General features: G+C 34.1%; 16 protein-coding genes and 1 long non-coding RNA gene across 33 annotated transcripts; 7 read left to right on the top strand and 10 right to left on the bottom strand.

Moving 5' to 3' along the window:
• Positions 1–3,182: 3,182 nt before the first annotated feature.
• LOC100644142 lies at positions 3,183–8,179 on the bottom strand. Of its 2 annotated transcripts, none has more exons than XM_003398204.4 (5): positions 8,039–8,179; positions 7,702–7,860; positions 6,952–7,610; positions 5,213–6,237; positions 3,183–4,301 (listed from the first exon to the last, which is right to left on the bottom strand). In XM_003398204.4, the coding sequence occupies exons 2-4, from the start codon at positions 7,748–7,750 to the stop codon at positions 5,701–5,703; spliced, it is 1,245 nt and encodes a 414-aa protein (XP_003398252.2). In that variant the 5' UTR covers positions 7,751–7,860; positions 8,039–8,179; the 3' UTR covers positions 3,183–4,301; positions 5,213–5,700. The 2 variants fall into 2 exon arrangements, with proteins under 2 accessions (XP_003398252.2, XP_048265694.1); XM_048409737.1 differs by having other exon boundaries at positions 3,183–4,298.
• Positions 8,132–8,897, top strand: LOC100649738 (gem-associated protein 7). Its single transcript, XM_012312363.3, has 2 exons — positions 8,132–8,316; positions 8,691–8,897. The coding sequence occupies exons 1-2, from the start codon at positions 8,187–8,189 to the stop codon at positions 8,873–8,875; spliced, it is 315 nt and encodes a 104-aa protein (XP_012167753.1). The 5' UTR covers positions 8,132–8,186; the 3' UTR covers positions 8,876–8,897.
• Positions 8,898–8,917: 20 nt separating this feature from the next.
• On the bottom strand, positions 8,918–10,653 carry LOC100646987 (mediator of RNA polymerase II transcription subunit 30). 3 transcript variants are annotated; one of them, XM_048409739.1, is made up of 6 exons: positions 10,406–10,649; positions 10,220–10,342; positions 9,992–10,131; positions 9,498–9,901; positions 9,174–9,430; positions 8,918–9,094 (listed from the first exon to the last, which is right to left on the bottom strand). In XM_048409739.1, exons 3-6 carry the CDS (start codon positions 10,108–10,110, stop codon positions 8,996–8,998), a joined length of 879 nt encoding a protein of 292 aa, XP_048265696.1. In that variant the 5' UTR covers positions 10,111–10,131; positions 10,220–10,342; positions 10,406–10,649; the 3' UTR covers positions 8,918–8,995. The 3 variants fall into 3 exon arrangements, with proteins under 3 accessions (XP_048265696.1, XP_003398278.1, XP_048265697.1); XM_003398230.4 differs by having other exon boundaries at positions 9,498–9,902; positions 9,996–10,131; positions 10,406–10,644; XM_048409740.1 differs by lacking the exon at positions 10,220–10,342 and having other exon boundaries at positions 10,406–10,653.
• Positions 10,654–10,842: 189 nt separating this feature from the next.
• LOC105666115 lies at positions 10,843–13,448 on the top strand. Of its 2 annotated transcripts, XM_048409744.1 has the most exons (2): positions 10,843–13,084; positions 13,161–13,448. In XM_048409744.1, the coding sequence occupies exons 1-2, from the start codon at positions 12,356–12,358 to the stop codon at positions 13,218–13,220; spliced, it is 789 nt and encodes a 262-aa protein (XP_048265701.1). In that variant the 5' UTR covers positions 10,843–12,355; the 3' UTR covers positions 13,221–13,448. The 2 variants fall into 2 exon arrangements, with proteins under 2 accessions (XP_048265701.1, XP_048265700.1); XM_048409743.1 differs by having other exon boundaries at positions 10,843–13,448.
• LOC100648447 lies at positions 13,447–16,636 on the bottom strand. The gene is made up of 4 exons (XM_003398243.4): positions 16,513–16,636; positions 15,764–15,897; positions 15,277–15,489; positions 13,447–14,120 (listed from the first exon to the last, which is right to left on the bottom strand). Exons 1-4 carry the CDS (start codon positions 16,592–16,594, stop codon positions 13,701–13,703), a joined length of 849 nt encoding a protein of 282 aa, XP_003398291.1. The 5' UTR covers positions 16,595–16,636; the 3' UTR covers positions 13,447–13,700.
• Positions 16,637–26,024: 9,388 nt separating this feature from the next.
• LOC100651168 (heterogeneous nuclear ribonucleoprotein A3 homolog 2) lies at positions 26,025–30,950 on the bottom strand. Of its 3 annotated transcripts, none has more exons than XM_020864904.2 (6): positions 30,793–30,950; positions 29,965–30,168; positions 28,798–29,430; positions 28,047–28,134; positions 26,313–26,366; positions 26,025–26,225 (listed from the first exon to the last, which is right to left on the bottom strand). In XM_020864904.2, the coding sequence occupies exons 1-6, from the start codon at positions 30,872–30,874 to the stop codon at positions 26,216–26,218; spliced, it is 1,071 nt and encodes a 356-aa protein (XP_020720563.2). In that variant the 5' UTR covers positions 30,875–30,950; the 3' UTR covers positions 26,025–26,215. The 3 variants fall into 3 exon arrangements, with proteins under 3 accessions (XP_020720563.2, XP_003398313.2, XP_048265695.1); XM_003398265.3 differs by having other exon boundaries at positions 28,047–28,086; XM_048409738.1 differs by having other exon boundaries at positions 28,047–28,086; positions 28,828–29,430.
• A 155-nt stretch (positions 30,951–31,105) lies between these two features.
• Positions 31,106–42,087, top strand: LOC110119608. 2 transcript variants are annotated; one of them, XR_007225600.1, is made up of 4 exons: positions 31,106–33,432; positions 35,809–35,991; positions 37,295–37,349; positions 40,762–42,087. It is a non-coding gene; the product is annotated as an uncharacterized LOC110119608 (long non-coding RNA). The 2 variants fall into 2 exon arrangements; XR_002308088.2 differs by lacking the exon at positions 31,106–33,432 and having other exon boundaries at positions 35,478–35,991.
• LOC100652248 lies at positions 40,318–47,496 on the bottom strand. 3 transcript variants are annotated; one of them, XM_048409741.1, is made up of 4 exons: positions 47,180–47,496; positions 45,038–45,782; positions 42,396–42,717; positions 40,318–40,869 (listed from the first exon to the last, which is right to left on the bottom strand). In XM_048409741.1, the coding sequence occupies exons 2-4, from the start codon at positions 45,419–45,421 to the stop codon at positions 40,727–40,729; spliced, it is 849 nt and encodes a 282-aa protein (XP_048265698.1). In that variant the 5' UTR covers positions 45,422–45,782; positions 47,180–47,496; the 3' UTR covers positions 40,318–40,726. The 3 variants fall into 3 exon arrangements, with proteins under 3 accessions (XP_048265698.1, XP_048265699.1, XP_003398322.2); XM_048409742.1 differs by having other exon boundaries at positions 45,038–45,768; XM_003398274.4 differs by lacking the exons at positions 40,318–40,869; positions 47,180–47,496 and adding an exon at positions 41,939–42,127 and having other exon boundaries at positions 45,038–45,833.
• Positions 47,497–52,219: 4,723 nt separating this feature from the next.
• Positions 52,220–57,637, top strand: LOC100643170 (trimethylguanosine synthase). 2 transcript variants are annotated; one of them, XM_048409691.1, is made up of 8 exons: positions 52,220–52,501; positions 53,048–53,183; positions 53,303–55,146; positions 55,218–55,461; positions 55,516–56,128; positions 56,282–56,413; positions 56,471–56,769; positions 56,878–57,637. In XM_048409691.1, the coding sequence occupies exons 1-8, from the start codon at positions 52,392–52,394 to the stop codon at positions 56,986–56,988; spliced, it is 3,489 nt and encodes a 1,162-aa protein (XP_048265648.1). In that variant the 5' UTR covers positions 52,220–52,391; the 3' UTR covers positions 56,989–57,637. The 2 variants fall into 2 exon arrangements, with proteins under 2 accessions (XP_048265648.1, XP_012167756.3); XM_012312366.3 differs by having other exon boundaries at positions 52,223–52,501; positions 55,531–56,128.
• On the bottom strand, positions 56,672–61,544 carry LOC100644372 (zinc finger protein 852). Of its 4 annotated transcripts, none has more exons than XR_007225561.1 (9): positions 61,415–61,544; positions 60,163–60,804; positions 59,978–60,085; positions 59,697–59,899; positions 59,425–59,600; positions 58,827–59,279; positions 58,530–58,736; positions 57,986–58,459; positions 56,672–57,031 (listed from the first exon to the last, which is right to left on the bottom strand). XR_007225561.1 is itself a non-coding variant. In XM_048409692.1 (8 exons), exons 2-8 carry the CDS (start codon positions 60,733–60,735, stop codon positions 58,095–58,097), a joined length of 2,085 nt encoding a protein of 694 aa, XP_048265649.1. In that variant the 5' UTR covers positions 60,736–60,804; positions 61,415–61,544; the 3' UTR covers positions 57,983–58,094. The 4 variants fall into 4 exon arrangements, 1 of the variants encoding a protein (XP_048265649.1); XR_007225562.1 differs by lacking the exon at positions 61,415–61,544 and adding an exon at positions 61,014–61,356; XR_007225563.1 differs by lacking the exon at positions 61,415–61,544 and adding an exon at positions 61,102–61,356.
• On the bottom strand, positions 61,415–63,094 carry LOC100647862 (leukocyte receptor cluster member 1 homolog). 2 transcript variants are annotated; one of them, XM_048409693.1, is made up of 4 exons: positions 62,919–63,094; positions 62,740–62,839; positions 61,858–62,661; positions 61,415–61,550 (listed from the first exon to the last, which is right to left on the bottom strand). In XM_048409693.1, exons 1-3 carry the CDS (start codon positions 62,939–62,941, stop codon positions 61,861–61,863), a joined length of 924 nt encoding a protein of 307 aa, XP_048265650.1. In that variant the 5' UTR covers positions 62,942–63,094; the 3' UTR covers positions 61,415–61,550; positions 61,858–61,860. The 2 variants fall into 2 exon arrangements, with proteins under 2 accessions (XP_048265650.1, XP_003398367.3); XM_003398319.3 differs by lacking the exon at positions 61,415–61,550 and having other exon boundaries at positions 61,603–62,661.
• Positions 63,095–63,146: 52 nt separating this feature from the next.
• On the top strand, positions 63,147–63,951 carry LOC100651890 (small nuclear ribonucleoprotein F). Its single transcript, XM_003398352.4, has 2 exons — positions 63,147–63,281; positions 63,552–63,951. The coding sequence occupies exon 2, from the start codon at positions 63,575–63,577 to the stop codon at positions 63,839–63,841; it is 267 nt and encodes an 88-aa protein (XP_003398400.1). The 5' UTR covers positions 63,147–63,281; positions 63,552–63,574; the 3' UTR covers positions 63,842–63,951.
• LOC100650210 (chromosome transmission fidelity protein 8 homolog) lies at positions 63,940–64,753 on the bottom strand. Its single transcript, XM_003398336.4, has 2 exons — positions 64,484–64,753; positions 63,940–64,399 (listed from the first exon to the last, which is right to left on the bottom strand). Exons 1-2 carry the CDS (start codon positions 64,555–64,557, stop codon positions 64,069–64,071), a joined length of 405 nt encoding a protein of 134 aa, XP_003398384.2. The 5' UTR covers positions 64,558–64,753; the 3' UTR covers positions 63,940–64,068.
• A 337-nt stretch (positions 64,754–65,090) lies between these two features.
• LOC100646549 (type 1 phosphatidylinositol 4,5-bisphosphate 4-phosphatase) lies at positions 65,091–67,085 on the bottom strand. The gene is made up of 6 exons (XM_003398308.4): positions 66,943–67,085; positions 66,672–66,856; positions 66,386–66,595; positions 66,168–66,308; positions 66,004–66,058; positions 65,091–65,860 (listed from the first exon to the last, which is right to left on the bottom strand). The coding sequence occupies exons 1-6, from the start codon at positions 67,025–67,027 to the stop codon at positions 65,775–65,777; spliced, it is 762 nt and encodes a 253-aa protein (XP_003398356.1). The 5' UTR covers positions 67,028–67,085; the 3' UTR covers positions 65,091–65,774.
• Positions 67,086–67,642: 557 nt separating this feature from the next.
• Positions 67,643–68,782, top strand: LOC100648948. The gene is made up of 2 exons (XM_003398327.4): positions 67,643–67,785; positions 67,873–68,782. Exons 1-2 carry the CDS (start codon positions 67,697–67,699, stop codon positions 68,480–68,482), a joined length of 699 nt encoding a protein of 232 aa, XP_003398375.1. The 5' UTR covers positions 67,643–67,696; the 3' UTR covers positions 68,483–68,782.
• On the bottom strand, positions 68,680–93,224 carry LOC100645530 (E3 ubiquitin-protein ligase lubel). Its single transcript, XM_048409694.1, has 22 exons — positions 93,072–93,224; positions 89,976–90,065; positions 89,495–89,899; positions 88,074–88,280; positions 87,097–87,324; positions 86,154–86,626; positions 84,421–85,715; positions 83,188–83,447; positions 82,998–83,093; positions 82,238–82,402; positions 81,439–81,795; positions 80,969–81,152; positions 77,537–80,608; positions 73,608–77,482; positions 71,814–72,011; positions 71,202–71,480; positions 71,039–71,128; positions 70,791–70,947; positions 69,954–70,284; positions 69,397–69,522; positions 69,128–69,296; positions 68,680–68,844 (listed from the first exon to the last, which is right to left on the bottom strand). The coding sequence occupies exons 1-22, from the start codon at positions 93,075–93,077 to the stop codon at positions 68,815–68,817; spliced, it is 12,093 nt and encodes a 4,030-aa protein (XP_048265651.1). The 5' UTR covers positions 93,078–93,224; the 3' UTR covers positions 68,680–68,814.
• Positions 93,225–97,376: 4,152 nt separating this feature from the next.
• Positions 97,377–123,340, top strand: LOC100643004 (hillarin). Of its 3 annotated transcripts, none has more exons than XM_012312373.3 (12): positions 97,377–98,099; positions 102,664–103,113; positions 109,009–109,240; positions 115,276–115,392; positions 115,936–116,108; positions 117,254–117,497; positions 118,210–118,436; positions 118,700–118,921; positions 119,021–119,170; positions 119,563–119,752; positions 120,251–120,508; positions 120,722–123,340. In XM_012312373.3, the coding sequence occupies exons 2-12, from the start codon at positions 102,770–102,772 to the stop codon at positions 121,031–121,033; spliced, it is 2,469 nt and encodes an 822-aa protein (XP_012167763.1). In that variant the 5' UTR covers positions 97,377–98,099; positions 102,664–102,769; the 3' UTR covers positions 121,034–123,340. The 3 variants fall into 3 exon arrangements, with proteins under 3 accessions (XP_012167763.1, XP_003398411.1, XP_048264991.1); XM_003398363.4 differs by having other exon boundaries at positions 108,976–109,240; XM_048409034.1 differs by lacking the exon at positions 97,377–98,099 and adding an exon at positions 100,761–100,886 and having other exon boundaries at positions 108,976–109,240.
• Positions 123,341–126,059: the final 2,719 nt, after the last annotated feature.

Below are 126,059 nucleotides of genomic sequence, written 5' to 3'. Positions count from 1 at the left end.
TAACTTTAACTATGCGGCATTCGTTTATTCTCTTTTTAAAATTTATGACATCATTATTCACGCTGTTATAATGGATAGAAAAGCAAACAAAAGACATTGTGGGTTAACTTTTATGCATACAATCACATCATTGCTACCTATTTCTTTTTTAATTACTACTGACTAACGTATTTTTAACAACGTCGAAATTAAAATGTAACAAAATTTAAAGACAATGTGGCATTGATGCATTTGCGACAGCGTTGGAAAGTAGCAATACCAATCCGAAATGATCCTACAGGATCCACGAGGCAAGGCGGTGGTCCGTCGAGGAGTATCAGCTGTTCGAATTATTATCGTTGCAGGCGACGGCAGATGTTCACTAGGCTAAAACGCTCCCTCGAAGGCTTTGAACCCGCTGATCTCTTTTCTTCGGAGCGGGTGAAAAACTTTCAAGGAAGCCTAACATCCCGTTCAATCTCACACAATGTCCAGTTCCTTATCCTTGCTTTCCATAAGAGAGTGAAACAAATTAAAAAAGAAACAATTAATAATGATAATAATGAAAAAAGGAATAAAAGATTTCTCGATTTAATTCAATACGAATCTTTTTAAACACGGTGTTTGTAACTTCAAAACTATATTTCATTTGACTTTTATTACTTCAAATGCTCTTGAGTGTCCTTCTTTATAATCCTATTTTAATATCATTTATTATATAAAGTAGTCAGTCTCATATGGAATAATAACTTCCAAAACATTGAATATATATATATATATATGTATACATACATATATATATATGAGGTGACCGCAGTAATAAACAGGCAAAAGTAATGTTTTTAAAGGATCTCATAGATAATTGCGGCAAAGATAATTTAACCAATCTCTTCTCCGATTTTGCACAATCGGTTACCTCTGTGTGTAGCATTGTTCGAAACCTGCCGTAGTTACGTGTCACGAAGTACGTATAAGATATCATCGTCGTCTGCGTTTGAAGGAGACCCCATAGGTTCGTGGCACGCGCTGCCAGCTGCCCCACAGCTGTCTCTCTTCTCTGTCGTCCCCCATACACGAGACCGGGGTTCTTACCAGAGTGTAGTGCATTTACCACACAGAAGGAGCCTTTTCGCCTCTACATGCATGTACATCAAGTTCAAAATGCGTGTGTCCAAAACATATTTCGTAGGTATACTTACGTACGTTGTTACGTCGTTGCGTACTCGATGAGGTGCACCCTTGAGGAACGTCGAGACGTACGGCTCCAAGAGATAAACCGACACTTATTATCTAGGAATGAGGTGTTTCTTCTATAAATTTTCAAATGCTTATAATATTTCGCATTCCAGTAGACACTTTTAATTTTGCTTGCAAATTTGTCTGAATACGTAATAAGAACGTGCGGCTAAAATTATAATACATAATTATTACGTGTATTAACCATAATAAAAAACGTACATTTTGTTTGTACAGAATTCATTAGATCAAACTACTTTACTGATCACGCGTGTATACTAATAGATATACTCGTAAATAGTAACACCATCTAAAAAAGAAATCTTGCTACAAATGTGGATAAAAATGTTCAATAAGATGTAAAATACACGGAAAGGTGAGATAACACGCTAAACAGAGAATAAACGTGGAATATAAAATAAAGATCTTGTGAAAAGGTCAGCTTATATTTTTATAAAAATTCTATGCTTCGCATTATTTTCAAACATCAGTTGAAACTTCGTAGATCTGTACTATATGTACTTCTATTCATGTCCAATTGGTCCTACAATAATTGTTTCTTGAATATATACGGTAGCAATATTTTATCGTTTTACTAAAATACTCTGTGGGGTTTTACATTTGCGGTTTCTCATCCGGTTTGTCCGATACGCAGGAAATAGTCCTGAAGTGTCCTAGAGGATGCAAGGCTATTAGGTTTCGCGTGGAAAAAAGTATGAGCGATGTAGAAAAAGGTGGGGGAAGGAGGAATAGTGACAGGAGATGAAGAGAGCAAAAGTGCTTATACTGAAAGTAGAAAAAAAAACGGAAAATCAAAGTACGCACGATGGAGACCGGAAATCCCAGGGCGTTCAACCCTGACACCCGGTATATATTTAGACTTAAGGAGACACACTCTAATCTGATCGCATAGATAAGGATGAACAGCCTATCGAATGCAATAACTTAAAACATAGTAAGTTTGTTGTATTTTAAAAAATAAATCAGTCACTTTCTCGAGTGCAACCATAATACAAACGATAATAACAATAATAATAAGTAATATACAGAAGATCCCTGGTTCGTGTTATATAAAATGGAAATTAATTAAATGAACTAAAATAACGCGTACATTGGCATCCTTTGGCAACTTGCAAACTTGTGCAATAGATAATCTACGCCGTTTCTGAGGAACTATGTTCGTTAGCACATTGTCCTGATAATATCGACATCCCCTTCCCTCCTCAAAAAAGAGTTAACGCTTCCGTGAAGGAAGTCGATCGTTTCCTATTTGCTTATTGCATAATCACGCACGCAATACTGTGTCAGTGTATCGAGTCTACCCCTATTCATACATCAAGTTTCAAAATAACCAAGCATGTGTGTATAGGTATAGGTTTTACACTTCTTAAATATTTACTGGATTTTATCAAAATAATTATGATTTCGTTACGTAATGAAACTATAATTATGTTATCAAAACTTTCATTTTCAGATCGTTCTTCAAAAATTGGTAAGTTATATATGCTATACTTTTTTCAAATTTTCACAATTAAATAGAATGTCTTATAACTTTTCTTAATATTTCTTAATTGTTAAAAATTTTATGTCTCTTGATGTATCTAAAATAACGAAAATGGCTCTAAATAAAAAATTTGATCAAAATATTCTTAATTTAAAGCTAATTAAAATATTCTTACGGTAAGCAGTATAAGTAAGTAGCGCGTTTTATAGTTTAATTGAATGAATAATACAGATCAGAGGACAGATAAATTTTCTTTGTGAAAAACCATTCGTAAAAGCTGCAAAGTATTCGCGTCTTTAGAAACACAATACCAGCAGTGGCGGCCTTCTCGAAATAGACGAGAAGCCCAGCCCTCCAAACTCGTCCGAAAATAAAACAGGTTTCTTCCCTGCAAACCACGCTGTCCGATTGGTAGACTGACAGAAGAGTTTGCCGATTAAGCGACAATTAAAAAGAATTGCGATTTATGTTCCATTATTGTCAGATTTTGTACAGAAAGGTAACTTGCAACTCGCAATGATTTTCCGCTTACAGATTATAACAACGACTTAATTAATTGTTCAAAAAATCTACAGTTCACAAAAACCAGTAGGTACATTTTCTCAATTTGTAAATTCTATTACCTGCAGTGTATATTATTATATTATAAAGATATTATAAATGTAATGAAAAGCGATTATTCTGGACTTATTATTTCAAAAAAACACTTGGTTAACAGTGCTTATATCACACGATACATTACTTACAATACAGTTACAAAATGTCAAAAAAAAAAACAATTTGATGATTATAAAACAAATACTTCTTCGTTTAATATAGGAATAGAATATTTAAAAAATAAACAATGCGTCATAAACGTCTATAATTCAGCTTAAGATCTACATAAAATTTAAGAGCGTGCTGCTTTTATAAAATAATTATAGTTTATGCTGTTAAATTAATTAAAAATTAATAAATTTAATAAATTAATAAAATTAATAAATTAAAAAAACTGAACACAATATAAAGATTAGTATCGATGTGAATAATTAGTGTATGAGCGATAGTCATTTGACGTATGACTTGCATTAAAAACCATTAATTATTAATTTGCATTAAACCATTATACTTGATTCATCTTCTTCTTGAAATGATACCTATATTTTTTTCTTATTCATACTCTTGAAATAACTATTATCTTCATTTTTATTCGATTCGTTGTTCATTAACACATATCTTAATACTTTCACCTTTTTCTGCTTATTCTTTGGCAAATTCTTCCTCATATCAGCATTTGTATTATATGCAATTCTTTGAGCCAGAAATTTACTAAATGACTGCGGAGACTGTGTTTTATCATTCACTTCCGAAATCACATTCCTATTTTTATATTGCTTCATGTGTTTATCGAAAGACCATACATTCGTCAGATTATATATTCCTGCATATATTTTATGTTCTTTCTCAGAATTTTCGCGTTTATAATTCCTTTTTCTATTCAACTTCATAAAAGAGTCATTAACTTTTCTAGCTGATAAAGAAAGTGGCATGTTTTCCCATGTTGAGATATCGACGTCATGATCATTTACTATTGGACTTACTTCTAGAAACATAAATATTGTTAATATAAAGCAACTATATTATTAATTATTGTTAATATAAAACTACTACTTTATGATACTAGAAGTTGCATGCAAATTTTTTATTTTGTAATGTAATATTAGTATTAATTTCAGTAGTAGAATATTATTAGAATATTAATAGAAATATTTTATGATAATTATAATCTTTGACAGTTTATCTATTTAAGAATATAAAATCTTGTATTTCGTTAATATTCAAAATGAACATGTTAATTTTTCAAAGTTTTATAATGTTATTTATATTATTGGGTTGTTAATAGCAGTTCTGACTGTTTAAATATAAAATTCAGTTTTATTTTTGACTGGAATGGAAGACGAATTTCAAGTAACGAAACATCAAAACGAACGAAATTAATCAATCATCGATTCATTTCGAACGAAAATTCAAATCAATATACTCCCAGTTCGCTATTAAGTACAATAATTGCAAAGAAAGAAAAAATCAGGCTATCATCAGTATTAATCGTCAATAAAAGAGGTATCGTTTTTTTAAAAAATGATAGTTAAACTATTAAACTAAAAAATGTTGAATCTTAGTTGGATTTTTCTATCCTATTTACTCTATCCATCTGTTTTACAATATATTTTACCACAAAATTTCAAGCACTAGAAGCCTATGAAAACTGTTTGAAAGAGTCCATTATTTTTAAAAAACGAAAGTTTCCCGAACAAGCAATTATATGATCATTAATAGATAGTAAATTGTAATTGAAAAAAGGTAATATGTACAATGTTCAATGAAAATGCTATTTCCATAAAGGTACGTTTCACTATGAACTTTTCAAACAATTCAATACTTAATGTTTAATAGCATCTGTAATCATAGAATTGCATTATAGAATAGAAATATTACATGCACAGTAATACTTACTTGTTTTGTAATAACAATATATAAGCATTGAAGTAAAAAATAATACAAGAAATACTTTTATTCTTTCACGATACATATTATGTAGTAATGTTTTATAAACTATTCTTTGAATTATAAGAGAACGTGTTCATTAAAGGAATGTAATGAAGCAATCCGTAATTATTACTAATCTATCCAACGTAGGTACACAACACATTGTTAGTATAGTACATGAAGGACATAGTTATTTACACTCAACTAGGACATATACATACATATATATACTAAGAGACAAATCATACAATACATACAAGTCATTCTACTGACCGATAATAATCATTTAACACTTACGTAACTGAATACATGTTATATTATACATTTAATTATATCTTTTAAAAATATATCATGAAATTTATTTCATTAATTGGAGGATAAAATATTTTATTTATTAGCATATTACTCTATCATAAGCATTTACATTGTTACGTGGTTTATACGTTACAGTGATCCTAGACTACAGGTCTGAAATCAGTATTGGTAAATGGTGGTGTATTATCTGATGTATAGAAAAATCGTTTATAGTCGTTAGGCGGATATTCGGGATCCTGATGAAACTGACTCGATGGATAAGAATCAACAGGTGGTACGGAATAATAATTATATCTGTTATCTGAATAAAAATTCACAGGTTTGTCATAAGAAGGTAAATTGTAATTAGTGTGTTCGTAATCGTGATATTTATGTTCGTATGATTCCGTAGTAAAATCGATTTGGTTTATGTCTTGTGGATATCCTTCATAATAGCCATAAAAAGGTGGATTTGTTTGGTTGTTATTCATTGTTGAATTTTGTGTAGTCGGAATTTGAGTCGTATTTCTATTAGTTACGTTGGTAGGAACCACTATTTTATTTATGGTTTGTAGATTCGATGTCATTAACGAACTATCAGTATTTTCACGTTCTTTGACAATATCTTTCACCAAGTTGCCTTGTTTCGTATTAACTCCTTTTCGCATAATGCACGCAATAGCAGAAGATGATTGTATCTGTTAACAAATGAGATAATGTTATAAATTATATTAATTATTTTAATTATATAAATTATTAAATATTTCTCTTATTTTCTTATAACAAAAGTCAGCTTTATAATATATGTGTAAAGATATCTATCGAAATGTGATTTTCATTTTTAATCTGGTACACCACTTTATGTAACCTTCCTATATGTTATTTATAGTAATACAAATGAAGTATTGTAGAAACTACTAGTTAAAGCAGGACATTATTCAATAACCTAGAAGAAATTAAGCTTAAAGTCATTTTTCGTACTTGTGATTAAACATACTTATATGAAATATTATGTCAGCAATGTTTATATACATAATGTTCCTATAATATTCATATTAATTGTTAGATCTTTACAATTATAACAAAATTCAGCAAAAAATTGTAAATACTTTTTAAATATTTTAATAATAATTTATAAACACATAGTTAAATCAATTTTTATTAAATGATAAATTTTTAAAAAATAAGATTGATACATATAATGTATAAATATTAAAGTGATATTTCAGTTCATTATATGGCACAAATAAAAGTTAAACACATACTTAAATGTACGAACATATTTATAGAAAACACGTACATGATGCGTATAAAATGATAATTATATCTCTTTAAATTAAATGCCATGAAAAATGAAATATCAGATAATTTTCTGGTCTAATTTCTATTTGCTCACTTTACCAAATCCTTACCTTCTCTTCCGCGTTCCGATCGCCCTCCACTTGGGATTCTACACTCTTGTCAGTATCTTCAGTGTCGTTCGGTGTTTTGATGCTTTCAATTTTCTGAGCTTCTTCTACATATTCGTCACTATTATTTAGCAGATCAGTTGGTTTGTTATCGAACAAGTTCAATACTTGCGGATTTTGTGTTAATGATTGAAAATTGTTTTGTATCCCATTAATTGATTGTGACCGTAGTAGATCCCATAAAGGATAAATTCCAAAAGGAGTGGCTAATATATAAGGATACGACACGTAAGGATAAGGATTATAAATTGCAGCAACTTGAGGTGAAATTCGAGATGCACCAACATTCACACTCAACGGTGGCAATTTGGTATAGGTTTTTACATCGGACGATGCTGCACCTGCTAAACCACCAACACTTAAACCAGCTAGAAAAGCCAAGCTTCTTAAAATTTTAGATTTCCTGTTCGAAGAGTCGATCTTCACATTCGCAGTTTTCTCTAAGCCTTGTAATGTAATTGAGTTTTGTTTCGAAGACGTATCCATCCGAGAAATTTCTTTCTCTGGCATCTGGATGTTATCACTATCTGTAGTTGTTGCTCTTAATGATCTATGGATTACTTCTAAATTTTCTGTCGTTGCTGTAACTCTGTAACGTATCCCTAAATAAAACGTAATAATTAATGATACAATCCCACTGGAATGTAAATGTATTTATTATTATTTATATTTAACATAAATATAAATACTTACTACTGCAGTTAATAAATACAGTTAAAAGCACAAAGATCGAGAAATTCATTGTTACTGTTTGATGTTCCGAACAAGAATGAGAAGAAACTGAGGAATCTATTTGACAAAATTCAAAACCTGCGGGTTGCCCTCATCTTCTATCTTGTGAAAGTGTGTTTTCTAGATATGGTCGAAAATATGTTAATTGTGTCTAAGTTTCTTCGTTAAAACATGTGGGTTTTTACTATACGTATTAAATATCTAATTTTAACATTATTATTTATAGTAACAATATCAAATTTCCTCAATATAAAAATTTTAATTATTAAAATTATTTATTAAATTTTTCATTACTTACATGTTAAATATTAAGCTGCGACATTATTTTAGTTTTTAAATTTGGCGGGCATTATAGCGACACTATCTATATATATGTATATCGTGCTGCTTTAGTTCCGCCATAGGAGAAGTCTTTACTTTTACGAATCAACGAATTTTCAGACAAAATGACTAGTTCAGTTGAAGATAGTACACATTTGAACGACAATATAAACATGGAATTTGCGACTCCTGAAAAGCAAGAAGCACGTGCATTTTTGCGCGAACGATTTCTTCGTGTAATTACTGGAATTGTTGGTATGAAATTGCACTTTTTCAAACCTATTTCCTTTTTCTTCAATCGAATAAAGAAATGTTGTTTTAACATTCCTATAAATGCATAATCTTGTTTAAATTTTTATAATAACAGCTTTCCAGGAAGTTAGAGCAGTTGAGTATAAAATTGCTCAAATGTGGCGCCAGTATCAAAAAAACTGAGCCTAATGCGCGAATGTACATAAATTATTAATTTTTTTAATGTAGAAAATATTATAAATAAAACAATTTGGAAATATGAAACACAAAGAAACTACATGATAAATTTACAGTTAGAATCATTATTATATATATTTTAAGACTAACTAGAATTATTTGAAAAGATTCATCATATAATCATAAATTATTTGTTATAGGCAAGCAAGCAGAATTTTATCTGTATGAAAATACACAAGTTTCTGCTCAATTTAGAGGTTGTGATGTGGATTGTTTAGAAGTGTACGTACGGAACTTGGAAACACCATTAGGCACAATTCCAGAAGCTGTTTTAAGAGCAAGTGACATTATTTATCTAAATATTCATGATATTAATAAAGAATAATAAAGCTTCAAAATATAAGTAAGTAATATTAACTCTCTTATGTTACATAGGAAAGAATACTTTTATTTTTTAACTTTTTTTTTTAGTAACTTATATAAATATTTATTTACATTTTACAATTCACGAACGACGCATATTTAACATTGTATTTATCTCCGAAATAATACGTCTTAAGTGATCAATGATTTCTTTAAGATGTCTATTTTTTAATACCACTTGCTGAAAAAATTAAATATAACATTTTAATTTATGAAAAAAATATTTGTTTCCAATATTTTATATTAATGTTTATACTCACTTCCATGATTTCTTTACTTTCCTCACAAGCAAGTCTGTAGGCTTCAGAAGTCTTTTTCTCATCGGATTTCATATCCCATTCCTCTTTTAAGGGAATTAGACTTTCTATATGCGTATATTCCATACCTTGAAGTTGACAGTTTTCATTGCATTTTTCATAAATTACTCTCAAACGTCTAAATAATAACTTAAGTGTCCTTAATTGTTCCTGTACTTTATTCTTTTTTTCATTAGCTAAATTTGTACCTTGTGCCATGCCTAAAATTATAATGCTGTATAACATAGTTGAATGTATATCGAAGACAATTAAGTAATCTTATTATACCATTTGGGGGTTGAAGAACTCTCAATGTTTGGAAGATTTCCAGGGTGCGACTAACAATGTCTTGTACAGTTTCTTGACCAAATCTGCATAAACTAGCAGTGTTAAATTCTTTATTTTGTTGTTGTTGAGGTGGTGGTTGCGTAGGTGGAACAGGAGTTTGTGGTGTTGTAGCTTGGTTGCCTGCTTGATTACTCTGTTGTACCATTGCAGCTTGTTGCTGTTGTTGTAATTGTAATTGTTGTTGTTGCATCTGTTGTACTTGTTGTTGCATTGCAACTGATTGTTGTTGTTGTTGTTGTGCCAATACTTGTTGAGCACTGGGCATACCCATAGTATTGGAGCCTACTCCACCTACACCAACTCCGACTCCTACACCAACTCCAAATTGTTGTGAATTTACCATACCTATCAATATTTTGTATTAATATTACTATATTCCTCTAATATTTGCCTTTAGGTCACTTTTTGTAACTAATACTTGTACTATATTATACCTACCTTGTTGTGGCCCCATTAAGCCAGATACCATCTGTCCTCCGCCAAACTGCGTTCTCATTGCAGATTGTTGTACACTAGGGAACCCAGATGGAAATGGATGTTGCTGACCAGCCATGTTATTTCGATCTTGTCACAACTTTAAATTTGAAAAATTAAATTGAATGTTAATGTGTGGTAGAGTAAAGAAAATCAGGCAATAATTAGAAAATTGTTAGGTTAAGTACCCTTTTAATGCTATATTTTGGCTATTTATATATATTTTACAGTTCCGGATAACACTTTTATTTTAAAAATTTGCCTTCAAATAGCTGATATTTTATCTTCAAATAAAATATCTCAAAATAATCCTAAAAGTCACAAATTATGTTAACTTTCGAAATCAATATTTTTTGTTACGATATATTTCTTACTTGGTGATAGATCGAAAATTACAGAATCACGCCATCAGCAGATAAACAATAATAAAATACGCACATTTCCACTATCCACTAACATGTGCAACGTAAAAGGCACAATTCATATCTTATATACATATTGTTGACATCACATCGCGCATCTGTACCGCGCACATAATGAAATAGAGAGATAACAGTACTCACCCCTGTACTTCTGGTTATTCCACAGTAGAGGTGCTGCCCCATGCGGTGTAGTGCTGAAGGTGAAACACGCTAGCATATACAAGAATCTATGTATTTAAGTTTAAAATTAAGAATCTACCTTGTTTGGTTACATACTAACGCAGACAAGAACCTATTGAGTTCCATGCTACAAGAACCTAATTAATTGTAAGGTTCTACGAAAATGTTCGTACCTACTTTTCTATCTGAGACCATCCTGAATAAATGCGGCGTCTTGGATAAATCAGGATGCGTTTATATAAATAATAGATTATATCTCCTTGAAATTCGCTTGCAATATCATATCATTTTAATTAAAAGATATTACGAACATATTGATAAAAATGTCATAAAAAAGGGCCAATAATATAAAAGATTTATTATTGTATTGTTGGCTTATCGATATTCGATCTTGAATCGAAAAAGAACTATGTAATTGTGTCATTCTAAATCCTAAAATATCATTAAAATGCTAAAATGCAAAGGTTCTTGTAGCGTTGAACTTAATAGATTCTTGTCTATGCTAGCGTACAATCAAATAGAGCACATCCCTAATTTTATAGGGTTTTGTATATGCTGGCTTGTGCGACTTTCAGCACTTCGCCGCATGGCGCAGCACTAGTCCGGGAACAACCAGAAGCATAAGCGTGAGCACTCTCATTTCCTCTTTGTTATTATGTTGTATTTAAAAAATAATGTATATAAAACACGATATTAGCCTGAAAGGTCATCTTATTAAAATAAAGTCTTGACAGGGAGAGTTACGTGAATGTAAATTCTTGTAATCAATAATGGCAATAATGTAGTATGAGCACGAGGACAGTAGATTTCATTATGTTAGTAGCAATCGTCTATTTTGAAATATATCTATTCACTGTTTTTGTAGAATAGAATTCTCTTTCCTAAAATTATAATAAAGTAATATCTTTTAAACTTTCTTCCGCCCGTCATTGTATATATAATATACAGCTATATTTTTATAATATAATACTATTTATGATAAGAATATATACATATACTTACGTTTTACAGACGTTATGTTTTCTAGTTTGTTTTCATGTATATTTTAGAATATATATGCATTGAGAATCTAGTAAGTGAGTATACGTTATACTTTTTGCTGTTCCAAATTCTATTATACATACGTAAATGTATAACATTAATATTCTAAGAATTTTATGTGAATATAATTTACAGATATAAAATGTAATGTATACCCCTTTTATTTTTAAACTATCAAAAATTTTTATGTTATAAAATACTGCAATATAACATTATTATAATAAACATGGATATTATAATACCTGAAAATAAATTCAATTCCAAATTTATTACAACAAAATATAAATACGCTTCTGTTTATTTCTATTCATAATGTCCTTAAATTTCTGTTCACTTGTATTTTAAAATTATATAAATAATATGTACTAACGATTATATGTTAGAGAAGAATAATGAAACATCCCTCAGAACGCAGGATCAAAGTCGATGTTAAATTCTTGGAAAGATACATAGGGCCAAATTCGGTGGTATTCGAACAATGTCCAAACAGGAGATAAGGTCAGTGCGCACGAAATGAACACAGTAGACATAACGGCCCAATCTTCAGTCCCCATGCACCTTGCTTTGCCTTCACATTGTTTTTCTGGCACAGTCAGTATCTATCTCGTCGCAGACTGTTACTGGACGCTTTAAGATACGTGAACGAAAAATAACAGTGGCAAGTTGGTCATCTCCGATACAATGCCTCGCAAATCATTATTTTTCATTGTGATATTATTCGGCTTTATTCAATATATTGAAAACAAGGCAATTGAAAATCGAGATTTTCAATCTAATATTGCAAATAGTGCTTCTAGGATTGAAGATCAAAACATAAATGAAAATTTCGACTCCGAGGTAATCAAAAGTGAACGCTCAAATAGGGAAATAAACCACACTACTTGTGTTGGAAATTGTAATGAAAAAAAACAGAAATTTTTAAGTGAAAGCAAGCACATATGCCCTCATGGAAGTAAGGAATTGTGCTTAATATTCTCTTTGTCAAAAATTGCTAAAGTTCAAGTGGCTAATTTAAATCAGCCTGCGACGCATCACAGTTTAAAATCAAATATTTTTGACAGTGTGTCAAAAGATGCCAGAAATTCAAAAATTAACGAAGACATAAAGCAGGAAGGGCAATTAAGGCTCAATTTCGTAAATCGAAACGAGGACAAATATTTCCAGAATTCTTCGGAGAAACAGATGAAATCATCGAACGTCCATTGTCGAGCAGTTCATGATGTTTATATACCAGAAGTGAATCAGAATTTACCAGCTTTTGCTTGTGTATTTGGAAATAATACGTTCATCTTGTCGAGTGAAAGATTTCTTCAAGATCAACGAACATATTTGGATATAAAGATTGAGGAAAATACATTTAAAAATATAAAATTTGCTCCGAAAATGTCCAGAACCAATGGATTTGACGTGGTACCTGCTCTGCTTATTTTAAATCGCATTAATAATAATTACAGGATAGAAATGCACGAAAATATCCCTAATGCAGGAAAAGTCGATCAGTCAGAAGAAAGCCGATAAGAGATTATCAAGAAATAATCGTGTTTAATAGAAGATTCAAATACCCGGTGATAATTTTGAATTCATTATCTTTTGTTAGATAAACAATACATGTAAATATGATAATTGTAACTATATCAGTAACTATATATTTGTTGCAATTGAAAGGAAATTAAATAATTTTATAATGTAATTAAAAATATTTTTCACGATTTTTTTTCTTCTTGTTCTGATGTATCGTTGCTAAAATATTTGATATAAATGTAATTCCAATATAGCTCGCAGTCCATTTTATTTTATATCCTATCTTCAGAATATCTTTATTCGAGCATAATAGACATGACGTATTTTCGTAGATCGATAATACATAATACACAATATTGTAATTCGATTTGTAACACTTGACAGTAAACATTTGAATCTTAAAATCCATTGGACAAGTTTTATCACATAATTCTACATTGTTCATATTGCTATAAATAAATCTCACTATAAATGCTATATTATCATCTTATCATCTTAAATCCGATCATATTATCATCTTCACTTCGAATTTCCTAGATCGATTCTCTGTTCGTCCTTCTTCTGGTGTCGGTAACGTTTTTGATGAATGGGCTGTTTTTTGAACATTGGACGAAACATTCGAAAGTGGTTGTTCCTTGAAAGGTGGTTTATCATTTATCGTGAGTTGAGTTGTCGGATGACTTTCTTCAGTAAGATGTTGCGCAAGATCCTTAGTTATTGACGATGAATCGTCGGTGATGATTCGATCGTTCAATTTAATTCCACTAGAAATTTGTTCGTTAGTTTCCTGATTCGGTTTATCCAAAATCGATGTTAAAAGATGCAAATTGGAATCGTTTATATTATCTAAATTTGTTATTCCTTCCCCGATATCAGTTCGTAAGTTTTCAAGATCTGCTTTTTCTTCTTCAGTTAATGGATTAACCTTAAAAATAAAATAATAATTTTTCCAATTGTACACACGTCTTAATAATAGTTTTGAGTTCGTTTTACTACAGAATGATAATCGCTATATTTTAAATGAAATCGTTATAACTTATATTTTTCAAAATGAGGATTGTAAGTTGTAAATTTAACTTCAATTGCATATTTTATATTTATAGAATATTCATGAATAAGAAATCATATTTCGTTTTGCAATCTTTCGTATATATTTTGCTAATTATAATAGAAAAGAATATATCGATACAGATTCGTAATTGTTCGTTAGCTACTAATTTATAATTTTCTTCTAATACTTTAGTGATAGGATTTACGAATATTTCTTACAACTCTATGTTCCGTTAAAACCGATATAATTTATTTCTTTCAAAAAGATTAACGGTTAGAGGTATTTTAATTTTTGTTTGTGTTCCGATCTCAGACGAAACCCTCACATAACTTAGTATGTCTAACGATAACACGTTCGGTAATGTTGGTAATTATGAAGCATGAAACATGAATTTTTTTTAATATAATTTTGACATATTCAGTTTGAAAAAGAAGCACTTCTAAACATTTCTTTTTTGATTGATTCTAAGAATATCTTTCTTGTTAACATATATTAGACTTATGTCTTTCATGTACTTTGAGTAATAACTTCTATCGATGCAAGTGTATAGATATAGTTTATGTACCTAATCAATGTGTACATGTGTGTACGTAATTTGTGATCAAAGGTTTACACGAATGAATTTTTGTTCAATTTTGTTTTTCAAGTTATTTCAGATGATCATTAAAGCATTAGTTTGTCGCTATTAATGTATTATGATAGAATAAATGAAAAGAACAAACGATTTAATGAATCATTGATCTCTCCCTGAGATTAACCATTTACGCAGGTGTCAGATGAAAATATATAGGATATAAAAGCAATTACTACGGTTAATCGAACTGGCGGTAATATTTTTTCCGCACTCTCGCATCATCCTTTGTTAATGCGCATATTACCATCATGAAGCAATATCCATTTTTGGTAAGAAAAGTGTTAGAAATTAGTCAATATTATATGATTTAGAAAAAGAGCAATTATGTTTCTTTGGTGTTTTTCTGATCTACATTTTAACAACATGAAAAGTATGCAAAATAAATGAGATTCATACTTTAACCACAGGTTTTGAAGCAATTATTTTCTTTACGTGCCTCTCTCGATGTTTTTTTACATCGCCCTCTGTTAATTTGCTATTCTTTTCATCTTTAGGATTAAAACGACTGCTCATTTGTCTAATTTTTACAGGGTGAACGTTGTACTTATTAATTTCGCCTTCCTCGAGAATAATAGCCGGAAAATCAGAAGTATTATTTAAATCAGTTTTCTGTAACAGCAATTAAAGGAAAGATTTTGACATTTTACGAATTTACATTCAAATGTCGCGATTGCGATCGCATTGCAACCAGTGAAATAAGAAGCTGGAATTATTTAAATAAGTAACTTGTGTTCTAGTAGCTTTTCGATACTACAGTTGTGCCTATTAATTTCGACCAGTAAAGAAGGATTATTTCGTAAAATGCTATTAACTATTACAACCATAATTCTCTTTTTACAAATTTTTATTGCCGATCGTTAAATTATTCTAATGAATTAGTCACCTTGGATAAGCTCGGTCCTTCGTGAAATGCCTCAGCTAAGGCAGGATTTATTTCCTCCAATGGTTGATCACCATGCCGTATATAAACCGGAATATAGCCTGGGATGACAGGTAATACTTGGAGTGGATAGGAATCTAGAAGAAATTAGGATCGAATGAAAAACCAAAAGTAAATTGATATCGGAACAAAGCAAGTTGTAGATTTTGACAAACGATAATTTATAATACTATAATGCGATGTGACAGCGTGCACTAGTCTTGTATTACAGAAAATACTCGCGTGTGTCATACTTGTGTAATTTATTTTTTATAATTGCGAATCACATTGTATTATTAGACTCGAAGATAACATTCAAGAAGTGTACGAAGATAATTGATAAACGACATACATATAGTTATTTTTGAGTATTGTATGAAATAGAAAACCCGTGGGCAAATTGTACCAATCAACATAAACAAATATTTTGCGTAAAATATAAACTCCGATCCGTTATAGTTTACCAAGGACGAACGATATTTGAATAAATATTCAACACACTTTTGCCCGCTGTTTAGCTATTTCGTTTATACACTTGTTTCCCATGATATCGATGAATTCCATTAATCATTTGATCGCTACTCGAATCACAAATATCCCGAAGGCACACAAACAACTTAACACTTGTTCCCGTAACGATTTATAATAAGCACCATGTAGATTTGAATACACGCTTGGTTCACGCGGGAATTTCAAAAATTCCTTCTACTCACGGACATAAGCAATCGAGAGAGATATTAGAAACACAAGATCGTAGACGGCCCTGGTACCACGCATCATCTCAGCAGCCTGCATCTTTGAACGGTACTAAGCCCCTGGAGCACGGGGCTCTCTCCTTTATATCTACGTTCCCCTCTACCCCTTCGGTCTGTACTACCGGCAGGCCCCTCGGGGTTAACGACGTTCCGTTAATATCGGAGCAAAAAGTCAAATCTTCCTTCACTTTCGGCAATCGAGACGACCTAACAACGATGCCTATTCGGACATTCTCTTGCTGCTTTCTAGGAAATTCACCGGTATATAGAACCGGGTTTTGTAACTTAACCGCATTCGTTTTTCTCCTCTTACTAGGATTTTGTTTCATTAAACAAGAGACTAATAGGCTTAGCTGCGTGTCCCACAAAAATACTATGCCGTCGTTGAACATCGAAAAATTCGATCGCTTGAAAATAAATTAACGAACGTTAATCATTCGTCCATCAAGAGTACTTTCTGTTTTTTTTTTTGTAAACATTTAAAAAGGTGTCTTATAATTTGGTAACTGCGATTTTTTTCTAATAATCTGTCGAAGTTTCGTGTTCTATGCGCTTGAAACATTTAGAAATGGAAAAGACGAAAAGTTCAAACGTAGGATTGTTGGTTAAAGGAGAAGGTTGAAGAAACCTTCGTGCGCTCTTTCGCTCGCGAAATGTGCTGCTGTTAAGAATAGATTCGATCTCTTCGCGCAGGTAATCGTACCCCGCAAGACTGCCAGAGATCTTCGACCTTGAATCTTCTTCTTCCTGATCGTTCAAGTGAGTCCGATTCGAAGATCGATAGTGCGTAAATCTTACGAATCGAAGGCCAATATTGATCAACGTGTGATAAGTATTAATAAATTGCAATCGTAGATTCGTTTGATGAAACTTATTTATGAAATATATATACATATTTCTTGCGTAATTTTATTTCAAAATTTTCTATGTTTCGGGTAGCATTATATTTATAGGAACATATATTTGTCATAATAGTTATTTATCTCTTTTCTAAAAAAATTCCTTATTTAAAAAGTGACTTGTTTGTAACTTTCCTTCTATTTTCATAGTTAATAATAGACATAAGCGAAAATAAATACAATTAAAGTATGTACTATACACGTATGTATATTATACAGAGATTTATACTTACACATAATATATTTTACTTTACAGGAAATTATAATCTTAATGTCAAAGTAAGAAAAAAGAAAAAGGGATGGTCAAGGGAAAAGTTTTGTCAAGCAGGACATTTTATATTTAAATATCAGTTACTTAGATACTATTCGAGATATTAAGGTTTGCTTAACAAGTGTCTAGATTCGTAGCTACCGTTATCTTATTGCTTTTTTGTCTCTAAGTGCTGAGTAAACTTTTTTTTATATTACTAGATCACTTTTAATTAATTCGTCCTTTAATTAATTCGTTATTAATAATACGTATACAAATTTACATATATATAATCTTTTCTTTTTAGAGGTCATCGTTTCACAGAAATCCTGTATGTTTAAGCTGTTTCTTTTTTCAAAAATTCTAGTTACGTTTGATTATAGTGTACATTAATTGAATATTACAATTAATTAAAATATATTATAGGAAAATCATGGATACACAATAAACTTGGAATTTTGAATTACATTTATGGCTGAAAAAGTAGTATTTATAATACTATCAAACCATAGAATAGACGTATCAATATTTTACTATAAATATTATTATTAGGAGAATTGTAACTCAGATAATTATGAAACCTAGCAATTAGTTGATTATGAAATATAATTATAATTTACCAGTATTTATTATAATCATATATCGTTTTTCTATAAACTTTAAGACTACTTTTAAGATTCTGGAAAATTTTACATGAGCTCGTGCATACTGTAAACTATAATCTCAAATCTTAATCTCGAATGTCACAATTAAAAGAAATTATATAGTAGTTCTATTAACCCCTTTTCGTTTACAACAGATTTTAGCACAAGAAATCCTACGATAATTCCCTATAAAAAATGACGCTTTAAAAATAAAATTTCAATCGTTTAAATATCAGAAAAAATTAAGTTTTTATTCACGTCAGATAATTATTGCTAATATCGTATATAACTAAATATTGATACATCTAATTTTCATATAAAATCGGGTTGCGCTTTTACGCGGAACATTAAGCTATGTATGGTGCTAACTTGTTATTCGTATATTTATTCTTATATTTTACTTCATTCGATAAAATTGTATACAATCATGCGATATGATTCCAAAAATAAACTGCTTTTTAATTTTAGTGCTATCTTATTGTGACGATTAAGCCCCAGGGCAACGATGTATCCTGAACGAAAGGTCAGTATCACCACTCAGTGTATAAAGACTCGCATGTCCGCCTTAAGTAAACTCTTTCTATGGCAGCATATGCATAATAACAATTATAGATACCACCCGGATATATGCCACTTTCTAGTTTATTTTTATGATGAATTTTACAACACGTACATTAGCAATTATATTTCCGTACATTCAAAGTAAAAAAGGTCACAACTAAACTGATGCCTCATGAGGTATTGAATCTTTCCTAATATCGTTTTGTACAAAAAGTAATAATCATATTGATACTGACTACCTTAAAAAATGTTTTCTCTTTGGACCATAGTTCAACTTTGTTGAAACCGCTATCAAAATAGAGGTAGAATGGTTTATTCACGATCGATGCTATTACAAGGAAGTTTATCTATGTAACTCAACGTTCCTTAGCAATTAATGGATTTGCGAAGACTGGATTATTAAAAAGTTGCGTCACTTTCTATTTTACAATGCTCGTAAGTATGTACCAGTCAGCGCGAGTAACGTGTATCATCATCGATCGACGTCCCCTTTTCCGCTCGTACGTGTCGAAGAAGGGCGTAAGTGATGAGCTGCTACTAAGCGCTATATTGCCGGATGTATATGCGTGCATAATCTCGCGTATTGACACAGTTAGAATTCTGGTTTAGTGGGTCGTTCGTATTAGGTCTAATATTATTTTCGGAAAAAAATTGTATTGCCTACGAAATTTTTTTATAATGTATTTTTGTAATGGAAGTTACTTACCTCGTATTAAACCAGCGATAAAGAATATTCCTATAGAAAACCGGTTTCGTCGTTTAAATGATAATTATATATTAAACATATTATTAATCTGCCGTTTAAATGATAATTATATATTAAACATATTATTTAATTTTTAACTAATCCCTCGTAAATTGATTAAGAAATTTGATACTTTTACCTGAGAATATATCTATAAGAAAAATGATATCTTAAACGTAGAGTTGAAAAATATAAACGCGAAAAATAGGAAGTAAAATTCGAGTAAAAGTAGATAGGAAAAAATAGATGTTCGAACAGGTGTCTACAATGGGAATGAATCATTGATTCTTCGCATGTTTTCAAATCAAATGAAATTAATTCGGCCATCGCATATTAATTTTCGTGTCAAACGTGTATTGTGAAACGTGGCACGACTACTTCGGTTACAATTGGCAAGCAGAAGCATATTGACAATTGTTACTCCACTGTAGAATCAAGCGGAGTTGTTATATAAAAATGTATTATCGATTCCTTGCGAATCGAAACGACGTTTTTCGAAAGAACTGTTTTAACTTTTTACGGACGCCGTTGTGCGAACTGGATGCGATTCCTCTCACGAAAAGGAACATCTTCATGAGAATGTGTACGGTTCTAGCGGTTAGACTTTTCTATGTATATTCCAGCTGGATGCAACCGGTTTCGTTTTACGACCCTAAAAAACTGCTGAGGATTAAATTAAAGCCTTGTCGTTTTGCAATCATCAACAAACTTAAGCCACCCTGGTTCCAGTCGCATAAAAGGGAAATTGACATTTTATAAAAACTCCCGTCATCGATCTAACAATATTTCACCTTGTACAACTTGCATCTTATCTCGTGTGCAATTATTATCGGGACGTTTACAAAATAATACAACATGAAATGGTACCAGTTTAGCATTTAGATTGCTGATGTCTGCGTTATACGAGAACATTGAAAGCCTGGCGACAGTTATATAAATCGCGTATATTACGTCCTCTGTAGCAGATTCTGACCGAAAAGTAAAATGCTATTCCTATTGATATGCGCCAGTGATAATATAATTTATGAAATCTGTTGCTTTAGATGACTACCACTTGAATCACAAAGATTACATATTAATCATAGAAACGGAACACTGCAAAAAGTAGCCTACATATATGACTTCGAAGATAATAATTCCAACTTTCATTTTGGACAATTCTATTTTCTATTTATTCATTCTCTTATATACCTATATTGTATAAATTTCTGACATATAACTCTGCTATGTAGTTTTATATATATATATTACTCACTGGTGTTACAGGTTTAAGGAATATATATATATATATATATATATATATATACATTCCTTTCCTTAAACCTGTAACAGCAGTAATATCGATGATTCATAATTAAAAGAATATTTCTACGTTATTAAGGTAATTTTGATTCCATTTCTGATTTGATATGTTTCAGATTTTTAAAGATATTTTTCATAAGTATTGCAAAAAAAAATTAAAATAGCAAAGTGTTTGTAACTGTAAACGTGGTCTTTGTTTTTCCAACAAGACAGTTATTTAAAGTCATTAGTCAATGTTATACTTGATTAATGAATCATTAACCAATATTATACTTGGCTAATGACTTGTCAATGAAGACGTTTGTGTACAATATGTAAATATCGTATTTAAATAATATAAAAAAGGAAAAAGAGGATGATTAAACTGATTTAAGTCAAGGTTTTTCCACGTTTACCTATTATTTATGCGTCAGGATTATGCATGTATAATCAACCAAATCACGCTAGTGTTAACTATAATTTTTAGTGTTTACTGCTGTTTCATTATCGTCGGCAAAAAATCATCGAAATAACAGGCTATGAAGTGGGTCAGCAGTATTCCTGTCTATTTCGACGCACCACATAACTTCACTAATTTAACGAAAACCAATTAATCTTACAAATGACTGAATTTATCGTCTCGATACTGTAATGCATAAAAATCAGAACGAATTCAACACGCACGTTTCGAAGACCGGCTTATCATCTAGATAAATTATTCATGCAAGGAATCATGGAAGTGTAACAGTGAAATTGCAAGGTGGAGATCTCACAGAAAGCAATTAATCACACGTTTACTGGATCCAGTCAACTATACTTTAAATTAATTTTCGTTTCCGTTTAATAAATTAAAAATATGATCAGTTCTTATGTTTTTGACTCGTGATTTAGACAATTAATATTGATATAATATTTTAGTTAGTAGATATTAATCATGAAACACTATAATGAAATATTACTATACTTTCTTATAAGAACCTACAAGTTATTGACCACTACTGTTTCTACTATGACCATCAGTAATTTGCTTCTTTATAGCGCAAAATATAGAATGTTATATAAATGCATGTAATTTTGATACTGTATGAAATTTAAATGTTCGTGTTATATCTTACGCATACTTTCATGTTGATATTGTTGACAGTCCAAATTAAATTCTACAATATTAATATATAATATGTAGAATTTGTCATTTATTAAAATAAGAACATTATTAACGATATAAAAATAAGAATTAGTGCTTATATAATATTAATGCCTATATAAAATTTTATTTGAATTATTGTATATCTCAAACTTTTGTTTTAAAAACGATTATTACTATAGCAAACGAAATTTCGTTTCAAATTTATAATAAATAAAACTCTATTTCTCATTACGTAAATTAGTGATAACATTTATCACGAAATAATAACACTGAAATTTTGTATTAATTTTATCACTAATAATTACTATAAAATATTGATTTTTTAAATACTAATTGATTTAACGTAATTTAATTATTAATAAGAGTATGAATTATAAAAATAAATTCTTCTTGCGCGAGGGAATAATTTTATTTGATTCAGATGTTATTTGAACTATTTTACAATTCTGTGGATGTACACATAAATTTACAAGTAAATTGTAACGTACGATTATTTTAATAAATTTCAATATTAAAAAAGCAGAGATATGTGTGTTGAGAGCTGGAAATAGCACTAAAGCACAGAAAGATTTTTATTTCTGTGACGCAACGTGTACAAAATTTTGATACAAGTAACGTTGTTTTCGAACAGATCGAAGGAGAAACCGAGGTCTGATTATTTCACTGGTCGGAGTAAGTTTTTACGATTTGCCTCTTGTTCGCCCAGTTTTTCCTCATTGCACTCCTCGTCCAGAAGACCTCGAGGGCCGTTTGCCGTCGGCGACGGTCAACGACCGGAAAATACTTGCAGATCGTGAAGAAGAAAATGCTGAAGAAGAAGACTGGCAAAGCACTACTCATGATTGAGACTTTGATGGAAGTCACTAGGTATTCAACGACCTGCAGACCCACATTTTCACTTCGCTTCTTATGAAGTCCTGTTGGATCTCTGCTAATATAATAATTAAGTGCATTTTAAGTTTGAAATTTTTTACAACATTCGAAATTTGATATAACATACTTACGAACTGATTGCATGATTTCGATCAATGCGATCGATCAGTTTCAATGATTTTTGTTGTAAAATTGTATGTACGAATGTATTTTAAAAATTTGTGTTGTTTCCTTTTTATTAATAACAATTATGCTATTTTAAAATATAAATTTCAGAGTTGAAACGCATTATAATTAGAATATCAGTGTTCAAGTACTTATAAATAGAATAAATATTACGCAACGCTTATATTAATCGACTACAAGAAATATCATGCAAATTAAATTGATACCTATAGAATTATAAATGTAACTTAGAAGGAAAGCGAAATTTAAGAAACAAATACTTGTAGCTCGTAACATAAGATATTTAAGGAGAAAATAAACCTAATTGGGATCTAAACGAAAAATCCTTTGTAAGAAATGCAATAATTTTAAATAAAGATGAGCAACAAATTATATAATAACTATACAATAACTCTATAATAATTTGCAATATCAAAATAATCATATTTGATATTGTTTGATTATTATTTCACATATCAATATTTTACAAAATGTATATGATAGTTTATCGATTAAGCTATAAATAGATAAGAAGCGCTATAACTTTTAAAGGCCAGGATGCAAAATAATAAATCGCAATTTTTTAGCACAAATAGTAACATCATTCAATTTGCATGATATACAAATATATAAATAAAATATTAAAGTACGGTTTAGTGAATTTAATTTAATTACTTCTTGCTTTTTCTCAGTTACTATTACAATAAATATACAAAAAAATAAATGTAGTTAAATAGAAACCTTCAGATTTATCGTTGATAGATACATTAACTATAGAAAAGTGAAAACAAAACGTCTATACAATAAAAGCAATTATTTACATTTGCTAAAGCTTCGAGTAATTTATTACTTGATTCTTCGGGGAATCTTATCCAATGCATACTAGGAATTTGAAATATCAATGAAAATCTAAAGATAAATTACAATACTTATATGAAGAAATAATTCATGAAATTTTAATTCTTTATTATTTCATAGTAATTCGTTTACCAGTCGTAATTTATATTATATTATAAAATTACACAAAATATCTGTTCTACCAAACTTACCAAACTTTCATTTCATTTATACGTTAATTGTTTCCTTATATTACCACGTAATTGTTATATTTAATGCTGCTGTAATTTTTGAACGCGTTACTTATTCTGTTCTTTCTTCTTGCTCGCAATACTTACATTTTCTAAATTAGTTTATGGAAATAATACAATGCACGTTGAAAACGAAAGCAGACTTAAAATTTCATGAACAGTTAACATGGTACATTTTTTGTTTTTATTTTTGTACTATCGAAACACGTTCGACGTTTCTGGACGTATAGATCAAATAAATTTTTGTTTATTTTTATACTAATGTTCGACGAAGCAAATGATGAGAAAGAATTTAACAGCGTGTGATCATAACTTGAAAGTACGGATACGGATCACGTATTCGCAGCAGCACGGAACCTATCACCTAGTCTCGGAGATTTGACTCCGTTTCGGCGCGGATTTCGTTCCGCACGCGCGCGCGTGCTCATTCCTTCCTGACAGTCTTGGAAAAATAGAGAAAAGAATCGAAACCTTACCGTTATGTTCACCCAACTCGCGCCATAATTACAGCATGGACTTGCTACTTGCAAGATGTATACAACCATAGCCAACGATATAGTGCGCACAGTTTAGACCATGCCACGGTAACAGCACACTCGTTTCTTTTAGTAATTACATGAAATTGAATCGTGCCTATCTATCAACGTTCGACGCGTGTAATTATTCATCTCTGTTTTACCTTGCATGTGACATTAATTATCACCGTGCAAATGTATATTGCATGCTTAGTACTGAAATAGCTATCTAGATGTTAATGTCACTCCTTTAGAAACTATAGCGTGTCGCTAATGTCTTGATTATCGAACGTATTATATCATCAATTGCAACAAATTGTGAACTATTAACCAAGTGTTTATTAATAATTGTGTTTATTAATTATTGAGTAATATAAAGATGCAATTTTTCAAAATATCGTTTCTTCATAGAAGTATGTTATCATTTAAGAGACGTAAAAATTTGTAACACGGTACAAGAGTCGGTATAAAAGTCGTACAGGAGCTGGACGAAGAAGAAGAAGTAGCAAGTTATCTTTTTTTCTTTTATATTGATAAAATTTTTAAATAATCTATCGCATTTATATTAAATCTATCAAAGCAAACTAGCGAAGATGTAATTTTCTCACTGTCTCATTCATAATTTTCTTTAATGCAACATATGTAAAAAAACAAATAAGTACAAGTACGTAAGGACGTACATGGCGCCCGCATTTCGAGCAAACGAAAACGAATAGTTCGCGTGTAAATGAAGTTTCATAAATGAGCAGGTATTTTCATCCAGTCTTCGCGCAGATTCAATATAGAGTCGTGGTATCGGAGACGTAATTAAACCGGTCTTCCACTTTATCACGGATTATATTAGTAATAGTAATCACTACTCGGTTCAATATCTTGCCTCAAGTTGCAGCTGTTCAGAATAATTATACTTCGTTCTTTGATCATTGTTGGGTTAATTATTGTGACGTGACGTGGTATCTACTACTTTATGGTTTTAACAGAGCAACAAAAACAATTCTGTTTTTCTTTGTCTAACTAGATTTTCCTCGAGAATGGCAACAGCCTTTCAAGGTCAGCGCAGGGTCGAGTTAAAGATTTCGCAGTACCGATGATCGATTATCTGATTATCATAAATACAGGTACCTCGTAGATCGTAGAAATTAATAGACCAACACGCATTAAAGGTAACGTGCAATGCACACAGCATGTAAAATGATGCTCGTTAACGCGTTACGCTCTCCCCTTTTAACGATGAACATCAATCAGGAATAGAACCTGCGATTATTTCCTGGAAATCCTGAGATTTTATTAAAAGCAAACCTGTTTACTATTTTTTCATTTATTCGGTACTTGATACATGTTACATAAATCGGCGATTAAGATGACGAACGTTACGTTGTAGCAAACTAATTGAATATGATTCCACGTATATGTTATAAAAGTCGTTGAATTTTTTTCGAATATTTTGGGCAGCATATAACTTAAAACATCTTCGTTGTTATATTCTATTTGGTTTATTTCCCCCTGAAAATAGAGAATTGTGTTATAACCAACAGTAAATAATTAACACAATATATAGTATTAAATAAGTAATGGAAATTTAATACATACCAGCTGGAACCTGCTTTCGCTGAAGCTGAAGCATATGAATTTCCACCACCGCCACTACAATAATATAAAATCACAAGATATTATTTCAAATATTTCGAAAATGGTATTATATAATAATATAACTTCTACTACTTTAATATAACTTTCATTAGAATGGGTAATATGATCTTTTGGTTCATATTTGTTATTTTTCAGACAAAAATAATTTAGTTTAAATGGAGCCTTGTTCAGTTCAGTCAAGTTGAATTTAAACTTCTTGGAAAAGTTAAAAGTTCTAAAGAACAATATATTAAAAATGAAAAGTCAACTTTGCAAAGTAGGATTGTTGAAAGATGTCATTTTGTTATATTTAGTGCTCTCTTAAAAGAGTTCTAAGTATAGAAAATAGAAAATACTATAGACATTATGTCAGAATTTTCGTAGAAAAGTTTGACTATTTGCTTAATATAATTGAACACAAGTTATAAAATAGTTATCTTGGTTTACCATCAATTAGAACAAAAGTAGAAACAACGTTACGTTCCTGTCAAGTCAAAGAAAGAAGGACAGTTAAGAGATTTACGCAGTGTCTATACCGGATATCGTGTTTGTAGCTTTTCAAATATTGAAACAGCCTCCTCCTTCATGCCTTGAAAACTTTTATCGATGTATACAGATGTGAACTCAAGTAGAAATAGTTCGCAGAAAATTATAAAATGAAGTTTCTAATTAAACGTATGCATACCCAATAAAGTCATTTTTTTCCAAAACTCATTTGTCAAAATTTTATGTTAGCATTTTTTTCTTTTTATTATTCAGTGCAGAAATATTCCTCTTTCATTTATATATACTAATGATAATGGTGTACCTTGCGTAAAATATTAATCTTCAGATGTATTTTCTCTGGTCGAATGTTCTCTGCATTACAATTTTTATTGTTTTTCGTTGCTCTTTAATGTTCTATTATTTTCCGATTTATTTAAAATATACATGTTGTTCCAAAGTTTAATAATCGAACAGAAAATGTTATGTAAACATAAATCATTTAAAGCTTCTTCAAAAAATTATAGTAAAAATACAAAATATAAGAAAAATAATTGGATTTTTATATAACTTGCATAACTTTACACAAGAATAATAAAACAAACAAATCTTCATGCGTGAGGTGAACGATTCATTGAGAAGAAATAAAATCAAGATAAGCTAAATTGAGTGATAAATTCAAGTTGATGCTGTCAATTTGTATCGATAGGAACAGTGAATATTTTGAAATGCTATGTTAACAGTCAATGATCATGTTGATTGTAAACCTATTCTTATTTATAGCATAGTAAATGTTAACGTGTTATTATTATTCCCTTTCGTATCGCTATTGCAACCTTTTAATAAGGCTGTAAATGACTTATGTATTTTTGTTATGTTATATCCATAAAATACTGTGATAAAGTTTGGCATTTAAACCCTGAAACATCTTATATAAAAGCCTAATCTAAAGTATAATTTGGAAAGCCTATTTCAATAATTTCGATATAAGATCGCTTTTACCAATAAAAAAAGGTAGCAGTATCAAATGAGCAGTCGATGGCAGTTAACAACAATGCGAATGAGATAAGCAAAAATAATAGTATAACGAAAAATTCAATGAGTTACAAGGATATTTGGTAAATACTTATTGTGAAATTTCTCCTTCTCTGTTTCTTATTTGTTGATACTCTTAGATACTATAATATTTTAAGAGATAATTTAATACCGTACCATGTGCTGCAACCACCGCCGCCAGATGGATATCCACCGCCTGCAACCGGTATAACAATAACGGGTATAGTGTCTATTTTTTGATATCCTATAAAAATCACCCAGCGTTAGAAGCGGAAGCCATGCGTTATTACTTTGTTATATAGCTTTATTAAATGTATTGTATCTTTTCGTAATAGTTTCAGAACAATATAAAATATATGGTACATATGATATGCCATATGCTTTCATTAATAATTTATTATTGTGTTCCATTGTACCACAGCATAATATAATTGCGCATATGCTCAGAATGTTGTTAATATGTTATAAATCGCATGCATAAAAATCTGAAGCATCAGTAACGCAATTGCAATAAACGCTTATTTAATATGTTACCAAATTATGAACCTGTTAAATTTCAAATACTAAGTAGCTGAAGCCTACTATACTATATCGTTAATTCTTACGATTAATGGTAATTTGTTATTTTTTGTTATTGTTTCAATTCCAACACGTTGAAATATAGTTCAAATCGTGAGATCATTTTGTGTATCCTTATTAAAGGGCTCTGTTAATTCAATAACTTTGCACCAACATCGATATTTGTAGTAACAGATGATACAGCTAATATTTATTACTGAATAATTTATAAAATAAGTAGTGTAAGTAGTACCGAACGTGTTAAGCGAAATTTTAAATCAATGTAATCTATATAATTCACAGATAATCAATGTTTAAAAAAATAAAATAACATTAAATTGTATCTTACCTCCTCCGGTGTTGGGATGACCTCCGTAACCTCCTCCGCTATGTCCTCCTCCTCCAGGGTATCCTCCTCCACCACCAGGATACCCACCTCCTCCTCCACCAGGATACCCACCTCCACCTCCGCCAGGATATCCACCTCCACCTCCACCAGGATATCCACCTCCTCCTCCGCCAGGATATCCTCCACCTCCACCAGGATAGCCTCCTCCTCCACATCCTCCAGACCCGCAGCCACCTTTGTTGTATCCTCCTCCAGGATATCCTCCACCACCACCACCTAATCCACCACCACCTCCGAATCCTCCGCCACCTCCAAATCCGCCACCACCTCCGAATCCGCCGCCAAGTCCACCACCAGGATATCCGCCTCCTCCACATTTGACGCACAATGTTCTCCTCTTACGACTTTTGCTTAATTCATTTAATTTTGTTTTGAGTGGATATAAGTTTCCTACATCATTTTTATAAAGCTTCACTTTAATAAGTTTGGCTTCACCGGTATTATTCATTTTTTCAACGTTCAAACCCTCTTTATCTCTTAATTCATCCGCAACTTCATCTAGATCGACTGGTACACCAGTGTCTTCCTCATTTTCGTCTACCTCGAAGATTAGTAGTACAGTTGCCAATGGATCTATTTTAATTGAATTATAATTAGTTCATAGTGATTATTTTTTTCATAATATATATGATATCTCAATTGTTTCTACCGTGCATAGCTGTCAAAGAATCATAAATCATAGATGTAAATCGGTTCATTATTGTTTTACGTGGAATAGTATTCTATTAATCATTAAGACATATCATGGCAGAGAGTAAGATTATAATTTAGGTAACTATGAAACTGAAAGATTGATGCTTGTAAGAATTGAGAAACGTGATTAGATTCAAAATTTCTTAATATTAACTTCTACACTTCCAAAATTGAATATTCATACATATTTTATATGTTTAATTGATAATATATATATTTAATATTTAATTTAAATGTTATAAAATGTTAATATTACGTATCATCGTAATGTTAATATAATGTATCATACAATATCAAATGCAATACATGCGTTTGACAGTTTTATCATTTTGTAAGCTATTTCGTTAGCTATGCACGAAACTTTAAGTTAATCTTTTTTATATTTCATGTAAAGTGTAATTCGTTTTTAGTTACCTGTTAGCTCTGGAACATGTTGGATGACTTCATTTCCAAACATTTCTTCAGAAGTTTCACCACTAGCATTTTTCAATCCAAAAATATTTACAACGAAAACCATATACTGGTGTTCTTCTTTTTGCGGGTAAGGAGGAGGCTTAAGTTCGGTCGATAAAGTAGTATCCTCCTCATTGGTAGGTATTACTGCAGTCGATAATTCTTCTAAAGGTTTGTTATAAAAAAGCGATTATTATGTACCCTCATTTCAACCATATACGTGATAAAAATGATACAATAAAACACTTCTCATCTTCTCATCTTAAACAGAATTTTTATAACATGACGTTATATAGAATAAAATGATAATGTAAAACGTCTGAAATACTACAGATTATTCTACACCTTGTATTAAACAAAAGAATACAGGCAACGTACAGCCGGTAGAAGCGATACAGTGAGGTCGTAAATTAAAACGTTAAATGGTTAAACAGACACACCGATTGATTTAACCGCACTGACAGCCGTATGTTGTACATGTCCCGTGACAACAACTGTCAAAGATTCATTATTGTCGACCTACCTATTTGAAAGAAAGAAATAGTTCTGAGTTAACGTTGTACAATCCTGGATAAGGCTGGAACACTTCATCTTCCCTAAAGTAACCTAACTTAGATCTTCAAACATGTAAACTTTAACGTTTGACCGATATAACAACCTCGTTTATATCGCTTCCACTGACTTTACAATGCAATGCGGATAAAATAGAAAGTTAAGCTTCTTAAAAAAATTATTGTTAGGTTCTCTAAAAATTTTGCATATATGAGCATGCAATATATATTTTCTCACCTGTAGCTGGTGCAGCCGATACGACTGTAATAAGGAGAAGTAGGAGCAAGCTCCTAAAACTCCTAGTTGTTTCGTGATCCATTGTGGAGAGCTCGAAACTCTCAGATCACACTGTGCATCGGATCTTTCATCTTACTGCTTTTATAGCCATCGATCTTTATACACGCACTACTTCAAAGCAATTATATAACATTACGAGTAATGCGATGAGCCTCCTCCCCATCCTTTTTCCATTTACCTACTACCATTACAACTTCATATTTTTGGTTTTTCCGTGGGAATTCCAGTTTCACGCGTTCATGCGCACTGTAATGTTGTTTTCAAGTGAATTCAGTGTACTCGTTTATCGCTTTATCAATTATCACAAAATCGGTCGTAAGTTAATTAGGTGATACTGAAAGAAATGTAATTAGTGTCAAGTCAGGAAACAATACACGCCAATAATCGAATCTTAAAAACTATCCTGTGAAATGTGTTTGTTCACGTGCATATATCGAATTTCTGAAAGCATCGCGTGAACTATCTCGATAACATAACCTTCTCGTTATGCCAAACAGATTAGTGAAATCAAAAGTAACTATTCTATCGATTCTTCGAACGCATTAAATAACATCAGCAGTTAGACTATGTTTGACCCTAATGAACGTATTATGCTTGATAAAATGTAACATAAACTTTTTACGTCAAGATATCAAGAAAGGACATTAAAAAATAACATCTCCTAAAAATATAACGTTCCGTAATAAAAGAGCGTGCTGATAATATACGTCAAGTTGAATCTTTTTACTTGTCAAATAACTTTCTGTCATAGAAACAGACGACAATTCTTCTAACGTTCTCTTGTGATGTTGACAAAGATTTAGTAATTTCTCCTATCTTGATATATATTATTCTTTAAATAAAACGTACAAAAATTGCCTTTTGTTTTCCATTTAAAACTCTTGAGTTTGCCATTATTTCGATTGCATAATAAGTTCGAATTAAAATATCTGTGAAGTGAGCAAAAATGATTGAAAACTAGTATCCATGTTCGTATAGGTCTTTAAAGTTCATATAATCCTTTCTAAGAAAAAATGTAAAATTACGATGTAGAGACTTACTTCGTATATGCGTATATTGACAATAGTTGTTAACAACTCCTTTTTTTTTCTTTTAATTAATAAGGATTGCATTTTATTCTAATACTCAAGGTCGAATTGAGTATCGTTATCTCGCGAGATGTTGGATGCAATAGCAAATGATCACTGTTTTCAAATAAACGATGTTTTTTAACATAACGATAAAATAAATATGTCGCAAATAATGATGTTTTTTGCAAATAATTGTTGTAAGTAATGACAAAAAGAATGTTAGAGGATAATGATAATAATTGAATTAAGGTATATAAATTTAATAGTTACACACTTTCGAAACATCGTAGTAGATGTTATAATTTATTCGATCGTAATTAATGATTACCTATGCATTACCTATGCATATATACATATTCATAGATCAGTGGAAAAGGTAATCTAACGATTATGTAGATCTGGATCTAGATCTAGTACTTACGTTAGTTTTACCAATTCTTGCTTCCTATATCTCGAATTTGTCGTACATTGTATTTATCATTATATCAATTTATGATCCCTTAATGTTATTAAAAAATGTTACAGTGGATCCAATTGTAATTCCAATCTTGATGATAAATTCGTCATAATTATGTGTGAAGGTTTAAATCGATTCAATCCAATGACTCGTAGTAACGATCATTAGAAGTTACAACAGCTTTGTTTCAATATTTGTTATCTGAATTGAAATACCGTGGTTGTTCGATAAACGCTTGCTATTAATTTTATGTGCTTCAAATACGCAAGTTACGATGTTATTTTCAAAGAAAAACGCATATAGAGAAGCATAAACAAGTAGATAAACATTCTCATGTAGAAATAGATATTAAAATGAGTAAACGGTACGGAGGACCTCGAGAAGAACAGAATACTAAATAAGCGTATGATTCACATAAATGTGCTACATGAATGCAATAAATATACTTTCTACAGTATCATGATCGTTTTTATAACTGTTTGTGTCACAATTTATCTTTTTCGTGTTAAGAGGGTATTTTCACAAAATTATAATTCGCAGGAAATAAATCGATTTCGGAATTGTTAACTAAGAAAATATTTGATGATTTACACGTTACTATTTTTAAAATTCAATTCGGCGAAATGTGCTTCCGGTAAATGTAAATTGGAACCTGAATGCAGAATAATATAGTAAACAATTTTATTTAGTTTAAAGAATCACGATTAGCCAGATTTTAAAGGTAGAATATTTTATATTAAAAAAAATAAAAGTTCTAATACATTTAAGGAACGGAATACAGAATAATACCAAATAAATAAAGGAAATAAAAATAACACAATGATGCAATAATAATACAATACAAAGAAAATACTTGCGCAACTTCTTAATTCACAGGAACGAACTTTTCCCCTTCTATGAACTATCAACAACGTAATTTGTGTTCATTTTGATGATATACAGAGATAGTCAAATAAGATACTAGGAAAACTGTAAATTGTACATCTACAGCTGCGGTTCTTTTTGATTCGTGTCTACCTGATTGATAATTTATGGAGATTCTTAAGCAAAATGGTGAGATCACAGTTTCATGTGATTCGTACGAATCGTAGAAGTTTAAAAGCTATCAGCCAAGTAATCGCATCATGTTCTTCCTGTTGATTGTTTTAGAATCTTAATCTTTCATAACCTTGGCCTATAGAGATATCTATGAATAGTAAAGAATTCGATGAACACATTTCTCAATAAAGATTGAAAGGGGTAAAAGCTTCTGGAAAGTAACTAAAAACCTTTCAGTAATTTTTATATATTTAAATGTTTTATTAATTTTTATTTATTAAATGTTTTATTATTTATGGCACAATTTTGCATCTGTGACGGTTCATGTAATGTTTTTATTTTTAATATGCGTAGATTTATTCTTTGATGAAATACCTTTCTAAGAGATTTATCGCAGCTTTAAAATGCTACTTGAGTAAAAATAATAATAAATCGTTGTTTCGTTAAGCTACAACCTTAGAAAAAATCTGATTGCCCCTAACTATAATTGTGATTCACGCGATCGGACCGTTTAATTCGTATTTATACTCAGCGTTCGTACTTTTCCACAATCTCATAAATCATTTTCCGATGTGCATCGTGACTGGTCAATTCCACTTTTTGCATTTATATATTCATTCAAGTACAAGAATGCACGACTGAATGATGAATGGTTGCGTGTAGGAAGCTACAGCATTATTAATTATTAATCAATTAATTATTTTTATTTCTTAGGAATAAACATGCATACTTAAATAGTGTTAAGTCTTAGTAAATAGTAAATAGTCAGGCAATTAGATATATACCGATAATTGTGAAAGTGACCTATGTCAAGAATCTAAAAAAGACGAGTTCATCGGCTATTTTGCGTCGCGTTTATCGGCGTCACAATGATCTGAAACTATTTTTGCAAAGTAAAAAAAACTGGATCATTGGTTGATGTTGTTTGTTACGTCGTTAAACAAAATTCAGTTGATACGTCAAATGCAAAACTGTAAATGTCTCGGAGCAAAAAATACATGCATATTACTTAGGCCACTGTCGTAATCACCTGCGCGTGTAATAACGGCTAAAAGATTTTTCACACGTACGTATAAATAAAAAGGAAGGATGGAAGTTAAAGTTATATATTTAAAAGTTCAATGAATTTTTCAACTAAAAATGTCCTAAAAGTAGCAATTTAGCAACGTACGAATAATTAACAGTATAGTTTTAGTTTATCCTTTTTAATTAGTTTACACTTTTAATTAATTGACTCCATCTGCAAAAAGATAACGAAATTCTTAAATCGTCACTTTTCACGATACGGCGATAACGAAAATTTAAACAATGTATTTTAATTCGTATAAAGGTATAATATTATAATTTACAAGAAACAGTTTCTGGTTACTCTTCGTTTTCTGATTCATAGCTCCATTAACATTAAGCTTATGAATGCCCATCACAAGTGCTATAATAATTATTTCATCAACAAAATCAATATACATATATTTTTATATATTATACATGAATTTTATTTATTTTAATCAGAGATTCATATCAAAACTCATATTCCCTTCCCAGGAAAGGTAACATACGATTGGTAATGATTAAAAAAGACAATTGTGCACATTATACGATATATCCATTTCCCGTGTTAATTCTACCAAATGTGCTACTGGTAAGATACTAATTGTTTTCCTATATGGAAACAAAATTCTTGGAAGCTGAATCTGATACAAAGTTTACTAGTTTGTTCACTGACACTGATATGCAATGTACAGCATAATATGCGCGGCATATACCGATATGCAATTAGAGAGACAACTAGTAAATTAGTCGTTTCACCCACGGTCGGGGATTTTCTAAATTACCGGTAATATAGCCACATCGGATGACGTCCGCCAGCAGAACGAATCACTTAAAACAATTACCTACGCTATTGCATACCGCATAAGCATGAAATAAGTGTATTTTATTGGAAATAATTCAGTGTTAAAATATGATGTAAATAATCGCGTTACATAAAGCTGTTATTAGTAAAATATTTCCTCTTATACATCGTTAAGTATTTTATTAACACGCTCTTTAAATATATAGTCGAGGAAAATGAAATAAGAAGGTTTCGAACGTGGGTTTCGAAATTACTGTATCAATATTCCTGACAGCTCAGTAAACAAACTGCTACAAATTTTAAGCTAGCACATTTATAATTTAGTTGTCATCGATGAATTTAGACTATAACGCAAATACATTTGCGTAGCCTGCTTAGAGTTTTATTGATATTTCAAACTGACAAGCTTCTACGATTCTGAGCAGTAACAATATTTAGCTACACATTTTTCAACTGTGTGACGAAGATTGTAGTTTGTGTTCTTGTTCTCTCGTTGTATATTTGTCCCATTCCTATAACTTGTTTCTTGATACTTTCAGAATTTATAACTTTTGAACGAATATAACGGAATGGAAATTTCACAAGCGTCATAGGTCACGCGATTAAATTTTCATTAATAATTACACGATATGTTTAGTTCAAGAAAGAAAGAGTTTCTTATATTTCAAAAATTCCATACATACGATTGGTAATCTTTTTTTAGGAAATTTTAAAAAATAGTGGTAAGTACTTTTTAATACAACTTTAATTAAATTGTAATTAATAAATAATAAATATTTGAATAAAGACAAATTGCAAGCAAGGTCTAAAACTTTAGGATCGAAATATATTGACGAAATGCGTATATACTGTAAATGTTTGTTTTAAATACGAATTTTTGTACTCCTTTTGATTTACATTTATAAGTATAAATTAAGAGAAATTATCAGTGGATATATTTAATAAACGTGAAATTGTATCAATATGTATATTTAAAGCTATTGTATTAAATTAAACAAGAAATAAAAACAATCAAATTCTACAAAAAAAAAGAAATACAAAACGATACTTATTCTTGGAATACGAAAAAAGAAATTCTGAATTCAATACTTAGAATTTTCAAGAAAAACAAAACGCTCTGGATACCTGAGTCACGTCCTTTATTAGATGACTCGAAACAATGAATGTAAAGAAATTCGTAGGAAAAACCTGGAATTTTTAAGCGTGTATGAAATTCGTTGGTAATTACTTTAAACAATATGTGTCGATGATTATGTAAAACATAATAACCTTCTAGAGTAAATTATTTTTAATTCGTTATTTAAATAACACACAAATTGTTATTAACGCCTTTTTGGACATTGCTTCAAAATTCCCTCTAAATAAGTCATCAAAAGCTGAACTATACCGTAGAAATTTCCTTTCGATATCATTATATCTTTGTTCAAGTATCTGTCATAGATGTTTTGCTTCTAATGTTTATTCATATGTAGTGTTTACTCGTCATATGAAAAATATGAAAGTACGTATTATGTGTTAAATGGATTTAATTTATATAATATGTTGAATCTTACGTACCTATTGCCTACAAGAGTTGCTTCATTCGTAATTATTCAAGAATGCAATCGATAAAATAAGAATTATCACTTTAACACTATTATAGATATTATTTTATATATAGTAGTTTCAACTTTTAAAAACTCAAGTTCTATTAATTGCAAATCATTAGGTAAGAAAAAATGATTAACAGTGTAAAAATTTTATAATTATTGTTTTTGATTGTACTTATTTTATAATTATTGAAATACTTATAGGAAGATTTATGAACATAAATATTCATTCTATAGATATATTACGTATAATTGTCTTTGTTCTAAATTGTCTTCAATTCTTTTGGCATTGTTTTATTTGTAAACACATATTGTTATTATTCATGAAGAAATATTTCATACAGTCTTCAAAATAGAATTTGCCAAGGAAGCTTTTATTTCAATCTAGGATATAATCATTTTCTCGATACGTCACTATCTATTGCTATTCTTGTAGATTCCGGAACTGTATTAAAATCCTATTACTTGAAAAGGATGGCCGCTTCTGGATGGTAAGAAATTATCTTCATACGTATGAATATATCAATTATATCAATAATATATAATATATAATAATACATAGTAATAAGTCAATTAACCAGAGAAATTATCTTATGTTTTTGGGAAATAACATTTTTATACAGTAATTGAAGATAAAATGGATTTTAAGCAAAATTGGAATGAATCAACTATTATTTAAATATTCTTTATTTTTGTTTTTCTAATTCTACTATTAATAATTAAATACAGAGATGTTACTGAAGTATAAAAAGTACTTTAAAGAACCTTCTGTTACTATATTAACGCACCAGGTATACTTTTTACGAGTCTCTCATAGTGAATAATCGTGGTGTTATGACGTTATAACCTTGAATTCAACTGATGAATATATACATATCTTTACGTATCCTTAGATAGTGAAATTATTAATATTGATCCAAATATCATTTATAATTCTTTTGCTATTATTGCCATTTTTGTATTATCTTAATTTTTTAATGTTTAGAAGAAATCTTTACAAGGCTAATGCTTCGATGATAAAAAATCGCAAATTTTTAGTATATACTGATACAGTACTTAAAAAGAAAAATAAATATCATACATTGCAACTAAAATTTTCTTACATGCTCATTATATATAACAATGGCTATTTCATTATATCTAAGCATACATAATTTTATACTTCCATCTTGCAAGGTTTTAAGTTATTTTAATTTTTCACGTTTATATTGTATTACAACAATATTATGAAGTAACTTTTAAATTAAAGTATTTCAAAATACAATTTGCCTCCTCTTTAATTATTCGCGCTTCTTGGTTCAAATATTAAATATAATTATATTTACAAATATAAATAAATTAGAAGTTGTAACTAAATTAAAATAAACTAATTGAAAATTAGAATATTTTATAAGCTATCAAGATATACATTAACAGTATTATTGATGCTATTTGATTTCCTTTTACTCCAACACGAACGAGATGCAGAATTTATATATCACCGCAGAAAAAGTACAAGACAGATCTGCCACCTTATAAGTTTTCGAATCTCATATTCTGAAATACCGATTGTGCAAAATATCAGACGTTCTGTCATGCCCTCTATCTTTTAAAGTATCTACATAGTATATTTGGATGTATATAAATATTATTACATAGGAATTATGTACATATACATATTTAATCTAATTAGCGAAATCGACAAACTCAACGGATGTAAAATTTTTATTTTACATCTGTTTATTTTTAGAGAAATATGTAAATTATATTGCGTTCTTAGGATTCATGTCGATTGCAATACAATCACTGGAGATTTTATATTCTGATTGGTCAATTGTCGTTGAGTTCGATTGTGGCTCTATCTTGACAATATATTGATAATGGAAAATATGTAATTATAAACTAACTTCATTTAATCATACATATCCTATATACTGATCATATATACTCTTAAAATAAAAAACATTTCCCCGTAAAATGTAGTATTGGAGACAAATGAATAGATAAGAAACTGAGGTGGTATGTCGTGATAGGTGTGGAAGGAATACTCCGATGTTCAACAAGTTTATTACTATTGGCAATCAACGAGTCAACAATTTATACGATTCACACTTATGATTAACAATCGAGAGTTTACAATCGCGTATCTCGGCTTGTGTTTGCTTCGCTATGATACTGAACCTTTCGTACTTCGCGACTTGAGGCAGAATGACTCTTTGTTCGAAACCAAAAGGATTCTTTTCTTAGTTGCCCTTCGATATCCTTACTCCACACGCGTTTATTAGCGCGTGCATTCTTCCAAACATTCGGCGGAAGAACCATAGGGATATCGATGGCACATTAGGCACGTCGGCCTTACGCTTTGAAGATATAGCGCTTTGTGTCGCGAAACTGTTGGAAAGTTCCGTGCTCGTGTGCCGTCACAAAACTTCTTAACTTCTTCTTTTATTTCGGAAAAGATTCATCGTGAATGATATGTACTATAACAGAGGATTAATTATGATCCGTGAATTTTTAAATTTATAGGAAAGTGAGAAAAGTTATTAACGTAGTTAATTGTCACTTGAGCTTGAACGTCGATAACGATATGTACGTCACTGCATAATTACCAAATAGACGATCGACTAAATCCGGATCGAATAAATTATACGTAAGTCGGAAGTTTCGAAGGATGAACGAGATGAAATAAAATTATGTTGAATACAATGGGGCAGATAATACGATTCAATTTGGATTTAGTCGATCATGTACTAGAAATGTCCTTTCATTAAATACCTTTTATTAAATTTCTCCATATTCATAATAACATAACATTAATTTAATATATTGACGTCGAAAGAGGTTAATCGACATCTTGTGTTTTTCAAATGTTACCGACGGCAGACGTTTTTTATTTTTTCAAGCGTTGCTGCATTTTCCGTTTACATATTTACCTTGCAAAATTGTACGAAAAGTGAGACTACATGTAGTTATTATCATTTAATTATTAATTTAATACTATTTTTTATTTTTAAACGAAATGTAAACAAATTGTTACCCTAGTTCATAACTGTTTTAACTTAATTTTTCGAAAAATGTAATTAAAGAATCCACGTATGTCTTATACGCATAAAAAATACAAATTCACGATAATACGATGAAAATTCAACTTAAAACGCAACACCTTAGATAGAAAGCAACATTCAGTTCTTTCAAATTCTACCTTCAAACAATAATATTAATCTTCATGAATTTCAAACTCAGTCTTCTCAGTTTAGGAGTTAGTGAAAACAGAAGAGTTAAGAACTAAAGCGACGAATTGATAAAACTTAATTTAGTTACAAAATTATACAATTTAATATATGGTTATAAAGATTATAGAAATAAAAACAAGAGAAGACAATGCCTACACAAAAATAGAACATGAATATAATTCTACAACAAAGATATAGAAATTTCATTCTACGATACACAATACATCATACAAGAGCTAGTACGATAGCTCGTACGATTAGTAACATTATTTCAAACAATTGTATAAATAATCGACCGACTTATTAATAAATCGCGTATTTAATTGTAAAAATAAATTTTCATGCCATTGTTGATTATTTTAACATACATATAATTTTCTTTATTTTTTATAATTCTCTTTATTTCTTCCCAGTGGTTGATAGAAACGGATGATTCGAAGTTTGTTGAAATTTGCGCGTGGTGTGCAGTTTAATAAAAAACCTTCTCAACGAATCACTTGATATCGAAGACTAAAATCTATGTATTTTCAACAAACAAATTAGAATTACTAACTAATTAAAGATGTGATTAACTACGAAGACTAACTAATTATAGAAATGACAGCCAGTGATAGACGAAAAAAACTAGTGATGTTCGAAAAGCGACTAACTTATATCTAAAAGCGGCCAACCCTTAGTCCTCTCGTTGCAGTGCAATCGTGGCAAGATATGTCCTTGGAGCAGGGGTGAAGGAGCTGACCGCTGGTAAACAGCGCAGCGGCTTGGCAACAGGATGATCCCGCTAGGTCAAGACTCGACACTACGAAGTACCGAGAACCGTTAGACTCGGAACCGAGCATCTAGATTCCAGAAGATCCTTTGGGATGCGACTGTATGATACTTCGCTAGCATGGAACCGAACAATGACCGGTCTCTAACAAACGACTTTTCACTAAGTGCCGAATGTAGGCTTATTGCAAAGAAACTTGCTGAATAACAAAATAAAAATTACATTCCCGAACAGATTTAAATATTTATAGCCTACTGAATTAATTATTATTAAAACAAATTTATCAAAGTGTTCGCGTACTTCTATGCGATAATATATGTACATATATACATATAAATTTAGTGCGTATGTTCGTGTGCATATATATATATATACATTTAGTGTATGTATATGTAGACATGTATACCCACACACTAAATATACATACAGGAAGAACAAGTCGGACTACGCAACCTTCTGAAAGCATCTTCGAGAAAGATGAACTTACTGAAGGAGGAAGTTACAATAGTAGGAAGATTGACAATTTTTCAACGAAAATTGAATGACTCTTTAATTTTATTCCGTATTCCATTTTCGATCGCGAATAATCGAATTATCAACATTATATGTTAAGTTTATGTTATATATTAATTACTAATATTATGTTAGTTAGCAATTTCATACTATTAATATCCAAAAGCGGTGGTGTACAAAATAATTTAACCAATATAGAAAGAATAATGCGCGCGCGCGCGATGTGTGTGTGTGCGATAGCGTTACGTATATGTAACAATTCGAATTTTCTAATATACAACGTAATTAAGTGACCGAAAATATATAGACGACTCGCGGTAAAGTACTCTAGACATAGTGAAAGTCTCGGCCTCGCCACATGACTCGAAACCAGATGAGGCAGTCTCAATATGTACCATGTTACCTACTTACACTTAATCTCAATTTTAAGATAAGTAAATGACATTCCAATATCTTTCTATGTAATAGGAGAAAATTAAAAAGAAAGTATTGAGATGAAAAGCAAAAGAAAGAATATTCTTACATATGACTATTACAGAAGTGTTTGATAAATAAGATCAAAATATTTTTAAAAATTATCCACACACAATGTACAAAAAATTTTTATTTCATTTTCTTATATCGAGAAAAAGAACACTGTAACACGAGAAACTATATCTGCAGAAGGACGTCTGATAACTACGCTTAAATATTTAGTTACCGAATAAAGTTACGAAGCTCACAAATTTTCCTGCACTATATCGTTATAGTTCTTATATCAAATATTTCCAGAAACCTGGTGAATAATACAAATTTTTATAAGAAAACTATATTATTAATGATTTCTTAAAGAATTTTTTATTTACACGTTTTACCAAATTTCTTTAATTATGGGATTTAAATTCTATTGAAACAAATATCTCTTAGTTCAGCTTTGATTGTAAAATTATAAAATACGTGATGGAGATTACTCTGATTTTTAAAATGACAGGTCATACTCAGAAAAATTTGCTATGTAGGTCGCATGTGCGTAGGACATACTAAACAATTTTCATTCAATTTACCTAATTTTGCATAATATATAATATCATTGATAAGTTTCTCTGCTATTATTCTTTGTTGCTCGTTTAATTCTCTGAGGTCACAGGCAATCTTTTTTCCAGTAATATCAAAAATATCTTCTCGAACGTGTGTATTAGATATTGCATCCTTTGAAATTTTATGAGCAAGTTCAACCGGTTGACTTTTCTTATCTTTGCACTTCCTTTTTCGTTTGAATACATTTCTTGTCATTGAAGGAGTCGTTGATAAAGAAGAACTTAATCTAGTTGATACTTCCGGAGATGAAGATAACATATTTCCTCCTGTATCGACATCGTCTTGTTCCTGAAATAGATAAGGATATGTGCATACATACATTTCTTCATTTTTTAGGCTTACGATTAGAGCAGAAATGACAATCGATTCCAGGCACAGGTTGAAGAGGGCGAGACTATAGCCCCGGGCCTTGTCTCCTCAGGGGCTTCGCTATTCGAGAAAAATGCATCTTATTCTGAGTATAACGGACGAATTATGTTAAGAAAAATTTTAAAACTAACAACTATGTCATAAAATTGTATACTAAGAAATTTAGATATAATTGATTACAATATAAATTTTATATCACGCTTACGTAAATTTATTTCACTTTAAGTCCCCTCCGCCGTCTTTTTCTATTAAAGAAATCGATATACTTAGGCCTCAAAAACATTAATCTAGCCTTGATCGATTCTCAATCCTTATAATAAACTAATGAATGTGTTATAGCAATTGATATATAATAAACATATGTACATAGTAAAATTAGCTAGTAGTTCATATCATATCACAACAATTATAAGGGAACAGTTATTATTATTGTACCAGAAACCATCAATGCAATGTATGAACTTGTAACGATTCATGTAGATAAAGGCGGAAGAATTTTACAGAAGACAAAATTGTATCAAAAGTTCGCTAACAAAATTAAATTTATCCAATCTTACAATACCCAAAGAAAGAAATTTTATCATATCATGTACATTTGTGGATGATCAAGCTCCTTCACGAGTAAAGGAGAAGGCAAATTTTAACAAGACGACACAAAATATTTAATTATGAGCTTAGAATTAGTAGGGCTCACTGTAATGGAAACGCATTTGATGGCTTCAGTGTTTGATACTTTTAATCCTCTAATACATAGAAACAAAGGTATTGACACAAATTAGCTTTTCTTGTGAAACCCATTCACAGCTTCTAAAAAAACGTGACTCTGTTTAATTTTTTTGTAAAATATAACTTTCTAGGATTTAAAATTGTTATGATATCAATCCCAATTCTTAGAACTATCATATATAACATTTATTTTGAATAACTGCTATGAGAAACAAATTATTGTTTCGCTTATGGTTTCTATGTCGCTCCTAGATTAATTTCTTTAGTTCTAATAATCAGTCCCAAAGCAGTTATGAAGTCGATTTTTGCATCGATTTTTTAATAATTAATATCATATGTTTCATATGATATTTTAATTTTAAAGTCAAAAGTTATGTGTATATTTTACAAAAAACTTATGTATATTTTATACATAAATTTACAGGAAATTTTGTAGGAAAAGCTGATCTGTGCAAATACTTTTGTTCATTATTATATGTACTGACATTTAACATGTGAATACCACTGTAATAATTAATAAGCTACCGCTTATTAAACAATTTTTTAAGCGGCATGCATAAAATAAATATCTTATTACTCATTAATATCTGGACAAACTAGTCGATTTGCAGTAGTATTATGCACCTTTTACCGAATTGAATACGTTCATTATGCACGACACGCACATTCGAATCGGATGAGCACATACTTTTAGATTATGTACGCTATCGACTTAAATGTGTCAAATGAACTAAAAATCTCGAAATTACGAAGAAATATTTCATAATAATTCATATTAAACACATATATGAAGTGTTGTATAGAAATTTTTTGTTAGCATACAGCATCGTACGAAATAGAAATTAGATCCACAATGAACGTGTTATCAGTAGCATATTATAATTAAATACTGCAATATAATTAAATTATATTATAATCAAATTAAAATATAATTAAATTATTAAAATATAATATTATTCGCATAAGTTTGTCTACTCGCATTAAGTATCATATCTTAGATATCACTGTAATGTCTATAGTTTTATCAGATCAGAAAAACCTTCTTTATCTAAACTATTCGTATTTTAATTTTATGACATAATAATATTTTATTCTACATAACTGTATTAATCACAAAAAAAATTAAATCATTGCAAACCCATCTAACTATAATTTTATTAAATTGCATCCTGTCAAAAGCAAACATGTGTTCAGATGTATTCGAACAGTAGTGTATGTGTATATATATGTCCTCCCTTATATGAAGATAACGTAAATACACATTCAGAGGAATAGAAAAAATTATAAAAGTGTCGATACTCTTACAACGAACAGCATGAATTTTAAATTTTTCTTCGCGGGAAGTCGAGAAAATTTCAAAAATGAGTTTAATAATGACGAAGCTGTAAATTTGAAAAAGAGAATGTTTATACGGATTAGATTAATTAAATATTGTGTATAAATATATAAATAAAATAACTGAGCAAATAATAATTAACTTTTATTTAAAAGATACTAAAAAATAATTACTTACCATATTATCACTGCATTCAGTTTTCAAATTAATACTAACATCACTAAGGTTTTCTGTATCTCTCCCTGGATCACAGTCTGTTATAAAACTTAAAATATCGAAGTACCAGAGACTTGGTATATATACATTTTTTGTTGATCTCGACTGTTTGACTTTTTTCAATTCTCTTCTAAAACTGCACCGCAAATTGTGTATTTTTTTATTAACGAAATCTTTATCTGACAAAGGATTTATTTCTTTACATTTTTCGATCAAAACATCTATTGCATCATTTCTTAAATTTCTGTCCACATATGATTTTGACCTTATATCCCACAAACAAGGAAGACTCTTATATAATGCAATAAATTCTGTCCAGAATGTGTGATTTTCTATTGCACTCATATCTTCTTACAGAGGTTGCTACTAAAAGTTACGGATGTTTTAAGTTTTAACAACGGCGTCGCGACCTTACTTCCGTGCTACTCTCGTATAGAAGCTGAGATCTGTCTCGAGGTAAATTCCCGTCTCCCGTCCGCGGCAGACTCATAGCGATTGCCTCAACGATATGTCATGCAACCTGATACATCACTACACACGCTACATGCGGCGAGGCAAGTCTCTACTTGAGACGCGGCACTGGCTGCGGTGAACGTGGCAACACCGCCTCTTGCAAGCATCGATAGTTCAACTCTCAATGCTTAGAAGTCTTATAGTGCAGTTTATTGACAGATTGTGTAATTAACGTTTTTCTGAAAAACTTCAACTAAATATACACAATATTTTTTAAATAATCATATATGAATAATACACACACAAATACTATAAACACAGCATGTAAAAGTAATATATATATATAAGCATTTTAGTTTTTGTGAATATTGTATTCATATATTTTTGTGGTTCTTAGGAAGATTCGATGTTGCGACGCTTGTATTTAAATTATTTATGTATATTGATTCTGAGTAAATATAAGTATAAAACAAATTTGGACTACTCTTATAATGTTAAATTACAGTAATGATATAACTACAGGTATAAAAAATGGATAAAGAAGCACATCAAGTGGTAGGAACATAAAAAAAACAACATTACTAATACTAATTATAAACACATAAGTTTAATGAATACATGAATAAAAATGAGTAAATATAACTCAATATAAAACAATGATAACAATCAGAAGACTTTTGAAATCAATTATAACACTAAAGTATATTATGTTACATTGTATTAGTAATTAATAAACATAATGTATTATGGTGTATTATGATGTATTATGAGTAATGGTATTACGTAGCTTTTTCATATTAAAATCTTATAAATTAATAATACCACGATATTGCTCTAGTTCTAAGGGAAACCACTATAGCATTTCAAATTGAAATAATTATGATGTATAATTGTTATTTCTCAAAAAATTAAGAAATTCCACTGTTTAAAATTAAGAAAATAAGATTCAAAGATATGAGAAAGTTATACTTTTCAATGGCGTATTTGAAAATATTTTACTAAGATTTTATAAGAAAACTTATAAAGAATTTTAAAAAGTACCTCCTACTTTTTTTAGTTTCCAAACTTAGTTTTCAATACATATATTACTATAAAGAAAAGATTATAAAATATATAGGCAATGAGTCATTTAATCCTATGTGAGTATTTAGTTCATATGTACTTCAAAGATAAACTTCAAGATAAACAAATTGATGTATGATGTACTTGCAAGTGGTGATATACAGTCATCTACAAAAATTATCATATACTTTATAAAAGAACTACTTTTATTTTAGTAAAATATATACGGTATTATATAATAATATATTCATTTTTAACGTATAAAACAATAATAAAATAGTTCTTAATCATCCTGTCATTCACATTAGTCTCCAGTGAAATTTTGTAGTATTTTATTTTGATAAGAATAATCTTTCTATAGAATATAGAAAAACTTTTATGATTAATAGTAAATCTCATTATGTAAAGTTTTGAGAACTTTGTACAATCCAACATTAGAGAAATTCATTGCAGAATACTACAGCAAAAGAATTAAAATAAAATATGTCGAATAACTATTGGACAATTTTGACTTTAAATTGGACAAAATAATGTTATAAAAAAGAACAGTAATAAACATCAACCAACTGACATAAATAGGAAACAAACCTGCACTGTGTTACACACACTATTGCACATTCTGTTACACTGTATTATAATTGTTTCATTATATTATTGTTTATTGCTATTTTCTATGATAATATATATATATTACTAACATTACTACAAATAAATATTTCATAAAATCGCGGGAAGTCATACAGATTAGGTTATGTTTACATTAAGGCCGGACTCTCACCGTTGCCAGATTTATATTCAACGCAGTTGAGATTATTAGAACTGAGATGCGGAGAACGTTACAATCAATGCTCTACAATAGCTCAAAGGAAGTCACCGCAAAGATAATTATCATAGCCCGTAGAAGGCATCAAGACTGCGAAAAATGTTTAACAAGGAATTAAATATCGTAATTTATTATTAAAAACACAGTATTGAAAACAATTAAAATAGTAAAAACTTAAAATATGAATAATAATAAAGATTAAATAATAAATGATACAACTAGAATTCTAATATAAAAATAAAATTATTATCTAGATTTTGTTTCAGAAATATAAGAGAATAAATATTCATAATTTTTATAACGACTGACCATTTTTACTTTTTCATTAATAATAATTAAAACACAGAACATTGAAGTTCAATAAAACATAATTCAAAAGATCGCTCGAAGCAAGTTAATTGTAACATTGAAAACAAATATTTAAAAAAATGATATATACGTATATAAAAAGGAAAATATATTTATTTGCATGACATATTCGTCTTAGAAACAATTGGATATCAAAACATTCCATCAAATCAAGCTAAATGTTTTCCTATTGAAACCAAGTAACGAATATCTATAAAATAAAATAATAAATATTAAAATAATATTTTCCGAATACATTGTTATTTAAGTAATATTATTTAAGATAAGGTACAAAGCAAATAACAAATAAAATAAACATATTAGTCGATAGACTATGTTTATAATAAACGTATCATAAACATAATCTACAGACATCTCTCTTGTTATACATATGATACTATCTTAAACACTTAAGTTTAACATTCATATTTCATTTATTACAAGTTGCAAATGGAATACAATCTGAGAGCTCTAATAAATTATATTACATTTTATAAATATTTGAAAATACTTCCAACTCCTAACAAATCAAAATTCCTTACTTAAACTGAGGAAACCCCCATACTTGGTAACGCTACATTTACACGCAACATTAACAAATTGTGAGTTAATGAATAACTTGTACCTAATTATTGTCAGTAAAGTTGTTAAAATTCTGAAGATACACACAATTGCTAGAATGTGCATAATAATGATATCAAATGGAAAAATGATATGAAATATTATTTGAATGATATTTCCAATTTTCGACTTCGATTTGTGAGAAAAATTATGCCATAAAAACATAACTCGGAACCCGCGCGCACGATAACTTAGAAAATGGCAACGTTGTAACATGAATGATAACTACATCACTGTGGGGGACGAAGCTCACACACAGACACAGCAAGCTTAACAACGCGCATGTGCAGAGAGACATGCGGCAAGCGCATAAGACAAAATGTGCGAATTGGCGCTTAACATTGATACCGAGCAGACGTATGAGAAAACAACTGGTGATAATCTTGAATAAAGACCAATTGTAAGTTTAATATTATATGGAAGTAAAGTGTTATTTCCTGCTGTAAGAAGAGCAGAACATCGTTCCCATATAATGAACGATACATCTGCCATCTGTGAGCTGTTGCTAGAAATAGAATTTTACTTTTGGACAAGAACTCAAAGCGATTTAAGTCACCGCTACACGACTTTTCTCACACCACAATCACTCATTTTCTCACATCTTCTTTCCACACCTTTTTCTGCATGCTCAATGCTCGGTAATGCTCGATTTTTGTTTTTGTTTTTATTATTATATTGTTAAGTTTCATTGTTAATCTTTGTACACGAAACATATTTTTGGTACTAGCTACCAACAGTTCCGGTGTACTTTTGCAATGAAACTTTTGAAGTAAATTGGAAAAGAAAAATTTTGTTTTGACTACCTTATAGCAACACACTGCGGTGGACAATACAAGAAAGTTTATCCTCATATTAGGAGTCTTGGAAAATGGCAAAATAGGCCACATGTACGCCAATTGTTACAATCCAATATCGACATGCATCATTTATGAATTATTGCTAAAACTAGGATGTTATATAGACGAGAACATAAAAGGAGTTTGCTGTAAGGACGAGATGTTCTTAGTAAATAGTACTTCTGATGATAGGCACCTCGTCAGTGATAGCACAGACGAGTGTACAAGATTCACCTATGCTTGTACATCGTTTATGTTAGTTTATAATCTGTTATGATAGGTCCATTTTATCTGTAGTGATAGATCCTGCACCGCTAAGTATGTATATATATTTCGTTCGTGCTTCGTAACTTTTGACATAGATAGGGCAAATAGTTTTGTCTGCTGTTACGTCCCGGGGTTGAACCGGCGCAGAATTATCTCGCGCCGATTTCCTCACGGACATTATGAGTTTGCAATCTCTTGACTACAGAAGGCACTAATCATACATTTAGTCGATTATCCGGCAGGACGCCTGTACGCCGATCTTTTAGCTCGAGCACACCGGTAATTGCCTAATACTAGGCGCCAACCATGGCTTAGCATCACCTAAAATTTATATTGTATGCTGAATCGTCTATGCAGAAATCCTCGAGAGACTCTAGCGTGCATTGAACGACAATAGTTTCCACGGAATGGGAGAAGACGATACCGTGTGGATTTCTGATGTAGGGGTCATCTGGAGCAATTCTATTTTCTCTGTGACAGACGCGACGATGCGAATGTCTTCAGTTATCTTGGGCAGCACAACGATTCCCAGAGGGTACCGATCTGCGACAGCGGGTTCGTACAACTCGCGAAAAATCATTTAAATTTAAATTACAGTTGATTTATTTATATATTGAATTTTTATGGATTTCGTTTAGAAAATATTATCGCATTGTAGTTGATTCATATAGAAAATCAAGACAATCGTGACGCTGTGACCAATCACGTGTATCATTCATAATGTTTATTAAAATATTGCGAAATGAATTAATGCATAGCATAAGATTTAATACATTGATATGTAGATAATTCTAGTACTAAGTTTCAAGTAAATTGTATGCGAAAAAATGATAAATCATAAAATTAATTTCAAACAATACAATATCTCCTTTAATTTACAAAAATGTTTTCGTTAGAAAATTTGGTACAAATTAAAAATTGATTTCTAATACTCAAATAATAGAAATAATCTTTTGAATTTAAAAAATTGCTCAAGAAGCTTAAAATTACGTGAAAATGAGTAGAAGAAAATAGTATTATTAAATTAATTGTTTCAAAAATGTCAAGAAATATCAGCAGTCGGAACGCATAAAAATGAGAAAACATTAAGAATATAGGTTGTAGGTTCTGCACGAAATCATCATTCCAATAATTGTATTATATATAATACCGTTATGTCTCGTGAGATGGTCCGTGCGACGACCTTCATTGTCTGACCGTCATGGTCCAAGCACCATTATACAAAGCCTTAATAAACCTAAAGTCTCACCATAAACTGAATCTTATTAGCTTGCAGGAACCTTTAAATCTGCAGGTATTTTCGGTTTATGGCTGGTCCTTAGAACAGTCCTTAGGTTTATTGCACGCTCTTACAAATTACGGAGAAAGTGGATATTTGTCTAACGAAAAAACAGGTTTTTCCCATGAACAATATCGCCCATGAGCCACGTTGGTAGCAGGTTTCTTCCTCCTATCTTCATTTCTAACGTTGGTCATAACCAATGGGCATCGCGGATCGTTACCCTTACTTTCCTAATGAAAAGTGTGAGCAATAAATCCGCTTTCTTCATACAACAAAGACACCCACTCCAAGCTTTCCTCCGTAAACACACAAGAACGAACTTCACTTGCTCTCATAACTACAGAGCAGTCACTTCATCTCTATACTTGCTCTGTAGAGTTGTTCCATAATAACATTCAAGTAACAGTCAAATCTCATCAGTCAGTTAAACAACTCGAGTTAAAACTCAGTTCAAGGAACAGTAGGAGTCAGAAGTCAAACAAAATCGCCAAGTCGAAGATGATACATCATCACAGTTGCCAGCACGAAACGAGTCTCAGGTCGTACTCATTCGTAGTTTGTTATTCCACATACGTAACCTTGTATCACATTAAAGTTGTTGGATAGTTGAAAATATATATTAACTTGTTAATATCAGCGTTATATTCATTCAACTACCCTTATTATCTGAATCGAATTAAGGGATCGAACGATTCGCAGCGTCGATTAGTCAAATTGTAACAGGAATTTACAACCCCCGTACGACTCCCAAACTTCTTCTTCTATACCTTACCTACCTACCTACCTACAGGATTTTCTATACCTTATTTATAATTTCATAAAATAATTTAGTTTCAATTCAAACCACTATTATACCAAATCGGCAACGTCGCATGCGATAAGAAAACTATATAGGAGTCAGGTGATCCCCAAAACGTGAAAACGAAGAAGTATTGAATGTCATCTTTATTCTGTACCTCTTGTCAATTACCAACGATTGTCAACAGTGATTAAGAGTACTCCTATCGTTTGTCGATCATTAGGTCGGTTGCAACATTGTCTAGTCCCACATTCTTCCGCTTTTTTGGCGCTGTAGTTTATTTCAATACTGAATCGATAATGTTACATGTGACACGAAAATGGTAAGGAAGTAGAGTTACTTCCGAAATCCCATAAGAAAAAGAAAGGCATAAGATTTACCCATCTCATCTGTGACATTATTTTTAATGTATCTAACGTAGCCTAAAGACAATTTTTACAAAATGCTTGTTCTTCATAAATTTCTACATATAATATAATTTACATACTTTGTTCGAGTGGAATAAAAATTATTTAGAAAATATATTTAACATTTTTTTAAATAATACAAAGTAGTGTGTATAATTATGATGTATCTTTAAATTGTAATATACCATCATATTTAATGTACACATGTTTTTCAAAATCAAATGAAACTTAACCAAAAATAGCAGTTATCGATTGATTATTAGAACATGATGGTAATCAGGAGCAACTTCACGATGGTGTGCTGTCTAAGAAATGGCGGATTGTTTTTACTCGAGGAAGTTGTAAAAATTTGAGCGTGAGACATGTGGGTGTTGTGACGATTCACGAGCAAATAGTCAATTAAACACTTCTATCGGCATGAGTGACCGCTTTTGGGAACCTTTAGCCGAAGTGTACATCGCAAAACAAGCTGAGTCTACTGACCCTGATCATTACATTTATTGTCTTTGCAGCAGAGTATTTATTCGGTAAATGCAGCTGCAACAGTATGATTCGTTTATACTATTGAACATCACAGTTTCATTTTTATATCCTGTACCCCATACCACGTTTATTCAATTCTTCAAAAATTAAAAATAGTACCATTTTATCGATCAGTGGTGTGACACATGACCTAACCTTGACACCCACTCGAATGAGCTAGGTCACAATGTATTTTTTGAAAACTTAATAATTATTTTCCTTTGTTCAACTATACATAATAGAAACGAGATAATGTTGTTTTCTTAAAAAATAGAGTTGTGTAGAAGCTAACAGTCATTGAAAGTATTTTTTTTGTTTTTCTGTTTGATTCTGCGAAATATCGAAAATAAACAATTCGTATACCACGTGGGAATTACTTTCTACTTATTAAGCACTGAGATATTGTATCATATTGAACATCTTATTTATATAATAAAAACTATGTAAATTGATTTTCATCATTTTTTATAAGATAAATATAATTAAAGAATAATATAATAACATATATGTTGCTTTGAACTTACGTGAAGTGAATTTTTGTTTACTTTTAGACACCCAGAAGTTTATACTGCCCTTGCTCTAGAAGATGCTAGTAAAGATGAAGATATTGAGAGCGATTGTGTTGGAGAAATGTTAGACCTCCATAAAAGGTCTATTATAGAAACACAATCCATAGAGAAACATGATGTAAGAACGTTTTTTTTGTTTTTTATTAGTTATTTTCAGTTAATTTGGTAACATTGGTATCTGTATTAGGTTTCGATATAGCATTTGAACAAAAACATTTTTTTCTTCCTTAAAATTAGGAAGAACCAGTGAGCTGTTACTGCAGTGCATCACACACAGACAACAATTATTCCACAGATGAACATGACTCTGTTCGTGATTCGGCTCATCGTCCTACTGCACATTCCCTCACGCAAAAATTGGGCCTGCACCAGTCAGATTCAGGTGCAGACCTATCAGAATATCATGATCAACATGAGGCTAAAAGCATACAAAATCTATTGGCATCTTATGGGAAAACTTTTCAAAATACAGAGACTGAACTGGAAGATGAATTTGACAAAGTGAATGTAATTGCACAGCACCAAGAAGATAAAGATGTAGAATTTGAATGTAAAATAACAAACATTCACTCATCAGATCATCTTGCAGATAACATTGAAATTTTAAGTTATGATCCATCCATTTGTAATGAAAAGGAACTTCACATAGAAAATCCATCATGTATTTTAGAAGACAAAGATTTTGAGATACATAATATATTTAAAAATGTTTCTTTGAATGATACACAAACTTATAAGGAAGATGTCCAACTCAAGTACAACTGTGACCTTAGCTCGTGTGACTATCCATATTATTCTATGTATTCTAAAACTAAGAGTATAATAGATATGGCATGGGAGAAATATTGGTCTAAAAATGGTGAACGTATAATTTGGACAACTTGGATTAGGAAATATGCAGATTATATAAATCCAGAATATTTGCAACAAAATGCTCATTTAATAAGTAATGAAAAGTTAGAAGTGAAAGATACTATCGAAAAATTTTCAGAGCAAAATACATGTTTTCCTAGTCAAGCGCACAGAAATTGTGAACTTGATCGCTCAAATTTTGAGGGAATATTTAGCAAAAGTAATAATGCTGGTAATAATGAAATAAAAGCAAAAGACACGTGTAGTATTAATTTTTCATTTGATGACATAAGTAAGCAAGAGATAAGTGACAAAGATGCGGAAGATAATAGAAAGAAATTGACAAATTTTGAAGCATCACTGGAAACTGGAGATGGTTGGAATCCATTAAGTCCTTTTAGTATGGAAGAAAGTTACAACCAACAATCTAATGCGGAAGACGAAAGACTTTTAACAAGGTGTGATTCTATTAACGAGTCAATAGCAAAAACAAATGCAACATCAGATTCTATGACAAACGTCACAAAGATGACCCTTACTAGTTCTAGTTGTGACTCTATTTCTACAAATTCATCTAGTCTCATCAGTTCTGTAACTAGTTCCATTGAAAGCAATATAACAAACACAAGTTCTGATCAAGATAATGATCAGGAATATACACCAGAAGATACTGATAAGTACTGGCAACATTTATGGAAAGAAAATTTCCAAATAGAGTACCAAAATCATTATAAACTATTTATAGAAAAATATAAAAGGGAGCAACCTGAAATTAGCAATCAAAGTTATAGCCAGGAATATAATGATATAGATATGAAAGAGGAAGGAAGTGATGAAAGTATAGACCAAGATTTTACACAAAGGGAAATAGACACATCTAATGAGATTAATATTTCTGAAAGTAAAAGTGCACCTAGTAAAAATTTTTCTTATTCTAAGAAAGATAAGACAAAAAAGAAACGATTAATTATGGAATCAGTGGGAATGCTCATTCAAAATTTAACAGTAGAAGCAAAAGATAATGAAACTGATGTACATAAAAATGAAAAAATTAATGAAATGGAATGTTCACAAGAAGTTGAACATGATCAAACTTCAACTACAGAAAATGAAAATGGTGCAATTAATTCCAATGATGCTAGTGGCAACAATAGTATTCAACGTAAATATTCTAATGAAGGAGATGGAGATGAGCCCAATGAAGATAAACCTATAACATTGAAACGGAGGTGCAGTATCATTATATATGTTTATAATCTGTTAAAATAAGTAATATTTATCTATATATCTTTCATTTTAGTCATGAGGCTGATTATGATGACACGGAAGAAGGCCTGGAATCAGTAAAAAAAGCATTTTCATTGATGGGATATACTTTCAACGAAAATTACGAACAATCTAATTTCCAAGGAGAAGTAGTATATAGAAAAAAAAATATTAGGTTACAAAATAGACAATTAAAAATGAAATATAAACCCAAGCCAATAAATAAACATATATACTTTGATGATAACGGAGTGGAAATTACTAACACTATAGACAAAGTAAATAATTTTTTTAAAAATAAAAACGTGGATATAAAAGTATTTTATCTTTAGTGTTTCGTTTTACAGGTGAAGCATTATTTATCATACTGTCCTGTTTTGCCACCAGTAAAAACAGAATTACAATCCTCTGAAAAAGGTTCCTACACAGCACAATTAACGTCAAGTTCTGATGATGAATGTGATCATAGCCTTAAGTCAAAGTTACAAACAAAACGATTTGTATTTAGTAAACCAAGCACAAGTTCAATAGATTCAGGAGCAGATAGAAAACAATTTGATGATGTTCACGATACCTTAAACGTATTTGATAAACAGGGCAATGTTTTCCAAAGTATCAAAGATGATAATATATACTTTGATCAGGATGAAACAAGCAATTCCACAAAATGTGTACCAGAAAATCAAATTTTCGAACAAGAGAACTTTGATGTATTAAATGTCAATATGGATATAGATGAAAGCTATAGTAACAACGAAATACAAAGTATGAAATTATCAGATGAAGATAGCGTAAAGAAGACGCAAAAGAAAAAACGAAGGAAGCCACCCAAAAGAAATGTAAGCCTGCCACTAGAAATAGACAATGATAAAACTTTAATGAAATATTGGTTCAAAAGATACCGCCTATTTAGCAAATTTGATCAAGGCATTAAAATGGATCGTGGTATGTTCTATGATATTATTTATATGTATAATAATGAAGATTTATTATCTTCAAAAGACTAACAGTGAAATATTCTATAAATCATTCGATAACATGCTTACGAACTTTTAAATTTTTATAATAAAATACTTTTTTCTATTCTTTTCTTTATAGAGAGCTGGTATTCTGTAACACCAGAAAAAATTGCGGAGCACATAGCTCAAAGATGCAAATGCGATACCGTAATCGATGCATTCTGTGGAGCAGGAGGGAACGCTATTCAATTTGCTTTTACATGTGAAAGAGGTGCGTTCGTTGCGTGTGGGTAATTAGCATAGAAACTCAATATCTTTATTTTTACAGTTTTCGCAATAGATATAGATCCAGCTAAAATCGAAATTGCTCGAAATAATGCTCGAGTTTATGGCGTTGAAGACAGAATAGAATTCATTGTTGGAGATTTTATTAAACTCGCATCAAAGTTAAGCGCAGATGTTGTGTTTCTAAGTCCTCCATGGGGAGGACCTGAATATGCCAAGAATGAAACATTTGATCTCAATAATATAATGCTTCCCATTGGTGGTGTAAATTTATTTAATATAGCAAGAAAAATCACAGATCATGTGGCCTACTTTCTACCTAAAAATGTAGATACAATGCAGGTAAATTTTTATAATTCAAGATTCGAAAAATTTCGATATTCTATGTTACTTTACTTTATAATGCACTATACATCAATTGCTTTTATTTATATATATACAAATTTACAGCTTGCCATGTTAGCCGCAGTAGGTGGTGGTGTAGAAGTGGAACAAAACTTTCTTGATAGAAAGTTAATAGCTTTAACAGCTTATTATGGCGAACTGCCCAGAGACTGTTAGTTGTGATACGAGGTGTAATTTCCGGGAAGATCCACATCAGTTGCTTAAAAAAAAAGGAGCTTCTCACGTTTTATGAATAATTAGCTGTAAATAATAACCTGTATCAATTTGCTTAGGATGTCCTTAAAAACAGTATTTTTTATTTCACTTCACGTTTTTTTTTTACAAAATACATATAAAAAGGCAACTGTATTATATGCTATAATTTATATATTTTTTACTTTATATATATAGTTAAATATATTTTAAAACTTTTCTATTGGATTTTTTAAAAATAATATGTTTACGTATGTCCACCAGTTACCATTTTCACAAATCTCGCACTTAAGCAAATTGATACCGTAATTCCAATTTGTGGGGACATATTTGTGAAATCCAATAATTAATATGCGAAATCTTAAAAAGATTTTAAATTCAATCTTCCATAGCAATAAGTATTATTTTTACCTGATGAACAATTAAGTCAAAAATATCAGAGTGTTTCTCTTTAGTCCATCATCTAAAATATTATTTTACTCGTATTGTAAACCATACGAGACATTGTAATTTACATTTTACAACGGTTCCCAGATCATTATTTTACAATTTTTATGTACACTTCTACTAATTTCTTATCAATTATCAATAAATACATTCAAAATCTTAAAAATGTGTTTAAATATATAGTAAATTACATTCTTAGTAAAATTTAAAATAAAATATCTCAAAATTACATTCTTTTAACTGTAAAATCTCGTTTCAGGACAAAATAACAATTTTTTTGAACAAATATGAACATAGAAACCGTGAATGCAATTAACTGATTGAATGTGCATGTTCTCATTTCTTTAAAATAATGTATAAAATTAAAATTTTTTAAAAATAAAAATACTTAAATTGTTAAGTTTGTGTTTGCTGATATAATGTACAATTCCAAACATAGTATCAAATTTAGAATTTTAAAAAATTAAAATATTAATTCTAATTTTTCGTCAAAAGAAAACAAATTGATTCATACCTTCTAAGTAACGTGTGACTAGCATTTCTTCATTTACTTTGAAGTATAAATTTCTAGGTGTTTTCAAATATACAGAAATATTTTAATTAGCAACTTAATATTCCGTATTTCATGTATCAACATTAATAGTTGTTGCGCCTGATTCCTCAGGTTCTGCAGGTATAGTTATACCACCTGTGTCTATACTTTCTTCCTCTTCCCTTGGAATTTTTAAAAAACAATGCATTGTTTCTTCATCTTCTTGTTCAATTGCTGAGTTACTTTTAGTTCTACATTCTCTTGTTGGCAGTGAACCTTCAAGATGTTTCGATGGTATCTGTATCGTAATCGTTTGTGATGTACCGTCTGCAGACGTTGAGGAAGACATTAAATTTGCTTCTAAAGTATCGCCCACTTTTGAAAAGGCACCTAAGCAACTATAAATCAATTGTGCCGCCGCGATATTACCAGGAAAAACTTCGACATTTTCACTATCTGAAAAAGTATATAATTTTATTTTTTTTATATATTCATTAATTCTTTTACATAAAAAATTGAAATATACCTTTTTTTTGCATATTCGCTTTGATTAATCCTTTTTCATGGTCTCTTACATGTTGTATATAACTTTGATTTTTAACAGTTTTGAAAGGACATAAGTCACATGTAAATAAACCAGACAGTAAAGGATGTCTAGATTTCAAATGATTTTTATAACTACTACTTTGTATTGCTGTATAAGAACAATGAGGGCATTTATAAGGTCTAAAACCTGAAAATATTATTTATACTTGTAATTTTTAAATACATCCTTGTACTATACATCTTTTTCATCATTTCACATCTTTATTATCATGCATACCTGTATGTTGCATAATATGACGTCGTAACGTATTGTGATCACCTGTTTTATATTCGCAAAGTTCACAACTAAAGGGTTTGTCACCAGTATGTTGTCGTAAATGCATTTGCAACATTGCTTTTCTAGCGCTAGAATGTCCACAAACATTACAAACATATGGTCGCAATTTTGAGTGCACTGCTTGAATATGACTCTTCAAACATTTGGAATTAGCATAAGTTTTTCCACACATATCACATTTTTTTGAAGTATACCACCGCGTTACTTCCAATGTTTTGCGATCCAAATGCATAACTCTATGATTACGCAATTGACTGGCTTGTTTAAAACATTTACCACATTCTGAACATTCATACTCGCGTGTCTCACTATGCACACGCATATGAGTTAAAAGTTTGACCATTGTTGCACTTTTATATGCTTTACATATTTTACAAGTAAATAATCCTATGTCTAAGAAAACATACATAGTAAAAAACACGTTTTAATATTTTATACTAGTATAGTAATATTAGATACTAGATACTTACTAGTATACTAGTATATTATTTTACTAGTATTACTAGTATACTAGTAATATTAGATATTAGATACTTACCAATTTGATGCTTTTTCCATAAATGTAAGCTACACTGTCTCCATTTGGTAAATTTCATATCGCGGCAAACGCTACATTTAAATGCTGTTCCATTTTGTGATTCCGTATGACAAAGTGCATGTTGCTGCATTGTTTCCTCTGTACAAAATTTGTAGGGACATCCTCTATATGAACACCTAGCAAAATATACAGTTTAATGAGTAAGTAAAATAGATAATAGATTTAAAAGATTGATATACATGATTGATATAACATAAGAATAATATATATACTTTATGTTTCTTTCCATTAATTCAATCATTTTTTTATTGAGCATATATTCAGAATTTAAAGGTTTTTGAATTTTAACTTGACGTTTTATATCATTACTTTCAACACTCTGTCCTATACACTCTAATAACCCAGAATCTTTTGAATCGTCTGTTATATTTTCTTTTTCACCTCTATTGGCTCCTGTGTCTGTTAATTGATGATCCTAAAATAAAAAGCATTAACATGATATCTTTATATTTACTTTCTTTTATAACAGACCAGATAAATTTTAAATAATTACGTTTATCATGTGTTCTTTACAATCTTCAATAGAAGGAAAGCAATTAGAACATTCTCCACACATATATAACAATTTTACTTCATCTGTAATCTTAGATTCTTCTTTTATCTGAAAGATACAATATCGTATCAATATCGTACAATACCGTAAGTATTTGGGGAGAAATAATTAATATTGTAGTTCACCTCTATATCCACTTTAGGATTTACATGCGTTTTCTGAAAATGCTGTAATAATTGTGTTTTGTCTTGAGTGGTATAAGTACATATCTTACATTTAAATGCCGTTACGACTTCCACAAAATCATTAGCATTTACATTATGCTTCTCCATTATAAAATTTTTTTCATTTTGACCAGTAATAATTTCATATTGTTCTTGAGAATGTTCATCAATATTTCCAATTACTAATCCTTCGTTGGTAATGTACTGTGATTCACAATTATCATCTTCTTTAGGTAGCAACACTGTTTTTTCTTGTGATTCATTTTCGTCTATTACTTGACTAAAATCTAATTCTTGTAATTCTCCATTTTGAAACGCATAAACCTGACCATCTAAGCAAATTAAAGAAATTGATTCATCATCTTTTTCTACCTGTGGTTCATTTATAAGATTAATTGTGTTTTGTTCTTGAGTGATTGATATAGCTTTTGATATATCTATAGCTGGATCTGATACAGTTTGTAAAATATATCTAGTGCCATTTATTTCATAACTTAAATATGAAGAATCTTCAACACTTCTTTCCTCATTCATGGTGATGATATTTAATTAAATCATATCGTTATAAAATTCTTGATGTTTAAATTAATAGTAACATCTTGTCTGTAATACAAGTATAGTAAATATTTATTTCTACCTATTATACAAGGATTTTAAACATAACTAACAAAGTATTGTTAGACATAGGAACTAGAATATATAACCAATAATATACTAATATTCTCGCACGGAAATTTTAAGAGTACATATATATAGCACAGTCTATTCAATAACACAATATTCAATAATTATTTACTTGAATTATACATTACCTGTTTAATATAAAATTTTATAAACTACACTAAACGTACGCATCACTATATTCAAAGTATACAAAATAAATGAATTATTTATAATTACATTTTGAAATGCCGATATTTGTATAAATTAGTGAAGAGGTTATCTTAAGGTCGATTCGTAACATGACTTAAAAATGTAATTTTTCTAACAATAATTGAAGTTAAGCTGTTATATTTTAACGACGTAAAATAAAAGCTTTCACAAATTATCATTTCTCCGTAATTAAGTATATTCATAACTGTTCAAATTCGAAAATCATGTTACGCGAAAGTAACTCGCGCGTTCTATGCGTCTGGTTCGAGATTTCAAAATGGGGCTTCAAAATTTTGAGCGGAAATATTTAATATATATACAAGGAGAGAATATTACTTACGAGTAAATTATTTAAGTCAAGTGATGAACAAGAATACTGAAAAAATGACATAAACGTCAAATTTTAATACATTATCCATGAGATCCGTGATATTCCACCATCTTGCATCACGTCATACCGCGAAATTTAGCACAATCTAGTAAAACGAGGGATATCTGATATTTCATTTGGCAATAATTTAAAATTCATTTTTTTTTCTTTTTTATTTATATTTTATTGCGCTTTATAAAATAGTACTATTTAAGAAATATATATATATATTTCATATTGTGTTATATTTTATATTTTACAAATGACTTAATGTATTAGATACTAAGCATAGATGTTATGAAATTTTATACAAATATCTATATGTGTACATAGATGTTTACATAATTGTAGTAATAATGAATATTAGCACAATAAAAGAAATACATGTAATTATAAAATAAAAAGCAACTTACATTTTACTGTTCTCTCATTGGATGTACACTAGGAGTTCTTTCAGCATTTTGTCTAGCAATTTCAGGGAAGAACTGTGAATTATATTTTTGTTTGATAATGGCTTTGGGAGGAGTCTTTGGTGCTACTATTGGAACTGGATCTCCTCTCAATTTAGCCAATAAAGCTTCTGTTCTTAATTTCTCAGTTTGTTCTCTTAACAATCTCTCTGCTCTTAACTTTTCTACATCTATACTCGGTTTTTCTACATTTTGTCTTTCTTTATTTTTATGCTTCTTATGTTTTTTAGATTTTTTGTGTCTGTGTTTCTTCGAAAATTTTTCGTGATCTGAATCATCACTTTTATCTGAATCATCTCTTTTCCTTTTAATAGTTCCTGTTCTAACTTTTGTACATTTTTCTATAGAGCCAGACCCCATTATATTTAAATATTTCTTTATATCATGAATGGGATCATGTAATGTCTTCTTTTCAACTTGTACTTCTACATCCTTTCCTGTGTCTCTCAATCTCTCAGGTAATTCTTCATACCAATTTTTCCTACCCGTTGCTTCATTGGTATCTTGTCCAAGATATGTAAGATAGCCAATCTGTTTCTCATACTTTTCTTTTTCTTCCTTTTTTTCTTTTTCATGTTCTACATTAGGTTTATTATAATCAAGTTTTCCTTGTTCAAGTTCAGCAAAAAAATTAACATGATCCCATTTTGAAGATGAGGCATCTGTATCACTTTTCAATGCTTCTGTTCGTCCATCGTATTTTGATCTGGCTTTCTCTCTCAAAAGATTAATTCTAGCTTCAGTTTCCTAGAAAAGTATTTCAAACTCCATTGATTACATAAGCAATGAACAATTAGTTTCTGTTTTATTCTTATTCATACATACTGCTTTTTGAATTCGTTCTTGTTTAAGTCTTTCTTCTTCTGCAGCTTTTGCTTCATCACGTCGTACACGAGCAATGTTTTCCTTAGTACGTACATGCCACCTAAAAGGAATAATTTTTATAATTATTTTAATGTACCTAAAGAAAATATTCATTATATACGAATTAATTTTAATTATACCTTTTCTTTGGTAAAATGTTCATTTTTAAAGTGTAATTACTTTTAATGAAAGACACAAATTCTTTATTGAAAACAAATTAAAATTAGATATCCTTATAACTCTATTTATTTTTAATTTTATTAATAGATCCTTTTAATAAATCGTGTTAAATGTATATAAATGTATGGAGATAATTATCGTGTATTTTGATAGAAATCACAAATTACTACAAGTTTTGATAAGTTTAGGTTATGTGTTCTAAGTGCGTGCGCCATTTCTGATTCTAACAACACAATTGCACGCTGCTTCAAATTCAAGCGTCTTGTTTTTACAGGACTTGTAAAAAATTCGGAGAGTTTTCTATTTTATCATTTTTAAAATATGTAAGTACAAAATTTTCATCAAAAATAACAATAATTTTACAATTATACGATACATAAGTTTTTAATATATTGCCAATATTTATATATATAAAGTTAACCTCAACATTTAATATAATTGTCAAACAGTATCTCATTTAATTTAATTTTTGCTATTCATTGTTATGTATTATATTTGCATATATATTTTAGGTGTTATATCTATTTATATTTATTGAAATTGTTGTTTTAAATATTTATAACAACATATGCACTGTGTAATATATTTTGCAGAAATTAAGGAAAAATACTACACAATGGCTGCAACAATGCCAATAAATCCAAAACCATTTCTAAATGGTTTAACTGGAAAACCAGTTATGGTAAAATTAAAATGGGGCCATGAATATAAAGGTTATCTTGTCTCTGTCGATGGATATATGAATTTACAATTAGCTAATACAGAGGAACATATAGAAGGAAATTGTACTGGCAACCTTGGTGAAGTCTTAATCAGATGTAATAATGTAATGTATATAAGAGGTGTGGAAGAAGAAGATGAGGAAGGAGAAATGAAGGACTAGTTCCCATAATGTTTATAAATCAATTTAGGATAATACTTTTTATTTTTAAGTAAGATTAAGTAAGATTACACAAGACTAAAAATTAATAATAAAACAAATTGTTTTTTAAACCTATGTAAATTTATTTATCAGCAACAATACATTTATATTTATATCACAATAGTTTATTTCAATAGCACAGTATACCATAAAATTACACCAATAAGGTACAATATTTATACATATGTTTAATGACATTTTGGGACATTTGTTACAATAGGTTTTGGTCTAGACTTAAAAACTAATTTCTTCTTTACAATTGCTTTAATAATGTATGCCGTTTTTACTTCGGAAGTATTAGTTGTATTAGTTTCTTCATTCTTTTTTTTAACTAAAACTGCAAATGGTTTTTGAAGCGCCATTTCTTTTCCTTGTAATACATGAATGCCGATTATAAGTATAGGTGTACCAGATTTTGTAAAGTGTAAATCTCCGATATATACATTCGTAATATTCACGGAATTAAATTTTAAATCACCTTGTAACTCAACAATTGCCCATTCCTCACATTCACCATTTCTAAAAAATAGCAAAAAAGCACTTTTTATTTGTGACAAATATAAAAATCATCAATATTTTTGAAACTTAAGTAATAAGTAATACTTTTTTATTGGTACGATCATACTGAGTTTTGGCGGTAAGCGGTGTTTACACACATATATATCTGAGATATACATATATCCATAACTAAGTATGAGTAAAGTTACTAGAACATGAAGTATAAGCTTAGGTCGAGTTTGCACTAAAAAATGAAACAAATATAACTACAATTTGTAACAATCACTATTTATTGTCAGATAATTAGGTTTAAATTTTAAACAATGGTTTTAGATTGCAAATATTTTATGATGTATGTAGTATTACACAAATAATTTTCTGGATTGGAATGCCATTACAAAACAGAAGTAATAAATAGTTTTGCTGTTTAGTAATGAATCAATCAATTTAGTAATATTACATATTTCATATACTTATATCTTTTAAAATAATATCTTGTGTAATAAAAATGTTACTGAAACATTTATAATATCAAAGTTTCTAATTTTAATCTCTTTTATCTAATATGTTATGTCTGAAAAATGCGACAAATTTAAATGTTTGCATCTATTTGTTACCCAACACTTGAATAGAATTACATTCCTAAAAAATATCGTTATAATTTAATAATTTAAATTGCAGCAATGGTAATAAAATAGTAAAGTTCAACATATGTATTTTATATAATTTTACTTGCATGTCAAATAATACATAAACCCAAAAACGTCTGTCAAACGATATCGATTTATAATTTTTTCTTAAAAAGATATTTTTATTCTTTCGTTATCTGACAATGCAAGTTCGTAATTGCAAACACAATATATATATAGCTGTATGTATAGCTGCTTACAATTGGAATATTCATGCAAGAATGTTTTATTTGCATATATATCTATGTATGTATATATGTGCATTTTGTATATTTACTGTAGATGTAGAAAGCATATTTTCATTAGTATATTCTCATTCAAATATGAAAACAATATAATGGGGTTGTTGTCTTGGTCCTGTGCTCGACAATATAAAAGTGCAGAGGAACAATCCTTTGTTTTTTAAATGGATACCCCAACTTCTAGTACTTTTTGATATATTACCTTATGTGAGAAAGTGTCATACATTACAGTTACACATCCTCTTCATCCGTAACATGTACATTTGCATACGTATATGTAAGAATATTGCTCATTACTAGCAATATAAACTTACATATGCATGTGTAAAAAATGTACCAATTGTCCTAGAAGGACTTGTATGTCATTTTATTACTATAAACATTTGATCTAAATATATTATTATACGACATAGATGTTAGAGGAATTGGTTTTAAAATATTAGCAACTGATTGTCATTTATGGTATTACATTGGACCTTCTATCATACTAATTTTCATTGTACAATAATAAATGCTGCGTCCAAAGCACAAAAGTGCCAAGAGAAATGCACCTGAAAATAAAATTTTGAAAACAAACCTAGTAAAAAAGACAACTTATTACTTGAGTAATATGTAAATGTAAATAAATGTTTATATGCAAGAAGTTTATATATTCAATTAATAATTCAATTTGAACAAATTTTATCATACTCACCAACATAAGCTACATAAATTCCACCACTAGTTTTTGCATATGCATGTGTTCCAACCTGAAAATAAAGTGGTATCAATTATAATCTGTTTTAAAATATATCTAAATTACCATAAATTTTCATTATGTAATTTTTTTAATATATCAGATGTTATAAAAATACTTACAGTCACAGCTATTGCAATTACTAAGGCTATTAATCCAACGATAGTGAATGCAATACCTCGACCTCTAGCAAAATCTGGACCAACAGAAGATATTTTTCGGCAATGTGGACATCGAGCCAAAGCATTATTTAAGGTATTAAACTAAAGAATGTAATAACACATATATTAATTACTAAGATATTTCAATCAAATAAAATGTTCCTTATGTAAATCCTTACCAAAAATGTGTCATGACAATGACCACAGCATACCCTACACATTCCAGGCATAGATAAAACAGGTGGTGTAATTGGGCTTGGAGCAAGATTAATAATACGTTTACAGTTTGGCCTTGGACAAGCAATACGTTGTGAAGAACTCTTACATATTAATAAACAATTACATGGGCAACGGACATATTTCTTTCCAGGAGGTGCATTTCGTATGGGCTAAAAAAGTGATTTATGGCTTTTATTTCTGATATACGAATGGATTCCAATGAATTAAATTACTTTGATAACATACTGTAGCTTCATTACATTGACAGCATTTGACAACATGTTGATCTCTTTTACCAGAAATATCTATCATAGCTTGACAAACCCTACAAGTGACCATAGGCTTGCCACATTGACTACTTGATTCGTATGGAGGTGGCACTTCATCAGGACCTATTGCAGATACTGTACTAACAGTCGATTCCACTTCATCTAAAGTAAAATGTAGTAGAGGTAACCATAAGCAATCGGATTAAACAAACTTAATTCTTCCGTGATCAAAATCGAATATTATTTACCAACGAAATCGCTGCCGTGTGAACTATAAGTGACATTTTCATTTTTTAACAACGGCTGTCGTTCGCCCTTCTTCCCGTCTCCCATGTCGATCTATTAATTTACCCCTTAATGACAACAATTTATTTCAAGTATTGTTTGACAGTACTCCCGGTGCTTCGATGACAAGGATGACAAAATAAAAATTTTTCTAACACCCTGCGTGGTTCTGTCTGTTCATAGAACAGAAACTATTCACCGAAACGAGATATACATTGGTTTCAACATTACGGATCTTTAATGGATTGGTTTAGGAATCCTACAGACATTGTAACATTTTCACAGGTTGGCTACCCTGTTACTCAATAATTGTGACGTCTCCAATGTAATCGTATTTGGAGGTTATTTTTTCCTTTTTTATCTACTTTTCTAACGAAAACAAAGAGCGTTATTAATTGGAAATAATATTATAAAAGTCCAGAACTTTTTGAAGCATTAGCGTAATCTGTTTAGGAGTCATATTACCACTTCTTTCGTTCGTATAGTAGCACACTTTAACACAGTTCGATCAGTTCCGCTCGTCAGTATACTTTTCGTATTTAATGACTTTTTAAAAGCTAAATGGTATCACGTACTGTTTAAGCGGAAGTTTGTATTTTATCATTGAAGATATACATATTATGTGTATGTAGTGTAAATAGCTCTAACCTAACACTCCATAACAATACTCTATGAATTATTTCTTTTTCGTGCGTGCGTGTGTGTAAACAAACAGATATGGAAAAATTAACACATTTATGGAACGTGAATCAATTTATTACAAAATTAAATTGTTCACAAAGTAGAAATTTGCAAACGTTTTACATGTAAGCTGTATTTTATTTATTTGAATATTTATATATATTTTTGAGTAAATAAAAAATTACTAAATATTTAATGTTATTGTATTTTAGAGAAAGATGTAGGCAATTTAGTCGTGGAATACAACTATCATCTCAAAATTTTGGTCCTTCTGTGATGTGCCCATATTGTGGATCACTTTGGAATACTATAGATCATAGCATTAGATTATCACAAGGTAAACCACTATCTAAATCCATAAAAAAAATTGTACACTCTATGAATAATGGTAAGAAAAGAATACCTGAAGTTAGAAGAAGTTTAGCAGAAAAATGTTTAAAAAATAAAATGAACAAGTTGGTACTTAAATGCTCAGTTTGTTCAAAAAGTACAAGAATATCTTTTAATAAACCACAAAGGGAAAAAGTACAAAAGATTAGGACAGAAAGTATTGAAAGATCAAAGAAACGGAAAAAGAAGAGGACCAAGGATAGAACAGCTGGCTTAAATGTTTCTGGAATTTCAAATTTGAATGAGAAAAATGTTCAAACCGAGGAATTGAAAAAAACCAACATAAAAAAAGTTGGAAGCACTGCAAATTTTATTACACCAACTCAGAAAATAAAAACCATTAATATAGATCGATTAAAAAACATAATAAATCAAGGTGCAACACCTCCAAAAAGGAAGAGTTTACATAGTTTTTTAACAGAGCTTTGTTGAAAATTAGTTTATTTTTAAAGTGTTTTATAAAATTTTCTATAAACACAAATTCACGTTTATTACATAAAAAACATCTGTCACCCTTTTATACATAAAGCAAAAAAAGAAGACAGCGAGAAGAATAAAAAAATTGATATTTTAGTTTTCAAGTTCTATACTAAAAGACTGATTACTTTTGTACATTAAATACTAAACAATTTTCAATCTTTGTTTACTTTAATCGTCAATAATTGTTCTCTACATCACTGTCCATATGATAAAATAAATACACTATACATGATGTATCAGAAGCGCAACTCACATAATATTGTTCATTAATTATTACCCATTTATCACTCCAGCGGAATCTCCTTCCGTACAACCTATAAAACATCCATACATTAGATGTCACGAATAAAATCCTCCTAATGGTACGAAAAATTACTATTCGTTTCAAGATTAAAATAAACAGAATGTACGAGGATGAAATCAAATTCTAATCCACAATTGCAGATCTCTTTTTTTTGACAACGTGCAGGCGCGTGCGCGTCACCACGTCGCACTTTTCGGTTGCGAAAGTCATGCGTGAAGGTCTACTTTCGTGCATTTCTTGTTAATTCGGTCAGTGTGTCGGGGCAGGAGTACAGGAGAGGAGTTGTTAGTCACCTGAATGCACGCCTCGAGATAATCCCGCTCGGACATTTCCTGGTCCTTCGCAGGGGGAACTTTTCCCCGACGGCGCAGCTCTTGCTTGGCATCGTTCAAGTCAAAGATCGCCACGGGATCCAGCTTGCCCTTCAGTACCAGGCCCGCCAAGTACTCAATGTAGTGCTGCCTGCGGGGAAAAGTACCCAGAATTTAGTCGTGCAATGCACGATGCCTTTTCATTTACCTCGATCAAGTCCCTCTTGTAATGTTCCGGATCACGACCGTACCAATTCGGGGGCAATTTGATCCCCGCACGTTTCACGCAAGTCTCGAGATCGTCTACGTTTAACAAGGGAAGCGGTTCCAGTTGGATCTCCCGGATCTTTCGAACTAGGTATTCGATATAGTGGATCCTAAATATTTGAATATTTCGTTATGATAAAAGGACGCTATTTCTTTAACATTTGCATTATTTTTTATAGACCAGTGTTGGCTCAAAGTTTAAATAAGTAAACATTTTTATTATATGTTTCCTACCTCTTTAAATAGATTTGTTTTTCTTTTTGTTTAATATAGTAACTAGTAAGTATTAGAAAGGAGATCGATAACTACGAAGACCTCAAAAGTATTATTTTCTATTTTATTCGCAAGTTATATCGTTCTTTTTTCCTTTTTTAATTTATTTTATTCTTTTTAGCCTTCTAATATGATAATTTGTACGAGTTTTTTTTTTCGCATAATTGCAACGGTATCTTGGTTTCATCGAGAAAGGTATTCAATTATAAAAGTGGTGGTCGTAATAACGGCGAACGCATGCAGAGTTACGGGGGAACAAACAAATTACCTGCACAAGCCAGCGTGTCCCACAACGACATCTGAATTGCATACCGCATCTACAACACCGGTGGGAGTTTCTTTCTGCAATTGCACTTTGCACTTGCGCTCGCCAGCCGGACCCTCTGTGTCGTACTCGATTCCATTATCTCTTAACAGCTGTTGCAACTGCATGGGCTCCTTATCTCGAAGATAGAACAGACAGTTTCGTGGATGGTGCGCGTGAAGGCCCAGTTTCGCGCAATACTGACTGACCGAGCATTTTGCTCCCATCATGAATGCCTTTCCACAACCGCAGCAGAATTCGTACTTGCACTGGCTACATGTGAAATGCATACAACCTACGAAAAAGTATCATTTTCGGTATTTACCGTTAACATTAATCAGAAATTAGTATTTAAATTAAGAAATATCTTTTATCCAAAATTAATTGGCTACTCGAATGATAAAGCTATTTGAAATACATAGAGAAGTTACACGAACATGAAATCCTGCATCGGTTAATTTAGGTAAGAGTTATTTAAATTTATTTCTGGATTATAATAGACTGCAAATATATAAAATATCCAAAGTATGTAGAGTATTCGTTACAATTTTCAGTACGTGAATTAAATCTATATTTAGCTTCTATTTCTTTTTATTCTTTTAAAAATGTTCGCAGTCTAATAATAGCAATGTATTTCAAAATTTCAGGGAAAATTCATTTAGCAATTATTTGAATACTTTATACTTAATTGAATGCGCCGTCTATAAAAGGTCTATTCTTTGTTTAAAGTTAGCAGCATTTTAAGAAAAATTCATTGCAATCCAAGTAATTAAAGCTTGAGAGCCAGTTGAAATACTTTACCTCCCCTAGACAAGGAGTAGCGAAATTTGCATTTAGGACAATCTATCCCATTATCCGCGAGGTGCTTGGCTAAGCCAGCGGCTTGATTATCCGGGTCATTCTCGTCTTTCCAAGCAGCAAATTGCTCGCACGTAATTCCTTCGTGCTGTTTCTCCCACTGAAAGTGAAACCACCGTCAGAGAGGATGTTTGTCCGCGCTTACGTAACTTCCATTTAATTTTCGCATAATTATCAACGTCAGCACGTACCGGTCTTCGACACAGCGCACACGTGACTGATCGACAATCGGGACATATTAATCTCTTCTGATCCGGATCCGCGTAAAATCCGCTCGAACACTGAAAATAACACACATGACGTTTCTCCAATCGTCGACTAAAGAGGATTGTACGGTTTATATAGAAGAAACACCTGAATGCACCACTTAAAGTTCGGATCTTGCATTAATGTTCTGTCTCTCAGCTTTCTTTGGAAGAGTTCATGAATCGGAGGATCTAGAAGTGTTTTCAGTTGTATGTCCAGGTTACTGAAATATTCTAACACTTCGTCTTCGTTGGCGTCTTTTAGGTTTGGCTCCTTACAAAATGGACAAACTGCGTCCGTGATATTTCTGTCGCTGATTTGGATGGTGAAGTAGTTCTTCGCGCACTCGTTGCAGCAACGATGCACGCATTTCAGCATGGACACTATCTGGGATTAAAAATGTGTTTCAATTCAATTAAAATTCAATTATACTGCGAATATTCATGGATATTTCAATTTCTGTGTACATTGTCAAAGAACTAGAACTCAAACGAGGGTTTCATTTGAATATTCTAATCTTTTCAATGTTATAAATAGTACTTTACTTAGCATATTTCGTATACTCTTACGTGTTACAGTCTGTCTGTATTCCACATATCTTTATAGGCTTCAATCTTTTATACATGCATGAACATTCGCAGTCTACTCATGATCAGTCCAAATAAAAGACAAGTTTTGTATTCTAAGATGAGATAATGGGTATTGTATTGCTTCGAGTACCTGACTCATCGCAAAGCGACCTGTACAAAGTTCGCATTCTTGTTGCAAGAAAGCCAATGCCGATTCTACGCTGGAACACTCTTTAGCCGCATGAAGAGCCTCGACGTCTCCAAACTTCAAGGCCAGCAAACTGGCGGCCACTTCCGCCTCGTCGTAGTTCGACGCTTTTCCTTCAGCTAAGAGGCGTCGAGCAATTCTCTGTAAATGCAGAGGAAATTCTCACAACATTTACCTTACAGAGAATCATTTCATGAATAATCATGTCATCGACACGATTTCAGTGACACCGAATCGTGACCACGATATTTAGTCATCGACATATTTAGATTACCGGCAATCATTTCACCGACAATGTTTTCATCGTCACCGAGTTTCGTCGACGATATTTACATTTGTGTCGTTGATTTCTACCGCGTACAAGAATTAGTCGACAACTATCAATCAGTGAATCGTTGATTGACAAGTGTTTTATGTTGTGTTGGATAGGAGCGAGTGGTAGAATCCGTCACGTTACTCGCTCGCACGAACAAGTCTAAACCAAACCAATATCAATTTGTGGGAGAGAGCGGGGGGTATCCGATTTTTGGTCAAAACATAAATTTGCTTCAATTTGCTCTGGACTAGATTTGTTCAAGCGAGATACAATACCAGAAAACAAGTTAGTACTTTGCCCGAGTTCACTGTGAACAGTTTGTCGAATTTTGTGTCGATTATCGATGTTGTCGGTCAAAGTTGTTCCTGATAAAGTTTAGTGTTGACCAAGTTTGGTGTCAGCGAAAACAATGTCGGTCAATTTTGTGTCGATCAAACAATACGGACCTGATATGATTACACGTATATCACATCCATTTAATATGAAAATACGATTAAAAATAATACCGAAATTATGAGATAAATTATGGAATTTTTGAGACTTAGAATAAAGATTGACGCACAAAATAGTACACAAGGACAATGGACATGCAAAAGTACGATAAAAAGATACTACACCAACGTCTAGAAACGAGCTCTGCATATTTTTAAGGTAACGTCGTCCAGTCCGTGAATAAAATATTAATATCGTGTTTATTTGTCACGGACAAACTACTGAAAGTGACATTATGGAACATTAATACGTAAATGAACGATCGTAAAGAATACAGAATGACGAACACGGAATACACAATGATCGTAAACAATTAAAAAATTGCTTAATGCTTGTGTTCTTTGAAGCACGTCAAGAGATGTTGTTTTATTCCCTGGAACGAAACGATCGTGCCGGAGGAGAGCGTGTTATTCGCGTGCGTTTAAATTACTATAAAATCCCCGAAAGCATCCAACAAATTGGATGATGGAAAAGTCGTGTTCCACGATATTAAATTAAACTCTCGGTGTGCTTTCTTCGCGGAGTGCATACAAACCTCGAGTACGTTTTCGCGTGTACACCACTGCTCTGTTACTTTTTAATTTAAACACACAGCGAAGCAACGCGAAACAAAGCGACATGCTATACAACAGCAATATTAGTCACGGGGAGAAACAAGAGGAGTACTTACCTCGCGCAAACAGAGAAGGAGCCAACTGTATGCTAGTTGGGTGGGAAAAAAGAGTGTGCTTAAAAGCTACAGTCAAAACAGGGTTAAAATTTTAACGGGACTCTGTCGGGTATTTTTTTCTCTTTTTTTTCGTGCGATTTTTTTTTAAGTCTCATCCGCTGTTTCAACACTTTTGATCGAGCTGTTTGTAGACATTGGTCTGTCAGCGGCAAGTACTGACAAAGTCGACAATTGATTCTGACAACTGACGTCTACTGACCTCCCTCTCCGTTTTGGGAGATCCCCCTGTCTTCAAGTTGCCGCTTCTACTTTCCACGTATTCCCGTTCCGTATTTTCTTCGCCCTCGAACCGACGGATACAACTGGCCACCAAGGAGAATCGTTTCTTCGATGTTCCTCCCTGATCTACCCCTCTATCACAGCCTGTGCTCGCTCTACGACTCGCTTTCACTCGCTTGTCGCTCGTACGTCTCGCTTTCGCTACCTCAGTCTTAGGATCTGTCTTATTCTGCCCGTTTTTACCAGAGTTATTGTTCATCTCAAGTTTCCCCTTTAGTTTACCAGGCTTATCTTTAATTGCGTCTGTGCTGTTCTTTAGTGGTATTAACTGTTCTTTTGGTTTTTTAGTGGAATGAGTTTTAGAAGTGGTATTTTTTAATGTCTCTTTGGTATTGTTGTCTGTATTTGTCATTTGCTTTCGATGGTCCTTTACGTCAATGCTATCAGCTCTCAAAGTTTCGTCCTCCTCAGATGAAATATAGTTTAGTTCTTTATTATCTATTTGTTCCACTTCTTCTATCTCTTCTTCTTCTTCTTCTTCTTCGAAAGAAGAGTCCTTCACGTTTACGTGAGTTTCACTGGAATTAGAATCTTCTTGGCTGTCATTATCAGTTACGTATTCATTTTCAGAATCTTCGAATTCAGAGTCAGATATTTTTGCTTTTATCGCGTTGATTGTTTCCTGTAGCATGATTTCAGCATCGGTTAGTTCTTCGATGCTGTCCGACGTGCGATCGGAAAGCTGCTTTCCCGTTTCTGATATTTCAGATTCCGTTGCGCTCTCGAAGTCGGAAGTGGAAGAGTCATTATCAGAAACTTCCTCCAGCTCGTATTCTTCGCTGGAAGTGGTATCATTTAAATCCAATTTCTTAGATATCGTTTGATCTTCGTTGGACCCAGTCACGTCTATTTCCTCGTCATTTTTCTCCGATGCCATCGCTGACTTCGTTTTTTCGCTCCTTTCGCAAGTCTTCGTCCGAGTGATTGCAGTTTTTACGATTACCGTCTTTTTGTCATTTAAATTTCCGACTTTATCCGGCTCAATTTTTCGTTCTGCTCTGATCTTCGAAGCACTTCCGGACGAACTACTTTTCCTCGCTGTTTGTTGGGTAATCGATGGTTTCGCCGAGGTGCTAGTTAACTCGTCACCGGATGCCGCTTTCAAAGATTGCTGAGAACTTTTTGGAGTCTCTTGCGCTTGTGGAAATCGACGTCTCGCTGTGAATACGGGAATCCTCGAAAGGAAAGAACGTTTTAACGTGCCGTTCCCTTTCGAAGATTTTTTAGCCGTCATTCCACTATTTTTATCGTCAGTCTGTGCATTCATAATTGACTTTTTAATTTGTTCACAACCTTTGGACAACGTACTCAAGATTGTCGATTTCCTTTCCAGAATCACTTTTTTCTCCGTCGATTTGGAACCTTTTGAAACTTGCTTCTGTCTAGCATTAGTTGCTGATTTTGTTTTATTTATCGAACTGTTCGATGGAAGGATCTTTACGACTTTCGCGATTGTTTTTCCTGGACTTCTCCTTTGGTTCGACGAAGTCGATCTTCGAGTTATTTCAGCCGCGACATCTTTCACCTTTGCAATCGTTGCGCCTCTCGGGCTAACTTTTCCAAAATTCCTTCTCGGTATGCCGGTAGATTTTTTAACGACTTTCACGGGAGACCTCCTTCTGCCGACCTTTTTGGCAGGAGATTTGGATCTCTCCTTGACTGCAACTCTCGAGGTAACCGTCTTATCAAGTTCATTTGCATCTACTTCATTATTTTCAACGTCTACCGCGCTTTCTCCCGAAATCGTCACGATCTTGCGTGCTTCGGTCGCGCTTTCTGTTTGCAATTTCGCCGTCTCAATCGGTTTTACTTCGTTCTCTGATGGACTTTCTAGAACCTTTATTGGCGCACAATCGTTCACCGCTAACATGGGAGATTCCATGATTTTAATCTCTATAGTTTCAGGTACTCCTGGAGGAACATCGTTAATATTATCGATGATCGAACACTCAGTCTCTGGATTTTTATTATTGGAATTAACGCTTAATTCGAATTTTAATATATTTACAGAATCTTTAATAAATAATGCAGCATCTGCTTTCTTATCTTCTTCCCTTTCATTCCCTTCGATTTCACTTGAGCTTGGAGGATATAAATGGGACGCGTTATTGTTCGAATCCTTCGTGATACTTTCATCGTTGCAGGGAATCGAACTGGAAAATTCGTTAATGTTTCCAAGCACGTTAGGAACGATGTAAGTTTCGAGATTCGTATCGGTCAGATTTAGCTCGACAACTTGACTTTCTTCGTTCGAGTTCGATGCATTATACGACATATCGTTATTAGGAACAACGAGGTTCTTAGGAATGTTGTTAGTATCCGTAAAATTTAGCTTGTTAACGGCAGATTCGGTGTCCAAAGAATGCGAGGTCAACGAGGAACCGGAAATACGAGGGTCACTCGAGATAGTTACTATTGCCGGTTCGATATTCGCTATTGCTTCGCAAGCTGTATTTGCCTCGACCTTGTTCGAAATAGAGCCAGAAAATATCTCTTGATCATTCTTTTCTATTTCTGACGCGTTATTCGCATCGATTGTTACCATCGATTTGTTTGAATTATTTCGTTCCACGATCGTCGAAGAATCTTTTTTTATCTCTATCAAAGAGTCTTTTATTACATCGTTATTTTTTGTAGGAGATACCGATAGAGGGTGATCGTCTTGGACAGGTTTTAAATGAATATTAATTTGCTCGCGAGTTTCTTTAGAGTCGACAGACTTACTTGCTGAAGTTATTGGCGAAGTATCGATTTTGTCGTTGCTCTGGGGAATGTGACATGCGACAGCGATAGACTGCTCTACTTTTTCAGACACATGCAAAACTGCTTTCGAAGTTTCGTGTACGATTGTTGTTGGTTTGTTAGGAATTTCTTGAACCTTGGAGTCTTGGGTTGATTTGGCAGTATTAGTGTATGGTCGTTTGGGAACATCGCGTGGAATAGCTTCGAAATCCTCCGAAATTTCGTGGATACCAACATTAAAATTTTGAGAAATCTCGTCAACAATTTTTAAATCTTTCAACGTTTCCTCAATAGAAATGTTGGCATCATTAGAAATTTCCTTTGAATTAGATTTAGAATCTTCTGAAAATTCATGGTTAGCGATTTTGGGATCTGAAGATGTTTCTTCGATAACAGCTTTCGTATCTTTTGAAACTTTTTGGCTAAGTGTTTTGGAGTTATTGGATATTTCTTCTGAATTAGATTTAGAGTCTTCTGAAACTTCATGGTTAGCAATGTTGGGATCTGAGCATGCTTTCTCAACAATTGTTTTCAAATCTTTCGAAGCTTCTTGGCTAAGTATTTTGGAGTTATTGGATATTTCCTTTGAATTAGATTTAGCATCTTCTGAAACTTCATGGTTGGCAATGTTGGGATCTGAGCATGCTTTCTCAACAACTGTTTTAAAATCTTTCGAAGCTTTTTGACTAAGTATTTTGGAATTATTGGATATTTCCTTTGAACTAGATTTGGAATCATGGTTTGCAATTTTGGGATCTGAAAATGCTTCTTCAATAACAGCTTTCGTATCTATCGAAGCTTTTTGGGTAGGTATCTTGGAATCAGTAGATATTTCATATGAACTAAGTTTAGAATCTTCTAAAACTTCATCGACAATAATATTAGAACTTGAAGAAGTTTCGTCAACAATTTTCAGGTCTTTCGAAGATTCTTGAATAAGAATTTTGGATTCAATAGATGTTTCATCTGAACTAGATTTAGGATTTTTTGGAACTTCGTGAATGGTAATTTTGGAATCATTAGGTATTTTTTTCGAACTAGCTTTAGGATCTTCTGAAGCTTCATGGATAATAACTTTGGAGTCTGAAGAAGCTACGTGAAGACCACTTTTCAAGTCCGAAGAAGTTTCTTGAATAAGAATTTTGGGATCATTAGATACTTCATTTGAAGTAGATATAAAACCCTTTAAAACTTCAAAGATTATAGATGCAGGATTTTTCGGAGTATTAGGTATAATGTTTTTAGAATTTTCGAAAATTTCTTGAGTAAAGGTTCTATTTTCCGATACATCACGTGTAACGATACCAGAATCCATCGAAATTTCAGAGGATTTAGGATCACTAGGAATTTCATCGATCTTGGAATCTTTGGAAGTTACAACACTCTTAGGATCTGCAGAAATTTCCTGAGCTGTTCTAGAATCTTTTGAAGAATCTTGAATAGCAACTCCACTTTCCTTAGAAAATTCATCTCCAGCAATTTTCGAATCTTCCAAAATTTTACACTCAGAATTTCTAACAAGATTATCCTCAGAAATTTTCTGCGATTCAATTTTAGAATTTTCGGGAACTTTGTAATCTACAGAATTATTTTCAAAGTTAACTAACTGAGAAGATGCTGCTACCTGGGTCACGACCGAATTAGTATGATTATTATCATGCGATATACGATCAGACATAACATCCTCAGATCTTCTATTGTCAGTCATCAAACTGCCATCAATTAATTTCGCACGGTTATTATCGCTAGGTCGAGTCTCGATGATAGACGTTTGCATGTCGGATGATTCACACGTTCTCGAGTCACATACGACCGAGGATGATATCTTGTCCGATAATGATTGTGCGCCAATGGTCCCGTTGTGTCTCATCGAGCTATCGCTTGTGAGTGATTCCCTGTTCAAAGATGCATTGTTAGGTCGAGGGTCTTTGATGCCGGCCACGGAAGAGTTGCTAGCTTCCTTTAACGATGATCGTTCATGAATAGGTGGATCGTTCAACGTATGAATTTCCGGATTCGCGTCGAGATGATAACGATGAGATGAATCGACTTCTACCAAAGATATCTTTGAACTATCACTGGTGATTTCGTGTACTGGATGTGATAACTGCTCAGAATTAGGTACCTTGTCTAGCTTTTCATCGCTGTTAATATTATTCGCGGCTTCTGGCGAACTTACTTTAGTTATCGTTGTTTCGGGTTTCTCTCCACTCTGCAACAGTGTTATCGTGTCTCCTGAGACCCGATTCCCGTTAAATTTCACCTCCATTGTCGCTCCTCCTGCGCTAGTATGCGAAATATTATCGCTTTTTTCGTTTTTACGTACCGTTTCGAGATCATGTAGCTTTTCGATGTCAGTCGCGGTCGTTTCGGTTGTTACAGTTTCGGCTACATCCGATACAAGCTCCTCTGCATTTTCGACGCTTCCCAGAGGTACATTTTCATTCTTGCCAAACTCAGTTTCGCCGGAAGCTTGAAAAGACGTGGAATTCTGATCTTCTGTTACAACTTCGAGAACGTTCGCTCGATCGGTCTCGTTGCTCGATTTCTTCGACGACAACATTTGCATTGCCGATATGAAAGGGCCCAGTAATTGCTCTGGCAGCGATTTCACGGCAGATAACAGTGCCTCCACGGTGGCTACTTGCGTCTCGTTGCCTTCTGGACGAGCTTCCGGCGAGACGTTTTCAGAACTTTGATCTGTCGAGCCATTCTCAGCCGTAATTATCGGTGATTGCGCTTGTTCGATAACGTTGCCCGATTCTACTTTCGTATCTTCCTTTATAGGCCTTAATTTATCCAATGATCCCGTCGTTTCTTTACTCGTTACGTCGATATTCCCTGAAATCCCCGCATCTCCGTTTTCGCCGGAATTTTTAAGACTCTTAATTAATTCTGTAGAAGTTGTTGCCTTTTGAAGGAACTCTTCGCCTTGTTCCAACATTTGGTTTATTAAGTCGGCTCGTTCGATTCCAGTTTGCGAAGAACCTCGAGCCGATTCGGACGTCTTCGATACACTTTCGGGTAAACCGTGATCCGATACGTTAGATCGCAAAGGGACATTCTCCACTGAAGGAGAGCCTTTATCTACTTGCACAGCTCTTTGATGAGGATCAGAAGGCTTTTGGGATGGCGATTCGTTTTTCTCCGAACGCGACGAAGAAGCTTTATCTATTCCTTGGCTGCTTTGACCGGCATCTGAAATCTTTTGAGACTTCGTTTCGCTTTCTTTTACGCGTGAACCACCTTCCTCGCCCTTTACCTCAGTTACTTTTAAACTCATCCCCACCGTTTGCTTTACATTCTTTTTCGACCCGGTTACATCGTTCGTTTTGGCTTCTGCTTTATACAATGATTCTTCTACTACACTGGAAGACGAGACACTAACTTCTTCATCTACACTTCTACCCTCTTTTGTATCAGGAACTGAGATCTCTTTTATCTTTTGTTCGCTCGGACTCTCCTTTAACAAATTTTCTGATTGATTAAGCATGTCTTTCTCAATTAAATTTATCGAAATACTGATGTTTGGGTCGTTGTCCTTAGGTACAGCAGCTGGATCAATATCCTCAGGTAATGTGGGTTTAGTTACATCGATATTTTCTTTTTGCAACTCGTCCCATCGAATTTTTTTATTTTCTTTCGTATGTGAAATATTTTCTATCGTTAATTTCTTTTCAACGTTGATCTGATTCTGGTTTAATAAATTTTCTGATAGATTCTGAACTTGTTCTTTAATTACCTTTACAGTGGAATTGTTATTTTGGTCTTGTTTTTCAGTTATAATGGACGTATCGGTCTTATTAATTCTTATTAATTTAGTATCGCCTTGATTGGTTCGTTTTGGTTCCTCGTTCTCCAGTGTTTTAAGAGTGCTGGCTACATCGAGGTCTTGTACGGCCCTTGGGACCAGATTTTTATCGATTAGAACGATTCGATCGTCAGTGTTAACTTGATACAGATTATCAGGCTTATTACCGAACGTATTCAGGGGGTCTTTGTCATGTTGCCAGTTATCGGTCAGTTGTCTGAGGGCTGCCAGTTGCTTTTGAAAGTCGGCCTGCAACGCGACGAAATTTTCTACGATTGGTGACATTACCTGCTTCCTGGCTTCAGCGTCCGACACGTTGGTAACCTGTTCGGAACCATCCGTTCCACCACCGACCGCACCTGCTGTATCTGAAATTATTTCAACTCGATCATCGTGAATGAAAAGTTAAGAACGAAACTATATCTTTGGTAAAACGAATATTTATCAAATATAAAGATTTGTATAATGAAAAGTTCGAGGATATATTTCTACGATACTAGGCAAAATAATCAAAGGATTCCTATTATGCATGATTTCATTATACCAATCAAACAAATAATATGATAAGGATTAATTTTAAGAGGATTATTTAAGAAATTCAAAATTACTTTTTAATTATGAAATAGTACAATACATCTGCGATTTTATTATACAGGCTATACTTAAAAATTATTCAATCTGTTTTTTATTTGATATAATCAGATAAGTGATACGTAATATTTACTGACCTTCCCGCGGTGCAGCCTCATCGTTTTCCACCCCAACCGGAGGACCCCAGATTCTCATCAAGAACGGCTTGAGCTGATTCTTTTGCAGCTCGAACAAAGCCGCGTCCTCGGCACCAGAATTATTTTCCAATGATTTCACCACTTCCGCCATTGCGAAGTTGCCTTTCTTCATAATTTCCTCGCACTGTCAAATTTCCGTTTCATTTTTCTCATAATAAAGTTCAACATAACATTCGAAAATTAAAGAAATTGTTGCAAAAAAAAAAAAACGGTACCATTTTCCTTAATTTCACTAAATCAACAAAACTCAACTGACGTGCTACAAGTTCATAGTCAACTAATATTCATGTTAATACGAGCTTTCTTTAGCTTCTGATAATTACAGATACAATTTAAATATTGGAGCTGTCTCTTTGTTGCAGTCCTTCAATTCGAAAGATTCTAACGAAAAATATGTCTAAAATTCTTACTTTTAGCTGTCTACGTTGAACAGCCATGGCGACAGCGTTCCAAACGTCTCCCTTTGTAGCTCTCAAGGCTTCTTTCGCCTCGATGGCGGAAAGCACCCCGACATTGTTCTCCTTCAGTTCTTTTCCTTGAGTAGTAACTAAAACTTGTACAGTTTCCACCAAATGGGGCCACTGCGTCTTCAGCCAGTCGATCGGGTTACTTGCACCCTGTGACAAGGCCACCTGAACATCATCCGTGGAATAGCCGTGTTTCTCGGCTTCCCGTAGAAGCTCCACGATCTCCAAACCTTGTCGTGTCAACGTTGAAATTCCCTGTGAACTTGGGCCAGCTTCGAAGAATCTTGGTTGGCTCGATTCCTGAAACACGAAGAATAATTCGATTGACGATAATTAAAATAGACTTACGAAGGATGCACACGTCAAAAACAGTTGTAGGAAGGTCTCATCGTCGTAAGATGCACTTTCTGCAGAGTAACAACGAGAAATGAACAATTTTACAGGCTTAAGACTATATTAAGGCTAGTCTAGAACAATCTATAGCACGTAACAAAAATTTGTTGTTTATTAGATTAATAGTCACACAGTTGTAGAAAAATTTGAATGCAGAGAATATTTTCTTAGAAGTTCCGGTTGGAATGATAGGTAGAAGTGGCGCTGTAAAAGGTTGTAAATTGTAATTCCTGCCTACGTTCACACCGAGGCTACGAAACTGGCACAATCGAAATCGTGTGTTAAATTGTATTGGAGATTAGATCGGATTAGAAACCAATAGCTCTCGAGGGATAGCTGTCAAGTTTACCCTGGAACGGTAATAAAGGTGGGTGGAGTCGATGGAATTTCTTCGTGTACGATCTCTGCTGGGACCGCTGATCAACTGCTGAAGATACTGCTCCTGAATCGTTCGCGGATACAGATCTGGACTATTGGCGAATCTAGTTTGTTCCTGAAACAGACGCTCGGCATCCTTTTTATTAATTGTAAGCCGTTTCATGAGGTTGCTAGGTCTTTGGATGAATGTACTTTAAATGCTTTGCGTTAATGCTAAAATTACCATGTTTCTAAAAACGACGAGGTTTTCTCGAGTTCTATTGTTTTTGCAATTATTAAAAAGTATGTAATTGTCTCTGAAAAAATTGCGGCTAACTTTTATCGAAGTTGCTATTTATTTTTAATTATGGCCATCCATATTATGAGACAGGAATCGATCATTGTAACGTTTGAGTTACTTTTGATAGTTTATAAAAAATATTTCAAACGAAAGTTCATTGGTATTAATTTAAGAACCCATTTTGGGAATGTTTTTCAGTTAATTCTAATAATCTACTTCTGACATTTAAGAATATATTATTGGTAGTTCCAGTGTCAAAAATCGAAGAGCGCATTTGTTACTCATCTTCCAAAATTATCAATCAAACATCCTTTCCAATGAGCTTGATAACTTTCAAAAGCCAAAGATAAGACTATTGTAACTCGTTTTAAATAATCTGAAATATTTGAACTACGAGACTTTTGTTTCGATAAAAGAACTTTAATATCTACATATTAATCTTTCGTATTACCTCCGCGTCGCTGTCTTCATAATATAATAATCCCTTTGAGGTGGATGCAGCTCTTACGAATCCAGCGCTACTTCTTGCTGGAGGATAGTCGTACGTCTGAAAAGTATATTTCATATCCCGTTCGTGCTTCTTTTACCTTTTACCAATGACCTATTTTGCGATAAAAAAAAGATGTCCTATCTTCCCTTACTTGAGTGGAAATGTTCTGAGGAGGAGGAGAGGTTCCGGTGGAAACTGAATGACTTTTTGGAATTTTCTCGAGCATTGGTCGTTTCATTGGTTCTTCCTCATTTATTTTCGAAGAAACGATATTGCTTGGAGCATCGGTGCTCTTGGTTGTCATTGATATATCGTTTGCTATTAATGTAGGCTCGTTTCTTATCACTGACGAGGATTCAACGATTGATTTCTCTGGAACTATCGCAGGAGAATCTTCGTGCGTGGCGGAACCTGTAAATTTAAGTAATCAGGTCATGTTTTAGATGTTAATTTGGTAATACCGTGGGTAACGTTGCGGATGTTTATGCAAATTTGTATTTTTATAGATAAAAATTCGAAACCAGGCAAATATTTGTTTCCTTCATCAAATATTCTTTTGGATATTTTGCATATTTGTATATAACCGTATCGTAGGTATTCTGTGCTTTCTTGCATTTCCATTTTTGTATAAATACATAAGCATCCGTAGTTTCTTTTTTACGAATATTTAGAATCTTAGACTTGAATTAATGAAAAACGTCATTTTGATGCAGACTGTTACCTTCGTGAAATTATTACGTATAAATCTTCACAGTACAAGAAAAGGGGCATTAGAATCATCGAAAATACAAACAGGCAGGATATACATATTATTTTTGTTACTCTCTAAGGATTTGTATATTTAAAAAGAAAAAATTTTTTTTGCAGATAAGAAAAAATTAAACATTTTTTTTCTGTTAATGATATTCAGCTTCAAGACCAGAGAATGTTATGATCTTCAGGATTTACAATGAGAAATAATTCGACAACGAATTCCGGGTGGAAAGAACATCAGCCAAATGCACGTTCATGCTTGAAACTAGCTCCTCTTGAATGAATAATAATTGTATCAGACATGATCTTAAAAAAAAAAGAAGAGAAATGAAAATGAATGAGAGAGTGGCTTCATTTCAAATACGACTATGCATTTGGTATCCACTGATCGTGTAAGAAACACTTTTCATGTCTCTTTATTATTCATCCAAGGATATACATCGACAGAGGACAATCGCATCTTTTATTCAGCTATTTCTTTAATTTTTGTAAAAAAAAGGAAGTAGGACAGACAGAGTGCATGGACCGAGGGAAAAAGGGAGAAACACTCAAGAAGAGAACAGGTACAATAATTCTAATCACTGATTCGACTTGGTACCAAACGAAAAGCTGATTTTACGCCTTGCTCTACCTTTGTTCTTTGTGGAACCACTATCCCCGCTCTCTTCGCTGTTTGAAATCTTTAACAGGCTGGTTCTCTTTTCCAGATCAGGACTAGGGTTGCTAATGTTGCTGGATGTAGTCGCTAATTCATTTTTAGAAATCTCACTCAAACCACTTTGAACATCTTCTTGATTTTCTTCGCTACTTGGTGGCAACGCGCTGCTCCTCGTTTTGCAACAAACTACGCAGACACGATCCTTTAAATCGTTAATGAAAGTACAATGCTCGCATGCCCATTCTTCTTTAGGGATTTCCATCGTGGTACTCGTTTCCTCTCTCAGTTTCACGTTTTTGGGCGACTTGTTACGTTGATCCACACTCGTTGATCCATGCTTCTCTTCTTTGCTTACCGATGGTGATCTTTCTAAATGTTTACTTCTTTCATTTTCCATCTTCTTTACTAAAGTTTCTTCCCTTCTTTTCTCTTCTTCAATAAATTGTCTAACTTCTCGATCTTCTGTCTCGATATATCGCCGAACTTCTTCTTGATTCTTATTCACAGATCGCGTCACGTCTCGATCCTCATTTTCACGTATCTTCCTAGAAACTGATTCACGAGATGGAGTTTTTCTAATGCTTTGACTATCAGAATCATGGGACGACATTCTTCTAACAGAAATTCTCTCTGCTTCTTCCATTTCTTTTCTCAACGAAGACTCTCTTCTTGAGACACTTTCTCTATCACGCGAAGCTTCACGACTTCGTAGATTCTTCGTAGCACGTGGTACATCGTCTTCATCCCTAATAGATCGTGAGTTATCAATTCTTTCTACTTCTTGGATTCTTCTAGAGGCTTCTCTGGAAGGAGTTCTTCTGGTAATTTGTGTGTCACTGTCTATAGATGGCCTTTGAGAGTCTCTACGAGAGGTTCTTTCGAGATCGTCCAAACTTACTTCTCTTCTCACAGAGGAAGCTCTTCTTGGAATCATCTCGTCGTCCCTTCGTCGAGGAACCATCTCTGATCTGTCGAAGTGATCGTCGGAGGAACTGGTTACTCTAGAGCGTGTTTGTAGCGTGGACTTTCGGTCTGAAGAGTCATCGTCGGTGCTTCGTCTACGACGATAACTGCCGTTTTGAACGCGATCTAATCGCGAATCCAGCCTGGAGAGCCTGCGTTCGTCTTGGTCGTATCGTCGTCGTGAATTTAGAGTGTTCTTTTGAAATTCATCATGGTTCTTTGGTGATGTTGGATATCGTTTGATAGAGTGATTCTCGGACCATTGATCCTCTGTACTGGTCATTCTTTCTTCTGACATTAGCCGTCTGTAAAATATCGAATTATTATATTTAAAATATTCCAGAATCTTTTTCGTAGAATCTGCGACATTTAGATTGTGGATATTTATGCAATTTCATATTTTTGTGGAGATATCTAAAGAGATGGAATCTGGATTTCTTTTTCTATGATACGGTTCTACACGAGCCATTAAACTTATAAAATAATTTAATGAACATTTCAATTTTAATAAATTTCCATCTCTATATTTTACAACTGATGAAACTTTCGTTTGTGTGATAGCAATTAACTCGATTAAATGAAAAACAAATTTTGCTTTAAATATATTGGAATGATAATTTTACATATTTTTGCATATCACGTATACTGCGTGCATTTTTCCACCTCTGAATTTTTCACAAACCCATAAACATCCGCAGTTTACTAATACGAATTTCAAATTATTAATCAAATTTCTAACTTACTCGCGACGATTTCTATTTAACAAATTTCTAGACCCATCATCTTCATGGTAGCTCCTTTGCCTTGTACTCCTAGACACACTTCCACGTCTGGTGCCTCTAGAACTTTTAGAGAGCCTGTCGTCGAAATCTGATTCACCAGAGTCTTCAGAACTAGCGTCAGACGGTGATCCTTGCGATCTTCTCGATCGTGATCTGCTGGCTAATGATTTCCTAGATTTCAGACTTGGTGAGGGCGAGACTGCTCTCGATCTTCTGCTGGATTTCACGCTCCTCGCTGGGCTATGTGATCTTGATATAGAACCCGGATAGTGTGGTGGAAGCATTTGTGACGGAGGGAATCCCATGGGATAACCCCACATTGTTGGGTGATTTAGACTCATCGTGGAACCACCCATGGTCATGTCCCATGGTGGATTCGGCGGGTACCACATTATTGGAATACCTCCAGGACCTAGATGCGCCATTGATTGAGCCTACAATAAAATTCAATAGTAAATTTAATTTAATATGAAACGATAAATGTTCAGTCACTGATAAATTTTGTGGATTAAAATAAATTTCTATTACATTATTAACTCGAGAATATAAATATTTATAATTTTTATGGCCGATAAAGCTCTTGTTTGTTGCTAATAACGCGTTCGATCATCGTTTATTAGAGCTATTGTATTGTAAAAATACAAATTTGGAAGGTATCGGAATTTTTTTTCTCTAATTTTATTATAATCTTAATTTATTTTCGATAGATTTAATACAAATATCTTCATACATTTATCTCGATACATAACATATATATGTTTTTATTTAAAAATAAATCTACATTTGCATACGATCAATTAAAAAAACAAATTCATACAAAAATTTCTTTGTATAGTTCCAAAATAGAGACTACGTCAATTAATGGGACGACATTCATTTGTGATGTTTAGCTTAATAAAATTACCTGATGCATTCCTGGACTCCACATGTGTGGCGATGATAAATCGCAAACACTGGCCGATTGCATCATAGATCTAGGCGGCGGCGGCGGTGGTACCGAAGGCGTAAGTTTCGGGCTGCCTACGCTCAGTGGCCTTGTATTCAATGTATCTCTCGAGATATCAGAGGGAGGATGCCTCCTTCTGTTAACATCCTGCGCTCTCATTGCTTCCTGATATTTCCTATACCTTTCCTGAATATTCGTATGTGTGTTAAACAATTCACGTTTCTACCTTTACCAGCCATTTTACACGTTTGTTAAATACATATCTCGTATTATTATTTAATACGGAGGCGCACTGCTAAACAGCACTTAATAGACCAAGTACTGTATAATGCGTGAATGTTTCAAATATTAATTAGTTATTTTATAATACTCGATGAATAGTAGAAGCCTACTGAATTACCGAATAATGTTGCGGTGTACGTAATAGTAAATGGTATTCGATGAATAATAGGTTGCATTCATTAAACGTCAAGTACTACTATTGAATAATAGAGGAACGTGTAAAATGTTCATTAAAGTTTTCTATTAGATTGGTGCATATGGAATGTCGTTCCTATGAAATTTGAATTTGACGAATAAATACGACTCGTTAAATTTTGTTCTACCGTCAATTATTAATCACATCGACTGTTTCACTTGGAAAGATCAATGACATCCCCTATTCCACCAAAGATCTTTTGATATACAAATTGTTTTAAAAGAAGCTGTAACAGCTACAGTATTCTAAGAATTTTTAAATTCTAGAACCAATAACTTTTATATGTAAACCTGGAATAATGGAACTAGTTGATCATTGAAAAAGTATATTGTGTCGAATTGCATATTGTAATTGCTTGAATTAAGTATATGTGTATAGAAATCTATTATTTGAACAAATAACATTTTATACGCACCAATTTAATGTTACGACAAGAATAGTTGACAAAATAGTTTACCTGCAGTGTAGACATTTTGTCAGTCCCTGATCCTGATCCGGTTCCATCGTTGGTGATAGTATTTACAGACTGCATGGATTTCGACACTGTTTTCGTGTCAAGGGTGGCTGACAGTGGCCTGGTGGTGTTTGGAAGAGCTCGCTTCAAGCTGTCGACTCTTTCGATCAAGGAGAGATTCGTAGATCCCTGGTTTTGCGTCGATTTAGCCTAAGCGCGAAACCTGAACTTTATTACATGGCCATCGTTTGGAAACGTTGTCGTTTTTTCCATCATGATCGTTGAAAACGTTTTCTGTGTTTCTGTTTTTCGTGGATAGACGACGATGGAAAAAGGTATTCGAAAGAAGAAGAAGATGGCGGGTGTTCGCGGTTGAAGGCAGCAGCGCTAAAATTAAATTGCGGCGACGTGCGAGGCTAAATCGATGATAAACAAAGCGTTAGTAGAAAAGAAAATAAATTAAACGATGTCCTCGACGAATCGAGAATGCTTGCAACTTAAATAACGTGAATGTAACAAATTAGACTTCGAATAAATCGATTCTTAATTCTACGTTAGCGACAAAGAAATGGCGATGATCAGTGTCATTGCTGTAAGCTGAAAATAATTATCTAATCTGTGTAACAATGTGTATTTTTAGTGAATAAAATATATGCATATAATAAAACGATGTTTTAGTAACGGTACGGGAAATACGAAACGGTGTATGACGGTTAAATCGAATCACCGTGTTCACCGTGTTCTGCCATATTCACCGTCGTGTCAGTCGCTCGAAGACAAAAGCACGAGCATACAAAATTTGCATAGTGCTTCCGTAAATTGTGTCAGCACGTATCTTTTCCCGCCGTTACGTTATTATCGACAGAGTTGAAAGAGTGAACAGGTATCAGTGAATACGGCAGTAGTATTTTTGCGGTAACGTGGTGTATTAAGAAGAAACAACGTCGATATACAATAATAAAGATCTCTATAAAATCTGTCGATGTATCTGTGGAACAACTCTTAGATGACTATTTAAAGCTCGATGTGATTGACGATGTTCGATTAACAATCTTCACGGTGCCTCGGTGTGACGTGTTCTTTCGCAGAAATCAGCGAAACTGGCGCCGCTCGAAGCGTGGTACAGCTAACAACGAGTAAGAAGCAACATCTATTCAACAAAACAACATTCATCGATAAACGACTCGAGGTCACAGGAGACAAAGTTGCAATTGCTCTTTGTGTTACGAGCTCTTTGCTCGTTGTGTTTGAAGATTCGTGATCTTCGCAACTTGGTTTCCGTTGATCCCGATACAATCCACTAACAATCGTCCGAATAGATTCTGGATCTGAAGCTCAAAGGTACCTAAGATCAGCAAGACGTCGTCAGCCTGAAAGAAAATTCGCGGAAAGGGATGAAAGCTTCAGGCCAGGTTGCATCCTACCTGAGCGCTCTTGCGATTTCTTCTTGGCGGTGGGATTGGCGGCGGAGATGATACATTTTCTCCTTTCGGAGGTAGAGGTGGTCGCGTTTTAGTCGCTAGATCGGTCAAGATTCTTCTTCGTACGTGGTTTTTTCTTTTTGGGTGCTTGTGGTTCATGTCATCGCAGGCTTCGCAATAATTCCCATTGCAAATATCGCAACGGGCGAAGACGTTCTCGGTGCCACATAGGGCGCACTTGTACGTCATTCCCGGTGTCGAGGACTTCTGTGCTTGCGGTCGGGTCGGAAATTCGATGATCTCGTAGTCTGGGTCACCACAGTCTCCGGAGAGCGATGGCGGTGGGACTTTCGGTGGGGTCGGTGGTTGGCGTTGCTGCTTCTGCTCCGCATCCTTCTGCTGTTGCGCCTTTTAAGGATGAAAAATTGCGTATTTAAGATTGATTGAAAGAGAAAGAAGAGAGATTGACGGGAGAGTTACGCACCAGTACCCAGTGGGGCATGGACCTTGCCATGCGCAACCGGGTCGATGGGTTCGAGATGGCCATCGGGCGCCATTTTTCAGCTCCCGGGTTCTGTAAAATAGGTATTTAATAATTATTGAAAGAACCTCGAAGAATTTTCATTTGAATTCTAACATAATATTTATTAGAATTATCTATATCTTAGGAAGTATATACATTTTTACGTTAACGGTTATGAATGAAGTTTTCCTAATCACAGTTGTTGTTACGCTTCTCCAATGATTTTTATCCTTGTCAGATGAAAGTACATTAACTTTCCGTTGAAGTTTTGAGGCCCGCGTGTAATGATATATGTATAAAGCACAATCTAATTGACAGTTATCATTTATTCAGTTACTTAATGTTATATATTACTTAAAAGTAAAATTAGTGAAAATTTATATAATATATGGATTGCACCAGGATCCCGTGGAAGTAGTTAAGAGTAGAAAAAATGAAATTGATAAATGCAGTCGCCTGCACAATGAATCTCTTTAATTGTTTGTATAGGTGCGATGCATTCTTGCAGTCTCGAATTGGGATGACAAGCTGGCAGCATCTAGTAACTCGTGTTCAGCTGCCAAGCTGTACGTGAATTCATGTCATCGCACCTTGGACTGGGTGTCTGAGTAGAGTGACTTCGCTAGACGAGATTTTTCGAGTGGATCCTCGAGAAAGCGTGACGTCACACGGTTGATTCTTCGCCGGAAGAGGCCAAAATCGAATCTATTTTTACGAGGAAAAATCGTGTTCCGCGTCTCGAAATAAAATCGAGCCACGCGACGCTATATCTCTTCGCGTTGACATGTATACGTAAAATACATAAATATCGCACCGTGATCCACACAAATTCATTCAACCTTTCCTCGATATTTAATCCAGACCTTTTGGAATTTATTTCAATTATTTGCATTTACATTTTTCGTTTTTATAACCGTTTACGCGGCAAATATATTTCGTTCGTTAATGAATTTATGGATTAAAGAAAGAGGTTTTTTATGGTTCATCAATTTATGGTTTCGTAATTTCGAATTGCATTAAAAATATCGAGGTTTACGTTTAGCTTCATACTCTTTTAAACTTTTTACGCAAGAGATATATTTTATTCGTTTGTGAATGAAAGGAAAAGTATTACTTTCTTATTTTCGAATTGCATTAAAAATTCTTAAAGAATAACAATTTTTTTTTACTAAAGAAGAGTAATTTCGCGGTTCCAGCCTTCGCGGCGGCATGAGTTCCACATGCATGAATTAGTCCCTCGAATTAGAGCCCTATATCTTTAGAACGTTTACCCCTTCTGTTCTTCTCGACTGTCCACACTCTTTTGTTCTACTACGAGAGCAACAAAGCACCTAATTCCCAAGAATTGTAAATTTAGATTCTGCCACGATCATCATAAGAATATTCTGTTTCAGACAAAAGTAGAGATAAAAATTCCGACAAACATGCGAATTTCATCCGACATGTTAGTTAATTTTAAGGTGAGAATTGCCTCGATAAAAAGCGAACGTGCTACACGAAACTCTATTTCCCGACAAAATTGCAAAAGTCTACAAGAGTTGGTCACGTTCCAACTTCTAGCTCCTCCCTACCCACTCGAGTTTCTTCTCCAAACATTTTTCTAACTACGTAATAATATCCCTTCGCGAGCCTTATTATCTTCCATCTAACGAGTAAGCATCAGTTTCGATTTTGTAGTGAAATATTCATCGTGATCGTCATCCATCACTTCGAGAAATTTCAAGACCAATTATAGGAAGAATCGTACGGAAAGAAACTGATTATTCCACACTGACACGTGTCACAAATCACGCAGACCCCGGAAACCAGCCATAAGTACATAAAACTGCGTCTCCAAGTCCGATCCAACTAAATTAGAACGCTATATATATCCATTCCTCTTGGTGGTTTCACACGAAGCGGAATATTCAGATGCTTTCGCCGCGATAGTGTCACCGAGCTGCACGCCTGTAAAAGCGTAGCTAGCATCGCGTGTCTTCATAAACAATCCGCTTTTCAATCCCCGGTTTCTGGTCTGCACCGGAAGAAAAAACGTGGAACTGCACGTGAAACCGACGGAAACTTCCGACACGAGCGTATATCCTCTCGTGTCCTCCGCGGTACATACACACGAAGATTCGCATCGATTGTGCGTCTTACGATGCACTTCCGTTTCACCTCGCGAAAGTAAAACCGGTGAAATTCGCTGGTTTATTCTCATCGATTCTGCCTGCCTCTCATCGCGCTGCTTCGTCTCTCGATCGCTTTAGGTTTACATCCTTTTGGAACAATTGAGAAAATTTAAGTTTGTTCGATTATCTGTGCTGTATTTTTGTGTTCTAACATTCTTATATCACGTTACTATGCAAGTTCGACGACGGAAGGCCTAATGCTTTCCACAAACTCCTATCTTCTCAAGCTTCTTTAAAATAATCACAGAAATGTAACATGACATAAATCTCTTCGATTGTTGCCATAGGTGTAACAAATTTTCGTATTTTCGCATTCTTACATCGTCACTACTTTATGCAACCTGGATGCCGCTATTTTATGCGGGGGGGGGGGGGGGGGAGACCTAAAACTCCTTGGAGTTTCATCGCAATAATTACAAAAACGTAACGATGAATCTTTTCCATTGTCCGCATCGGTACAGTGCGTTTTTGCTCCATTGCATCGACACTTTTCCACACATTTTGAACAAGATAAAGCTTATAGCTCTCTATATAAAGTTTTTATTTCCTCAAAAATACATCGTTCCGCGAGAAAGGGAGAGTGAGAGAGAGTGAGAGAGAGAGAGAGAGAGAGAGAGAGTGTGTGTGTGTGTGTGTGTGTGTGTGTGTGAGAGAGAGAGAGAAAGAGAATTTGGGAGAATTTCAAGGCGTCGACGAAGAAAAGAGTAGAATAGGGTAAGATGGTGGAAGTTGTACGCGGTGGAGCGTTTCCAGATTGATGCACCGTGTTATCGGCGAGCACGTAGAAAACAAAGGACGCACTATGGGCCCGGGATCAGGGAACGTCACGCACGGGCACCGATACGCGGCGGATAATGGCACTCGTGAAAGGAAGATCGACACTCACATTCATGTGGGACCTCGCGGAGGCGATTTCTCCGGTTTTCCTCGGGAACTGGTCGTCACGGTACTGGCTGCTTCCGACCGTTCAGCACTGCTCGTCGTCTACAAGAAGCTGTTGCATCGCCACCAGCCGAAATCTATTTCCGTAACGTTGGCTCGCTGGACCGATGCCACCGTTTTACCAAAGTCTCCCCGTTCGCGTAAATATATCGCGACGCCACACGCGTTTAGAAGCGTTAGAGCTGGCACTCGCTCGACAAAACCCAATGGTGTCTTTGTACATTCTTTAGAGACACGCTATATAGAGGGATCTGAGTTTTTTTGCGCGACCGCGAATTCCATCGGGAATCGCGATGGGAAAATTGGGACAATTCGTGTGGGACGTTCGTCGAAGATTTTGTAGGGTGGAATGGAGGAAATATACACACGAGGGTAACTAATGGTGCAACTGGGAAAAGGGTGGTTCTATGGGACAATATGAGTCGAACATGTGGAGTAAGAATTTTTTATACGAGGCCTTGTTCCTGGAAAACTTGGTTTTAGATATCTGTTTGACACATTGTTATCGATTATCTAATGCAATGTGAAGATAAATAAAAGATATAAAGATATGTGATATATGAAAATACAAAAAGGAATATTAACCTGCGATGAGAGCAATTAAGAGATATAGTTATGTAAATGCACGCTTAGAGAAGACAAATCTGATAAGTGACATTTTTCGTTTTTTAAAGGGCGATTTTAAAATTCAATAGGTCAACCAACCTTCAATTATATCGGGACTGTGCTTCGATTTATTTTTGAAACTAAATATACATTTTGGCTATCTTGATGGTTCTAAGAATATGAATTGTCGTAACATTAGCTTTTTTTCTAAAATTTTGTAGGCTTGTCATCTATTTTAAGATATTAGGTTGTTCCAAAAGTTCCTTTCCATTTGTTTATCCATTTTGATCTATTACTAGAGAATGGATCATACGTAATTCAATAAAATAATATGAAACAGGAAATGTTGTGCATTTATTATTTCCTTATAAAACGAAAGAAATTTTTGAGACAACCTAATATTTTGGATTTAACAGACTTTTCTACTTTTCGAGTTTGGTAAATAAGAATCTTCCATACATGTTGCACGTATATCTTATTTGCAACAGTTAATAAAAATCAAATATAAGCGTAATACGCATTGGCGATCGAAAAATATTCTATAAAAGTGAACGAATTTACATTTAGAGGAATTTTAACGACACGCAATAAATTAATGAAAAATTTATTCTCCCAATAAATGGATTTATTTTGAAACGCGGTTTATCGATTGAATTCCAGTGCTTGTAGATATTGAGCATTAAGTGGGATTATCTTGAAGAGAACATAAATGCAAATTAATTCCGTTACTTCATTACAACTTATAAGCAATTCGTAATGAACCAATGAAAGACAACTCTCTCTCTCTCTCCTTCTATTCATTTGCAACAATAAATTTTATGAATAAATCTCGGGCATTGTTTCTCTAACAATCCGTAATGCAATCGTACTCGAAACAATGATATAATTACAGAAGAAGCGAAACATGTTCGAATTTTAATGACCATCCAGTATCAGTATCGTATCGAACATGATATGAAATAAACAATATCTTCGAAGTAGTATTTTCATTTCATATGCAACTCGGATAAATCATTCTTCACATAGAAATATACAGAACATCCTCAATAAAAATAAGAATTTCTGTAAGATATTCCAAACATGTTGATATAGAACAAATAATACCTTGGAAATAATACTTTCACTTTATATGCAACTTAGATAAACCATCTTTCACATAAGAATGTACTAAAGCCTCAATAAAAGTAAAAATCCTTATTGCGATTCCAAGTATGGCGATTCTTTGAACACCTAGAACGAGGAAAAACAAGTGTAAGGAACGATAGAAAGGTGAAGTATTCGATTGAAGTTGAACAGTCGTAAAACTAAATACAGTAAGGTGTAATTATATGCTAACTGTTGTCGACTCAAATTTGCATCTGTATTATATCCACGGTTGCATCACCGCATACAACTTTACTTCCCACGTGTGGCGAGACATTTGTAAATACTCGCGTGGGTATCGAAACGTTTCGTTCGACGGCGAAAAACTTTTGATTCTTTACACCTCCCTTTCCTTCGCCTTCGTCTTCTCCATTTTTTTCTCTCCCTCCGTCGTTTTAATCTTGAATCGTAAGAAACAGGTCTACGAGCAATTTACTAAATCGGGAACTGCTCGCACGCCACGTCAGTCTGGAACGTCGGTTACCAAGAAAGAGAGATCTCGCCTTAGAGTCTTAACAATTCATTTAAATAATTTATCGATTCCGCCGTTAACCGCGTGCTCAACCTGCTTTTCATTCAAACGAAAAAACATCCGCCTGTACACTCCACCAAGCAAATGATCTCATTGGAGATATCGAAGCACGGTATCTCGGTATCCCAGGTGAAAACAACCATAAGCAGGTTGATGGAGATTTAATGCTTCGTTCTTGTGCCTGTAACAGATTCATTAAGCGGGGGTCCCTTTTTTATTCACGATTTTCCACTTTACACGGAAGGGAAATTAATCAACTATTTCACCGATTTTAGCTGTTATAGATGAATGCACGCATTCGTGAACAGTTTATGGAGTTAATTTTACATTTAAGTTGATTTGCAATATAAAAGCATAATCATATTCGAGTTTAATTGACGTTTAATTGGTATTTCGTAGTGTCTTTTTTGTCCAAGATCGCTACTCTCAGAAAAGGAAGTTGACGACTTGTGAAAATATAAAAGTATAACGCTATAGTAAAGATGTCTGTTAAGTAAACTAACGATATAGTTAGATAATATCTCACAATAAATTATCGATTATTCCCGTCTTGAATTTACCTATCATACTTGAGAAGAATTGTTTTGCAAGCTATTTTAGAACGTATAATAACAAATTTAATTTATTTCCTGAGTGCTATAGTACTCGAATTGTTCGATTCGTGACACACCAGCCGACAGTTTAAAGCCCGCCCATTGTCGTCAGAACATTAACAATCGTAACTCCAATCGGGTTTAACATTCCAACGAACCGTGTTCCCAATGCGTCAGTGAAAGTTGGCCATAAAGAAGTAGGCAAAAAAATGACGCGCGAACAACTCGGAGGAATCCCGATTTCGCATCACCTGTAATTAAACAGTAAACTCGCAATAAATCGAATTGCAGACTATACCTGTTTCAACTCGCAATTAGCGTACGAGCATCTAAATGTGATCACAGCCGAGCATATCCTAAAACGGTAGCCACCAGTCTCGGTAAACAAAATTGTGACTCGTTCTCCGCTTTCTTTTTTCCCATCACGTATCGATCAGTTGCTCAAATGAAAGTAGTGAACCGAGACTACGTTCCAGCCAGCTCGAGAAACCATCGAATTCTTCGGGAAATCGTCCAGGAATCTCGTACATCATCAAACATCGACCGTGTAAAAATAAACTTATTAGATCTAACCAAAAGATTCGTATATGAAGAGTATTTCATACGCTGCAGTCAAACTTCAGGAGTACGTACTACTCATCGAAACAATGAAGAAGCTTCTAAAAAAAATATGGATCTAAATATTGCTAGTTTTGAAATGATAAGACTATGAATTTTCAACTGTGAACCTATAACAGCACGAAAGAAACTCTATTGCACGTTTATCTGCTACTTATCGAGTAAGTTGTTAGACAAGATCAAGCATAATAAACAGCATGCTGATTCTACGCGTTTGTGCCGATGTAATGCGGTAATAACAACGAAAGAATGAATGTACTTTGTCACTTTATCATTACGGCACGTGTGTAAGCACAGTGCTATCCATCATATTCCTCAATCTGCTTTTACGCTAAAGTGGAACTCCGTTTATACGAACTTTTTGGCAGACAAATAGTTTGTATAATAGAGTTCACCAATTTCTCCCGTAACTATTATTTTTCGTTCGTAAAGTAGGAGTTTACGTTCAGATAAAACTATTCAATTAGTAGCAGTTGATTTCATCAAAATAATTACACTTTTGCTATATTTAAACACTACCAATGTGCCAAAGGAGAAATAGTGAAAAGAAGATGGACAGAAGTACGAAGATTTTATTCTAACGAATGGTTGAACGACGACGATAAACGTGTATCATCACAGGTGACGAAGACAGAACCTCGCCAGGTGAGCGCACGTAAAGAAGTGTAATACCCACACCGGTGTAGCCACAGTTCTCCAACTATAGCGCCACCTGAGAGCCAGCACGGTCCCTCAAAATGGCCGTCCCTCTCACCTCAGATCTTCCTGGAACGTCGAAGGAAGCAGGTGGCGATATTCAGGTTCGACCTCTCGCGTGGCCGCCTCGCTTGGTGGCGGGACCTCAATTCCAGGTGACGGACACACGAAAACCGTGCCAGAAAACGTTCGTACGCGTCGACGTGAAGGTCGAGACTATCAGCCCGGTCCTCTGTGGTGTACTCGATAATCGAGATCGAACAGCCAAAACCGGAACGTCGTTCCGAACAGCGTCGGAGCGACTTGATCACAGTTTCCACTCTGTTAGGGATCCGTGAAGTCGGGATATCCTACCTGCCAGGTGGACTTGTTCCTGGAATTGCTCTTCTTTGTTCAATTCTTCGTTCGTTTGATGGAAGACGGTGCGCGCGCGAACACGAGGTCCTCTGATATTGGCCCTGCGGTGATCATCGGGACCTGGTGATTTCAATGCACGGTGCGGCAGCAACGAGAGAGAAGCTCGTGATATCGTGCGCGATTTTTTCGCAGTGTCTTAGTTTCTCATAGACGGAGTACGATAAAGTCAATAGAAAGTAAATCGTGGAATATAATCGATCGTCGATCGCGAGACTTTGTCGTCGAATCGTCAATAAGAAGAAACTTATTAAAAGACGGGACGTATAGAGGAAGGAACGGAAAGTTTGTGAAGAGATGTTCGAGGTGGACCAGGACGATCATCGAGGATTCTTGTGGACCAAGCTAGTGGACATGAAAGCATGAGAACGTGAGTATCCACGCAGATATCGTTCTGGTGTCGACCACGGGGAAAGAGGGAACACCGGCCTTGCTGGTTATATTCAGCTTTTTTTTCATTCCTGCTCGCTGCTCCAATTGTCTTGCCGCTAGAACGACCGGTCGAATCATGTGCCTCGTTTGATACTCGCTTCAGCGAATATTCTTCTCCGAGATATTCTCGCTGATGCTTTGATTATCGGTTTCATAGGCGCACGATTTATTACGTGGTTCTTGTATTCGCGTGATACACGTGTTTGACAAATCTGATACGCCTCGGGGGATTCTCGCGATTCTCGCCTTCTCCACGGTGCACGGTGAAATCATTCAAATCTCTGGGATGGAAAGGAACGGAGAGTGACGGAGAAAGAGGCGTGCAACGTGTACCAGGCCCCTTCGATGTGCCTGTTCAATGGAATGCCCGCTATTCACCGGTACTTTCGCGCGTTAAGTAACCAGACAAACTGTCGCAAACACGGGAACACACCTTTTCCGTTAACCTGTTGTCTCCAAACATCGAGCAGGCTTCGAATTCAGACTCGCGGTCCTCATATTCTTCGATCTACCTCGATATAAGGTTTCTCGATTTCCTTAACGCGATACATGGAGTTACGTGGCGCATACACGCGCTCTACGTAGCTGTGTGTATGTGCGTTCGTGGGTTTGTGTGCGTACGTGAGGGCACGCGTGTGTCATTGCATGTATACGTACGTATGTGCGCGCGCTGAGCGTAAATACCTAGGAGAAGGTGGGCCAGAATGGGGACACTGGTATTCAAGCGGGCATTATCGAGTGATAAACGATGCGTGGAATGCAATAAATAATTTTCACATGCTGGACGGTACCAATTTTCAACGAATCCCGATGTCACATGCTCGGGAAATCGTTTTTCTCGTTTGATTAGGTAGGAGGTTTAATTTTGGAGCATATTCATAAATCTCTGGATATTGGAAAGTTTGAATTATAGTTTTTGCTAAAATAGGTTGAGATTAGATCTTGAAAATGTACCTAATATAATAATAAATGGTTAATAAGTGCCAACATTACTTTATAAACACGTAAATTACGTGCTAAGCATCTACTGATTAATGCATAAAAGTGTATAGATAAGATTGTAACATATAAAATGTCCGTTTGAAGGCTTTAGATTCTTTACTTAGATTACGTCAAGAAGTATATTGTTCGTTTGCGGTATGATCATCTCATCTCTTTTGTTTTGTGTATCTTTCATCTAAAGTAGTGTTGGAAGTTTTTCAGTATTTCTTTTAGAATGATACAGTGAATACACACGAAATTCTTCTCTTTTAAATATAGGTTTTTAAGACACCATTGCCAATGAACATTCTAGTCGTCCTTGGTTCCTAAACTTTTTTCCAGCCGATACTGTAGCCATGAAAATAGATAAACGAAACAACAAATATGTAAGAAAGAATTTGTACAAGAAATATCTAAGAATGCTATAAATTTGAAAAATGTGTAGCTTTGATACACAGTGTGTTAATAAACTGACTTTGCTGTCTTATAAAATTACATTTATTTTAATCGAGGGAAATGCACATTTTTCGTATGATATCTACGACCAAATGCATAAATACGTATATACGTCGATATTTCGTTTTACAAAATTGCGCGTTCATTGGTCACACACGCTTAACACGATGAATGAAAACCGACGAGAGACCGTAATTGGAAGTGTCGCGTTTTACGGGGACTCGTTACGATTTCCTCTTTCGACGTTGCGTAACGCGATTGAAATGCACGCGAAGTCGGCGATCTGTTCGGGCGCGACGGGGACGTTGCGAATTAACGATTGTGAAAAACCAAAAAGCAAGGTAAATCCGGAAAAGACGAGCAATGTGGAAAAAATGAAACGCTGGATGCAGGTGCGATTTACGAGCGTCCTTAAACATTCACGACTACCGGGACGTCATGGGACGCAAATCGACCGAGCTCGTTACCTCGTTAAATCAGTAAATTCCACATAAACGAGGACTATTCTAGATATTTTATGCGTAAAGATTGCGAACAAGTTACATGTGAGAATTAATAGCAAAAATTCGTGCCTCTGCAGTTAATGATTAATAGTAGATTCGGTATAACAATTGAAAAAATGATCTCAAACGTTTGACCTATACCATATGCAAATTAATTTCAAAGTTTCCCTAGATATACATCCTACACCGATTTAAAACGTGTTCGAAGATAACGTTGACAACGTTTCAACTATTTTTACGAATCCACGTTCCATCGATAAAGTTTCCAACAAGCTAGCCTCCATTGTTCAGTCGACGTATCAATCAGATATTTTCAAAGTGTTCACGGCCGAGTGGCACAAAGAATCGTCGTTGCACGCTAGGATAGACGTTGATAAGCTTAGAACGTGTTTAATATCGACAGGATATTCGCGAAATAAAATGCTTTCCCCGACCACCGACTGTCCTACATATGCCCGCTCTCCGGAAGGAGAACTTTCCAGCGTGTCCATCTTCGTCCGCGAATTTTTGTCCTACGCTCATCAAGGAGAGACTCGCAGCGGCTGAAAAAAAGAATCAGTGCGTGTCGTGGCGAGCGGAAAGCCGCGATTCGGTGATGCGTGAGACGAGCTATCCTGCGTTTATTACGGTATTGTTGTGCATGGTCGCTAACGGTATGACGTAATCGCCATTGTGGTCGCTCGCTGCGCAACGGGAGAATTCGGTCTGTATACAGGAGGAATCGTGGAAAGAAAAGGGAAACCTCGATCGTCGTATCGTAACGCGATTACACCGGTGAAACCGAGGTAGTAATTTGGGAAACACGCTCCACGGTTCATTTAGAAAGTTTCCAGTATGATGCGTGACTTCGTTCGAAAGAAGATACATAATATGTTTCTTTACGTTCGTGTAATTTCGTGACGCAATCATGCATTAATGTAGAAGAAGATTGTGTGTTTTTAGCATTACATTTTGTGATTTTGTGAATAGAATACTTTCGAGCATGGTCAGTTAGTTTTATGCTCGTTTCTGGTTATTTTGGCTCAGTAGTTCTTGTCGTCACAGCCATTGAGACTTTTTTGGGCACCGTTGGCTCTTTTGATTAATCTCTAATATCACTTTTTATATCGTCGTTAAAAATAAGACTCATTATTGAGCTCATAACGTGACTCAAAGAGGATACAGCGTCGAACACGCAGTTTTGCCTTCACGATCATTTTCTCAGTTATATCGCAATCATAGCGTTAATTGAAAATCTAAACTCGTCATTAGAAACGCGTTAAAGACCTCATTCTATAGAAATCTCGTCAACAGAATATGATTTCTGCTCGTGGAAATACAAATTCAGAATACAATCGAAAGAATCTATCGAAATTCGAGCGAAGCTTGTTCAAACATCGTAATATATGCCAGAAAGCAATTATCGCAAGGTAGAATCAACGAAATCGTGGAAAATCACGAATTTCGTATGCAAACGAACGAAATTCGATGGAATCGTAAGTTTCTCAACGAGAATTCATTATTTCTGTCTATAAAAAGCACAGAATCTTTTTTCCACAGTAAATAATTTCCTCGAGTATCGTATCTAGAAACATACGCAAACGAACAAAATTTGATAGAGTCGCAAGTGGCTCAGTAAGAATTCGTTAATTCTATCTAGAAAACGCGTGATAATATAAAATTATTACTTCTATCTATAAAAGTGTAATAATTTCCTCGAGCCTTCTGAAGCAATCGTAAAGATGGACATGAACGTAGAAAACGATGAACAAACAGAGTGGAATGAAAAAATGCGATTTCCACGATGTGATTGTAACACGAAATCTGTTATCTTTCGAACGAAGCGTTAACGAGGACGTACGTGTGAAAATCCCGATATGACGTTATATGTCAGACTTGTGTACCGTGAGCTCGCGAAATCTGTTGCAATTATCCGTTTGCTGGTCGCCCACTATGAAAAGTATTGGCAACGAATCGTTGCAAAAGTCGACAGGAAAGTGTCGGCGGTATTGGTCATTCTTAATAGCGCTAATGCGTTTATAGGTTTATACTTTTTAATCGCTCACGATCGAGATGCTATCGGCTTAAGTTTTCTGTTAGCTCTTTCGTTTCTTCCTATCTTGTATATTTCTGTTTTTTCTTTCTCTTTTTTAAACATCCTGCAGAAGTAATTATTGAGAGTTAAGAAATAGACGCGGTCTGATTCGTTTGCACGCGTTTTGCATCGAGGTAATTACCGCCAATTAAGGCACACGTTTTCAGCTTATGAAACATATTTTACACCTTTCTGCATTTTGTCGTGGAAATAAAAGGAAGATGCATTCTCTATTGCAAAAACAACGGTATACTTACATACATACATAGATGGCTCATCATCTAACACAAATAAATTTTATTCTTTTTGCAAATCGACTGTGAAATCGCATGAAATCGAGCCTTGTTTTAATCCCGATTTTAATCTTCACCTTAACCTTCGCCCAAGTCTTTACCAAAATTATCATATTATAAAACATTCAATTTAATTCCCTTCGTCGTTCAATTTCACCTAATGTTTCGACTAATACGATAATTTTCACATTTAAGGTCGTACGCGGTATGTTCCACAGCGAGGTGCAGCGCTGACTGAGGACACAAAAGAATCAACCAGGAAACGGAAGCCTAAACAACGGGATCCTGATCGAGGAAGACGATGTATCGGCCGAATTTTTACGAGAGCACGTGTTTGAGATGCGCTCAGACCGTCTACCAAGTGGACAGAGTCGGTCCACTGAAGGACTTCACGTTCTTTCACGCGGGATGTTTCAAGTGCGCGATTTGCGGCACTAAACTGACCCTGAAGACCTACTACAACAACCAGCATACAATCAACGACAAGGAGGTGTACTGTAGCAGCCACGTTCCTAAGCCAGGTCCAGGAACCTTGGACGGATCTAGTGTAGGCATTAGGTCCGCGCTGAACGTACCGAGAAGCGGTTACGTCAATGAACAGATCAGAGCTGGTGGCGCGTCGCCGCGGGGAGTTTATCCACCTTGGTAAGGCACTCACCATCGTACCTTAACGCTAGACTGCGGACTTTTATGCAAGTTTATATTTTCCAGAATATAATTAAAAAGGTGGAAACTTGGTATAAAATTGTTTTACTTAACAAGTACTATAAATTATACTTTGGGTATTTTTTATATTCTTTCATATTATAGGCATTCTGTGTAATTTTACGCTTTTAAATTGCCTACAAATATATAGAAATCTGTAGTCTACTTGTTACTATAGCGTCTGTGGTACTATAGATTATTTGCCGAGGCTCGATGAAAGCAGAGTTTCCCATTGTTCAATTTTACTGATTGCTGTTCGAGTTTCGCTAGTTTATTCTGTATTTATGGTTGTACTTCTGTAGTAAGATTTCGAAGATTTCTAACATAATTGATAGAGTCTGTGTAAAATAAATTGTTGCTTGTGGTCATTGAAAACGGAATCTTCTGTTGTAATTCGCCCACGTTTCGCGACAGTTCAATGTTTCTTATTCCATAGAGAAGTGGTCTCGAATAATTGATTTTCAAAAGGCTAAATAGCGTCGCGATTTGTTAATAATGTCAAGCTTCGTATAGATCTATCAGCGATCCTCTGGTTTGAATAGATTGAATGGAAGCTGATAATGATTTCATGTCTTCGGGATATAGAACTTTGCGGTAGATTTGTGGAAGGAATGTGTGCTGTAGACTTGCTAAGCAGGAGGTAGTAGAGTGTGTTAATTTGGTCCACTGAGAAATTGGTCGAGCCTCGGTGAATCAATTAGCACTAGGATAGGTGTATCGATTAGGTTGAAAGTCGTTTGGTTTGATTCGTCTTAGAACTGGTCATAGGATTTTCGTTTAGTCGAAATTTTCTTTTTAAAACAAACTTATTCAGATTCGATTCTTTTTAAATTTCTAGTTTCTATGAAATTTCAAACAACCAATTTGTGGTTCGTTTCTTTGTTAAAATAAATTTGTATAGAAAAGGAGAATCACAGTTACTTTCTTCATGCAATCTTACATCGCTGCACCCAAGTTAGAAAACGCGAGAAACAAATTGAAAGGCGATTGATCTAATCAATGCATCCCTTTTCTTATTCCCTGTTACGTTTATCGGAATATCAGTACAACACGACGATGCTTCGGTACTGTTATATGTATCTACAACATCGCAGCAATTCTACGAGGGAACATAAAAAGAATCTAAGAGATACTGATTGGAATTCACAACGTAACTTAGTTACTAGAATACATTGGACGCAATCTTCCCATGATCGAAGAGACCTTGATTAAATAACAGTAATCATAATAAGGAAATTAATTACGTGTAATACGTGTGGCAACTATTTAGTTGCAATTGAAACGAGAGTCCGGTTATTCGCATTGACTTGTTATCCTGTTCGTGTTGTTGGTTCGTGGCCGTGTTACCGGAAACGGCTGACATACCGTGCGGTAGCATGAGGTGTCATCGATTCAGGAAAAGTGTCGTGTCGTGTGGAACGTCGCGGTAACATATAATTTTCAAGTCTAAATGTGGGAGGGACGTGACACACGCGCGTAATTAAGCCGCGGCTTCTTAAGTCGCGCTTGCCGATTCCAAGGACGTGGCCTGATCGTACGTAACCGGTATTGCTATTCCAAAGGTTACGGGTTGAATTACGCTGGGAACGTTTTACTAGCAATGCTAGTAATGATACGTTGAAAGCGATCGTTGAATTAACTTGAGCATTTCTCTCTTTCCTGTTTTTCCTTTTTTCTTCTTATCTCTCTGAATTTTTCCGAGCTTAATATTTTCGCGATTCGCGAGATGACAGATAAAATATCTTCTACAAATGTAGATTATAAGAGAAACATGCGACAAGTAGAATATTTTCCTTGATTTTCTGTTCTTAAACTCGTGTGATGATCGAACAGGAGAATTTTATTATGAAAGTGAATTCAAACTGAAGATGATCTGTCAGGTTCAAAAATGGTCTTTTAAAAGTAGCTGATAAATTAGGAAATTTTGTGGAAGCCAAAAGTACAAACGGAGCAATACATATTTCGAAAATTTTGACGAAGATCCATTGACCTATAGATGTTAAAAAATTCGTAACAAATTCACGAGTATAAGAAGTCTCTCGCTTTTTAAGATATTAAATACACAACTTCAATCTGACTCGATTGAATACACGTACTTGATTTTTGAAATTGCAAACTTCGTAGAAAATGAAGTTTATCGACATGGCTTTTGAAAAGCCGATTTAATCCTGTATGAACTAAAATATAACTCATATAAATGGAATTCTACTCTACTAGATTATATTCCATTTAAAAAATGACACTGGATCTATTTTCTTTTTTAAAAATCTAAATTATATTACGATTCGTACTTTTATAATATTTTACCAATTGTTTAAAAAAATGTTATTTCCAAGAGATTGAGAGCGTCGCAGAAAATCGCGAATTTCTGCGTACGATGCATTTAAAATTCCTTAATGAGAAAGAGAAAATCATGGCTGGGTGAGGGAGATTCGTCACGATAAAGTCGCGTTAAACCTCGTTAAAATTCCATCGTTGTCTGTCACAGTTTGGATTATTCATTCTGGTTTTCTTTTTAGTAATAGAATCGTATACGACATAGCCGTTAAACGCAAATTGCTGTACAACAGCCCCGACAGAAAATTAACGTGCACGGCTCTCCTTTACGTTTCCTGTGTTTTAATGGCTCTTGTACGATCCGCCGGAAAGTCGATCGACTCGCTTCACGTTCGGTTTCACCACTTTCCCTTCGGTGTTAAATCGAGATCGCCGTTTAAGTGGAGTATAAATGGTCGCGCGGCCTTTTGTGCTCAAACGACCCTGTTAACGGTTTGTTAACCGTGTTCCTTAACCTTGACGACGCACGATTAATGCTTTATTGCCGATTCGGTTCATCTTTTACTGGTTTCGATTTCATCCCCGTAAAATCGAGTTTTTTATCAATTTATAAAGGACACTAGATGTTTCAAAGAAGAAGAGAACATTTGCTTTTTATAACTATTAGTTCGTTCAGTAAATTCGTGCCGCAGTTGTACTCTTCGTGATGCATTTTCCGAACAGAGAATAACAAACGACTGAGACGAGTGGTCTTATATGATCAAATTTAGTACAGCCGAAACATTTGAGAAGAGGAAATTTAGTTTTTCCATCTTAACAAATTACGAGCGAGACGAATATTCTTTGTTAGTATCTCTTGGAAAATTAACATAAATTCGATTTCTCCAAAAGTTTACGTTACAACCGAAGATATTCATTCTTCTGACGATCTCACGAAATTTTTCATGCGAGAATTGACGCGCAGATCGGTCACGTAACATGAACACATCTCTACAAGTCTGTCGAGTCCTGAATTTTTTTACCTATAATTATTTGCTACAGAAATTTGCCACAGAAAGTTTGGTTGGCAGTCATTCCCGGGGCCTATATGCATACGTGTTAGCCGAGGCATCTGGTTCATCTTCGTTACATAACGCATCGCCACATTGGCCTTAATCCCGACCAGGTCTTGAACAAAGTGTGAAACCGCGATTGTGCGCGCGAGAAGCACACTTGCTCTCCGGCCGGAATGTCAATGGCTGACCCGATTTCCTTGAAATAACGAGCTCGCCTCCGAGAGATTCATGCGGACGCGATCGACCAGACGATTCTGCGTTCATTTTTCGATCGATCCGGAAAACAAGTGAAATATCTCGTTGCGCGTTAAAATATAAGTGAAATTGCTTTCGATAGTTAGACCGAATAATTATACACGTGTACTGCAACAAAACTTTCGTGTAACAGTCTTCGTGATATAGTACAATACCAAATTGAAGCATTAAGTTAAACGCTAAAATGTCCAGCCAGTCGATTTTAATCTATGTTAATCAAGAAGTTGTAGTAATTGGAAGTGAAATATAGTTCTCATTAGCTAGATCAGAATCAGCAAGATTTTACTGCATAGTACATGATGTACCTCACAAATAAGTATAAAACGGTAAAATCTATTCGATTTGGCTTAATTACAAGAAGAAGGAGCGTGTTGTGCCTAAATTAAACGAAAGTTCGCTTGGACTAATTCTTTTTCCCAATTACACCCTGCAGGCTATAAAATCGATTAGAGAAAGACCTGTTGCAACGTTCAGGAAGTACCTCAAGGTTCCAAAAGAACCAGTGCAACCTCCACTAAACGTACTCGTATAGAAACGTTACGTAAAGGTCGATGGGTCGTGAGAATGTCTGAATTTAATCGTTTGGACTTCTCGAGTATCGAATGCATCTGTTTCCTGAAAATTCTAAAGCCGTCAATTCATACAGGATATTTACTGCGCCTGGAGAAAATGTGATATTCGATGCAAATTGAAAGTTTCCCCCTGGTTTTATTAGTTAGACGTGACAAGTATTCCACTTGCGATATTTTATGTCTGTTTGTATATGACATGCACTCTAAATATTTTTTTGAGATTTCTATAAATATTTGCAAGTGTTCTAATACATATGGATAATCTTCTAAAGCTTATGAAAGTATTTAACTCTTATTATACATTTAAGATGGCTATTCATGCTGTACGGTAATCTTTTTATTAAATATATGTTTACAGTGAATATCTTGTAATCTGTATGTACGTTCTCAGATTGGTTTTATATTTGACGAATATAATGACAATAATCGTGTCTCATTACGACGTTAGTGGAATTTCAAAATTTTGTATTGTAACATACGATAACGAATAATATGAGCACAAAAGTCTTATGGTAAGCCAGTCAAATGCTTTCGTGATCCGATGTATATCGTTTTCACCATTGAACAAACCCGCGAGAAGTATGCGTACACACACGGGTTAACGCGTGTGCAGTGGAAGAATTTCTTATAGCTGCGTTTCGCGAGTTCTCTGCCTCCGGCTGACATAAGGAGCGCGCGCGTGTACGCGACAAAGACAGAATGTCTGAATACAGAGAGAGAAAAAGAAGGAGAAGAAGAAGAAGCAGCGGCTTCAGCCGCAAGTGAATGAACCCCGGAGGAGAGAACGAGCGAGAGAAGGTGTAACACATTCATTTAACCAGAGACTTTCTGGTTTCTCATAAGCGATGCGGTGCTCGTGCGCGAGACGGCTGTTGTCAGGATTTTTCCTAAGTCGAGCCAATGAATCAGGCTCGTCGGCTCAGGCCCGTGTGGTAATTAGTTCTAGGATGCTCGTTGGAACGCGGCTGAATCGTTGATGAGCTCCGCGCGAAGCAGACTTGCACGTAGGGAAACGTTTCGAAGGCCCCGTTAAAAAGGCTGACCTAGTTCTTCGATGCGCGGAATCATTGAATTTGCATGCTAAATGCCGGAAGCTGCGGCAAATGTTGCACGAGTCAGGATCACGGTTACCAGGAATTTCTTTTCTCTCCGTTCTCTTGTCGTTAAACGAAGCTCGAATCGAGTCGATGTAGCGATTTGGCTTAGTCTTTTTTGTCTCGATCACACGAAGGGAAATCACACCGACAAGCGATATGGTCGAATTATTTTTCGCTTCGAATGATCAAATTTTACGTTCATCATATTTTCCTAGTATTTTTATTTTGACCATGTGAGGGAAAACTGCTTTGGAAAATGATACGACTGGCACACGCTTGTCACGGATTTTATTATTGTCCATTTGAATTTCACCAAGAAATATCGAGTGAAAAAGGCGATATCGCTCGCTTTTGCTACGTTGCTACTTATGGTGCTACTTGATTTATTCGAAAGAAGATCACATCGTATAATAACATTACCTAATTAAATTTTCTATCCATCGTACATTTTGATTTTTTGAAAGAAAGATGACATTCTATAGGAGGCAACGACGATGACGACGATCCCTAGTCCCCCTGAAGACCCGTTGCATAATTTTGTTGCAGTTACGATAATGTAGACTCGCCTAATTGTGCCAGGCACCTAAACGGACATGGTTCACCGCCGGCCACGAATTCGTCCCAGCGTGATCTTCATGGGAACGCCGGCGGAGGAACGTCCTCGCCGTACAACCACAATTATTCCGGCGACGGGAGCTACCAGTACGGGAGATTCGACGCGAGCGCGCTTCACATCGCCCATGCCCTTAAGCAGACGGAGCTTCAGAAGGGCTACAGCAAGGCACGCGAGAAGCCCATCGATTATTATCTGGTGAGTCATTCGCATAGTCCGGTGAAATCATTCGTCACGGTCACCGCCATATTAGGAGCGGGTTACCTCTATTCCAACACCGATCTGCCGCGTAATTACGCGAGGTATCGAGCTTAATTACCACCACGCGGACCATCGTTTTATCAAAATATTATTACAGCGGAGCCCTCGATTAATTCAGCTCCGATTATTCGCGGTTTGATCAATCCGAATCTTGGTTACTCGCGTTTTGCTTATTTGATATAGAAGCTATATATACCGTCTACCATAAGTATTCAAATAGCTGTTGGTTTTTGGGTTTTGAACTTTCAAGATGATAAGATGTTTTGATATTGGCTTTTCGGGATGAACAATCGTGTTGGGATTTTGCATTTGCACTTTGTATTTGCATTTTGGACCAAAAAAGTCAATATCAAGATACTTGCTGGTATTTAATGTAAATTGGATGGTTCTCTCTGACTTTAGTTTCTACTTATTTTATTATAAACCTGCTATTTAAGTTGTATCATACGCTCTTTGTAACGCAAAATATTAAATAAAGTAAAATCTGTTACAATCGTTGAATAAGTGTAATCGGTAAGTAGACTAATGTGTGTGTGCTAATGTTTATGATCGACGGTATAAAGTATCGTTATTTTTTCCTGAAGCACTCGTAATAGTCTTTGTTAAATATATATTATATGATAGATCGTAATAAACAAAGAGTACGTTAAACTAAAGACGAGGATAGTTGGGATATTTATTTCAAAAATATCTGGAGCAAGTTGCTTCAGGACTGCGTTAATTACGTTTCTTGATTAATATAACTTCTTAACGATGACCTGATTACGAGAGTTCGCGTTGAAGTATGGAAAATCAGATTTGAATTTCACGCTTTTCTGGATATTTAGGCAGAATTACTTTTCGCCAGTCGAGTCGATAGTAATAAATAACGACTTTTACATCTGCCAGATTGAACTGTCTTGTTAATCACTTAGCAAACCTCTGAGAAATAACGTGCCAAAGCTTTTTCCACTCATTGTAGAAATTATAAACGTACGTATTTTAAACATCAATCAATCGCTCACCGAGCAACATGGCGCGATATCCGGTTTTCGAGATCCATAGGACGCTGCAGAACAAAATCTGGTATTTCGCCTGTGCCCAGTGGCGCGTGAAGATACTAGGAAGAGTGGAATATATACGATAACCAAGTTCGTTGATTAGTTGGAGCGAGAAATACGCGTTGACAGAAGGTAGACAGAAGGCGTTTTAATGGAAAATGGTCGGAAGCCCGAATTTCCGATCGCGATGGAATGCGGGCCGGGTACCGGGATTCCGTGCCAGCAGCCGTGACTTTCATGCGCGAATCGCTTGACAAGCGAGGAATGTGTACCGCCGCGAAGACGGACCCTACATGAAAATGAGATTGCCGGCTTGCTTTTCCCATCGGTGTCGGCGTAGAAGAAGAAGGCCGAGCCGCTAGTCGCTCCACTATCGGCGCGTTTTCTCTCAATCCGCTTTCGCGTGTACATTCAGCAAAACGCCTCCCGCCGGCTATGGCTGTTATTTATAGTATTTCGTGAATGTCAGCCTACCTGCGTGCACGCTCTTACGAAACGAAAGTAGCGTGGGCAACGAGCAGGGTCGTGCACCGTGTCTACACTTCGTTTCCTTCTGCGTCCCGTTGACGAGAAATCGAAACATATGAACGTCCTTCGACGTAGTTATTAAGTTCGTTGATCGGAGAATTCTTTTTATTAATTTTATTAAATGTATATTAATTATTGATTTATTGATTCATTTAGGAAGCTTGTGAGAAAATTAACAAATTTAAGGGCTATTTATTTTCGTAGAACTAGTGTTTTGTAGAGTAACATCTGCACTATTTTGTCCAATGACTTATTCTTATTATATTTCCATAATATTTTTACATCGATAGCTTCGCGAATCTCTTTCATAGAAACTTTCGTACAAAGTCTCGTGACTTTTGAAACTTATAGTTAATCGAATATTGGCGAATCTTCAAAGATGTGTCCTTAAAAATGAAGTCTTTTAGGCGAAGGTTTTATTTTATACTTCATAATTTTGTATAAAGAACTGCCATCTTCTTGCTTATATCAGGATCACAGAAACACTCTGTATACATATTATTATTAGCCATTTTCATCATACCGCGATAATTACAATTGTCAGTATCTAGAAAAATATTAGAAAATTATAGAAATGGGACGAAACTGTCTCCAGAGTTTCTTTCATCGCCTGATCTTTTCGGTCGTTTACGCTTCACGCTTGTTGCAATGGTAGCGGTTTCTTACGATCGGACGATCAACTTCGAAATTGTCCGTTCGAACGCCTTGTGAATCGTCAAACACTGGTGATCTGGCGATGATCATGGTTCTGCGAATCGTAGAAACCCAACATGGGTTTCCGTCTTATTGTCTATAGGTTGGGTAAAGAGAACGATCGTGGAAAGTTTACGAGAGGTCGATAATTGGGAAGCCGCGTGGGCAAACCGATCTCGGGCGTGCCCGTCATCCTCTCGAACGTAGAAAGTATGATTCGTTTTAGCTAACGGTCCCGTCGAACGCGCTGCTGGTTATTATCGGTTGCAATAAAATAGAGATCGTTCTGTGTATCGAACTGTTAGAAGAGATTCACGCGATCTCCAGCCTGATATCGATATTGAAATAAAAAAAAAAGAACAGTTGGATTTTATGGATTTATCAGAGCGGAATGAATTTTCACGTATGGCTACTGCGAGTGGTCCTTGAATAGTACGATGCTTCAACCAAATACGAGTGTGGTAATTCAGTGAAAAATTGTAATACTCCAAAACGTATCAAATTGTACAACTTGTAAACCTGTAATAAATCAAGCTAAACAATTCTAGCTCAATTAATATATTTGTTATGATAACTTGGATAAGACGGTACTAGAATGAAATATGTATGTGGCAATTCAATAAAAAAATGTAATACATGCTTTATATTTTAAAGCATACTAAATTCTAAGCTCGGAATAAATTGAATTAAATGGGATCAATTAATACATTTATTATAACATCTTGAATAACACGATACTTGAATCAAATATGAATGTGGTAATTCAGTGAACAATTGGAATATTTTGAAATATACTAAATTATACAACTTCCGAGTCTAGAATAAATCGAATAAAGCGGGACTAATTAACATATTCATTATAATATCTTGAATCAAAGTCAATAGTAGTTTTACGATACGATACGCGTGCGATGCAAATTAAGAGTGGAACTATCGTGCTATTGTTTTATCTCCTATAAACGCGTCCCTCAGTCAAGGTTCCACGCGACGCGGCGATTCAACTTTCTTCACCTGCTTCCGTGACATCCGAGAACAATAACGACGAACGTCCTCGTGAACATTAACCGAACTGTTGCCACGGAAGAACGCGTTTCCCCTGTGTCTTCTTTTCATGACAGCGTACACACGCGAAGGAAAGCTCGCGTACGGACCCAGAATCGCTTCCGCTTGCGGTACTCGGGTACCACGGCTGACAGTTAATTAGAGAATCGTTCCGCGGTCGCGGAAGAAGCCGTGTACAGGAGAAGAAAGAGCAAATGAGGGGCGGAGAGGGCCACCGTGTGCGTATCCTGTTTTAAAGAGCGATTGTGGTTCACCTCTCACGCGCCTTCGCCAACAAACGACCCACGGATGTTAATTGGAATCGCTGTTGCGGTCAATGCTGTGTGCCATAGTCTATCGGTTTTATTCTTACTTTCTTCTCGCTCCTTTTTCGGCCAGACTGGCGGATTGAACGACAGATTGGCGCGAATGGACTGATCTTGCGTCTCGGACATTGACGTACGATTATTGTGTAACGATGGAATTGAATTATTCATAACGTTTTGCTATTAATTTAGTTTTCTACTTTGGTAGACATTTTTGTAGATGTTCTTAAAGAATGTTTCTGTTATATACATGTGATAACCATAAGAATGAGATCCTAAAATTGTACTACCAAGATCGTGCTGTTGTTTGACTTTGGGATTAAATATTTGTCTTTGTTGGTGTTTAAAGAATTTTAGGAGAATTGTCTATCGGTGTTCAAAATATTCGAATGATCTGAGAATTCTGTAATAAATTTTATACGAATTTTTTCATTCACAGAAAAATTAATTAGGTAGAGTATCCGAACTACACGAAGCTGACAATCTTGCGGAACTCTGTTTGAATTTAATCACAGACTGATACAAATCTTCTGTTTACGAACGACGGGATTAGCAAGATGGAATTGAATAGACAGCATACGCTTTTTATCTGTATCGCTTTTTATCGATACGCGCGAAGAACCAGAGTCTTATTGAACGTGACAATTTTTAGTAAAATCGACTTTAGCAAAAACGTATTCGCGGATCAAACACGTCTATCCGTTCGAGGGAAAAGTAAACAGCAGTTGGAAGGTTCGTGACGGAATCTTGGTCACGAACCAGTCACGAAAACAGGCATCAAAAAGAATTATATTTCTTTAACGGCGCTGGCAAGCAGATCGATCGAATTAATCCTATTAATGAGATTTCTTATTTTATTCTATTTTATTACATCCAAAGAGAACAAGGTCTCTATTAAACCTTTTAGTTAGCACACTAAATAGAATGAAAATCGCGATATAGTTCAACATCCACGAACTTCGAAATGAAAGATTCTATCGAACGTAGAATATGAAACGATAGCAAACGACGAAGACGGTTCTTGGCTATTACAAGAAGTGTTTCTCCAAACAGAAAACAGAGAACTCTATGGTATGGAATGCTGGTTAACCAGTCAGTTGTAGTAAAGTAGTCACAGGAAAGTGCTTCTTCAATGACGCGAGTAAACAGATGGTCCGAATTAATTCTATTAGCGCGCTTTCTCATCGTTTCGTCGATAATTTTTACCGATCCACTCGAGCGCAAACGACAAGATTAACAAAACAAGTAACATACTATGACCATTGATTTGAAAATAGCAACCTCTCGGTCGTTACAAGAAATTGTTGTCTCTTTTTTTTTTAGAAAAAGCCTAATTGCATCTGTCGCTGCGAGAGGCTGAGGCTCGTCTAAGCAATTTCAGCAAGCACAACCGCAACATTCCTTACTGCACAGAGCGATTCGACCATAGAGATAGAATCTTACGGTTGTATTTTGTATCTCTGAGGTTTTTTATGCAAATAATTTGCTGTTAATTCGCTATAAATATTCAACAAGATTTTATCTTGTTTGTGTTATTTACGTTTCAATCTTTTCAATTTTTGTTCGAATTAATTTTACGTGATCCTCACAGCCTGTTCTAGTTTCTTCTCGGTATGTCTTAATACTTTTCATGTTTCAATACATGGCGCATCTATAAATTTTCAAATATCTCCGTCGAATCGTTTCATACAACTCTTAAAAACTCTAGGCGTAAAAAAGAAACAGCTTCGAAATGTCAGTGCTCTCTAACATTGTCCTTATTTGCGGTTATTTCACGCAATAACGTGCGCTGCTATGACGTAATTGTAGCGTGGGCATCTGAGTTTGTACGCGCGACCGACTTGCGCAGGAAATTGCTTGCGTAACGCTATACCAAATCTGAAGAAACCCTTTTTCAAACTGAGTGTCTACCTGTGTTCCATCGATTACTTTGTAAACGGAGAACGAATCCATTGATGCTCCATCGGTACTCGTTTCTCTTTCCCTACGAACGCTTCGATTTGTCGAACGATTCTGGAGCGCGCATCTTGTTTCCAGCCAAAAGGAAAGCAGAAACACGGCGTGAAAGTAAAGCCGACAAAAACTGGACGACCGTCGCTGGGACGTTTAGGTGCGGCCTCCGCTTTTTGATAGACGAAGAAGATACCTCGGTTTAATTGCGACCCATCCCCGGTGAAACTCGTTCGAGTTTCTGCTGAACGCGATTCCCGAAACCGATCCAACGAGTTCCTTTAAATTTCCCGCGCGGCAGACGAGGAGGATATGCAAAAAATTCCGGCCTTCTTTTTCTTTCATAATTAAGAGAAAGGCCCTTGATGACCCTTTTTTTTGTTGCAATTATCAGGATCGAGATGAGCAGACGCGACTCGAGATGAAACATCGCAAGGAGGAGGATGACCTCTATCGGAAATTCGCTCACCATCGTGAGGAGGAAGACAGACGAATTCGAGAGGAATTTAGGGTACGTGCTTCTTTCATATTGCATATTTCATATTACACATATATACACATATATAGTTTTGTTAATACTGTATTTGTGAATTAGATGGTGGAATCATGGAAATGAATAAAAACGGAGTTAGTAGTTGGTATTAGAAAAACGTGAGAACATTATACAGGATGCTACAGTTAAATAGGTCACCTAAATATTTCTTTCATAAAATTAAAGTGAAAGTATCTCTTGAACTGATCATTTTCAGACTCAGGTATCTTAATATTTTTGTCTGAAAAATAAAAAAAGACGCACCGATTGTTGTATGAAAAAAAAAGAAAAAATAGAATAATTCGTTTGAAAGAATACAGATGATCTTGAAGTCTTGAGAAAAAATTGAGAGCCCCTTCTTGGGTTGAAATTAAATTTAATGCAGGAAAAGTTTGCAACAGGGTTAATTAATATATTCCAATTTAAATTTCAAGTACCTGGAGAAGAAAATCGTTTTGGGAATATTTGGATCAATATCGAGCAAGCTCTGTGATTAAAAGATCGTGTTTCTTAATTGAATAGGACGAATGGGAGAAGGAACTGGAGGAACTATCGGCCAGATGGGAACGCGAAAAAGGTGGAAGAGCCCGAGCCCAACAATTTCAACAAGAGAAGGAGGACTTGGAGAAGAACATGACTCTTCGTAGGGACAAGAAAAAGGAAAGTCTCACGCGCAAAATGTTGGAGCACGAACGGTACTTATTACCTAATTAAGCTGATTCTATTGCACGCTGCTCTGATTACGTTCATTATGAAATGCAAGAAAGGCAAGCAACACTCTTGGGCTAGCTGACCCACGATTAACCCTTTGATTTGATGATTGTTAATTTTCCCGCGGGAAAACTACCCATTTTCACCTACGAAATTTAGTGTCAGAGACTAAAACAACAAAGTCTTTCCCGGTAGCGTAGCAAGTATTTTTTACACAATGGGATTTACATTGTAGAAAGTGGATTAGAGCGTTAGAAAGAAAATCGAGTGAGATTTTTCTTCGTTAGTACTACATTGTTATATCCACGTTCTATATAATTTTGCATTTCTTCTAAGAAAATGTTGCTTTTTGTTTAGACAGCAGCAGTCGAGTTCACTAAACATTGAACAATTTTACAAGAACTTCTCCTTTCTCTTTCTCAGTATTTCACGAATGAAGTACGATCGTTCTACTTGCTAATTAACAAATTTCTTCCTGGTGTATTGTATCTATCGATGATTAAGTTTCACTCAATTAATCTAAAAATTCAGTTAAGTTCTATGTAATTCATTTGGAAAAAAAAAGTTAACATTCGATAGGCGCAGTTAAATGTTTCGTATAAAAGAAAATTTATTTTTAAAAGTACAGAAAGTGATTTCCATTCGAATTCGTAGGCAAGGTATCTCGTATCTTAATGGAAAAATATGCGAGACACTCGCCTGAAACGTCGTATGAATTACTATGTAAGACATCTCGTCTACGTATGCACATATTAAAAAAAACATCCGTGAGTTTAATAAACTTTTCTTGAGTTGTACAAAAAAATAGATACATATTCATGAGCCGGGGATCAAGCGCATCCTACGCAGGAATCATAAAATACAGAGATTTTAGCAAGAAAATATTCCCCATCGAGAAATATCAAACAGCAAAAAAGAAAAAAAAAAAGAAAAAAAGAAAAAGACAGATCAGAAGACGAAACGTTCTTTTAACCATATAACGAATCTACATCTTCGCCAGATACGCGTACCAACTAAATTTGGATCTGAAGATATTAAAATCAGAATGTGGTTCCAGCGTTTGCATTAGCATTTGGGAGTGGGTTCGCTGATGAACCGCGAATTCTTGTAACTCCAGATCAATTTTCAGGGCGGCGACCGCAGCATTGGTGGAAAAACAGAGCTCGGAGATGTTGGAGCTGATCAATGAGGCAAGAAGCGAGTATATGCGGCAGGAGAGCCTGTATCTCGACGAAGGGGACGGTTATGCCCAGGAAGCGCCGCCTTTGCCTTATCCATCTCGTGCTCCACCTCCACAACCCCCTGCCCTCGCAAAGTATCACATCTACAATGATCCTCTGGAGTTTGCTGACATGGATCAGATAGCTATTTCGGTAAGCCCCCGTCGTAGTGCCAACCCCCTTTAACACCGTCATCCCCTTGTAAATGTAACGTCGAGGAAGAGTCGAAAGGGGGTGTGTTACACCCGTGGAATTTTAAACGGGCGGCTTGGAATCGGTGCGGACCGATATTTTCATATATTCGAGACGGCCTCGCTTTTATCCGGTCTCCGTCTATACACGAAGACCTCGCGTAATCGATTTACGACCTTTCTTTCATTCGAAGGATAGCGAGGAAACGGTTGATCGCCTATGACAACGGTGTCGTGTCGGGGCTATTCGTTATGATACCATTGAACAGTACGGTACCATTAGTGGAATGGAAGGGTGAAAGAGGTATTGTGCTAGTTCTCGTGAATGTTTAAGTTATACGGAGTCGGTGGAAATTGGGTGATGAATAGAGTGTGAGTGTTTCTATGAATTTGTATTTTTATGGATAGAACTGAAAAGGAATCACAGTCTCGAAAATAGCTTTCTTAACTTTGTTCGCGAACTTAACTTTCGGAACTTAATTTTGTTCGCGGTTTTATTAAAATTCTGTTACATTAGGAAACTATTTAGGCAAAAGTTTATTAAAATAATAGAAATCGTTATTTGGAATTAATAATAGAAATAATTTAATTTAACATGATTTTATGTGTCTTAACATTGCTGAATCCATCGTTCTTATTTTATGTTCTTTTTTTTTGTTCTTTTAATAAATCAGGTAGCCCAAGAAGATCAGAAAACATTCACAGATCTGGTACGACAGTTGGTGAGCAGATGCGGATCAGATATAGAAAAAGCTAGGACGATATTCCGATGGATCACCGTGAAGAATCTAAATACCATGCAGTTCGACGAGAATCTGCGCGGGGACACGCCTATGGGCTTGCTGAGAGGTATAAAGCACGGAACTGAAAGTTACCACGTTCTGTTCAAACGACTATGCAGGTAAACGCAACTAATTTAACACCTCAATGATCTTTCTCACGACACGCCCAAAATAATAATTCACCCGTAAGACTGGTTCCATGTTTCAAAATTATATGAATGGAAACAATAATGATAGACTAGCGTTTCAAACGGATCAGAAGTTTCACACATTGATCGAACGTATTAGATACAATTACGATCTCCATTATTTTGATCAATCGTATATTTTAGATTTGGTATTCTGTTTTTCGTGACTCACTTTGCGTATCATATTCTTACAGTTACGCTGGATTGCACTGTGTGGTTATAAAGGGTTACAGCAAGTCGGCTGGTTATCAGCCAGGCGTTTGCTTCGAGGACAACCGATTCCGGAATAGCTGGAACGCAGTTTACGTCGCTGGTGCGTGGAGATTCGTTCAATGCAATTGGGGGGCACGACATCTGGTCAATGCCAAAGAAGTTCCTCGTCCTGGTCAACCAAAAGCTAAGAACGATAGTTTGAGGTATATCCCTGAAACCTGCCTTCTATTTCGAACATTTGACATGACACAGTTTTTTTTTTTTTCAATTATTCAACCTGTTCAACTCTTCGTTCTTCGCAGATACGAATACGACGATCATTACTTCCTGACAGACCCGCGAGAATTCATCTACGAGTTCTTCCCCCTTCAAGAGGAGTGGCAATTGCTCAAACAACCGATTTCGCTCAAAGATTTCGAAGAGCTGCCTTTCGTGCGTTCGTTGTTCTTCAGGTAATGCAACTCCTTCGCCAAATACTCGTTAAAAAACTAAATTCCTTAACTTTCTCGCTTAACAAAGTTGCGTACCCAACCATTTCATTAAAACTATTCATAGCATACACTATCGATCGTAAGTATTTGGACACTTGCGGATATTTAGTACGAATCGAGTGCTATTTGTTGCTTTTATTTTCTAATTTTTTGTAATGAGTAAATCTATCAATTCATTCGCATTATGTTTTGACGTGAATAAATTAACGAACTTAGAAGAGACTTATAATAAAGAAATTATAATTTGTTAGAATCTTCAATAAATGTAACGAGTAGGTGTCCTATATAATACTTATGGCCGACTGTGTACACGGAAAAAAAGAATTTACTCACGTTTTATGTAAATTCGGCAGGTACGGCCTCTACTTTCCGGATACGAACACGAATGCCGTTATGTACACGGATTCTACGGGCGCCGCGACCGTCAGGATAGCGATGCCGGCTCACATGCAGTCGTCCCTCATCTTTCATTATAATCTCAAGTTCTATGACAACGATGGCGACGGATATGACGGCGTGTCATTGAAACGTTTCGTCATGCAGGTAACTCGAGATACATTGTCGCGAAACGGCTACGGAGAGCGACATCTTTTCACGGTTTACGGGCTAATTACCCGCTAGCCCCATTCGTATAAACTAATTAAAGAAGTGTCATTAAAGGAAGAGACCCTTAATAGGAGTTTAAGAATCGTTTGCTAGTGAATTGCTCGCCAAGTGAAATTAATTGGCCGACAGAAATTCGCAAAAGGCTCGTAGTTAGGTGGGTTCAGAACTGTTTAAACATCGACATTTCCCATGTTTATGACGATATTAGCGTTTTCCAATATTGATTTTCAATGTGGCCTTAACGAGCTGTTTGGACAGTCCACGTAATTAGTCAAATTTTAACGACACTACATATCAGGGTACTATTTACGTTTGTATAGTGTTATGTATGGATAACACAAGCTTTAAAATTAACTGTACAATTTTTCGAAGAATTTTTACCGTTAGGATATTACATATTAAGATTTTATTCGTGTTTGAAATTTGTGTTCGTAGTCTGTCGTTGGGAATATCGTTGCGTTTCGTGTGCACGCGCCCTGTTCAGGAGCTTTTCTCCTGGATATTTTTGCCAACGCGGTGACACCCAAGGAATACTTAACCGGAGAGCCGATGAAGTTCAAGAGCGTGTGCAAATTCAAAATTGCATGCGAGGAATTGCAAACAGTGATGGTACCATTGCCAGACTGCGCGAGTGGCGAATGGGGTCCAACCAAAGCCACGAGACTGTTTGGTCTCATACCAATAACTCATCAGGTACACAAATAAGGCATTTTTAACTAACAATAATTAAATTTTATCCAGTCACAAGCTTCCAAGGTTGAAAAATATAACTCGAGACACTTTTACGGAAGAATTCCAGTTTCATTGAGAGTTTTATCATGTCTATTTGGAATTGCCAATTTCAAGATTTAAGTTGCTTCTACAAGATATATATCGCTCTAACAAAAACTATGTTTTTATAACCAGGAGGCCTTAGTGTTCGCTGGTCGCGAGTTGGAGATCCAATTCCGAATGTCGCGACCGCTGACCGACTTCATGGCGACGTTGCACAAAAACGGAATCGAGGAAAAACGACTCTCCAAATACGTAACGCACTCGATCGCTGACGACGACGTGGTGACTTTCTCGATCAGCTTTCCCGAGGAGGGTCAGTACGGTTTGGATATTTACACCAGGGAATCAACGAGTCCCACGAATGTTCCCCACGACATCACCGGTGAAAAGCACCTGCTCACGCATTGCTGCAAGTATCTGATTAATTCCAGCAAGAGGAACTAGCAACGTTAACTACGATTTCGTATTTTTATGCATATAGTATATATACAATATAACGATTTCGCTGGATCGATTCGATACATGGATACGAAGAAATACATCGCGTGTATAAATTGGTACATGTGATGAGACTAGACTAAAGGTGCTGCAAGTTCTTTTATCATCGTGTTCTTCTCTATTTCCTTTATTTTTACGGATACATTCCTTCTTAACTACGAATTTGAGGAACTTCGAGTGACGTGTAAGAACTAATCTACGAGATTAGCCTTTACTTGCCAGTAAACTATTGATTAAAGGGTCAACTAAAGAGTTGATCAAGGTGACGATTATGCAAGATGATTTTCACGATGATAGCCAAGAAAACAAAGGGGGAAGGTGGTTTTCGAACAACTGGTTCTTGAAACTTTGGCACGAGGAACTTTGAAAAATGTCACCGATTGCGAGAACGATTCCGATCTGACGCGCTACCTCCACGTTCTTCGTAGTTTGTAATAACGATTATTATCTTATTTGAGATGTGTTTGAGGATATAATCATTAGATTGTGGATATTTATGCAATGTTCATGTTTTTATAAACACGGCTGTAAGACATGAGAACTTAGGAGAAATTCGTTTCACCTATTAAACATTATAACGAGTATTGTACTTTCGATATTTGATATATTTTTGCATATTACGTGCATTCTATACATTTTTGCATCTTAAAATGTTCCACAAACGCATAAAAATCCGCAGTTTAATAATCTTAGTCGAAGGATAAGTTGTGTTTAATAGGGTCCTTATTTAAAATTCGCCTGTTCTTTTGCGCGGCGACTATCATGTCGTCCGTGTTTCAGCGAGAGAGTTGGCAATTATAAGTTAACCAGCTCTGGAGATCGACCATCGCGCTCCGACCGCATTAATCAAACTTTCTCGCCTCGACTCGAAGCATTAATCCCAATTATCTCGGTCCGCTTTAACTCAATGTCGAGAATCGCGTTTCGTTTTTACGCGTTCGAGGTATTTGGACAGAATGGAACGAGACTTCGTTACGCGAGGTGCTTTTGTGTATATGGATTATGCACACAATCCGCTGATCTTTCGATCGGTCGATAAAAACGAGCAAAATTATCGATCGAGATGAAGGATCTATGAAAATAAAATTGGCGAGGAATGGTTCGTTTTCAAGAAAGCGCATGCTTTGTTCTCAAGTCTTCTACGTTCTTCGTATTCTAACGATGGTATATATAAAGCATTCCTTTTTTCCTTGTTGCGAACGACCATAACCGCAAAATTGTTACACGAAGCGGAATAATTACAGTGGAAGCTTTTTATCTGGATAAGTCGGGGTAAGAATAAGTTGTAAGACAGTTGGGATAATCGAGTATTTTTGATAATAGTTTATTAGCTACTGCCTTCAACTTTCCATAAATTCGAAATAATAAAGTATAAAATAAGCACGAATAATAAAATATATAGGAGCAGAGCTCTTTTTTAACCTCCTCAATTGTGCAAGAGGACCTGACGTTCAGAAAACTAAAGTTAATGTGAAAGCTATGTTCCATTTTTGATATAGGGACTTTTTTCTAAATACAAACAAATGATTGCATATATTCGCTATAAGAATACGGGTCCATATAATTAGAGCTAAGTTGAGCATAAGTAAGCTCGACCTCGTATTAATTCGAATAATAGAAGCTTAGATATAAGTTCGTATATCTAAAGCTGAGTATTAACTTGTTCGTATAAACGAGGTTCTACTGTATTTCGTTTGTCTCTAGGACACCATAAGGATATACGACATTCCATTTCAGTAATTATGTATCTAGGTTCGTTCAGAGAGATTTTGAAATCACGAAATTTTGCGGCTACGGTGGTTTCCGAAGTTCAGGTGCTATATGTTATTCTGTCAGGATTAGCTGCACGATTCTAGTTATTCTCGTACGCGAGAAGCGCGAAAACGTTGAACTTTTCAAGCGGAAAGTTCTCAGCGGTAAAAGCTATATGATTGTTAATTTTTGTAATATGAATATCTTTTATCTTCCTCTCTCTCCCTCCCTCCCTCCCTCCCTCCCTCCCTCTCGCCCTTTTTCTCTCTCTTTCTCTTGTCTTTGTTGTTATTTCGAAGTTATAACAACGCTTACGCAAAGAAAGTTCTCCGCGATTCCTATTACCGGTGGAATAAAGTATAACTCGAGCTTAATATCCTCTTTCTCATTGTTTCATTCTAACGAGCATGTAAATTAATTTTTATACATATTACAGATACGTAATAAAGACTCGTGTTCTTGTAAAGAAAAAGGAAGTAATAAAATCTAATTTTGTGGAAACTTGGCAATATTCAGTTCATGTAACACAAGATAAACTTGTAATTATTCTTTTTTATTCAATTATATTTGTCATTAATGTTCTAATTAATTTAAATAATTAACTTATGTACATACAGTAACATATGAAAGCATTCTTGTAGGAACTTTTTATGAATATATTATGTGAGTTGTGCAAGACATTTTGAAATGTTAGTAGCGCCATAGTAAGACTTGACTGTTATTATCGTATCAGTAAAATTTGAAACGAATCTGAAAATGTATATAGAAGTTGCAGAATATTTGCTATAATCATATATTCAGTCAGAAATAGAAGTATACAACATGAATATTGGTTTCAAATATATGTATGTATATAATTAATACTACAGATATTTGTAAAAGCTTTCTGCGGTAAGTGTTGAAATACTTTTGTAAATCACTATATGTGCGTATATGTGTAGTTACCTTTTTAAAATGGTGTCGGTGTCCCGCTTCGTTCCCGCCAAAAACTTCATCACTTCCCCTACAGATGGCAGCACCATCTTAGTTTCGTTTAGTGGCGTCCAACACGCAAAATCCCGCGTTTCGATTAAGCGCGACAAACGAAAAGTCCGTGGCCTGTGACAATACTTTAAACTGTGCCAGATCGAAGATAAACGGAAAGTTTTACTAGTCCAAACAGAAAACTAGCGACTTCGAACATCCAGCGTACATTTAAGTCAAAGTTGGAAACATCATGAACGTACTGCGACGAAACCGGTGAGTCCATTAACACTTTCACGTTATACATTACGAAGTATGCTTTGACAACGCGTTATTATCGACTAAGATTATTAATTAGAAGAAAAAATATCGTTTGAAAACGCTTTTTGAAGGTTCGATGTAGTTTGCTATTAGTATGACGGATTCACAATAATTCACGGTACACGGACGTTTTGGAGAGTCACATTTCAAAATGTCTACATCAAAAGCAATCACGTGACGCATATCCATATCGATTTATCGAAGCGAAAAGTATTTTACGCGCTTTCTCCCCTTATTTTTCGACCCCAGGCATTCTATGCTCGCGAGGCTTCTTAAAATGCGTTCGTAACCGGAATTCCACTCATAACTGGTCGCATTCCCGTGTTTTCTCATAATTGTAAAAAGTTTTACGGTTGAGCCTTTATTAAAGTTCCTATTCGTCTATATTACTATACATATACATATACCACATATTTTCATACATGTATGTAGATAGGCTACCATACATTCATGTACATACATATATACGTATGAGAGGCAGAGTTTTAAAAAATCAATTTCCAACATTTACGAGCAATTAATGGAGTCGAAAGCGGCAGGATGGTTATCGATTTCCCCGATATCTGATATTAGGATCGCGTTTGAAAGTTAAAACGGTCGCGTGTGTGACATCACGGTGTACATTGTGTACAGGGAGGGCGCTCTCTCGATGTATATGCAGTGAAATTATACTTTATAAAACAGGGTGGCCTCATACGACGAAAAACCGACTAGCCCGGTGTACCATATAGAACATTTTTTTCTTTGTCTTTCTTCGTTCGTTCTCTTTCTCACTTTCTCTGTGCATGGATTTACGATACATATTTATCAGCGACGTGAACGAAGAACGATTTATTCGGCGAACCGTGCGACGTGCGACGAGTGACACGATTGCAAAGGACGATCGATATCGCGAAGAAAATCCGGATTTAAGCCGGGATTAATTTAAGAAATAAACGGCTGACCGGCGGAGTTTCAATTCTGAATTTCAGATGCCCTTTTTCAGGGCAACTTTGTATAGTAATCTGTCGAAAGCATCGTATAGGTCGTTAATAGCTTCTGGTTAATGCATGTCTGTGTTTGGTTAGAGATTAGCACGATAATTTGATAATCTGATATTTGTGAATCTTAGAGAAGAAGGAAAAAAGTGGTAAGAATTCTTCAATTCTGTAATGCGTAAATTTTGTGATTCTATAAATTATAGGTTTCATCAATATTATTTTTATCATATGATGAATATTATTTTGTAGGTTATGAAAATCTACTTGAAAAATTTTTACCATATTTGAAAGACTAATAATTTTTGCGACAATTTAAGGTTATTATTTAGAGATTAATCAAATTTTATTGTTTATTTACTTTTTCTATCTTCAAGTAGTACAGATAAATTGCTAGAATTCTAAACGTGACAACAGGCTATAACAAATTTTGAAACAGAATAAATTTCGTATTTCTGAACGAAATTGAGTTTCTCGCATTTCTGTGACGTTATCCAGTTATGCAGAACGACTTTTACGCGTTGCATATTGGGAATGGTATTTTTTATTCAACTTGAGTAAGCTTTTTAACGCCAAATGAAACAATCAAGAGGTTTAATTCTGTAGTTCTGTTGTCTCACTTGTCACGCAAAAGTATATTTTAATACTGACACTTGATACTCCTACATTTACTTTTGATACTTGTAATTTGGTTCTTTCAAAATTTGGCAAACAATATTACCACGTTACTAGCTTTATTATTAAATTTATTAATATTATTCGAAACAATTTATTAGAATGTATTTATTAGAATAATCTGCAACTTATAAAATGTAATGAATAATATCATTTTAATTCAAGAGGATCCTCGTTAAGACTAAAACAAAGAAGACCTTCACTATACTTCCACTTCCTGGAATCGATCAAATTCATAAACAAGAAACATGATTCCCGTATTTCATTCAATTTTTAGGATCATT

This window comes from Bombus terrestris, chromosome 10 (assembly GCF_910591885.1).
Source record: "Bombus terrestris chromosome 10, iyBomTerr1.2, whole genome shotgun sequence".
In the NCBI taxonomy this organism is placed as follows: domain Eukaryota; kingdom Metazoa; phylum Arthropoda; class Insecta; order Hymenoptera; family Apidae; genus Bombus; species Bombus terrestris.
Note: the sequence above shows the minus strand (reverse complement) of the source record. Positions and strands in the feature narration are given on the sequence as shown.

What these genes read in the sequence shown, in the direction of transcription:
- LOC100649738 (XM_012312363.3), top strand. Translation starts at nt 8,187, where the DNA reads ATGACTAGTTCAGTTGAAGATAGTACACATTTGAACGACAATATAAAC. An exon ending in TGTAATTACTGGAATTGTTG is followed by an intron (nt 8,317 to 8,690) that starts GTATGAAATTGC and finishes TATTTGTTATAG; the next exon opens with GCAAGCAAGCAGAATTTTAT.
- LOC100644142 (XM_003398204.4), bottom strand. Translation starts at nt 7,750, where the DNA reads ATGAATTTCTCGATCTTTGTGCTTTTAACTGTATTTATTAACTGCAGT. An exon ending in TGTATTTATTAACTGCAGTA is followed by an intron (nt 7,611 to 7,701) that starts GTAAGTATTTAT and finishes CGTTTTATTTAG; the next exon opens with GGATACGTTACAGAGTTACA. An exon ending in ATCGGAACGCGGAAGAGAAG is followed by an intron (nt 6,238 to 6,951) that starts GTAAGGATTTGG and finishes ATTTGTTAACAG; the next exon opens with ATACAATCATCTTCTGCTAT.
- LOC100646987 (XM_048409740.1), bottom strand. Translation starts at nt 10,110, where the DNA reads ATGGCTGGTCAGCAACATCCATTTCCATCTGGGTTCCCTAGTGTACAA. An exon ending in ATGGGGCCACAACAAGGTAG is followed by an intron (nt 9,902 to 9,991) that starts GTATAATATAGT and finishes AATATTGATAGG; the next exon opens with TATGGTAAATTCACAACAAT. An exon ending in AAAGTAAAGAAATCATGGAA is followed by an intron (nt 9,095 to 9,173) that starts GTGAGTATAAAC and finishes TAATTTTTTCAG; the next exon opens with CAAGTGGTATTAAAAAATAG.
- LOC100651168 (XM_020864904.2), bottom strand. Translation starts at nt 30,874, where the DNA reads ATGGATCACGAAACAACTAGGAGTTTTAGGAGCTTGCTCCTACTTCTC. An exon ending in ACATGTTCCAGAGCTAACAG is followed by an intron (nt 29,431 to 29,964) that starts GTAACTAAAAAC and finishes CAATTAAAATAG; the next exon opens with ATCCATTGGCAACTGTACTA. An exon ending in TCATCCCAACACCGGAGGAG is followed by an intron (nt 28,135 to 28,797) that starts GTAAGATACAAT and finishes TGATTTTTATAG; the next exon opens with GATATCAAAAAATAGACACT.
- LOC100650210 (XM_003398336.4), bottom strand. Translation starts at nt 64,557, where the DNA reads ATGTATATCTCAGATATATATGTGTGTAAACACCGCTTACCGCCAAAA. An exon ending in ATGATCGTACCAATAAAAAA is followed by an intron (nt 64,400 to 64,483) that starts GTATTACTTATT and finishes GCTATTTTTTAG; the next exon opens with AAATGGTGAATGTGAGGAAT.
- LOC100645530 (XM_048409694.1), bottom strand. An exon ending in TGGTTCCACAAAGAACAAAG is followed by an intron (nt 83,448 to 84,420) that starts GTAGAGCAAGGC and finishes TTAAATTTACAG; the next exon opens with GTTCCGCCACGCACGAAGAT. An exon ending in ATGAAGACAGCGACGCGGAG is followed by an intron (nt 82,403 to 82,997) that starts GTAATACGAAAG and finishes ATTAATAAAAAG; the next exon opens with GATGCCGAGCGTCTGTTTCA.
- LOC105666115 (XM_048409743.1), top strand. Translation starts at nt 12,356, where the DNA reads ATGCCTCGCAAATCATTATTTTTCATTGTGATATTATTCGGCTTTATT.
- LOC100652248 (XM_048409741.1), bottom strand. Translation starts at nt 45,421, where the DNA reads ATGAGTGCAATAGAAAATCACACATTCTGGACAGAATTTATTGCATTA. An exon ending in CTGAATGCAGTGATAATATG is followed by an intron (nt 42,718 to 45,037) that starts GTAAGTAATTAT and finishes TATCTATTTCAG; the next exon opens with GAACAAGACGATGTCGATAC. An exon ending in TATATATTATGCAAAATTAG is followed by an intron (nt 40,870 to 42,395) that starts GTAAATTGAATG and finishes GGTACTTCGTAG; the next exon opens with TGTCGAGTCTTGACCTAGCG.
- LOC100648948 (XM_003398327.4), top strand. Translation starts at nt 67,697, where the DNA reads ATGGAAAAATTAACACATTTATGGAACGTGAATCAATTTATTACAAAA. An exon ending in AATTTGCAAACGTTTTACAT is followed by an intron (nt 67,786 to 67,872) that starts GTAAGCTGTATT and finishes ATTGTATTTTAG; the next exon opens with AGAAAGATGTAGGCAATTTA.
- LOC100643004 (XM_003398363.4), top strand. Translation starts at nt 102,770, where the DNA reads ATGTATCGGCCGAATTTTTACGAGAGCACGTGTTTGAGATGCGCTCAG. An exon ending in AAAATGTTGGAGCACGAACG is followed by an intron (nt 116,109 to 117,253) that starts GTACTTATTACC and finishes ATCAATTTTCAG; the next exon opens with GGCGGCGACCGCAGCATTGG. An exon ending in GTGCGTTCGTTGTTCTTCAG is followed by an intron (nt 119,171 to 119,562) that starts GTAATGCAACTC and finishes TAAATTCGGCAG; the next exon opens with GTACGGCCTCTACTTTCCGG.
- LOC100643170 (XM_048409691.1), top strand. Translation starts at nt 52,392, where the DNA reads ATGAGTGACCGCTTTTGGGAACCTTTAGCCGAAGTGTACATCGCAAAA. An exon ending in TTACTAACACTATAGACAAA is followed by an intron (nt 55,462 to 55,515) that starts GTAAATAATTTT and finishes TTTTATCTTTAG; the next exon opens with TGTTTCGTTTTACAGGTGAA. An exon ending in AAAATGTAGATACAATGCAG is followed by an intron (nt 56,770 to 56,877) that starts GTAAATTTTTAT and finishes ACAAATTTACAG; the next exon opens with CTTGCCATGTTAGCCGCAGT.
- LOC100648447 (XM_003398243.4), bottom strand. Translation starts at nt 16,594, where the DNA reads ATGCAGGCTGCTGAGATGATGCGTGGTACCAGGGCCGTCTACGATCTT. An exon ending in TCTCTCGATTGCTTATGTCC is followed by an intron (nt 15,898 to 16,512) that starts GTGAGTAGAAGG and finishes AATTTCTTCTAG; the next exon opens with ATTCCTATCCACTCCAAGTA. An exon ending in CTTCAAAACCTGTGGTTAAA is followed by an intron (nt 14,121 to 15,276) that starts GTATGAATCTCA and finishes TTTATTTTTAAG; the next exon opens with GTTAATCCATTAACTGAAGA.
- LOC100647862 (XM_048409693.1), bottom strand. Translation starts at nt 62,941, where the DNA reads ATGAACATTTTACCAAAGAAAAG. An exon ending in AACATTTTACCAAAGAAAAG is followed by an intron (nt 62,840 to 62,918) that starts GTATAATTAAAA and finishes TATTCCTTTTAG; the next exon opens with GTGGCATGTACGTACTAAGG. An exon ending in AAGAACGAATTCAAAAAGCA is followed by an intron (nt 62,662 to 62,739) that starts GTATGTATGAAT and finishes ATACTTTTCTAG; the next exon opens with GAAACTGAAGCTAGAATTAA.
- LOC100644372 (XM_048409692.1), bottom strand. Translation starts at nt 60,735, where the DNA reads ATGAATGAGGAAAGAAGTGTTGAAGATTCTTCATATTTAAGTTATGAA. An exon ending in ATGGAAAAAGCATCAAATTG is followed by an intron (nt 59,280 to 59,424) that starts GTAAGTATCTAA and finishes ATGTTTTCTTAG; the next exon opens with ACATAGGATTATTTACTTGT. An exon ending in TCATATTATGCAACATACAG is followed by an intron (nt 58,737 to 58,826) that starts GTATGCATGATA and finishes TAATATTTTCAG; the next exon opens with GTTTTAGACCTTATAAATGC.
- LOC100646549 (XM_003398308.4), bottom strand. Translation starts at nt 67,027, where the DNA reads ATGGGAGACGGGAAGAAGGGCGAACGACAGCCGTTGTTAAAAAATGAA. An exon ending in ACACGGCAGCGATTTCGTTG is followed by an intron (nt 66,857 to 66,942) that starts GTAAATAATATT and finishes ATTTTACTTTAG; the next exon opens with ATGAAGTGGAATCGACTGTT. An exon ending in ATTGTCATGACACATTTTTG is followed by an intron (nt 66,309 to 66,385) that starts GTAAGGATTTAC and finishes TACATTCTTTAG; the next exon opens with TTTAATACCTTAAATAATGC.
- LOC100651890 (XM_003398352.4), top strand. Translation starts at nt 63,575, where the DNA reads ATGGCTGCAACAATGCCAATAAATCCAAAACCATTTCTAAATGGTTTA.